General features: G+C 38.5%; 5 protein-coding genes across 7 annotated transcripts in view; 2 read left to right on the forward strand and 3 right to left on the reverse strand.

Moving 5' to 3' along the window:
* The first annotated feature begins 1,337 nt into the window (after positions 1-1,337).
* Positions 1,338-12,665, forward strand: LOC139719481 (peroxiredoxin-5, mitochondrial-like). The gene is made up of 6 exons (XM_071630897.1): positions 1,338-1,405; positions 6,284-6,418; positions 9,063-9,194; positions 10,137-10,175; positions 11,444-11,499; positions 12,507-12,665. The coding sequence occupies exons 1-6, from the start codon at positions 1,394-1,396 to the stop codon at positions 12,610-12,612; spliced, it is 480 nt and encodes a 159-aa protein (XP_071486998.1). The 5' UTR covers positions 1,338-1,393; the 3' UTR covers positions 12,613-12,665.
* Positions 12,666-18,271: 5,606 nt separating this feature from the next.
* Positions 18,272-47,427, reverse strand: LOC139719483 (5'-AMP-activated protein kinase subunit beta-2-like). 2 transcript variants are annotated; one of them, XM_071630899.1, is made up of 11 exons: positions 47,142-47,427; positions 43,584-43,666; positions 32,322-32,457; positions 31,639-31,816; positions 27,414-27,589; positions 24,405-24,498; positions 23,779-23,799; positions 21,348-21,453; positions 19,734-19,873; positions 19,323-19,391; positions 18,272-18,615 (listed from the first exon to the last, which is right to left on the reverse strand). In XM_071630899.1, the coding sequence occupies exons 4-11, from the start codon at positions 31,792-31,794 to the stop codon at positions 18,535-18,537; spliced, it is 843 nt and encodes a 280-aa protein (XP_071487000.1). In that variant the 5' UTR covers positions 31,795-31,816; positions 32,322-32,457; positions 43,584-43,666; positions 47,142-47,427; the 3' UTR covers positions 18,272-18,534. The 2 variants fall into 2 exon arrangements, with proteins under 2 accessions (XP_071487000.1, XP_071487001.1); XM_071630900.1 differs by lacking the exon at positions 23,779-23,799 and having other exon boundaries at positions 18,273-18,615.
* A 9,847-nt stretch (positions 47,428-57,274) lies between these two features.
* On the reverse strand, positions 57,275-112,971 carry LOC139719539 (uncharacterized). Of its 2 annotated transcripts, none has more exons than XM_071630954.1 (17): positions 112,521-112,971; positions 83,331-83,494; positions 81,300-81,447; positions 79,775-80,020; positions 78,794-79,009; positions 78,107-78,316; positions 77,311-77,538; positions 76,587-76,768; positions 75,477-75,660; positions 74,556-74,765; positions 72,977-73,183; positions 72,321-72,534; positions 68,298-68,440; positions 67,690-67,826; positions 66,719-66,899; positions 65,711-65,925; positions 57,275-58,233 (listed from the first exon to the last, which is right to left on the reverse strand). In XM_071630954.1, the coding sequence occupies exons 1-17, from the start codon at positions 112,960-112,962 to the stop codon at positions 58,144-58,146; spliced, it is 3,417 nt and encodes a 1,138-aa protein (XP_071487055.1). In that variant the 5' UTR covers positions 112,963-112,971; the 3' UTR covers positions 57,275-58,143. The 2 variants fall into 2 exon arrangements, with proteins under 2 accessions (XP_071487055.1, XP_071487054.1); XM_071630953.1 differs by having other exon boundaries at positions 77,311-77,547.
* A 4,107-nt stretch (positions 112,972-117,078) lies between these two features.
* On the forward strand, positions 117,079-123,691 carry LOC139719520 (gem-associated protein 6-like). The gene is made up of 2 exons (XM_071630936.1): positions 117,079-117,230; positions 123,307-123,691. Exons 1-2 carry the CDS (start codon positions 117,079-117,081, stop codon positions 123,689-123,691), a joined length of 537 nt encoding a protein of 178 aa, XP_071487037.1.
* Positions 123,692-129,785: 6,094 nt separating this feature from the next.
* The window catches only part of LOC139719484 (putative ATP-dependent RNA helicase DHX57), a 20,161-nt gene continuing 5,767 nt past the window's right edge, over positions 129,786-144,179 (reverse strand). Inside the window, exons 6-26 of the mRNA XM_071630901.1 lie at positions 143,993-144,179; positions 143,477-143,598; positions 142,700-142,895; positions 142,118-142,242; positions 141,532-141,665; positions 141,073-141,127; positions 140,119-140,333; positions 139,230-139,336; positions 138,717-138,823; positions 138,131-138,304; positions 136,967-137,130; positions 135,827-135,903; positions 135,220-135,315; positions 134,465-134,605; positions 133,835-133,930; positions 133,394-133,477; positions 132,741-132,878; positions 131,809-131,985; positions 131,366-131,455; positions 130,572-130,715; positions 129,786-129,929 (exon numbers count right to left, since the gene is read on the reverse strand). The exon at positions 143,993-144,179 is cut by the window's right edge and continues 694 nt beyond it. Coding sequence (XP_071487002.1) covers positions 129,786-129,929; positions 130,572-130,715; positions 131,366-131,455; positions 131,809-131,985; positions 132,741-132,878; positions 133,394-133,477; positions 133,835-133,930; positions 134,465-134,605; positions 135,220-135,315; positions 135,827-135,903; positions 136,967-137,130; positions 138,131-138,304; positions 138,717-138,823; positions 139,230-139,336; positions 140,119-140,333; positions 141,073-141,127; positions 141,532-141,665; positions 142,118-142,242; positions 142,700-142,895; positions 143,477-143,598; positions 143,993-144,179 — 2,773 coding nt within the window. The remainder of the gene's footprint in view (positions 129,930-130,571; positions 130,716-131,365; positions 131,456-131,808; positions 131,986-132,740; positions 132,879-133,393; positions 133,478-133,834; positions 133,931-134,464; positions 134,606-135,219; positions 135,316-135,826; positions 135,904-136,966; positions 137,131-138,130; positions 138,305-138,716; positions 138,824-139,229; positions 139,337-140,118; positions 140,334-141,072; positions 141,128-141,531; positions 141,666-142,117; positions 142,243-142,699; positions 142,896-143,476; positions 143,599-143,992) is intronic.

The raw sequence follows: 144,179 nt of genomic DNA on the forward strand, positions 1-144,179 counted from the left end.
GCTTCCTATGGTCTAAAGTGCAACTTTTTTCCCCATGCATTTTGACATGAAATGCGATTTTTTACACCAATAATGATATCTGGTGGCAATGATATGCCATTCATGTTATGAGTACTGAAATTCCCTATCCATTCCCGTTCGAATTATGAACATCCGTAAAATACTTTTTGAGATATATCCAAAAATGTTAGGGGGGAACTTACTTTTTTTGCTGAGTGTATATATATAGTTTTTGATATCCTAAGATGATAAAGGGAAAGTATATATATATATATATATATATATATATATATTTATACAGGGCTCGACACTAACGGTGGCCCGGTGGCCCAGGGCCACCAAAAATGAAAGTCGGGCCACCAAATTTCAAAAAAGGGCAAATTTGGTGGCCCGCCTCGGGCCACCAAAATTTTTTGAAAAGTAAGTCAATAAATTCGTAACTTTTTGCGCCGGAAATTAGCAGTTAAATTTGTTCAAAGGATGGATGTAAAGAACTGAATGAATGCATGAGAGTGAGTGTTGCAAGTTTGTTGAAGTTTATTTATGAGTAGATATGTCCAACTTCTAATTCTTACTATCATAAATCTTAAATATTTGACTCATTTAAAAAAAAGGACTTTTAATGTTTTTTATTGTTTTTTTTTTTCAGGACACCAAATTTTTCTCTCGGGCCACCAAAAATTTGAAATTTAGGATTTTGGTGGCCCCATCGGGCCACCAAACAAAAAAGTTAGTGTCGAGCAATGATATATATATATATATATATATATATATATATATATATATATATATATAATTTTTATATGTACTTTCACTTTATCATCTTAAGATAATAAAGATTATATATTTTTTTCCAACATTACTTGTTAAAACTATAAGCTTATCAACCCATTTTCTGTAAGCGTTCAGGTAAAATTTCAGTAGATAATGAGAATTCTTATATAGGCTAAAGAAATACTGAGACAAAAATGAGATGCATGTTGAGACAGTACTATCCTGATTACCCCCGCAGGGCAATTACCCCCCGGTTAATAAATACTGGTTAGTGGTAAGGTTAGAGTAAAGATTAGGGTTAGGGTTAGGAGTTTGGGTTAGGGTTACGATTAGGTTCAGGTGTAGGATTAGGATTAGGTCCAGGGGGAGGGTCAGGGGTAATTGCCCAGGGGGTAATTGCCCTAGACCCACCACTGATTCTGTTGTGCGTAGCCACTGAAGCTTGTGCATCATACTACATGTACACGCCTACGGCTTCTGATCTAAAGGTCTGCGCTTGCGTAATAGCATCGCTGTACAGTAAAACATAACACGTGCCTGCCTGATCTGACGAGTTAGAATGCGTCGAGCAGTGTTCACAATTAGCACCAGAGCATTTTCGTGCAGCTCAGCCAGAAACATGCCGATCAAGGTGAGCTCAATGTGGTTTGTAAACTTCATGTTTATCATTAATCGTTGGGTGTTATCGAATAATTCATCTACAAAGGTAATTTGGGACTGGGGGAAAGAGTCGAGTGCAGCCTCGCACGCCACGCAGTACCGAGGTCCTCGGCATGTGGGACTGGGGCTTCCCCTTGCCCTAGCCTGACCAGACACTGTGCTGCGCACAGGGTCTGACATGTGTTAGTGTTTCAACGTTGTAAACGACCGTCACTATTGACGGCAAAATCACATAAAATACCTTTTATTTTGTATGATTTTAAGAGTAATATAATTTGCAACACTTACCTACAGCGTATTTTCCTGATGGTTGAGTTGAATTCGGCGTTTTGTTGGTATCCAGACCTTATTGTTGAATTTTTCGGAGTAGATCGTGCGGTGGCATCTTTTCCTTCGAGAGCTTCACAAAAGCAACAAACTACCACGCATGCGCATTCAGAAGTGGTTGCTTTTTACGTACGCCCGTGCGCCCGTGCGTTTCATGTGTTACGTAAAGCTTGTAGTCATAGAGATGTGTAGTATACATCTCTATGCTTGTAGTAGATCCGCGCGTGCTGCACCGGCAATGATTTGAACTTTTTTAGTCGGGGTCACCCGACTATCTCATCACTTCCGCCCCGACTACCTACGTTGTAGTACAGTATACGAGAGTGAATGCCATTCATATAACACGCAGATGAGGAGTGAAGCAGTAAGGACGTTTACAGACCTGATTTCAGCCATAGATTTCGGTAAGTTTTAGACGTAATTAAACAAAAAATCGCATACCGGTTATTGAATGATGGTCATAGATTACGATAATTCCTTATATTTTAGTTTTCCACGATTAATAAAGATATTCATGAAGGAAACAGTGAACGATAACAACGTCCGCGAAGGAATAGAGGTGCAGCGCTGTCGCCAGCGCTGCGTGTAGTTACCCCTTGCCCCATCCTGTTGACTGACTGGTACTCTGCACACTTGCAGGGGATTTACAGCTGTAGCGAACGTATGACTTGTCCCATAGCGCCCAGGCCAGACGCCGTTTTATGCACGACAACAGTAATGATAATCAATTCGAATACATGGCCCAGAAGAAGAAAAAGAAAAATACTAGGTCTATGTCTTGTGCACAGCGTCAGCCATGGGCTTCAGCCATGATATAAATTACCGTATCTCTTGAGTCATGTATCCTAGCTGATTCTGTACTCCCAGGGTGGTATTCTGAAAATCTTCCTAAGTTTCTTCCTAAGTTTCTTCCTAAGTCAGAAACTTAGGAAGTGCCTAGGAAAGACAAAATTGGTATTCTGAAATTTCTTCCTAGGCACTTCTTAATGCAAATTAGGCCATCCTTATCCCCGCCCACGTCCTTTCCTAAGCCAATACGAAATGCCGTATCATAAGGAACTAACCAATGACAATCGCATATTACAATGACGTAGGGTCAAATACACGAGTGCGCGGCATGTCCCCTTTCTCACGCTCATTTCGCGCATCAAAGTACATGTGCGCGCAATGACTGACATGCGCCCCAATCACGATGCTTGCAGTTTGCTATTCTTAACAACGTACTTAGGGCAGGGGTAGAGCTTTCCTAAATATTTTCCTAAAATTCTTTCCTAAGTGCATTCTAGAATACCAATTTCTTCCTAAGTCAAAAATTTGAATATTCCCGCCCCCTTCCTAAGTTTCTTCCTAAGTCTACTTAGGAAGAAACTTAGGAAGATTTTCAGAATACCACCTAGGAAAAAATCCTGACTTAGGAAGAAATTTCTTCCTAGGAAGGATTTCAGAATACCACCCCCAGTGTGTGCAGTGTAACATCACCGGCGACCGCAACATAACATAACAGCGCCCCGAGCGAGGTTAACCAAATTGTTAACCATAAACTATCTCGCTGTTTTAAATTTCATGGGAGTCTACCTATTGGTAATTTTCCCCACAATACGTATTCTTCTATATAATTATGTATTGTTATTGGGATGGATGGAATTATTAGATGGAATTATTAGATGGAATGAGGGATGTAGGGATATAAATATTTGGCTGGGTTCATATTGTATAAATTCATATTTCAATCATTATGTTGTGACTGGGTTGACTTATTTGTAAGTAAAATTAGGCATCAAAGCTGTCACCAAGCACACCACACCAAAGCAGGCGCCCACACCCCACTGTTGCATGATGTCATCAATATTGTTTTGGATGTTCACACTACATAAGATATTGTTTGAAAATCATTGAACTGCATGTATTCATGTGCTAATTGCATCTTTCCATATTAATTATGACTCTTCTTATATTCTGTAGTCTAAATTTGTGGTGTAAATTTACCTTGAAGATTGTTATGACTTCCACTTTCTGGCACTGTCCACTGATTTTCCACTTTCTCCTTCCGCTTGAAGCCCGCAGGTATACTCATACATCATTGAAACCACCACTATGTTTGTACAATACTTCTCCATTGTTTTGCTTCAAACTACTTTGCTGTATCAACTCCTTTTGTTTTTTCCCGAATCATTGCTGTGATACTTACAGCTCGACTGTGTTATATGTACACTGTATAATTTTTTCTTTCTCTTGAAATAATGATACAGCTATAGTAATGTTCTCTAATCTGTAATTCATATCATTGTGTGTGTGCTTTACCAGGGGTATTTAAATACTGTATATCATTGTGGGCCTGATATCAGTATGTGTGTGCGTGGTTGGAGGTGTTTGTGTGTGTGTGTGTGTGTGTGCTTGAGTGTATGTGCGTGGGTGAGTTAGTGTGCATTGTATAGGTATTTGAGTTTGCGTGAAGAATATGAGGTATTCATCAACATAGATATTGTCACCTTTATATTGAGCTCATTTTTAAGACATTTTCAGTATTGGATAATATTATTTTGATAATTGATATTTTAACAGTTGTATTTCCTATATGAACTCCCTCATGGAGACTTAATGAGCTCCTTTGTGGAGACGTCCATTATGACCTCCCTCGTGGAGACAATAGGAGCTCCCTCGTGGAGACATGGTACATCCAGTATATTTATTATTCTTGTTTAATATCTCTAAGATTTATAAAGTTTGTTTTATGTTAGTATTGTCTGGGGCAAATTATTTGTATAGGGCCCCAGTTTTTCTTTCTTCCTTTTTTCTTTAAAACAACAACAACATCTTCTTATATTTCAACTTTCTTATCTGTTTGTATATAATATTCAAAAATAATGAATGATGTATTTGTTTATATTCTGAAAATCTTACAAATATATGCATTATACCCTCACACTCATGCCAGTATGCATACAGCTGTATGTACTAATGTTACTTGTTATTCCTGTAATTCATTAAATTTCTTAACAATCTTGGAAATATACCTTCATGCTCATGCTTGTATATGTCTAAAAATAAAATTATGCATATATATATATATACATGGCTCGACACTAACTTTTTTGTTTCGTGGCCCGATGGGGCCACCAAAATCCTAAATTTCAAATTTTTGGTGGCCCGAGAGAAAAAATTTGGTGTCCACTCCCCCCCCCCAAAAAAAAAAAAACAATAAAAAACATTAAAAGTCCTTTTTTTTTTTAATGAGTCAAATGTTTAAGTTTATGATAGTAAGAATTAGAAGTTGGACATATCTACTCATAAATAAACTTCAACAAACTTGCAACACTCACTCTCAGGCACTCATTCAGTCCTTTTCATCCATCCTTTAAACAAATTTAACTGCTAATTTCCGGCGCAAAAAGTTACGAATTTATTGACATACTTTTCAAAAAATTTTGGTGGCCCGAGGTGGGCCACCAAATTTGCCCTTTTTTGAAATTTGGTGGCCCGACTTTCATTCACCGTCATTCGCCACTGCCAGGTCCCTCTTGGTACAAATTTGTAACATTCCAATGTTGCCTATGAGATCTATTCTAATTCATCAAACTTTATAAATATTAAATTTAATTTGTATAAAAGATGACATAGAGATTGTGAACAGAATTGTTAAGTACTGTTAAAGAGTGCTTCAAGCCTTGTACAACAATGGAAAAATACCAAAGGGGTTAATACTGTAGTATCCCATAGAATGTAGAACCAGGATATAAACTGCTCTGAGCTGAGTACATATCATATGTCTAGTGAGTGCCTATCTAGCTGACCTTCCCAATCTGGCCGGCATGAAAATAGCAGGAAATGGCGGATGAAGAACCATGTCTACGCATTTGAAGCAGGATACATTTAAATGTTTTAGTTCACATCAGTTGGACAGGTGGCTGAGCACCTTAGGGATTATCATTTTCATCATTTCAAGTTTGGTGCTGGTGTTAGCGTTGCCTTACAAAACTCATTCATTTCCATAATAGATGTATGTTTTACGTGCAAAGTCTATGCTAATGCAATAGTTGTCCACGTAACGTACACAAATACTATAGCTATTGCCATCAGAGGGTTTAGGTGGAGAAAACATGGAAACCTGGAGCCAGATGTGTGCGTACAGTGAAACAGTTTTAAAATTGCATCTCTATGATGTAAAAGAATATGAGGCTTGTGAGCATCTTGAATTTGGAAATATATTGCATACACTGTGATTATTTTATTTCTTTCAGGCTAGCCTTTGTTGTAGAATTTTGTCAAAGAGCTAGAAAATTGTTGATTTCATCCTCTTAATCTTTTTTTAGGAATCAGTAATAAAGCCTTATTAATAATAATTTACATTGTTTCAGCAATCATCATGTAGGTTAACCTGTAATTTTTTTCTGTATTCCCTGTCATGTTTTAGGTGACACAAAGCATATCAAATCAATTTATTAGCACTCTAGACAACATACCAATACAGGGATTCTGTCCTGTTTGTGTTTCATCATGAAATTTCTTTACACACCAAACATAGGTTGGAGATGCGTTGCCAAGCGTTGAATTGCAGGAGGGTACTCCAGGCAGCAAGGTGAATGTGGCTGATCTCTTTGCGGGCAAGAAAGGGGTCCTCTTTGCTGTACCAGGGGCCTTTACTCCAGGATGCTCCAAGGTCAGTTTGCAATTAATAGTACTTTGATCATTCAATTGCTTCTCATTCAGAATGTCATTTTTAGTTCTGAAAGCACATACACTGTACTTTAAATGTCACATTATGTAGATTTGTTGTCATGACTGTGAAAAGAAAGGCCCTGCAGTTTTTTAAATTATTTTTTAGAAATAAAAATGAGGTCAAAGTTGAGTTTGTTAAACATTATTCAACTAGATGGAAAGGGCATTCTAGAAGCTTAAAGACAACCCATGCGAAATACATGACTCAACCTTACAGTCTGCATCAGTGCCCTTTTATGTATGCTACTAGCTTCACTATGGGTGTGTTCGAGCGCTCTCCTAAAGCGAACCGTACCGTACCGTACCCGCACCAGAGGAGCATTCGAACGCTCCTAAAGTGTACCGCACCGTACTGTATCGAGCGAAAAGTGCACCACTTCCCGATGTGCTCCAAAAGCGTACCAAAAGTTCGCTGTAAAGCATATGTCACAATGCAAAGACATCATTCTCTTTGTTCAGGACAGCTGTAAGTAGTTCAAGCGCTAGGTGAATGACATTCTTGCTACAAAAATGTGTGACCTTTTCTAAAAATAACTCGTGAGTTACGCTTTCTCAACAGAGCTCTCTAGCGCTTCAAATCTGGCACAGTTCGGTACGGTACGCTTTGGCTCAGTTCGCTTTGGTTCGCTTTAGAGCACTCGAACACACCCTATTATGCAGCCAACTTTGCACATGGCACACTTACAAAAAACTAAGTGTACACATTGTACACCCTCTTTTTATTGTTTATTTTGTAGCTTTCTACCTTATGATATAGATTTCTGTGGCAGCATTCGCAATGGCTTCATCATAAGAACAGTGATATTTCTTTCTCTCAGAATGGTGCACTTTGGTACCAGCAATAACAGAACGTGCTGGTACCATCTTTGTTGTCTTCCATAAATTCTTTTTCTCCTGCGCTGAGGCAAGTCAATCTGCAGGTTCCTTTGGCTACTGAAATTCATTGAGAATGTTTAACACATAAGTCTCTTTCACCATGAAGTGCTGGAAAAGAATTCTTCCTTCTGCATTTTTGCGAGGTTTTCACATAAACTGGAATTGTTATGCAGACCTGTACTGTTCTTCCAGTCTGTCACTAAAAAAAAACCAAACAAACAAACAAACAAACAAACAAACAAAAACTTAACAATGACATGTTGAAACACTTCACTTTTTTAATCCACTCTCATTCTATAGAGTCATAATATCTATGAAATATATTCACATGAACATCTTTCCATTTCACTTTGATATGTGGATCCTTTCTTGTACAGTGTACATGAATGTTTTCTAATAATAACCAGTTTGTTTCTGTATTGTAGTTCTTTCTGTATGAGATTGTATCTACATGCATCACAGTCTTGTTGTATAATGCAAGGATTGAACAAAACAACAAATTATATGAAATGATCGACTCACAGGAAGGTTTAGTGAACCATGACTGACATTGATATGATCAGTGTCTACAGTAGTATAAAGATTTGCATTATCTGTATCTGTGTGCAATTGCACAAAGTGATTTATATTAAATCAAAGTTCAGTTTACATCTATAGGGTCATATTAATTTGTGTAACTTTGTGACATAAAAGCAAAACAAAACAAAAAATTATCATCCTGCCTGATAAAAAAATTGAAAAAAACAAACAAACTTTACGGCCTATACTGTTTAAGACAAGATTTTGCCATACCCTCTGATTCACTTTCAGTCGAGGGACTTCAAAGTCACAGCCAGATAGATGACATCATGAGCGGCTTTCTGTTCTCATGATTTTTATTTCATGAAGAAAGTGTGACAAAAAGGATCACTGGCATCAAGTAGATTGTGATGGAAGAGTTCAATCTGTGGTGTCTGTCATTACACAGAAATACAAGCATTCCATTTTTCTATCAAAGGGTCAAACCTGATCTTAGTTTGCTACTGTTTTGTTTTTGTGCAGTTTTATGATAGATTTGCCGGTAAGAAATATACAACACTGACCTCATTTGCATAAAATTCACTGGATGACTCCACCTTTAAAGTTCTTTGAACTACGAAAAATGAACTCGACATGTTAACCGCTCATTGCCTTGTTACTTGCTTACTCTCAGCAGACCATGCTTATTCAATGTGGTGGCATTGATTGTGTGCTGATGTGTAAATCTCCAGTCATTTGAACTGTCATGCCTGTTTGCTAAAGATCTAGAATTCATGTTGCCACTCACCTTTAGTTAGTGAAGTGACCCAAGCCCAATCCCCAAGAATTAGTGGCATGATCTGTATTAGTCTGGAGGAGAGTAGACGGCGACGTGTTAATGAAATGAGAGAGGCAGACCAGACTGCAGTCTCGTTTACCAGTGGGAATCTCCTCAATGTTACCACCAATCAGCAAATGGGCTCTGCCATTGCTATAACCTCAGTATTTTTGGTGGGTACCAGTTTTCACACCTTGGCTAAGAGGGACATCATTGGTGTTTAAATAAACAAAGACTTTGTTTAAGGTTGTTTGCACCAGGCAGGATTTGAACCCATGATCGCCTGTCCATGTGTCTACGGCCTCATCCAATGCACCACAATGCTGTCATTAACCAGGACCGTCCATACTTTTGCCCCTCTCTTCCACTCCAGACCCACTTGCCCGGCTACGTAGCGGACTTTGAGAAGCTGAAAGCCAAGGGGGCGGAGGTCGTGGCATGTGTCTCTGTCAATGATGCCTTCGTCATGGGAGCATGGGGAGAGGCACACAGTGCTGCAGGAAAGGTAGGGGAACAGTTGTCACTGGATCTACTATCACTTTTATAGTTGTTGAATGTTGAAAGGTGGGGTAATCGTCAATTGTAATGCCATCTCTTCAGAGGTCATTGAGCTTTAAAAGATGGGGTAACAGGTGTCACTGGTTCTACCGTCTCTTTAGAAGTTGTGGATTGTTGAAAGATGGGCTAACAGTTGTTAGTGGTACTACCACCTCTCGGGTCGTTGAGCATTAAAAGGTGGGTTGATAGGTGTCAGCCGTGTCACTGGTTCTACCATCTCTTTAGAAGTTGTGGAGTGTTAAAAGGTGGGCTAGCAGTTGTTTAATAGTGGTACTACCATCTCTTACTGAGCTCATTGAGTACAATATTGAAATGAGGGGTTACAGCTATCACTGGTTCTACCATCTCTTTAGAAGTTGTGGAGTGTTGAAAGATGAACTAACTGTTGTTAGTGGTACTGCCATCTCTTTCTTTGATTGAATACTGAGCTCATTGAGTATTGAAATGTGGAGTTACAGGCGTCACTGGATCTACCATCTCTTCAGAAGTCATGGAATGTTGAATGATGGGCTGACAGTTGTTTATAGTGGTGCTACGGTCTGTAATTGAGCTCATTGAGTATTGAAATGTGGGGTTACAGGTGTCACTGGTTTTACCATCACTTTAGGAGTTGTTGAGTGTTGAAAGGTGGGGTAAGAGTCAGTGGTTATACCATCTCTTTATTTAGAGGTCGTTGAGTATTGATTAGCGGGTGTAGAGTGTTGAAAGGTGGGGTAAAAGGTGTCACAGGTTCTACCATGTCTTTAGAGGGTGTAGAGTATTAAAAGATTGGGTAATGCATGTCAGTGGTACTTCCATCTCTTCAGAGGTCTTTGAGCCATTTGTGTTTAATTGCATCACGATACATTCTGAATACATCTTTTTGTTCATTTTTTGGGGGGTTATGCAGGTCAGAATGTTGGCTGATCCTCAAGGAGAATTCACAAGTGTAAGTATCAATTTTACAGGTGTGTACCTGATAGTTTTGGGAGTTTTGGTCTCTCTGCAAGGTCACTGAGTTACAACTTGTTACTTGTAACAAACATATGATTTTCACTTTTACTGTTGACAAATGCATATCTGTTTTCAGCTTGTGACTCATTCTATCATCTAAAGGGCTTTTTACACTTGTAAAATTTTGCTTAGCCCCGGACCAACGGTGGGGCTAAGGGGGGGCCTTAGCCCTACCGTTGGTACGGGACTATCCTTAGCCCACTTTCTGTTTACACTCGTTTTTGCCAAAGTGGGCTAGCCCCACCGATAGTACGGTACTATCTGGCCCTGCAAAATAGCAGGGGTTAACACCGGTGCCAAGCAAGTGAGTGTAAACAGAACGAAAAAATAATCCTGGGCTAAGCGACGGAGACGAAGTCCGACCCTCACTGACCAATCAGAAACAAGGTAATCAAGTGCTGCCGGTGCGTGCGTGTACGTGTACAGTACACAGCGTAATTATGAATATTCATGTGGTTTGGAAAGTCCGGGGCTAAGAAATACGAGTGTAAAAAGGTTAGTTTTCTCCTTAGCCCCGGACAAGAGATAGTACGGGACTAATTGGCGAGTGTAAAAAGCTGAAAAAAATTGGTACGGGACTAACGATAGTCCTGGGTCAGAGAAAGTCCGGGGTTAAGAAACACAAGTGTAAAAAGCCCTTCTGTCTGAACTAACTACAGTGCACTCCTGTATAACAAACACGGTTATAATGAACTTCCGCTTACAACGAAGTAAAAATTCAGGCCGCAACATTATCCCCTCTTTGTTTTTTATTGTTTATTTGTTTGGTTGTAACGAAATTTTGATATAACGAAAGAAAACTGCCAGTCCCAAGGATATCGTTGTAACAGGAGTCCACTGTAACTTGTCTAAGAAGATCGATGCAGGATGAATGTTTCATAGAGGTAGGGATATACCTAGAAACTGAAGTCTTGGAATTTTGTGCCATTAAATGCTTAAACAATGGAAGCCCGAAACACATTTAAAGCATGTCAATCCTAGTACCTGGTAATTAAGATTTAATTTCATTTGTAAATGATGCCTAAGTGGTACATAGTTCATTATGAATGTGAGCAGGTCTTTAAAACCTGGGATGAAACAACAGTTGTTTCATGGGAAATTTGTATGTAATATTTCTCTTCTCTCTGCCATCTGACTTTTTCAGAAGATTCCCATTTGATACATCAAGACAAATTTTGCTCTTTTGTTTTCTCTTTGTTCCAGGCGGTAGACATGGTGCTGGATGCTACTGCAATCCTCGGCAACAAACGCTCAAAGAGGTAAGGAATCACCTGTGAAGGTATAGTAAAATAGTACAGTGCACTCCCATTGTAACTAACATGGTTATAACGAAATCCCGGTTACAACAAAATAAAAATTTAGGCTGCAACATTACAGACTCTTTGTTTTTTATTGTTAATTTGTTCAGTTATAACAAAATTTCAATATAACGAAAGAAAACTGCCGGTTCCGAGGACTTCGTTATAACAGGAGTCCACTGTATGTAAAACTAAAACTAAAAATACTGTAAAAGATGATATATTCGCGGCATGAAATTTTCACGAACTGCCACTGGCATTCAATGCATGTAGTGTGGACAAGAACTTCCGTGTGCATTTTAATTTCGCGAATCTTGGCGCTTGCAAAATTAAGATGCAAGCGAACATTCCTCATTTTACATTAGATATCGGGTCATACATAATAGCTTAACAGAATATAAAAGAGATACAGACAATTTGATGGGGAGAATAAATGTTGATGCCGTGAACATTGTAGGGCAGCTTTTTGGCCGCCAGTATGTGTTTGGTTTTGGTTTAATTTTTATGTTGTTTGTAGACTATGTGATATATGGATATACTTTTCATGATTACATTTCAGTATGCTTCCATCAATACACTGCAGGAGTAGTAAATCTTCTGTCACTTCACTGAAGATGCTGGTTCAATACATGTAAGGATGGTGATGGTCCCTGCAAGACTCAAATCACCTTTCATGTCTAGTTGCACAAGATTGTTAATCATCATTATAGTGGACTGTACTGTAAAAGTGGAAATTTTTGCATGAGTAGTTTTTAGTGCTTACCCGAGTGAAATAAATTTTGCTTGTTTAAAAAATTCCACAAAATCAAAGAGATGAAATATGATTACTAAACAAGCAAAAGTATTTGCATTCCTTTATTTTCACACTAGCTCCATGTCATGGAAAATGCCTGAAAATTTCTACTTTAATAGTATCACCTAGTGTACGTGACACACTTGATATCTGTAAATTGTTTAACACTGTCCAGGTACTCCCTTGTGATAGAAGATGGAAAGGTAAAGGCTGTCAACGAGGAACCCGATGGAACTGGCTTGACCTGCAGTCTGGCCAGTAGTGTTCTTGGTCAGCTCTGAAACCGTTTTGACCACAAGCTGTCACTTCATACTGCAACAACCAATTGCCACAGTATCTGTCACTGGTGTATGCTCTTCCCAGACTTTTAGAAATAATGTCAGTAGGTGATCATACACAGTGGCAGCAAGAAAGTAATTAGTCACTTTTGTAAGCATAACAATCATGAAATCTAATTTTCTTTGAAGTCATTACAAGCGTTATCTCACTTGGATTATACTCTATGACTAGCAGTTCATAATGTTTAGCAACTTCTCCTGTAATGTATTCGTGTCCAAAATACATGCATGTAGCATGTGGGGAGGTTAGTTGTATGTAGGGATGCCGACATACTCGAATCAACGATTGACAGTAGAAATTGGACTTGCGATTCTCCAGTGCAAATATGATCATTGTCGTAAAGGTAAATATGTTCATGGTTCTGGTACAGGGTAATGAAGACGGGACAGTTTGCTGATGACTTTTTTTGTTTTTGTTTTGTTTGTTTGTTTGGGGTTTTTTTGGGGGGGGGGGGGGGGGGAGGGGACAACATGCTATTTTCTTGTATGTGTGACAGACGTATCATAAAATGTGTATTTTGTGTATCAACATCAGTAATGCCCCCATTCTTTAAAAGAGGCTTCAATGTTTCACTAGTAACAGTCCCATGGTCTGTTCACTTTTGCAATAAATCTTACTTATTTGGTCTACTTCGCACAAACTCTAACACTGCATATGCTGGAGAATTAGTAAAGTTATGGGATCATATTCCTCATTCAGACATTTACACTAACAAACTTTTCGAGGAAGTTCTTGCCCTGTAGTGCCATAATAGCTGTCCAGTGCAAGCTGTGACTAAGACATGAGGAAGTAGTGCTACCTTAGCTGTTGAGAATTTATATCATACAGATTGTACTAAGCTAGTGTGGAATAATATTGTCCTTTCCTAACGGAACTCTGGTATGTGATGGAAAAAAAAAAGTATAGTTTATAAAATTATGTATTTGTTGGAGAGAGTCTACAAACATTTGTCTGTTGGCATTAAATGTCAGTTGACTGGTTAAGTTACTAGTACATGTATCTCTATTGAAAGTCCAAATATAGTACAATGGAATGCATATGTTGTAGTCTTGTGAGGTGAACTGGACAGTAAGAGAGAGAGAGAGAGAGAGAAAGCAAAAGGAAGGGGCTGAACACAGAAATTCTGAAAACAAAAATGCTTTCACCACAGACAAATGATTCAAATATACAATGTTCTTTTCATTATTATGATATATTTCCTGGGAAAATAATAGTGGCAAAAGTGACACATGACATTGATACATGCATAGGCTCACCACTCATTTTCAAAACAACTATTTCCCTCTTGTTTCTCTAAATTTCATATAGTTTCACTATTATATACATTAATCTCACTTTGCTTCCTACAGTCATCCCTTATGAATAGTAGAATCCTGCTGCAAACAAAATAAGGCAAATTTAGTAGTTAATGGTGATTTTTAGTGGTTTAAGATGTGTGAGAGTATCTCACCATGCAGGCATAATACAGTTAAGTTCAAACATCAAATGGCCTTTATCAAGATCAAGCTGAACATTGTGTAAACATCACATCTTTTAATAACTGCATTCAGAGACAATATCTTTCATTTGCATACTTCAGAAACCCCAAATGAGGATGTACTCCTCACACAATGCCCCTGAAACAAAAAAAGAACTCTAAGCAGTCTGTGATGATGTAACATGTGGCAATCTACAACAATTCCTCTTCTAAATTTGTCGGCCCCAGAATAAAAACTGACTGCAAATCTGTAAGTTAAACTCATACTCTCAAAAACTCTTGTTTTTCCATGTCAGGTACACTGTTGGTCTCATACCAAGCACCTTTTAAACAACAATCCACACCTCTCTGCCAAGGGAGCTTTGAAGTTCCCTTGGTGATTTACAAAAATTTCTGAGTGGATTATGAAACCTTGCCTCAAATGTGAACATTTCACTCCATGATCACTGACTGCATAAATCCTACTTTGGACTAGTTGCCGCTAAATACAGATTGATCAGTTTCTGTGACAAAGATGGAGGAGCATATGCACCTTGGATGATTCACATGAAACATTACATGTATAGCAGTAGATACCAGTAATTGCAACATCAAGTTGCTGAGCACAATATGTTGTGTTGTAATGCGTAGGTGGTAACTGCTAATTTAGGGTTATTTATGAATCTCGGTGTAACATAGGTGCCATGCTTGAGTGACCTATACTTATTAGAGAAAAAAACAGAAATGCTCATTCAAGTTTTGTAAATGTCACCGCACAAGAGCTACATGAAACACTCGTCTTTCATATTCACCAGTCCTCCCCCATGTGAGAAGATAAAATATGGATAATCAAAAGGTAATCAACCATTTTATTTACCTATATGATACATTAGCAACAATATTCCTATATACAGACAAGGTTGCAATATGGTGGCATTTCAGATTTCAATCTTCAATCATGCTTATCACTTCTTTTGTGTGTCATTACACATGGTACACATCTTGTTTCAACCGACTACACGATACTTCTGCAACTGACTATAATGCATGGAAATACAGTGTACTAAGGTGTAAGAAAAGATACAAGCTTGAAAATACCAATGACACCTCAGATTCAGTAACAACGATGGTGCCGAAATTTTCTTCAAAGAAAGGCTAAACACATGCGTAGTCCGTGTTCAGGCCAGGGTAATACATATGCCACACCATGCAATTGGCATAGGTCAGAACACAAATTGACATAAGAAACAAAACTATTTAAAAAAAAATACATACATGATTTCAGTAACATTGGTGATCATCGTCATACATAGGAACAATCTCCAAACTAAAGAAAGATTATTTATACCGTGGGTAAAGATCCTATGTTGAGATGAAGTTGCTAACTGCTTTCTGTACCTTGTCATCAACTGATGACATACTGGTACTGATAGACAGTGTGTCAATTTTGCAAATTCAGTCTTCACTTCACACCACACTTGAATATTCCTTTGCAAGTTTGCATAAAGGTATCTACTACAGATAATTTCTGACTGTCACTCTTCATGTATAAGTTGAAATGAAAAGAAAGAAAAAAATTCAAGTACCTTTTAAAATTTTAACCAAAACAAAGCAATGAACACGGTCACTCTCAAATAATGCACTTTACACTGATTGCACTGGTAATTAAAGGAAACTAAGAAATAACAAATAACAACAAAAGACCAAATAGCAAACGATCACATCTTTCCTAGCAAAGATAAAAGTTATTTTCTCATATCATTTTAAAGTGTCAGATGAATATTGATGCATGCATGTGACAAATGGGAGAAAGGACCATTTGACAGTTAATAGGGGAAAAGTCGAGTAAAAAGCCGTCTTCATGAACAGAAATGCTCAGATGAATATGACTGTATGTAACAGCGGCAGTGAAATCAAAATATCATTAACATGAGCCTAAAAGAGAAAAGCCGACGCACCAGCGCATTTTGAGCATGAGCACTCGTAGAAGGCTCAACAAGCCCTGCACTTGTTTTGGTCTGTATACCCTAGTACTGATTCACTTAAAGTCCAACACCTTTTTACAAACCTGACATTTTTACAATCCTTACATATGGACACATTATCTGAGCATTTTGATAAAGTCTAACCTTCACACTATCCTAGCATCATTATCATTCTTTTCCCAAAATTTACACATACGGGGTGGCTTAGTTGGCGCACAAGATGTGCTCAATCCTACGAATGAGATGAACTGAGAGTATTCCCCTTGGCATATGTTCCATGAAAACGGATTACAGACATTTTAAAGAGAGGAAATTCATTCTGGAGCTTCAGTGGAAATCTAATGAGAGCACAAAAACTATTAAGAGGAATAACTGGATGATCAACTTATGCACAAGAAACAATGAAAAAAGAAAAAAATAATAATGCCCATGTGAATTCATGGTGGAGATGTATTCCTTTCAGCCAACACTTTACACTTAAGGTACAGTTGTATTTCCAATTCTGCCAATGCTATGTCAAATATTCATCCAGATCTTATTCATTCTATATTGTCAACAGTAAGGTTATCCTGTATCTCCTTAAAAAGCACATCTGCTCAAAGCAAAGCAATAGTCACCATCTTGGCAGATATGTACTACTGGCTCAGAATTTCAAATAAGGTTGAGATAGTAAAACATGGTGTCAATATGTGAAGTCACACTCTAAAAGTAAAACCTGCCCTGTGAGAAGGTTGTTCAGGTCCCCATATTACACCACACTATAAAACAAAAACACAACCTCTCTAGCAAAGAGGAATTTTGTGAGCTTATTGGCACACCTCTCACCTTAAAGACATTTTCCGTGTGGAGAGCATTCACTGTCAAACATCGCAAGTACTGTTTTATTTCACACTGTCCTAGAAGTCTCCAAAAAAAAAAAAGTAATTCACTCTCCTCAATTTCCCTGGCAGTTCACATGTCGACCAATCATGGTTAAACTATCTGACTCCTACCGCCACGGAAACATGCAATCTCAGCATCTAAACAACATGGTAGGTATATTACCAGAACGTGTCACTCCTTGGGATGAAATTATGATTTTCCCCCGTTCACTTTTGCACAACTATATATTCCAATTTGAACAGACTTTCACTATTGAAAACTATAAGAAAAAAAAAGATCTTTTGAGCTCCCTTGTTAGAGTCTAACACAATGTCACTGGACATTTGACCTGCAGTACATGGATGCCAACTGTTGGCTGCATGTGAAATTCTGAGAAAGCTGGTGCTTATGTCTCCAACCTCCAGACAAATGAGCATCGTGTTGCCATTTCTAAAATCTCGTACAATGTACCATCCATTGTGCAAATGAGTACATATCAATTCTTGCCTCCTGCACAGAAAAAGCTTGATCATCCACAGGGCTGTGGCATTATTCGATGAACCATCATTGTGCCACTACAATCCCTCAAGCTCTCTCTTTTTCTAGTCCCTGTTCTCCTAAGTTTTCTACCAGCTGCCCCTGGATACTTACAGTAAGATACTGGGTAGTTTTTACTTCTCCCATATTTCAGGAAATCTATAATCCCTTTGGCATTAAAAGTCATAAACTTCCTGCAAGAGTGCTTATCTCATCACGTCGCCAGTCAACACTAACATCTCGGCTCCCTTCCGCACTGCCGCTAGTCTCTAGGAAAACCCTGGCCTAACATTCGCAGCCTGCATTTTACCGGGCATCTCTGTAAAGCAATTATATGCAGGCAGTACCAGTAATTCTTGTCTCTTTTCAACAATACAATACTTCCAGACATTTGTCTTATTTCTTGATAAAAATGCAGAAAAATACCTCGATCAAGACTAACTTGCAGCCTTCCATGCTGATTACGACAACACAAAAGTAAATCTTCACGCCAATACTGGCAAGATCAAGAGCACATGCACCGAGCTGAGTACACAGGATATTCATACAAACATACAACTGAGGGGAAACACCAACAGGAGAGACAGTGAGATATATTGGGTACTAGATAATATACTGATATGCTTCACAATTCATTTATAGTACAAAACTACAGTCACAAGGGAACATCAAGAAAATATATTGACTGCCAAGTCTATGACTGGAGAAAAAGTCAGATATCTGCTTTGTGTTATTTGGTAATGGTATACGGTATATTGGGAGGACAAAATACAATGATTCGCTTGACAAAATGACCTTCACTGTTCACCAACAAGGGAGTGTCATACACAAATAATCTTCCTTTGATACACAATTACAAGACATATATATCTGTACAACACTATCCTGTTTTTACTCCTTTAAAGATAATCTCTTTAGCATGGAAGATTTGCAGTTTCACTGGGGATGTTCAGTCATATCATATTCACCACACAAGAGTACAGATTGAAGTCCACACTAATATAATACACAGTATATACTACGATCTAGTTTATTGGCTTGTACAAAAGAGTTGTCACATATTTCTTTCGATAGCGATGTGTCGCACTGAGCACCATAACTCCATCCTGTATGGAACAGAAACAAACAAAAAAAAAGGCTAAAAAGTGACAAGAAAGTAACAAGACATGGGAACGTTTCAGAAGTATGTAGTTTGGCAACATTGTAACACTGCCATCTACTTTCCATTTTAATGCAATGCATTAATTGAAGGGATTTGAGAATAAAAGAAATATCTCTCTTTATAAATTCACTTATGCATCATCAGCTCTGAAATCTTTTTGAAAATTTAGATTATCCTGTCATATAAATTCAATGGCTAAATGCAAATTGGTGGTCATCTCTATGAAAGTTACTTCTAACCATATGTTCAGAGGAATGGTGACATTCTTGGCTAGCAATGAATACTACCACAAGAAATATGCACCCGTGACAAGATTAAACTTTGCAAGTGAGAGGAAACAGAATAAGTTTAGGTGGTGGGCATCATGACGTAAGCATGAATATGACCTTTCTCATTACAAGGAAAGGTTGGTGGGACCGCCAATATTACCTCGCTATAACCAATGCCTTATAAACGAAATATAAAAGAGGCCAGCTAATACAGTATTTTAATGGACAATCGCTACCACCAAATTCACCATGTTAAAAGCCGCAAGTTATTATAAAGTGTTTCCCCATATCATGTTGTACAGGGTGGCATAGGCTAACATACAGAAAAACCTGTCTCCACATCTACTTTGAGCAATGGAGTGCCAGATTTGATTATACTTACTTTTATTGACAAGGCATACAGGTGATTCAACATGACATGGTTTGGTTCGGGCAGAAGCGCTGGTTCATACTGAAAGAAATTAAAAGGGAAAATGAGTTATTCTTTTGTACAAAAAGAGAGGAATAGGAGCGATATTATGCTTGAGGCATCTTAGAGTCAACTACAGAAAAAAAAGATGAAAACACATCAAAAGTTAATTTCACAGACCGTGAAATGCAAGTAATGACACAATAATCTACCAGTGAATTTGTCATTTCATGCAACTAGTTTTTATTTTATATTCACACAATGCTAACTTCTAAGAATTATGATACTGTTAGTGTACTATCACGAGGACTCATGCCCTGTGCCAGTTACATTTGCAATCATGAGGGAGGGTAGAAATGAGAAGGGTAGGAGGCTGTGGTTTACCTGGGGTCCAATATCTTTGTTGAGTATGACTTGCAGGAGTTGCGGGGGCAGGATAGGGGGACCACTGGTCCTCTCCTGGAGCTCCCTGCTAGGGATATCTTGGCTGTAGTCACCAGGGGGAGATCCAGACGTATCCACACCTGAGCAGCACACATCACAAAATGATACCAAAATCATCAAATTTCATGTATCACTGACGATTGCTTTTCGCTATAGCAGGCAAATCAACAGTGTAATCATTCTACAGACAACATTATATGAAGTTTTCATTGGAAAGATTCACTTCTTTTGTTAGAATTTGAGCATTATGGTAAAATCTTCAAAAATTCAAACTGGTCACATGACAAGGCAATGTTGCAGACAAGTAAAGACAATGCCATAAGTAAATTGGCAGGCACCTAGGGTGCGATGTAGCATGCAGTGTATGTGTATGTACATTACACCATATACCGGTAACTTTTATATTGAATGGGACTTTATGAACACTCTAGGAGAAAAAATTGTGTCATAAATCAAAGATGTGTATCATTTATCCATAATTTTGTAAAAAATTCCAAAAATTGATCAAAGGAAACAGAACATTTTGGTACAGAGCAAGTCTGTACAGCTGCAGTGAAAAGACTTTTTTTTTTTCTTGTCAGAAGACCATATAAACGGGAAGATCTTAACGTCCAAGTTCAAGTAATGTGCACAAAGTCCCATTTTATATCAATTCATACACCTCATTGTGCACACCTCTTATCTAACTACACAAACATTTACACAGACATACTAACATCCATCCATAATATTCCACTCTGAGGGCTGTTTGCACAGCTACTGTATCAGATCTCGAGTACTACTTAAGCTTGCAGCATAAAATGTGTGGTATGTCATACGATATAATTCCAGAATCAACAAACCATCATACAACTGTTCTCATCTAAGATTCAAAGAAGACATCTAGCATTTTGTACCATGTTCCGACCTCACCAAAGTGGATTTTGATTTGCATTACATGAAAACTTGTGGGGGATGGGAGGAAAGTTATTAAAACCAGTTCAATTCATTCAGCAGTGTTTCACATATTTCCATCTCTTGGTATGTAGGATGTTGAAACATAGCTTGTTACATACCAATGGTAGACCTGAGTTCGAATTCACCTCTGTATTATGAGAAGGTGAAGATTTTCCTGATTCACATGAATAACAGTTTCATAAACAAAGTTCGATAAATAGTAAAATTATTGTGTAAGAGCATGGCATGCCACTTTACACACTCAAGTCACAGGAGAAATGTGATACAGTGCCTTTTGAATATCAATGACTGGCATTTGTTCCTAAATGCACAAGAAACTTTGAAACTACTTTCCTGTGATTAGAACAGTTCTTATCTTTTTGCTGGGCGATGTCTGAGGTATACTGTAAAACATGATATTTTAGTGGCACAAAATTTTTGCGAATTGGAGCCAATGGCCTTTTTCATGGCATGAAATTTTCGTGAAGTGCCTCTGGCATTCAATGCATATAGTGTAGACAAGAGCCTTCACATGCATTTTAATTTTGTGAATCTTGGCTCTTGCAAAATTTGCGAAATTAAAATACACACGAACATTAATCATTTCACAGTACTTACTTCTCTCTCTTGATGAATCAATTGCAAGAGCTTCAAAAACTTCAAAGTCAGACTTGGATACACTGATGAAGTTGTTCACAGTCCCATATGTGTTGCTCTGTGTAGGCTGCCAAAATCAAGAAGAGTAATTACATACATAACAAATAACAAGATTTCTTTCAGATTCTATATGAGGAGGAACAAGTATTGACCATGTTTTTCATAACCACAGTCAAAACAAAAGCTTGTTTCAGTTAAAATGAAATGTGCCACACATTGATGTCGAAGACCAGGACTGAACGTATCTTGTTAAACCTGCACTGCAAAAACCAAAACAAGGAATAGTATTCATCTGTCTTGGTACACATATTTAGCAGTGAGTCAATCACTCTCTTGTCAAGTTTAGATTTACGTGACTGATATGGCCTTCACTCTTGAATGCATCTATCTGTCCAAATGTTCAATCTGCAAACGAACAATGCAGATATCAACACACGGTATTATTTTTTAACACCTAGAAAACCAATGAAGTCATACTGATATTTCTCCCATGGGACAGCTGCCTTCGACCTTCTTAATGCTGGACACTCATTTCAAGTAGTACTGTTTTATGTTGATTTCTTGCATGTCATCATTCAAAATTGTCTTCGACGTTTGCTATTTCTATGCAGCTGACACTTCCTTACAATTAAGCCTTGATTGCAACAAGTAATGTACATGTACACCATATGATGCATACCATGTCATTGGTCTCTTCATTTTTCTACATAAGGAGATGAATTGTTCCTTGCATTCCCTGTGTAGGACGTTTAGACAATTTCACAAGAGACATACCAGGTACTGTTTAGAAAATGAAGTTAAATATAAGACTCCAGTATGGGAGTAGGGTATAGACACTACTTCTACACATCAATTGAGAACCATGTCTTCCAAGATTCTTGAGGGACAAAAACAGTGCCCCAACTATTTAGCTGGATGATACCTCACTCAAGTGTACATCACATAAGGCTACATATTCACACAAAGAAAGACAGAATAGACAGCAAGGCAATGGTATTACAAGAAATGCAGAGATTCAAGATATACCAACACAAAATATGTAATGAGTACTCCCTTTTGGCACACTCATCTCCCCAAGAATGGTTTCCACAGATTCACATTATGATCTGATGCACATTGCCACAATTCACACCAACAACAGGGCTTGACAATGACAGATGGTCAGAGCAACTTTATATAATCTAGCATTTAGTTTTAATCTAAATACAACGTACACAAACTGAGTAACAGTATCTAAGTCTTGAATAGAATATCACACAATCTGCATTTCTCATTTATCCTCCACAACATGACTATAAAATTCAAATAATTAGGTCTACATGTACGGTACATTATAGTACTGTCCATTTAAGTGAAACACCACTCTGTCTCCTATGTCCACGAGAGTGGAATGGCCAAGATTTCTATCACATTTGGACAAAGAATAGAAAATAATGTTTCAAAGTTAAATGTTTACACAAAATAGAGATATTAGCCATAATCACAACAATGCAAATTACATATGATGAAGATGTCATCGATCTGGGAGGGTAACACTGACATATGTACATGTACATAGAAATCTTCACTTTATTTGTTGTTTCTGAAATAGTAAAGCAGTATGGCTTGTATGCTTTGCATTAAAATCATCCAACGGTTCCAATAAACTGTTAATGAATGTGATTATTCACCCAAAACATGAATTATTCATTATCTGTGTGTGTGTGTGTGTGTGTGTGTGTGTGGGTGTGTGTGTGTGTGTGTTGTGGGTGTGTACGAAGTAATAAGAGATTTCTGGAAACACCTCATCATAGTTGAACATGTGACTGTGATCAAAGCTTGTGTTTGACAGCAACATGTAAAACTATTTTTTTTTTTTTTTTAGATTTTACTGAAACTTCTGCAATTCTGGTTGATCTTCTATATTCAATAGACTCATTTTGAGCATCCAGACGCATTTCATTTTAAGGTTAAGACAATTCTGTTCGGTGCGAGTCTGGGTAAATTTCATGAATGTTTTTTATCTCGGCGAAATTTCACTTTCACATCACAGGCACAGCAAACAACGACAATGATTTGTAGGATATGCCAGCAACTACTTGCTTATTTCAAGTTACAGAAAAAGTAAAGGTTTCAAAGCAAGGGGTAGAAAAAAAAAGCTCATATGAAACAGAAATTAGAACCACAGATGTCACAAATATTTGAATAAAAATGAAACCGCCACTCTCATGAGATATAAATCAGTGTTCAAAGAGTCACAATTTTGGACAGCACTTTTAGCAACACTTGAAGTGCACACATATAAGGATTTATAGGCACAAACAGCAAGCTCCATAGCAAACAAATCACATTGTTTGCTATGATTCCAAAGCAGTGAGGAACTCAAGAAGGCCTGCATCTTGATCAAACTTACTTCAGATTCTGGTGTCAGAGTCTCCAAAATGAAGACGAGTGCATGTGAAGAAGGAAATCAACATTTCCCTCAGAAAAGCTCAGTGGCAGTACTGATTTAAAAGCAGTGGCCAATACTAGTCAGTATTAAACATAAAGCAAACCATTCTCTCCCTAATTTTAATGAACTGGTTTGAAGATGAAATAGCAGAGAGAATTAGATGATTTGTAGAACTTGTGCCTAAAGCAATACTTCCCTTTATGTATGATTCTTTTTTCACCTTCCTGATACAAAACTGCCTAAGATTCTATTTTCACTTTTCAGGATTAACTTGAACCCCCCTTCCCTTGTAGACTGTGCAAGCTACAAGTGCATCAGAGGGTTCTGATATTTCACCTCACTAATTATCAGCATTATGGGAAGAGTGGGCAGCACAGGGTAAGTGCAATTGGGCAAAATAAAACATGTGGCAAATTGTCCATATTGATTAAATGAGGGGGTAACCTACAACCATGTACAGCAAATGGACATTACAGCTGACAAAAGAAAGTAATGCTTACGATGAACCACACTGACTACTCAGACGACTACGATTGCCCTTGGGCATATAAATCATTGCGATATTGATACTGGGAATGGAGGCATACCTGGCGAGGGGCATGAACCCACTGACCATCCACAAAGAACTTGTACTCATGCTGACCTTCTGGAAGCTCAATAATAGCTGTGAAGTCACCATGACTGCAGAATTTAAAGAGAGAGAGAGAGAGAGGATGCATTGGTATACCACAGAGTATTAGTTCCAGTCTCATCAATCAATGCACATTTGGGATTATTATTTTTTTCTTTTATACTTACATGTACACATTATTAAAAAAAAAATGTACATGGTAAATGCAACGGAATTGTGATTGTTTTTTTCCTTTTTGAATCATGCATACATACAAATGTGTACATACAATGTATACATGTGTACAGTATTTAGCCAGAAAGGCAGTTTTCATGGTGTGTATTAAAGTCTATAGGGTCTGGCAAAACAAGCAATCGCACATAATAATTTGCTGGGTGTACACCAGTAATCTTTACATTTCTTCAGGCCTTATGTCAATAATTCCAACTAAACAGTATCATTGACCACCATTTATCTCAGAAACCCAGCAAAAAAAATGTGTTTGCCCTTCACAGATAATAAATGGCTTTATGAACCGCCCCCTAAATATATACTTGGCACAATACACTCGGGTTAAATGCCCTCACTTTTCAACTGACTGTTAAGGGGGGGGGGGGGGGGGGGGGGAGAAAAAAAAAGGTTTGCATGACCTTGCAATAATTCATATAAATACAGGTGGTTATACTCTGATTAAGATCTGTAAAGAGAGGGAAAAAAAAGACCTGGCTATGCAAACAAACTTGAGGCCTGTCTTCCACAGATCAAACTTTCAAAATAGCACGCTTTTGCAGTTAGGAAATTGTCCAAATCAATAACCCACTATTTGTGTAAAAAAATGCACTATTTGATCGGGAAAATTTCCCAATGCAGCACTACATGTACAATGTAGTCCCTCACATGACTGGTGTCACTGTGGCTTGAGATAAAAAGATTGCTGCGAGTTGCTGATATTGTTTGCGGACATCTGCTGACCTCTCAAACCGTACATGACATTAACTTTCTGATAATTGCACATGGAGGTTCAGCAGAGTTGTTCTTCATATTCCACAGAGATAAAGTACATATCGATGACAAGTCAATGTGATTTCTTGCATCAACAAAATCATATTACTCATTTAAGAAATACAATTGTAGCTGACAAATTTTGCATTCTATCTTCAAGTATTTAAGAAATTTTCACAAATTTTCTACAAAATTCTAAAATCCAGCAAAACTTTGTAAAGGATCAAACAGTATCATGAAATCAGTCCAATATTAGGTCTACACTGTACTTACAGGACATCATGACACGTTTCAATTTGACTGTACACCACTGAAATGAGATCTGATGAGTAACTTCTTAAATTTGAAATCATGCAATTAATATGTTCCCATTTTTGTAACGCCTTGATAAACAGCCTGCTACACCACTGGCCTGTTCCTTCAACAATGACTGACTCCTGAAGGTACTGTATCTGTCATCTCGAGAAAAGGAGGCCTCTCCTATCTGTCCTGTGTTTACATTCTAAATGTGTCATGTTTACACAGAAGTTGTACTACCAAGCAAACTGTCTGGCACTTCACAGTGTTCTTCATCATTTGCACAAAAATTGTATTTGCATACTATGACCCCGTTTACAGTGCGGGGCTGGGCCGAGCCGCGGCCGAGCCCAGCCTCTATTGCGGGGCCGAGCCCCGCAATTTTGTCCGTTTATACTGCCGGGCTCAGCCGCACTTTTAATTCAAACCTTTCAATATTTCGTCGTAGTGGCGCTCTGCTTGTAAACAAACGCAATTTGGTATAGTCTGGTTTTCAGACCCTTTGCCAACTGGATTCCGTGGCGACGAAGTCGCCGTTAGGGCAAAGGCCTTTGCCGAAGGAAAAATCCTTTGCAGGACAAAACCACCTTAAACTATACTAGTTTTTGACGTTGAGGGGGTTAATATCCTGAATAGCGAATTAGTACGGGCAAAGGGTTTGGAAGCCAGACTAAAATTGGCCGCGCATTTGGCCCAGTATGCGTTCACACTGAGAAAAGGCCGGGCTCAGCCGCGGCTCGGCCCGCGGCCGAGACCACCTCCAGAGTGTGGCCAAATGCGCGGCCAATTTTGGCCCCGCATTTGGCCTTTTGTGCGTTTACACTGAAATGAAGTCACTGTAAACGTGGTCCAAGCCTACTTGGAAGCTCTCATTATGGTGTGTGAAGTTTTTGCAGTACAGAAAGTAACTATAGCTTTCTCAGATCAGAGAGGACATTGAGCTTGTTTTGTCCAAAAGATCAATCATCCAAAGCAGGAGAGGTCAGCTAATAGCTAACTCATATCTAAAACATAGACCCCGTTTACAGTGCGGGGCTGGGCCAAGCCCGGCCTCAATTGCGGGGCCGAGCCCTGCAATCCTGTCCGTTTACAGTGCCGGGCTTGGCCCGGGCTTTTAATTCAAACCTTTCAATATTTTGTCTCTGTGAAGATATATATATTACCAAAGAGCTGCATGATCTCTATGCCATCAAAAATAAGGGCTAATGTGGTCCACAGTAATTGTTTACAGGTACTCTGCTCCTATCGACCAACTTTTCATCACAATATAGATCTGCCACAATCATAGTTTACATCAACTCATCATCCATAAACATGCCTTGCTGATGGCACAGTAATAAACAACATAACATAGGTAATACAGGGTGTAGCCTTGTATTCAAATCTCTTGATTACAGTTGAATACTGATGTACTGTACATTCATGTGTCATGCATGATAAGACTGCAGTGGTCTTAACTTGCATGGATACTGCGCCATAATAACAGAAATAACATGAAATACAACTGTAGCCCTTCCACCCTGTGCATAGAAAAAGATATGGTACCTTAGAAAACATAAAATGGTGTGTCTACAAAACATGTTTACCTATTCCCTTCTACATACATGTTACTGTAACATAGATGGATCATAGCAAACAGATAATCATACACTTGCTCTCCACTCTGCCAACATATCACCCCCCTCACCTCTTGATCATGGGTATCTTTGTGCGCCAGTTGTTAAACGACCCTGCAATTGCCACATTCTTGCCACCACCCTCCCAACGGAACACCACGGGGAGGGCATTGGGGTCAACATACGGCTGCTCCAGTAGAGTAGTGGTGCGAGGTCTGCCGTCGGGGCCATCATCTCGCAACAACTCCTGAGCACAAAAAAAAAAGGGGGAAAATCATCATGTTTAACATTTAATGGAGAGAATACATGACATTTGTTTGTTTGTTTTTTCTCAAAAACTCAATTATGTAAGCTTCTGGCTGCTCACACAGAACGATGCAGTTGATCAGTTTGTGAACTATTACATATCTTCCAACTGATTTGTCATTATGGATTTGCTGCTTTATACAAAGCCAATGTTGCTCAATTTTTATTCATTTTGCCTAAGTCTGCATTTCTCATACTTCATAAAACACATGAATGCGGAATTTTTCCTGAGCTATATATATATATATATATATATATATATATATATATATATATATATATATATATACACACACACACGTAATGTACGGTTCACTACTGTAAACGCTGAAATGGAAATCCATACAGTACATCTAAGAGTTATGACATAATGTAAATGTTATTTGACTATTATGTGAATTATCTTGAAATACCATTCATGAAGCCAAGACAGAATTATCTTGTTTTTACGACCATGATATCACTTGAACAACACTGTTCATTCTTTTTGGGTCTAAAATGTCAGAAATTCTACTTGATATCATATGATACAACGTATATCCTTTACATAATGAAATAATGAGTGTAGTTGATTTCCTAAAAACCACTTCAAGTCAAGAAGAAATATTTTGTATTTGCCTCGTTTCAACAGTAACATTTTTTTTTTTTTGCAAGTAACTTGACAGCATGACTTAAACCATTATTTGAGATCCACAGTCACTTCATGAATTACCACACAAAGGCCAGATTGTCAGACCTTGGGTATTTCTAACATAATGCTAAATTTAGTGCATCAGTTGCTTTGACTGAATGTGTTTCATACACAACAACTTTCCCTTTGATGTGAATTCCAATACTGTAGCCATTCACAAAGACATTCTGTACTAATGGTTCTGCAAAGTGTCCACCTCACATCGCTTCTGTAGAACATGGATAAACTAAAGATTATGCAGAAGGCAATTGGTTTTCCAAGAAATTTAAGAATACAGCTGTATAAAAACCTTGATATCATTTAGGGGAAAATGTATCACACAGCCATATATTCAAAGATTTTACATGAATTGTCTAGTTCATGCTGACAGCTCAATTGGAAACTCTATCTTTATCAACTTAGAATGTAAGCAATAGCAGTCCACTTCATGCTTTTACAAATTGTACTTGAAAACACTACCAAAACCTGATATCTGGTATGAAATTTGAGTTTAAACAAAGTCCAATCCCTGTGCATTATACAGTTTGGACCTTGTCACCAGCAAGACAGTATCTGCCCGAATTCAAACAAGTGACCTGCTTAGTACAGACCCAGAAGCAAGCCTTCAAATTTCTGTCTGAATAGCAGGCATGCCAATGAACACAAGCAGCATTGTATGGCAAGGTGTGTTGCCTGCTTGTGGGTGAGATTCCAATGCTTATTGCCAAGAATGGCTGGGTAGCTGATCAACTAACAGTGCTAGCCACTGCATACAACAACCTGCTCTTCTATAATCTTGTATTTTTTTTACAATAAGCAAAGAGCAAGCAAAACCCCTTAACACAAAAAGATGCTTGCACATGAACTACAAAGGCTTTCAACCACACAGGATGATGAACTACATGTAAATGGAACTATAATATTAAGTTTACAAATGCTCTAATGGACAGAAATCAAAGCAATGAAAACGACGAAAACGACAAACAAGAACAAGAGACCCGCGGGTCTAGCGCTCACCTGAGTATCGCAAGTTCACCTTTCACGCAGTCACTAATCTAAATTATTCACAGCTCTACCAAAATTTGACGAGGCATTCTCAAGTGGAAGATGAAAATGTACAATAAGGGCCCAATTTTTTCAAGATTCCTTAATTTGGGGGAATTGGGGCCCCCTGGGGCCCTCTGGGTGGGGCATGGTGCCCAGTTTGATAAATTGAGATCCTGACCACCTAGGGATGCTACCTGCCAAGTTTGACAAAAATCCATCATGAGGTTTTCAGGAAGAAGATGAAAATGTACAATTCAGGCCTCCATTTGGACCCTTCCAACCACCCCCCCCCCCCCACCCCCAAGAGGGGCACCCCTGGATCTCCTATGAACAAACTTGAAACTACAGTCATTACTGTACTCACTCATAGTATTATCTCAGCTCTATAACTTCTGATTCTAGAGAAGATTTTTAAAGATTCCTTCATTTGGGGGGTTTGGGCCCCCTGGGGGCCCCCTGGGCGGGGCATGGTGCCCATTTTAACAAATTGAGATCCTAACCCCCTAGGGATGCTACCTGCCAAGTTTGGTGAAAATGGGTCATGGGGTTCTCAAGAAGAAGATAAAAATGTACAATTTAGGCCCCATTAGGACCCCTCCTCACCCCCACCCCCCCCCCCCCCCCCTGGGTCCAAAGGGGGGCACCCCTGATTCTGCCATGAACAAACTTGAAACTACAGTCATCAATGTGCTAACTCATAGTATTAACCTAGCTCTATCACTTCTGGTTCTAGAGAAGAAGATTTTTGCGGATTCCTTAATTTTGGGGGGTTTGGGCCCCCTGGGGGCCCCCTGGGTGGGTCATGGTGCCCATTTTAACAAATGGAGTTCCTAACCCCCTAGGGATGCTACCTGCCAAGTTTGGTGAAAATGGGTCATGGAGTTCTCAAGAAGAAGATGAAAATGTACAATTTAGGCCCCATTAGAACCCTTCCCCACCCCCCTCCCCTGGGTCCCAAGGGGGGCACCCCTGATTCTGTCATGAACAAACTTGAAACTACAGTCATCAATGTACTAACTCATATTATTAACTTAGCTCTATCACTTCTGGTTCTAGAGAAGAAGATTTTTACAGATTCCTTAATTTTGGGGGGTTTGGGCCCCCCTGGGGGCCCCCTGGGTGGGGCATGGTGCCCATTTTAACAAATTGAGTTCCTAACCCCCTAGGGATGCTACCTGCCAAGTTTGATGAAAATCGGTCTTGGGGTTTTCAAGAAGAAGATGAAAATGTAAAAAGTTTACGCACGACGGACGACGGACGACGGACGACGCACGACGCACGACGCACGACGGACGCCGGACGAAGGGCGATCGCAATAGCTCACTTGAGCCTTTGGCTCAGGTGAGCTAATAACCTCCCTCTTTCAAGGAACTTGCTGCTGCCTAATCCCTGTTACAGGGCATTATAATACCGTGCACAATTACGCATCAAAATAAAAGGCCAACTGGCAAAATATCCAATTATTGAATATACTTGTTAGGCAGAGGTGTTACATGTAGATGCACACAAGAAAAGTCTTTTCTGACTACAGTAGAGGCTACCAAAAAGTATTTTCCAACCCAACACAACACCATCTAGACAAATCCTGATACAGCTCCACCAGGTCAACCCTCTAGTTCTGAACCAATTCCAATGAGAGGCATGAAGGAATGTGGCAAAGAACATGAAGTTCACTCCATCCTTGTTTATAGGTAATAACATACTCCATTGATGTGGACCTCTCAAACTAGTGGAAGCTCTATTATTCTAATACATGACACAGCTGCAAAGGCTGATCCACCAAGGTGTGCACTAATATCCCATCATGTACTTGTAGCACCACCACAAAAGGGTGATAGAGGCAACAGTAAGGGAGCAATGATACCAACACCAGATCAACAACTAGCTAATCTGACATCAATTTGATTTCAGATATACACCTTGATATATATCATTTTCAAAGAGAACATATGTATATGCATAAACAAATTTTGACCTTTAATTAGAAGTGTTGACTTTAATGACATTTTCTAATTCAATACAACATGAAGAGGCTGTAATCTCCAAATCATAAGCCATGTATCTATTAATGCTTCCATAATAAAGAAATAATACTACTCAATGTATGTCACAACAAAGCAATGTTTAATAAGTCAAGCAGTGCAAACGCAAGACAGTGTGCTTTATCACACTTCGATCAACCACCAAAGAAATGCAGATTGTCACACATCTTCTAGCGTCGAGGGAGTGATTGTAAGCTTCTAGCTCTGAGTAATCAATACTTTCAGTCTCACCCTGAGGGTTCCGCCTTGCAGATCGAGACTGTCATCAAGCGAGGTCTGCTGAATGATGGGAATCTTGCCTGGCTTGAAATCAAAGGACGACGGCGACTCCTTGGTCGGTGACGAAGGCCCATCCTTCCCCTCCCGCTTTGCTCCAGCATTGCCCATTTTCCACTACGTCAAATTCAGCCTGGTAATTTGACAAAAATTAGATTGAGAGTGGCACACAACTCATTGTTACAACTGCTGATATGCTTCTCTGACAATACATGGACAAGGACATGTGTCTGTAATGCATGTATCTCCAGTGCATACACTGGACAGTGCAGAAATGCCAACATATCTGCTTATACACCTGTATGCACTTAATTTCAGCATACCATGTTCAAATGCTTTGTTACATATAAGTCAAAGAACTCTTTTACAGGCAACTCCAATACAGTGAATGTGACATAGTGATACATTTTTTCACGCATCTACATGACAGTAACTCGTATTATGCCTTCCCACAATGGAATTCAAAATCTTGCAGACTTTATTCAAGGAAAACTCCCTCATAACTATACTTAGCAATGGGTAGCCATATTTAAATATCATCATTCCCATTTCTCCAATAACAAAAGAGAAATGGGGGAAAAATTATTAGTGTACAGGATTAAAGGAAACTGGCATTATTTCTTTTGTTTGTGACTGACCTGTAGGTATGAGGCTGCACGAATGATTAGCCCTTGGTGAAGCACCACCCGTCTTCCACTCACAGGTAGGTACAGTGACCGTTGGCCACCTCGGGTAGAGCGTTGTGCTACAATGCGCCGTCGTGGTGACTGTCAGCTGAGGGGCAAAACAAACAACACTGCAACATTAGAGGAAGGAAATATTCAAAGGCACCATTTACCTACCACTAAATAATGGAGTACACAACAATATCACAGCCAGACAAAATATCTTGTAGCTCTTCTAAAAATGTGAAAGGTACAATTTGTATGCATCAAGATGCCTTCAATCATTTCTAAGTCCTGAGGCTGAAGGCTATTCTTGCTCTTATAACTGCTGGCAACAACATTGTTCCTTTTGTTCCAAAAAAAATTTGTCTGAACCACCTGCTTACACGTTGAGGGCAGGTGTTCCCAAGTCTGTTTACTAGGTTGTTTCATTTTCAGGCTGATGTGATGAACATAAAAACATCACAGCAGACCCTACTGTAGAATGGAAAACACAGCTGATGATATCTCTTGTTGAACTCTTCACCAAGTTCCCTTCTGTAGATGGTTGGTATATACATACATAGTCAAAATACACTCACTGCAAGTCAACAATCATGAAACAGGTGTCTCAACACAATGTGTACCCCATAACACCTGGAAGTTTACATTTCTCTGTAAATGAAGCTCACTGATTTTGACCACAGACCCAAGGATGGACCCTCTCTGCAAATAGGAAATATTTTTCAATTAATTTCTATCCAGTTCAACAAATCTCTATATATACCTAGTGGAATTAATAATCTGGAAATAACATGTGAGCTACAGTGTAAATTTTAGTGACCTTTGACCTTTCATCTCATCCATCTCTTCAGGCAACTACAACTTGATTATTGAGTTGTATTCTTCTTACTCAATGATATTACCAATGGATATTCCAAGTAATGTCATGGCTAGGGGAAAAGAAATGAAAGTGCAGTGACCGTTGATTACCGTCATTGTCATGTTTGTGCAAATAATTAAACTTACAAATTTACATGTTGTGTCTACCCTTTGTACATGTATCTTATATTATCACTGGTCATTCCCATTTGAAGTGATTGCTGGCTAGAAATAATTTATCTATTGCTTTTTTAATGTTTTTTTTTGAAGGGGGGGGGGGGGGTGGATACTGATCTTTGACCATGTCTTTCTGCTAAATATTACTTCATGGAAATATCTGGGTTATTACCGCTACCCTTCCTATCACATTATATTATACTCAGCATTCCTAAATAAAGTTACTGCTGAAAATGTCATAATTGGTGAGATTCGACCTAGAGAGATTTTGCCCAAGACAGTCGCCCTCGTTTAAAGAGGAATTCCTACTACAATGTACATGTAAGCGCATGAAACCAAAATTAGCAAAACGTTAAGATATTATAACTTCCTTATTTTTCATCAGATTTTAATCAAATTTTCATTGTTGTGCTAGAAGAAATTTTTGCTCCTTCTTTTCAGACTAATTTTCAACTGCAGTGGAATTCTTTCTTTCTTTTACATATTGTACATACATGACACTATTGTATCACGCTAGCAATAATGCCAGCAAAGATCGGGGGGGGGGGGGGGGGGAATGACCATGCATTTTTAAGAAGATGAAAATAGACATCCTAGTTGTAATCTACAAGATTGTGTCTTAAAATCTTTTTAAATTATCAATTTCTGATTTTAACTGTTTATGCAAAGTAAGCCCAAAATCTTATTTTAGCCTTGTAAACATTAATTACGGTAAAAGCATTGAGAGTCTATTTTGGGGGTTAGTATATCTGCTTTTAACAAATTCAACAATTGTACATCATAAAACCTTGCAAAAGTCATTTTAATTCTTATGTATGCTATTGTTTTTGGAATGTAGGTATTTCTGTGTTTTTCACTTGTTTTTTCTTTATCTTTTAATTGGAAATTGTCACTGACAACTTTTCTACCATAATTAGCATATAAGTCAATCAAAATGATTAATAGTAAATATAGGTTTTTGTAAGTTTCATGCCAGAGCACTGTTTTCCATTGGAAATGTACACAAAATCCTAAAATTGTGTCCTTTTTGTGATGACATGCAGTCACGAAAATGGGCGTTGCTTTGTACCAGTACGCGCAGCTGTTGCAAATTTGGACTCAAAAGTTACTTGAGACTTGAACTAAAAAAAGTCAGGAAGCCTCATGAACAAGGCCTTCCTTGGGGGGGGGGGGGGGTTCCGCCCTGGCCCTTTTAGGGTTAAGGGGGAAAAAAAATGACACGTTTGTCACAAATGTAATGAGTGTTTACTTTCCTTGAACTAGGATTTAATTTTGTCCACTCATGGTATACAAATATAAAATTTCATTAGGATACCTCAAACAGCTTTTAAGTTACACTGTCCATAAAATTCATTTCAGATGGATGGATTGCAGGACAGATGGAAGGAAGGACGAAAGGATGGATGGACAAACAACCCGAAAACATTCTGCCTCCGGCGACACTTCATGGTGGAGGCGTAAAAAGTGGTCCATTGCATTTAAAGAAAGTCTGTGACTTCTGCAGAAGTATCACTTTGGAAAGGTAACATTATTTTGTCTACTGTACTCATACTTCCTCCTTTCTGAAATAGTGCGATATTGTAACAAATGAAATGATTTATATTGTATTCATGTTAATTCACAAACAATTACGTACAGTGCTCCCAATAAAAATTTCACCAGGCTTTATAGAAGATGATGAAGACTGAAAATATACAGATACAGAAAGGGAAATGGGTTCTAGGGCAAATACCCCCTGGACAATTAGCCTGGATCCTTCTCCTGACCCTTACCCTAATCCTAATTGTGAACCTACAATCCTAACCCTAACCCAAACTCTAACCCTAACCATAGTCTTCACTCTAATCTTCTCACGAACCAGTATTTAGCTGGGCGGTTAATTAGTCCTTGGGGGATAATTGCCCCGATACCTCGAAAATGACAAGACAGCCTTTCAAACTGAATATTCAGTTGCAGTGAAATCAATCATTTCACAAGATATTGCACAATGTACATTGATGGAAAGTAAGGTACTCTAATATTGAAAATTCATGTTTACTGTGAGATTGAGTGTTCAGATAAATATTTTGTACTGTGTACATTGAAGTACAATTGTAAATCATACAGTCATTGATTATTACTTTTAATACATTATGCCCAGCATACATGCAAGAGTGGGGAAAAAAATCATACTGTGTTGGTAGAAAAAGATCATGAAAGAGCATACAGATTAAACAAGCTGTAATAGTAAAATACAATCAGCAGGTCATTCAACATGTCTTCACCATCCATCTAGTGCATGTTGAGTTTGATTTGAACCCATGAATTGCGATGATTTTTATCCCCATTTACTACTTTCTAGGCCATCAGGTCTTAATGTGAGATCAACCAACCACTGTATATCAGTATATGGCAACATGTTGTACATGTGTACTCAAATGCGTACTGATCGGTTTCATGCACATACATGTAGGAAACATGGATCCTGTATTACAAACATGAGATGAATACATTGCCACAATTTATGAGCAGTGACCCAGATACAGCAAGGAAGCTACAAGTAAATGCCACACTGTCCGGTCACAAGCCTGCGAGACACATACAGAAATAACAACTCTCCTGTCTTAGATGACACGGCAGCTTTCTATCAACAAGATACAAATGACTAGGATAAAATGTAAAGTGCTCTTTAATACATGTACAGTACTGTTGCTCCTAAGAAACCCCGGTTGCTGCTGCTAATGAAGACATATTGCAAGCAAGGAACAGGCAATATTAAGGTTCTACAAACCCACTTTCCAGTTACCTAGGCGATCAAAACTCACCGTCTAGCTAAGTAAAAAGAATGGGCACTTGCATTTAAATGCCCCATCAGGCAAGCAGGGGATCATGCCTTTGTAATGCCCTGATACACTGTACAGTACATGTAGGTGATTTCAAGTTCGGTGTTAGTGCTAGTGCTACAGTCCTGTATCTCCATAACAAACAACTGCCTTTTATAAATCAAACTCCAACACTAGATGGTAAGATTAACGCAAGCGATGCCGATCACAATTATCGATCCCAACACTACAATATGTAGGTGTGATTATCACACCATTGCAAAGTCTGCAGGAACTGCGTGACGAAAAAAGCAACTTGGCGCATAATTCGAGCCAAATATTAAAAGATGTAGTCAGGACTGCTTAGTTTTTGACACAATGAAAAAGACAGAAATTTCATCCCTTCTCTGAATCACAGCAATCATTTTTCTCCCAGGCTCAGATTTATGTAGCCATGTCTAGAGCATTCATGTACAATGTATGTTCTGGGATCAACCACTGCAATTGTATAGACTTTGAACGTACAACATGCATCTTCGTCTTGTATGGATGTGAATGTGGGTCTCGCACAGCAATGCTAATACCAGCATCGAACTTGAAATGACAAAGATGATAATCCCTAGGGGCTAGTGTTAGCCAATGGGTAAAAAAAAAGCATGATAATCACTAACACGAACGGCAAGCTGGTCAGTAGACCACATTCAACACTGGGCCCAACACCAACTACATTGTACCGGAAATATACGTCATAATTTTGAGGTATCCTCCCAACACCGACTGATTTTAAGTTCGGTTTTATCACCAGTGCTACACTGTAGTGCTGAGGTAACACTCGCACTAGCACCAAACTTGAAATAACATGTACAAGCAACCCATACAACACTGGTCAACTTTGATTGATACAGTATAGCCAATGCATTTAAAAAAAAAAAAAAATGCTTTTCAAAGTTTCAGGCTGCATTATAAACTGCATAGACCATGTGAGGCAGCAATAATGTACAGTACATGTACATAGAGTGTACAAACAATGTAGCATACAAGTATGTATGGTAGTACATACATGACCTAACAGAAATCATTCACTTAACTCTACAAATCTACGAATTGTACAATGAGGAGTGGAAGGACAAGGTTGGTGTTATCAACCAATCTTCGGGAACAACATCTCTGTAGTATGGCCTCATTGCATTGCCTTTTAATCGCAAAAGATCATCGTATTCAGATACTGTATAATTTATTATAAAAACATCCCTTTTGGCTGCTTGTAAAGCACATCATTATCAAGTGCAAATAAGTATATACATAAATTTTAATTTTGAGCAAATATTATGGGCCTTATTCATGATCAGAAGTAATCTCACAAGGTCACGGTAAAAGATAAAAATCATAGACAGAGCTGCCAATATTCTCACAGCAAAACTAGGAAATTAATTCTACAGGGCAGTCAGGGAGATAGATGTAGTGTTTCATGCATCTCAATGAACAAAACTAATTATCAAATCAGGAAGATTTACATTGCCAGGGCATGAAGAGATATTGAAGTTCTCAAGGAGCCTCTTGCAGAAACAGTGAGACTTTCCTAACTCTGCATTAAGTGAACTCTTTGCAAGTAAAGGAAATTGTGTGTTTCATATTGAATTTTGAATTAAAATTGAATTTAAATGGCTTGCATAATGAAAATCTACAAACATTACTGCAATTTTCTTTCAAAGAGCAATTTCAATTTCATCTGATACAAGAATATTCAGACTTACTCTTTGAAATAAACATGTCAAATTTTAATATGACAGGGCAACTTGGACTCTGCTCAAAAGATCATGGCTTGTAATTAAGTACACAATTATACAAGGACAATAAAGCTAATCTTACTTTTTAATACTTTTTTATCTTCATTAATTAATAGAAATTGACACGGTATCATTACTAGAAAAAAACAACAACATTGTATTTCAGAAAACTTTAAAGAAATTTGAGGGAACTACCCACAAAATTTCCATGAAATTCCGAAGATTGACTGCTCAATTCATTCATCTATTTTTCTTTTCTCGAGCAGATATACATAAACTTATTTGACACTCTGAACCATTACCCCCAGTTTGCTACAGTATGCCTGGGCACAACTGACTGCTCAATTCATTTAAAAAAAAAATCTATTTTTTTTCCAAGCAGATAATACATAAACTTATATGACACTCTGAACCATTACCCCCAGTTTGCTATGCCTGGGCACAACCACCACGTTAACCTTTATGTTTGGGATGTCACAATGCAAAACCGCAAACACATTTTTTCTATAGAATGCTTTAATATTCATGAAGTGCATATTGACAAAATGATTTGAATGAGATACAATGTTATTGTTCTGGTAGGTGTTTTTTTTTTTTTTTTTGTATCAAAACTGTAGGAGGAAACACACACACACACACACACACACACACAAACCCAATCTGACAGTGGCAGATTGTCTATCAAAACAAGTGATATCCATTACTATTTAGAATGATAAACAAGAAGCTAACATACGTGTATTAACTCTTGTTGTTTGTAAATCACTATTTTCACATCTGTGAAAATGACCTTCACTCTGTAACACAAAACCAATACAAACCTGAATAGATTATACTGTAGCACACTAAAGGCAGTGATACAATACATTGTAGGTTATGGCAAGACTTCCATCCATTCGAACTCCTTCTCAAAACAGTGAAGTGGATCATGATACAATATGTACATTAGGTATACAATTGTATCTCCGCTCCTCTGCGTGACCACCAACATCTCACACTCCATGTACCTTAGTACATGTTGTATCCATGCATGCATGCATGGAAGTGATACAGTTCAACTTCTCCAGAGAGCTACATGTATTTGAGCAGCTGTCAGCTAAGTTAACATCTTCCTCTAATTGGACACTTGATGCACTAGGCACTCATACAGTATGTAGGCAACATGCATCATTATAGCACACTTGAAATATAATGTAACTAGTAAATAGTGCTATCAATAGCAAGATTTGTGATTGGCCAGATTGATACCATGTGATGTGCATAAATGTTGTTATAGTGCATGATAAATATCATTTGCACTACTGCGCAGTCATGGTGTACTTACAGTCGTAGCCTAGCGTCTCCGTAGTACTGACTGCATGTTTCTACGCATACGCGGACAAAACTTGTAGTACACACATGTAATATAATATAGGTGTATTGCTACGAGCGTGCTAGTGCTTCATACACACTGTGCCTACGATACGCTGCAGCCACGCAGCGGAAAGCGTAGGCACAGCGTGTATGAAGCGCAGAACACAGGCATCCGTGCATACAGCAGATTACACTCGCTCAGCATAGTTGGAACGCAACATCCCAACTTTACGTACATAGTCCTAAAGGCAAGCGGTCTGAACTGAAAGCCCCATTTTACTTGGTCGTAACACAATAGTGGAATGTATAGAACCTTCTGATCCATTTTATTTAGATTTGGACAACATCTGTATTTGCATATTCTATATTTGAGGAAACACAAGCTTGATTCTCCATGGACCGTGCAGGGTATGTAGTCGTAAGCTGGAATTCTGATTGTTTGTGCAGAATCTACGGCACTAACGGTCCTGGCCAAGACCAGCCTAGAGCTAGAAAAATAAGTGTTACAATACACCTTATTCGACCTCAGTGAAATAAAACTGCACTTGGGCTACAATTGTACTTGTGCATTTGTCGCGTATATAATCTAGTATAGTGCATTCAAAATCATGCACTATTTGCATAATAGAACATACATGTATGGTATACAACTACCAAAAAATAACATAATGCAAGCTGAAATACTCATGGCATATCATTGAAGTACCCTTTGTATCCGTGCCAAGAGCATATTATTATAACAGTGAGTTTAATAGTCTTTGAACATTGTAGATCCCATTCTTGATTTGATTCAACATTTTGTTTTATGTTTCCATTTTTATGAAATAGGCAAGAACAGCAGAGCATTTTAATAGCAACATTAATGCTTTGTTGAGGAAGTCATACAACTTGTATCATCATACAACTTGATATGAAAACACTATTTGCGTACATATACATGTATACCGATCTAGATATCGGTCCAATTACACATGACCCCATATTCTAAGACACATATTGACCAACATATCAAATTTATTTTTACTGCATTTTGTTGCATGAAAGTAAATTGTAATCATGTCCTAAAACATCAAACAGCCATGGGTAAAGATGCATGATGTGTATTGTAGATGACAAAATATTTCAAATCTCCAGATCTACTTGGTAGACTTTACATGGTATACTTATGAATCCATCAACTCAATTACTTAAGCCTTTAGTAGGGAATGATGGAATCACAAAAATAGCCTGTTGGGCTGTAGCATCCAATGTAATACAGAGAAGAAAAAAAAATCAGTAATTTGACTACTGTGTATAGTCAACTGGGATGCCTCAACTTCTCATACAATCACTTTACGCCATAAAAAAAGCAAGGCCCATCAGTTACACTTTCATGAAGTTGATCTTGACCATGGGCCAAGAATTTCTCCTTCCATTACACTAAATAACATTTTCCAGAAGACTTACAACTGTACATGTCGTGGAATTTGTACCTAGGTTGTGTCATTTTAGCTGATTTTAATTGACCTTGACCTTTTACCCTTACTTCAAAAAAATGTTGATTAGGTTGACCTTATACCTTGACCCTTCACAATTATCATTTCAAGAAATTAAATGCTGATTTATGTATACTGGATAATACAGTCAACCTTGCTTTTAAGTCAAATCTAAAAAGACTGAAAAAAAAGGCTTTGACTCAGAGAAAATTTGACTTTTGCGGGATCAAAATCAATAGATTAAGAGAAGAAGACTTGGAAAGACCTTCGACTTAGGCAATTACAGTGTATACGACTTGTGCAAGATCGACTTAAGCAAGGTTGACTGTATTACAAATAAACGTCCCCAGCTGAAGTTATGGGATGAGATGTTTTGGTTAACATTTCTAACCAAAGTACAGTAACCTTTAACACTGATCTTTGCCCTATCACAACCACAGACAGGCATATTTACTGTAAATTCGCTCCTTCCCTGTCACCACTGGACACTCCTAGCTTAAACAAGGCAAGTGCCATAATGTGTCTCGCCAATTCGCGTACAAGAAATTGTACACGAATGGGATACAGATAGAAAAAAAGAGATATAACATATAAAAAGAGATATAAAATGGCAAAAATTTATGGCAAAATAGAAACGTGCCATAAAAACTTAACATTGGGCCCTTAAAGTTCGTTGACCCCTGCCTGTGACCTTTGACCTTGTGGTGACCATCCACTCCCCAAGGGACATCTATCATCCAAGTTTGGTCACAAACGGCTGAACTATGGATCAAAAGTTATGACCCATTTAATAGAAACATGCCATAAAAACTTAACATTGGGCTCTAAAAGTTTGTTGACCCATGCTTGTGCCATTGACCTTGTGGTGACCATCCACTCCCCAAGGGACATCTATCATCCAAGTTTGGTCACAAACGGCTGAACTATGGAACAAAAGTTACGACCCATTTAATAGAAACGCGCCATAAAAACTTAACATTGGGCTCTAAAAGTTTGTTGACCCATGCTTGTGCCATTGACCATGTGGTGACCATCCACTCCCCAAGGGACATCTACCATCTAAGTTTAGTCACAAATGGAGTTATGGATAAAAAGTAATGACCCGTAATAGAAACGCGCCATAAAAACGTAATATTGGGCTCTAAAAGTTTGTTGACCCCTGCTTGTGACCTTTGACCTTGTGGTGACCATCCACTCCCCAAGGGACATCTATCATCCAAGTTTGGTCAAAAATGGAGTTATGGATCAAAAGTTTTGACCCATAATAGAAACGCGCCATAAAAACTTAACATTGGGCTCTAAAAGTTTGTTGACCCCTGCTTGTGACCTTTGACCTTGTGGTGATCATCCATTCCCCAAGGGACATCTACCATCCAAGTTTGGTCACAAATGGAGTTATGGATCAAAAGTTATGACTCATAATAGAAACGCGCCATAAAAACTTAACATTGGGCCCAAAAGTTCATTGACCCCTGCCTGTGAGCTTTGACCTTGAGGTGACCTTCATATATGTGACACTTTGTATGACCCCTCTTCCCTCGAAGTTTGATTGCAATTGAAGCCCAGAGTAAAGAGTAATTGATGTTTTTGTAGCGTTACGGACAGACAACGGACGGACGGACGACGGACGGATGACGGACGGACAGACGCCGCAGGAGATCCCTGCCTTAGTCTCCCCTCACCTCCGATGGGCTCAACAAAAATGAAATGAAATGACTGGTTTGCCAAAGCAGAGCAACTTTTTTACCCTCTGACCTTTGACCTTACCTCAATCAACACTAAAAACAAAATGCCTTCAGCACCATTATGGTAGAGGCGTAAAAATGCCAAAAATTCAGCGACTATAATTCCCCTTCAAAAGTTATCACTAATCCATTACATTCCAGAATGATTTTGTGAAAGAATTGAATTTCCTCTTTTCTAATTCATTTCAAAGGGAATTCTTACAAAAGGGACGCTCACAAGGCCAAGACATCATTTACATGTACCGATACACTTAATATACTTGTATGACTGATAAATATTGTAATTGTTTCATAAGGCTTCCACTGCATTGAACATGTGAAATACACAAGGAGCAACAACAGAGACTCCAACCTCAAGCGCCTTCTGATCTGGAGATTCTCCCGCCTGAAACCCCTAGCAAACGGGAGACTCCAAATTGATGTGCGCACCGCCCTGATGTGCAAAGCGCACATCAAGAGTGCGAAGTTACTTGCGGCCGGGGTCTAGGGCCTGCTGGAAGCTCTAGGATTCTAGATGCTCTCTTTTGCTATCTAAGGCTTATTTTTCATCATACGATGGCAATAAGTAAGAAATCATTTCAAGCAGGAGACCCAGAGCCAGGGCGGGAGCAATTAAATCTCAAGCAGGAGAACGGGAGACTTTGCAAAAGTAGGCTTTCGGCGGGAGATCTACCGTCGAAAGCGGGAGAGTTGGAGTCTCTGCAACAAGTTACCACAGCACAGTCCTTGTAATACTGGCCTGTCTGTACAATATGTAAATAAACTTTGAAGGTGAAAATTTGCCCTGCAGGGCCATACATGTATTTCATACAAAGTTTCTATGACAGCAATTCTTGATGCAATGGCTTAGCAAACTCTTGATGTAATGGCAAGTGTCATGGTACTGACAAGAATCCTCCATGATTAGTTGCTGCTAAAGAAGGCTGTGGTTCTAGCAAGAGTTGCTGTCCTACAAGCTTTTACGAAAGAGGCCCCAGAACAACTGTAACACTACATGGCTGATACCCCCCCCCCCCCCCCCCCTCAAACAACTGACCTTGAGATGCTAACTTTCAGGAACTGTAGTCCAAATGCAAGTGGCCACAATTCAGGTAGCCTTTGCACCAAAACAGAGTTTGCCTGTGAAAGAATGGTAAAAGGGAAAAAAAAAATCTGTATTATCGAGCATTCTTTTCAAATCAATATGCACAGTGCTTACATTAATTTCCGGCAAGATGCAGACAAGGTCATAATGCACACATGTTATGAGTTGCAACAGCATAAATGATTGGCTGAGTTAGAATGACTAGTCTACTTTGGCAGGATGCTTTTATCTTCTTCCTTTTTGTTTATTTTTTTCTCTTATAACATGAAATGTGGATGATTTTGTTCATTTGTTGCTAATTTATTGTACACACAAAACACCCCCACAAAAATAGCATCCTCAACAAGATTAATACATGTATGCAGTTTTACAACATATCAAGCCCATGTATGTCCTCACTGAAAAATGCATGCCGTAATAGTTCGCACACATGCAGTGTGAAATTTGATACATGCTAATTATACAAGAGGCTATGTTGCATGCTTGATAGTGACTTTAAGCTCTCACTGAGCTTCCTGCGAATGTGCAAATATACCAGGTACATATTTTCTTTGAATTGTGAATCAGAGCTCAACAGGACTTTTTTTTCTCTAGTGACCCAAACCCACTAAAATATTTAAATTTGAAATTTTCAAACTTTCAATTTCTTTGTGGCTACTTCTCGTTGCACATGCATATGTGGGTTTTGCAAAGCTTCCATTTCGAAACTTTGCATCAAAAAGCTTCACCACAAGAAATTATGAATCATTCTGCATAACAATGTTGCTTTATACCAGTCAAAACAATGGAAATTTGGAGGAGTCAAACTTCACACAGAAGATACAATGAAAGTATACTGAAAGAACTACAATTTTTGTATTAGGAACTCACACTTTACGAGACACTGTGTTCTCATATATTTGAGGAAACCTACATTGTATCCTTCCTACAGTGAACATGTAGCTGTCGGATGCCATGCTTTGCACAGCATCTGAGCAGGCTAGACACAGTGCAGATTCTATGTCATGTGGAGTGCCAAAATAGGCCTCATTGTATCAGCATGCCATCATTCATCCCTGGCCCCAGTGTGGCATTGACAACAAGAGACCCGGGGGTCTTGCGCTCACCTGAGTATCTCAAGTTCACCTTTCACGCAGTCACTAATCTAAATTATTCACAGCTCTACCAAAATTTGACCAGACATTCTCAAGTAGAAGATGAAAATGCACAATAAGGGCCCAATTTTTTTTAAAGATTCCTTAATTCTGGAGGATTGGGGCAACCCTGGGAGCCTCCTGGGTGAGGCATGGTGCCCATTTTAACAAATTGAGATCCCATCCCCTAGGGATGCTACCTGCCAAGTTTGGTGATAATTCATTATGAGGTTTTCAAGAAGATGAAAATGAACAATTTAGGCCCCCATTTGAACCCCCCCCCCCCCCACCCCTTCCCCCTGCCCCCAAAAGGGGCACCCCTGGATCTGCTATGAACAAACTTGAAACTACAGTCATTAATGTACTAACTCATAGTATTATCTTGGCTCTATCACTTCTGATTCTAGAAAAGATTTTTAAAGATTCCTTAATTTTGGGAGGTTTGGGCCTCTTGGGGCCCTCCAGGTAGGACACGGTGCCCATTTAGATAAATTGAGATCCTATGCCCCTAGGGATGCTACCTGCCAAGTTTGGTAAAAATGGGTCATGGGATTCTCAAGAAGAAGATGAAAATGTACAATTTAGGCCCCATTAGGACCTCTCCCCTGGGTCCCAAGGGGGGGGGGGGGGGCACCCCTGATTCTGCCATGAACAAACTTGAAACTACAGTGTACAGTCATCAATGTACTAACTCAAAGTATTAACTTAGCTCCATCACTTCGGGTTCTAGAGAAGAAGATTTTTAAAGATTCCTTAATTTTGGGGTGTTTGGGCCCCCCTGGGGGCCCCCTTGGTGGGGCATGCCCATTTTAACAAATTGAGATCTTAACCTCCTAGGGATGCTACCTGCTAAGTTTGGTGAAAATCGGTCTTGGGGTTTTCATGAAGAAGATGAAAATGTAAAAAGTTTACGCACGACGGACGAAGAACGATCGCAATAGCTCACTCGAGCCTTCGGCTCAGGTGAGCTAAAAACCCATGGTCAACTTTAACGTTTAGTTGTCCTACTGTAGTGTAGTTAACTGGATTACCAGAGGTACATTTTGTCGTGTACATTATAGATATCCGTATCTCAAATTCCACCTGGCCAAACTGCACCAAATCCAAAGAAATACTTGATGGCTTAATTCCAATCACTCACATAAATTTCAACCAGTTCAGTTACACTTTCGTATCTGGAGGCATTGATATCCATAACCGACATTCATGTCGTTGCTCAAAACAACTCATTCACCGTTTGCGAAACATGGCGACATACGTTTCTACGCTGCCTGTGCAATCTGAAACTGTTAGCCATCTAATACTGTGCAACATATCTTTCCAGTTAGTACGTATTAGTAACCAGGAGCTAAAAATCAATGTTTTACCAAATATGGCAAGTACGAAGTAGGCCCTAGACCCTACAAGTTAAATAAAGTTGGTTAAGAAATATAATGCAGTTCCTTAAGCGTACCAGAAGAGCACACAGAGGTGCACTCAAAAAGACAGATGCAGACATAAGCACATAGCTACGGACACACATATTTTTAACCGACTTTTTTCAACTTGCCATAGTTTCTAAATTCTAGATCTAATCATTTTCCATCAATTTTCAGCTCCTAGTCCCAGTTCACTGCACTTGAATTGAGAGATCTAAAAGAGAGTATTAAAGACATCAATATTTCATTACGATAAACGTATCCGGAATTAGACCTAAATTTAGTTCTATAAATTCAAATAAATTTTAATGCGATTTGCACTGTGCAAAAAGACAACTTTTTGTAGAGGGGTTAACTTTGGAGAAGAAAAAAAAACCTAGATTTTTTCCATAAGTCGGAGTGAATGATTCACATAATTTTGCAAAATTCGTAATTTTCAGGACTTTGTGAACAACTATTAAACTAACGTTAGAACTAGTAAATTTTATAACTTTTAGATTCTACTGTTTCTAGATGTAGAGTAGCTGTAAAAGTCTAACGTGTTACTGTTAGTGTATAGACTATAATCTAGATACCTAATTTAAGTGTCATTTTTGCTCGAAATTTCATCCTCTGAGCTGAAGATGGAATTCAGGGCAACGAAAAATAAGCGTCCGGCAAAATCACATTGTCAATCTCTCCTAAGAGTCCTAACTTTAACCCTAAAAGTTAAAACACTTCAAGTTTAATTTAGGAACACAAACATGACAAACAAAAACAGTGCACTGCTACAAACTCTTAAGCCCTAAGCTAAGGCATAAAGCCCTGCCCCTGGATTGATTGCCGTATTGCTTGCTTGTGAGCAATGGCCAATGCCAAGGCAATGCCAATGGTGAGTATGAATGAAGCATTGAAGGCAATCCACATTTGGTTTGTTTTTCAGTTTCAAGTTCGATTCAACCTTTTTACTCGGATTCTACCTGTGTGAGTGTAACACTTGGATGAGTTGCCTCAACGCAAAACACGGGTTCAGCACGCAAAACCAGGATCGTGGTAGCAATAACAAGACTCGGCTCTGTAACGTTAGAGATGGTCGAACGATTTCTCTGTCCCTCTGAAACGGAAGGTCAATATTTTGATAAACCTGTGAGGAGAAATCTCTTCTAAGTTCGACCTCGTTGCCTTGGTTGGACGCCGTCAATGATCGTTCACTCCGATTATTTTCAACTTGGAGAACATTACGACGAGCTGATTTATGCACCAGGTGCCATGTCGATCTTACACGTACACTTCAGAAAAATTATAGATCTTTGAAGCCAGAAAACATCATCGAGCGAGGCAGACTGGTTCGCAAGAGATCTATCGAAAAACGTATCCATTTCTTGTGTACGTACGACCATCCCGCGGCCGAATCGTCAATGGCCATACACCTAGCTGTGTGTACCTGCTGCGTACGTGCGCAAAGGGCACATGCGTTGGCTCGCGAGATGTGTATAATCGCATGCAGAGGCTCACCCGTGACCTCGACCCAGCGCGATGACAACAAAGATGGCGGAGGATATGGAACTAGGAAGAGTACATACAGTAGGGACAGCCTTGATAAGATGTTGTAGTGTAAATACAAGTTCTCATCCATTTAATAAAATCAGATCTTCAAGTCCAAAAAACAAATGCAAGTGAATATCTACTAACTTATTTCTGTTTGCAAATTTCATTTATTTGTTGTAAATTATTGATGAAGCAATCAAATTTACCTATTAAAAAGTCGTAGAACCCAAACGCTGGCCCAATTACAGGAAGAGGTCACGACAGCCCTGGACAGATTTCGTTCACACGGAAAAAATTTTTAATAGGCAGCCAAGGCCACACAGACTGAAATAACGCAAAAACATGAACAGCTACAACAAAATGCTAATCCACATAAGCATTTACAAAGGGCTGTTGTAAAAATACAATTATCTTGGAACAATCCGTAACACACACGAGGACAAGCAGAGTGTGTTCACACTGTTCAACAGTTACGAGGGTGGATAATTAGTGATTGCAGGGAAACATGCAAGATATATGGTCAATAGAAGAAGATTATTTTTAGTGTTCCAAAGCCAAGACATTATAGATGTTGTTTTTTTTCTTGGAACCTTTTGGACATTCCAGTCCATTGTATTGGAGGCCTACATAGATGAATATTGAGATACGTTATTTGCCTTTTAATAATACAGCTGTAAAGTGATATCCAGGGTGTTCCCACAAAATTTTTTAAATGATTGACAATATCTTCCCGAGAAAATGAGCTAAACATTGGATTTCATTGAGCAGCTATAGGCTCTATATAGGCTCTGACTTTGATATACTGTACTAAAACCCTATGTTATATTTTTGGAACCCACATCCTACAAGCTTTGCTTTTTAGTGGGTTCCTCATATTACACGTTAATTATGTCCTTATACATTTGTGCATTATTGGTTCAAACTGACCATTGTGTGAAAAACATTTCTGCTTCAAATCAAATGGAATATAAAACTTGTACGAAATATGGAATATGGAACGTGAACGAAAAAAAAATATACATAGGACACTTTACATCTTCCTATCAATGTGGTTCACCTAAAATTCCATGTTTCAAAAATTTTGTACTCATTTACGCATAACGTAGAAACTGTATCAAGTATTAACAATACTAAATGCACGACAATTTCAGTATTCCTATCCATTTTTTTTTTCAAATCCTGAATATCATATCATCGGGTCTCTCGACCTCAATTTCGCAAAATTTTCACTCAAATTCAATCCTTTGTTTTCGAATTCGACGATTTAGTGCTACGTTTCAACATTAAAATCATTAATTCAAATTCATCTAAATAGCTTCCAAAGTCGTGTAGGCCCTATATTCCTTTCAAAAATGTAAGTTGTTCATTCGAATTCCTACAAAATGTATTGTACCACTTTGCCAACAATCAATTTACAGCGCGTCATAGTTTGTTGATTTTACCGCGGGGTGATTCGAGAATTCAGAATCGCCAGAACTTAAAGGACAAGTTCACCTTCATAAACATAAGGATTGAGAAAATGCAACAATATTATATAGTAGAACACATCAGTGAAAGTTTGAGGAAAATTGGACAATCGATGCAGAAGTTATGAATTTTTTAAATTTTTGTGTTGGAATCGCTGGATGAGGAGACTACTACAGCTTGTGAGTCATATGCGTACAACAGTATAAAGAAAATGTAAAAGAAAATTCAACATATTTTCACTTTTTTCGCATAATAAAAGAGCACTTGACTTGCCTCTTTCTAAAGGCAGGGGGAATAATATTACCCATAACATTTGTCGGTAACAAGTCAGGGGAATGTGTACTTTTTTCAAAAGATGGAATTTTGTGAAATTCTCTTTATGTTTCCTTATATTGTTGTACGCATGTGACATCTAAGTTATTCATACACTGCAGTAGTCTTCTCATCCAGCGGGTACTGCACAAAAACTTCAAAAATTCATAACTTTTGAACGGATTGTCTGATTTTCCTCAAACTTTCAATGATGTGTTCTACTAATATTGCTACATTCTCTCAATCCTTATGTTTATGAAGGTGAACTTGTCCTTTAACATTCAATTTAGTGTCTTTTGCGGTAATCCACGCAATCGACAGATTTTTCCACTTGTGTTATTTTACACTTATTTCCCTTTGGTTCGGTTTATTTCATTTGCGCTTTACTTATATGTTCAATTTAATTATGTATGGAGGGTGGATACTATACATGATTATATAAGATATCATCTATTGTCATTTTTTCATCGCTCTTTGCTGACCTTCACGCCAAAATGTGTGAATTGTGTTAACGTCTTTTTTTTTTCTTCTTTTTTTTTTCTTTTTTTTTCTTTTTCTTTTTTTTCTTTTTTTTTTTCTTTTCTGTTTTTTTTTCTGTAGCAAAATGTGTTTTGTGTATTAAGATTAAGAGTTTTATGAGTACATATATAATTGGTGTTGTATTACATTGGTATCACATATTCAGATAGGGCCTCATCCACGTCAAGCTCTGCTTATGATGGCGGTCCCCTGTATTGATTTCTCCCTTGTTATTAGATACAGTAAGCCTTAATATGTTATTTTGATTCATAATTATGCCACTTCAGACTGAATGTTGTTACGCAAATGATTTTTTTTGTGTATTGATTTGTATGTATCTGTATCATTTTGTTTTCATTTGCAATTGTATTCGGAGAAAGAAAATGCAGAAATAAACCAAACAAACAAACAAACAAACGTCACGCGCTACATAACTTGAATGCCACAGACTATACGCGTCGGCATCCACTGTAGTTAAGAATTTGAATACTAATTAAGCATGCACTTTCTAAATTGAATGAAATTATTCTGAATTCGTTTTCTCAAAGTACCAATCGAATAGTAAGGCAGTGAATATGAATGAGTTTGGTTGCATGGCAAAATTCCGCAAATATTTGAATGCAAAATTTGAGAATTTATATTTTTACGTTATGTTATCGCTTCATTCAATCTATATATAGGCCTATATTACGGTAATAATAACAATAATAATAAAAGTAGTTTTTATATAGCGCATTTCACATTTGTTAGATATCCCAATAAGCTTTACAGACTATTATTGATGTGATATGATATATTAATTGATATCGTAAACCTATTGTTTATCGTGACTTTGTTCTTCAAAATAAAGAAGTTAGTACTATGTAATAAATGATTCAGTTTATTGGGTTCGATAAAATTATTTCACTCTATAAATGATTTTCTTTTAACCTTTTTCAGTTTGACTGTGCATGAGCGATGTATATCAATTGAAATGAAATGTAATAAAACAATATCAAAATACATTATGATATGCATATATATATATATATATATATATATGTGTGTGTGTGTGTGTGTGTGTGTGTGTGTGTAGGCCTACATAATGCCATGAAGGGCACGTGGAGATACCATGTACAGACACAGTGTTGCTTTTTCATGCAGATTTCTTCTTGCAGATGAAACAAAAACCCAGCTTTAGTGTTTCAAAATAGTTCTAAAATGTGAGTTAGGGATAAAAGCAACTATTGTAAAAATGTTGATCAGCATAATATTCAACGTTAAGCATTGTTAGATATACAAAATGTGAACAATAGTTATAATAAAATAAGTGTTTCTAGACTAAACCGTCTACAGTTATATGGTTTAATGAGAAAAATATCAATATCCCCTTATACTTTATATAGGCTTTTTCCAGAGTTTTTATATTGTAGGATGTTTCGTGATACAACTGACCTATACACATATACATCAAATGTGATGGCTCTAACATTTTTGTCAAATCACTGCTCCCAATATGGTAAACAATACCTATAATGGCCGAGCTTTTGGTCCCTCAATGGACCTTCATCAGGGCTTCAGCTGATGTTGGTGCTGGGCTTGGTTGTTCGTGTGTGCTGGGTTCGTGTATTATATGTATAGGGATCGACAGCTGTAAGTATACCCACATTTATTTATGTATCTCTCTCTTTATATAAGATATATACACATACCACCACATATATAATGATATATATATATATATATATATATATACCCATATAATTATATATATATATATATACATATATATATATATATATATATATATATATATATATATCAATATCAGGGAGGTGAGACCTCCCTGATATACATTATCACACTAGTACATAATACTCTCACACACATAAGCACACATACATATACAATGTATACACTTTCACAATATGCTATTCATGTTGGGATTATAAAAATGGAAATGTTGGGGTTGGTATAGATGTTATACAGGTTGGTTCCGGTACTTATCAGATTGCTAGATAAACATTACAGTTAATGACAATATCAGACTTCCTATACTTCCTGTCTTAAAATTTTGATATGCGAATTCCCTAAAAAGGCAGGTGGACATAACGATTACATTTACACAAAATCCAGAATCATTCTTGTCATCACATGCACACAAATGAACAAGGAGTTGAGCAGAGATACATTAAATTACTTATAGCAAGGCTCGACGCTAACTTTTTCTTTGGGGGCGGGGGGTTGTGGTCCGTTCGACCTACTAACATCATCAATTATTTTGGTAGCCCGACAATGAAATTTGGTGACCCGAAAATTAAAGAAGAACATCATAAAATACAATTAACATTGAAAAAACAATAAAATTCGCAGGTGTATCATAAAGGTTTCAAGCACCACGTATTACTGTGGCCAAGAAGCATAAAAATATTTATAAATGAAATAATGAAATGTAATAAAACATGAAAATGATTGTAAACCATACGTGTGAAAACTGGCAAGTGTGGTACATAAACAAGGGCTTCAAATGCTATGTAGTGTAACTAAGTAAGTTAACAAAGTCTTACAAATTCAGTATTGAATTAAGGCGTATACGAAATTTTCATGACAATATTCATCACAGGGCAGGGGCGGCGCAGCCGTGGGGGCCGTGGGGGCTCGGGCCCCCACACTTTTTGTGCACCATACAAAGGAATACATAAGGTGTCGTCACTTTGGGCCCCCACACATTTTTCAACCCGGAAGTACGTAAGAGGCACTACTATGGGAGGGGAGAGAATGAGCTGAGGACCTTTTTTTTTTTTTTTGCAAGTGGGCCCCCACACTTTTGAAAACAGTGCGCCGGCCCTGCAGGGTAATACCTATTGAAGAAAAAAAATGCAGTGAAATTTGGCTGGGAAAAAAGAAATAATATGGCCCAATTTGCCCTTTAAAATAACAAATCTTGCAACCCTGCTTGTGACAGCTAACTAAAAAGCGCGCAGTTACCGAGCAATGAGTAGCAAGATATTCTCCTTTCCTGTGTGAGAAAACAGATGAGAACTATATACACGTTCACACACACACACACACACACATATATATATATATATATATATTTATTTATTTATATATATATAGATATATGTAATTCATATATATATATATATATATATATATATATATATATATATATATTCTTTTTTTTTGGGGGGGGGGGGGCAACATTTATTTCTGGTTTCCCCGGACCGCCGCTAAATGTCGAGCCTTGCATTATTATAATAGGCACAAACATTGCTACCTCAATGGAGATTGCTTATCCCATTCCTATGTCCCTGAAGGGCGCTAGAATATTGGCCATTGCTGTTTTTCCAATGTGATATGTATACATATAAACATACACGAATATATATATATATATATATATATATATATATATATATATATATATATATATATATTGTATTTGCTCCGCGTATTGACAGTACTAGAAACAGTAATAATAATGTCACAATAGAGGAATGCATTATATGCCAATTGCCTTTATATTATGGTTTTAATTCAAAATCCGAATTTTCGGGGGCCTCCACCTTCGTCAAGGATGAAAGCGCTACAATGATAATATTAGATATGTTTATTATCCTATATGATATAGCATCTTATCAGATAGGGTAGGCCCCCGAAAATTCGGATTTTAAATTAAAACCAAGGCAATAGATGGCATTTAATACATTCCTCTATTGTGACATTATCAATGCTTTTATAAATATACATTATATAAAAAATTGTTACACATGGTTTTCTCTGTGAGAGAAATTCCATAAGTAAAAATTGCCTTTTAAAAAATTAGTCTTAGCATTCCAGAACAAGAGACAGATTTAGAATGTCTTCTTTATTTCTTTGAAGTACAAATCTTTTTGCTTCATTAAACATTCTTAATTAGCAGATTGCTTTTCCATTCCTTGGTCCCTGAAGGGCGGGTTACTATTTACAGTGGCTATTTTTTCCAAAGTGATTAGAGAATTTCCTAAAACAAATAATATTATGCTGCAGATACTGTATCAGTGATGTGTGAATGAATGTGCATGTTTGCGCGTATGTGAGTGCATATAATCATATACCCCTAAAAGGGGTGTATATACGATTATGTTCTGTATGTATACATTGAAAGTAGGATCAATGGGTAGAATATATATATATATATATATATATATATATATATATATATAAATGAAGACAAACAGGTAATGCATTTTTGGTCAATAAAGCATGTGTTTATTCAACTCAAATTTCCGGCGTCCTACGCCTTCTTCAGGAGTTCGTGTCACTCCTGAAGAAGGCGTATGTGGACGCCGGAAATTTGAGTCGAATAAACTCATGCTTTATCGGCCAAAAATCCATTACCAGTTTGTTTCTTCATTTCTTCGTGGAGCCAATACGTGAAATCTCAATTCAATATATATATATATATATATATATATATATATATATATATGTAATTTACTATTGTAATTGTTACATTGATTGTATGCATATGGCTTCCTCACTGAAGAAATTCAATTAATTAACAGTGTAATCATGGCAATGGTGAAAACTACTACTGCATCATTACCCTGAATGACCAAAAACGTATAATTCCGTCTCAGAGTACCAAAGAGAACAAAGAAATTGGGCACTGTACAAATTCATTTCATTGTAACATTTCACTGACACAAGAAATATTCTTCTCCCTACGGCTCATTTGAACAAAGATAATAATTCAGAAATGTCAGGCATCCATGCATTACCAGTCGAAGAAAAGAAGGACAACTTTGTCACAAAAGTGGTAATTCCAAGGCTGAGTACAAGGGGGTCAAAAGTTGATAAATATCAACTACTCACGACGAATTTCATGCACTTTACTGCTTTGGTGTCATATTCCTCGTATTGGTCATCATGGTCACGAAACATGACTCTGTCAATGTTATACGATGTTCCCATTTGATATGAAGAATAATATAATCATTTCATTGTTATATGCCTTTGAGATAAAAAAATGCGCAATGTACATTGCAATCTCGAAACATAATGTTGCTTAGCCTTTTGCAAAGGCAGCTTGCAATGGACTCGCACACAGCGATCGGATCGTACACTCGCAGCTCGCCGCTCGCGCGTTGTGTGTGCGAGTCCACTGCTCTCTCTATGTGTGCGTGTCCTCAATAGCGAGCTGCCTTTGCATAAGGCTAAATGTTGCTCTGACTTGATCACTATACATAAACAAAAACAGCAACCTTTTCCTTTATTGTAGAACAAGATTAAAAAAAAACGACTGGCAATAGTCAAAAACCACTGTAAGAAAAAAATACTTGAACAAAAACAATAATAACTACAACGTGTACTGACAAAAACAATGAAAATGTTGATTTCATATAACAATTTTGTCAATTTGATCAACATCTATTAATTTTGTTCAAAACGTGTGATAATTTTTACTACAATCTTTAAATCACAACACACAAATACTGCTCCAAGAACTCAACACTACACTTGTGCCTGATAGAAAACTCGTCTTTTTAAAGACAACAAATCGACAATATCGAAAACATAAACCCAACTTTAATACCACCACATGTCTGTGTATGGAGACTTTGTTACAACGAACATACATTCGATCATCTAGCTACCAGCGTATCACTGGCCAGTTTAGTCGGAAATCACGGCAAGTTATTTCTTGTAATATTGAGAAGTAAAACATCAATCGGTTATAGACGGACTTCACGAGAACTGCTCGCGTTGTTCACAGCAAAACGATGCGAAATTCAGCAATGAATCCAATCTCACCTTCCAGCATGGTATATGAAGAAATGCACGTACATCAATCTAACTGAAATCACTATCAACATGAACTTTAAATGGGATTACAAGTAAGAAGTACTGGTATATCACAGTTCCCTAATTTCACATTCAAAATTTCTGCTTTTATTAATAATTGCAATGAATAAATGGCCAAATAGCATTGTAGGGATGATTCTTACTTCATTTTGAATGACAAAACAAAAAATCTGTAAATCAATCAGCGAGGTTGTCCGTATTTACATCTTTTATTACTTTTTCCTCTAACAGATCCTCACTGATTGACATCGAAATAACTCGCTGCTTTTCATACAACGCATCCATGCATTCTTGATAAAGACCTTACTGAGAGTTTTCCTGTATCCTATTCCCCCTTCTCTGTTACTGCAACCTCAACTTCCAGGTCACCGCTGCTCCTCGATGGTCATGTGGCTATTTTTGCCTTTCTTACACTCTCTCTATGTCGCTTCCCTTCTCCACTCTTCTCTTCCTAAAGGGTCATCTCTCGCCAAACAACAGTCTTTTCAAGGACTACATACGCACATGGTGTTGCCGCAAGCCTTTCTTCCTCATTTACATCACCATGCAAACTTTCAAACAACACAATCATTATAGAGTTTCTCGTGACAAAATACGCACATACAAATCAAGCAGTTGTCAAGGAATACCATATGAAAATGACTGCGTTTTTAGGAAAAGCTGATCGTCAGAAATAGACAAACGTTACCAATAACAACTAACCAACTTTGAAAATAATTCATATTCAAAGTCGTAATCAACCAATGCAAGGAAAGCAAGGCATGTAATCTACGACAGGATTTCAACCGCTACATTGTTGGCGTAAATGCTGTCGATTCGTCAAAAACACATAATTGATGAAATTTGTAATTTTGTTATGTGACATGAATAGTAACAAGGCACGGAGGATTATAATCTATGCCGTTAAAAATGATAACGGTGGTCTATTCAAGTATAACGTTAACAAGTTAAAAATCAAGTCAATACCCATTATTAAATCATTGGCCATAGGCTTTCACGGCAATAAGACTAAGTTTGAAGTTCTGCTAGTTATGTGCTTTTGTAAGACAAGCAGTTACAATTAATGAGTTTAAGGTCAGGTTAAAAAGTCATCTCTTGAAGTAATGTATTTTATGTTTGAATTTCTTGTATGTATGTTATGTTATTTTGTAATGCGCAGTAGAGTATATCATTATAGTAGCTGCGCAATATGTCCTTTATTATTATCATTATTATTTTGCATATTTCACAGCATTCAAAAAAAACCAGGAAAACGAGGCAGAAAGAGCCCCTCTACATAGGCTCCAGGTTTGGTTGAGTTATACTCATATATTTATATTTTTTATACTCAACGGATGACAATGAAGTATTTTCTTATCTTAAAAACGATATGCCAATTAGGCTCACCATTCATGTAATCATAACTAAAATAAAAGTAGATAAATAACTGAGTCAATGACCAATGCTCAGTGTGCACTGTAATAGCTGTGTGTGCCAAACTATTTAGAAGCCGACCATGTTAAATCAAATAAATTAGACTATTTCGTGGTACATTGTATTGAGTACTGATTAGAATAACCATGACGAATAGTAACGGCTAAACGAGAGCATTGTCTTAGAAACGAGAGCGTGAAAGAAAAACATATTCTGTTCACAAAAAAAAAAATAAATAATGTTCTCACAACAAACCTGGAAGCTTCATCGTCATGCCTCTGTTGGGTTTAGTACTGCCGTGAAAGTACAAGCTTGTAATAAGTAAGAAGTTAATCACTTGAAATTATTAAAATTCTAGTATAGAAAATAATTGCTTACAAAGTCACTTTCTCTGCAATATGTAGTCAGAACATCTACTCTACACAAAATTGCAATCTATCAAAATGGGTACTGGAGTTACGAAAATATGTGGCGAAAAGGTTTTGCACGTGGTCCGTGTTCAGTCTGTATGAAACACTCTGCTAGTTTTTCAAACTTATATCTGTCATGTTTACTTACAACAAAGAGTGAGGGTTTTCATGCAGTGCTCCTTATAGGGCAGCGTGTACTGCTACATCTCGTATCTGTACTAGGATTTCAGATACGTTAATTGTGATGACCACAAGCGACACGTATTTCGCGGCAAATGCACTCGCATCAACGCTACTATTAACAAAAACAACTGTCAAGAAGCAAATGCATTTACAAGTTGAGACAGTGGAAGCTTAAATTCTTCGAATCAGCATCTTTAAGTCCTTCGAGATGAAATGCATGCTGAGCCTTGTGAGAAGATGTTGATAACGAAAAGTGCATGGTGTGTAGTCTCCGTTGCTCAAAAGTCAGCATCCGGGTTATTCAGTCGATGTCCAATAACTCCGCCTCACTATCCCGCCTTCCGCTCTCAAGCAGACCCGCGTCACTGAAGCGTCTTTCACTGTGTGAATCCTAAAAAGGAGAATGTATGATGAGCCAAAAGAAATTATGAATACATCAAATAAGACCAAGCAAAGAGAACACGACAACAGGAAAAAGATAGAAAGCGAGCAAGAACAGAAAGAATAGATGGAATTGGTGCAGGGAAGGAGTAGAGTTTTAATAGATGCTAACCTGAGAATAAAATAAGTTTAGAGGTTAATACAGGGTCATCCTACGAGCCCGACACCCACGAGTCATACGGTCCACCAGCTCGACATTGAAAGAAGGTCCATGAGTCATACAGCCAACGAGTCACACATCGCAGCGCATGAGCTCGACACCAGGCAAATAAGCCCCACGTGTCTGACAGAAGGCAAACACGTTCCACGGGTCCGACACTAGTAAAACATGACCTACGAGTCCGACATTGCACTTGGTAAAAAAAAGGACCACGAGACCGACGTTGCGTACATTTAGTCCGGTTATGATTGGTCTCGTGGGCCTTTTTTTGCCTATAGCGTCGGCTCTTGAGCCTTGTTGCCTAGTGTCGGACTCATGGGCCTTGCCGCGCTAGTGTCGAGCTCGTGGGGGTGTGACTCGTGGGTATCAGACTCGTGACAAGCAGCCGTTAATACCAGCATAAACAGCAAAGGCTTCTGCAAGAGGAAACTGTTGGAAACAGAGTTCGTTTGAGATGGATACGGGTGTACAAGTTGGATCTATTTTATCTCCCTCCTCTCCTAATCCTTCTCACAGCATCATATCTCTTCTTTCCAAACTGACATATTATTAGTGTATACACAAGTAATCAACTTTCTCCAATAATTTTGGTTATTTTCAGGCTAAAGTACACAAAACTGTTTATGCTACATTGTGACACCCAAGTGTAATATACACATGTGGTGACTGGGTACGTCACACATACCAGTGGAAGGCTTCATCAACTCAGTACGAAATTTCATGGATGCTAATGGTAGATTGGATATCGTTTCGACTGATTACAAGAGATAACCGGTATTTAAAAAAAATATTCAACATAATGTTGTTAATAGGATAGTAGGATATTTTAAAACATTCAATCAGTACTATGTTGTATCAACATTATGATAATGGGCTTGCCCATGTAAACGGGCAAAGTAGCTGCACACAGAGTTTGCCCACGGGAAATAAGTATGTAACTTTTTTCTTTCTTTTTCCTGCTAGAATATCATTTACAAACGTGTGCTTAGATTAGACTTCAAACCACGCTCATTTGCTATTAAAGATGAAGCTCATTTGATTGATATACATGTGTTGTTGTTCTGTCAAACTGAACGAGCCTCTCTCAATATTGCAAGTTATGAAGTCTCTAGTTTTTTTTTTTCTTTTCATTTGATTAACTCACGTCGAGATTAATTTCCTTTTCTGATGTGTACTTACAAGAGATAACCGGTATTCTAAATTTGTAACATGATCCTATCATCAGGATAGTCATGATAGTAGGATATTTTAAAACATTCAATCAGTATCATGTTACGTTGTAACTGGTGTGTGTTTTGGCACAGATTTTTGCCTACTGTTCATGATCAAAGTCAGCGCTTAAACATTCACAACAAAAAGCAATTACCTGCATATACACAGAGTTTGCCCATGAAAACGGGCAAGGCAGCTGCACACAGAGTTTGCCCACGGAAAACAAGTATGTAACTCCTTTTTTTTTTCTTTTCCTGTTTGGATATCATTTTCAGGTGTGTGCTTAGACTCGAGTTCAAACTACGCTCTGACCGAGCCGCTCTCAATATCGCAAGTTATTTCCCCATACTCAATTAAGTTCTCTTCTTTTTTTCATACCTTCACCTGTATGTGAAACATTATGGTGTTATACTGTGTAAATTCCTCGTGATGTCAGTCAGCCTTTCTCCATGGATTGAATTGCTCATGACTGTGTTTGCACTGTGTACACAAAACTGTTTATGCTACATTGTGACACCCAAGGTAGTGTAATACACATGTGGTGACTGTGCACGTCACACATACTGGTGGAACGCTTCATCACCTCAGTACGTAATTTCATGGATGTTAATGGTAGATTGGTTATTGTTTCTACTGATTACAAGAGATAACCGGTACTTGAAAAAAAAAGAAAAAAAAAAGAATTGTAATATGATGCTATTATGCTAAGATAAAGCTTATTTTGATTAATATTCCTGTGTTGCTGTTCATTCAAACTGAACGAGCCACTCTCAATATTGCAAAGTTACGAAGAATATATATTTTTTTTTTTCCTTTTCATTTGATTTTCTCACGTTGAGACTAATTTCTTCTCAGACGTGTTATGAATGTACGACCGCTCTGTATTAAGGTTGACTTATCAATGATTTATTATGATAGTCTGCCAAGTAGGATGATTTAAAACATACGTGTTTATACGGTGCACACAGAGCTGCATATTATGGTACTTGTGACACCTAGGTGTAATACATAGGTAATGATTGTGTTCTATTGTTTCATTAATGCAGTCCGAAGCGTGGCGCCTCCCTGTCACGTGGTTGTTTGTTGGCGCCTTTATTGAGGTACTGCTTGGCGGTCTCCTGCCTCATCGGCGGGGCGTGGCAGAGGGCACCATGCTGGTGGTTACTGACCTACGTTTCCCTATACAATTAACTCACCTTTTTCTCATTCCTTCATCTGCGCGTGTTATACTGTGTACACAAAGCTGAATATGCTATATTTGTGACACCCAAGTGTAATACACAGGTGATGATTGCGTTCTATTGTTTCATTGTACATTGCAGTCCGAAGCATGGCGCCTCCCCGTCACGTGGTTGTTTGTTGGCGCCTTCATTGAGGTACTGCTTGGCGATCCCTTGCCTCATCGGCGGGGCGTGGCAGGGGGCGCCATGCTGGTGGTTATTGACCGTTCGCGCTGTGACCATACAATGGTGGGCATTCACCCATTCGCATTCAACCAGTGTTGTATCTATGTCATCCCATGTACATAAATTTGTGAATGTAAATCATTCAATTCAAGATGTCTGCATCTGGTATAGGAGAGGTGTTTTATTTTTTTCCTCTTTTTTTTTTCTATCACTCTCTGAAAATGGTTAATGTAATACTCATAAATGTCAAGGGACATTTTACCTAGTTTGTTTTTTTTTTCTTTTTCCTTCTGTAACCTGATTTCTTAACTGGTGTATTCTAATTCCTATTATATAGTAGAGCAAGGCTGAAGACGCTCTTTGATAATTGTTAATACGTTATTCTGTAATATATGTGGTACCTCGTGTATGGGATTAATGTTACATTGACTCTGTTTCCAACTAAGATGTAGCATTTTCTTTCTTTTTAGTCTCGTACATCACAGACATTCTAGATGTCAAAATCCCCTGTGCTGCACTCGACAGGTGCCCTCGTGGACACAAGCAATGGCAATCACGCTCACCCTGTACTACACAATCCAATAGACACTGCATTCAATTCAATTACTGATGATGATTTTTTCGATACGGTAGGACCTTCTTTGGCAGAAAGAGAAGTAAATATTGATCAAAATAATATGTTTTTCGATAATTGTGTTTCAGATAGTTTTAATACATCGTCGAAAGAATTTCATTATGACTTTGATATAGAAAACCAATTGCAAAGCCCATCTTCGGAATATCTTACTCTCAACCAGTTTAATAATGTTGTCAAGGAATATGATCACACCATTTTTTCACTCATACATCTTAATATTAGGAGTATTAATAAACATTTTGAGGAACTGAGGTTACTTTTAGATGATCCCATCAGGAAAAAAATTTCGATAATAGGTTTAACCGAAACCTGGCTTTCCAATGATTTAAGTCTTCCTTTCGCCCTCGACGGATATGATTTTGTAGTTAATAACAGGCAAATTAGGGCGGGTGGGGGCGTTGCTTTATATGTTTCACAAAAGTATGATTATATAGTTCGTGAAGAGCTCAACTGTATGACTGAAGTTATTGAATCTCTTTTCATTGAAATTACAGTCCCTGGCAGTAGAAATATAATCATAGGTGTAATGTATAGACCACCCAGTGCGAATATGAAATCATTTTTGGAATATTTTGCGAATCTAATGAAGGATCCAGTTTTTATTCATAAAAAATGTTTCATAATGGGAGATTTTAATATAGATTTACTGAAACAAAATACAATCTCACAAGATTTTATGGAAATATTTCTATCTGCTTCTTTCTTACCTTTGATATCTAAGCCCACGCGTATAGTTAATGAATCCGCCTCCCTTATTGATAATATTTTTTCTAATATTCTGCCGTCTCCTGATTCTCTTATATTACTTTCAGATATTACAGATCACTTCCCCATTTCGACTAGTTTCTTTTTAAATGATATCATTGATAATAAATCTAGTTCTTTATTTAGACGAAGAATTACACATGAAAATGTAGCCAGTCTGGGTGCTAGTTTAGACAGGACAGACTGGTCGTCTATTTTTGACTCAAATGATGTGAATTTGTCATTTGAATATTTTATGCATATTTTTACTCAACTCTTGGACATTCATATTCCAAAACGAAGAGAAAAGTCATCCAACTATAAAAAGGTACCCAGGTTACCTTGGATTTCTAAGTCACTTTTGCGTTCAATAAATAGAAAGAATAATTTATATTACAAATTTAAAATGAAACCTACTGAGCAATCAAAACTGAAATATACTAGTTATAAAAATACTTTGACGAAAATTATACGTATTGAAAAGAAAAAATATTATACTAAGCAGTTACAATTTTATAAGCATGATATGCAAAATACATGGAAAGTTTTAAAGCAAGCAATGAATATATCAAATAACAAGTCGAATATTACCAAAATTAGATCTGATGATAAAATTCATGAAGATCCTCATTATATTTGTAATATTCTAAATAATCATTTTTCTTCCATTGGGGAAAATCTTGCAAGCAAAATTCCATCTTCAAATAAACATTTTTCTGAATTTTTAGGTCCACCAAATTTAAACTCAATATTTTTTAGTCCAACATATAGTCAGGAGATAATCAATATTGTTTCTGATTTTCGTTCCAAAAAAAGTGCTGGGCACGATGACATCAGTAATTTTTTGCTGAAGGGGGTAATATCTTCAATTGCGGATCCTTTATCTCATATATTCAATTTATCTCTTTTTTATGGTATTGTTCCTGAAAGTATGAAAATAGCAAAAGTCATCCCTTTGTTTAAAAAAGGTGACAAATTAGATGTTAATAATTATAGACCAATTTCTTTGTTATGTACATTGTCCAAAATTCTTGAAAAAATTGTTTACAAAAGAACTCTTACTTTTTTGAAATTCAATAATATACTCTCAAATACTCAGTTTGGTTTTAGAGAAAAACATAGCACCTCACATGCATTATTGAGTTTTGTTGAAAAAGTAGCACATGCTACCGACAAATCTTCACATCTCATAGGTTTGTTCCTGGACTTCTCCAAGGCCTTTGACACCATTAATCATGATATTTTACTTAATAAACTACAACATTACGGAGTCCGTGGGAAGGCCTTGGAGTGGTTCAGGAGCTACCTCTCGAACAGGAAGCAATATGTCTTTTTAAATGGTTGCAATTCACAAATGTTAAATGTTAAATGTGGGGTCCCACAGGGAAGTTTATTAGGTCCGCTTCTGTTTCTTATTTATATGAATGATTTCTGTAAATCATCAGATATTCTTTCTTTCATTCTCTTTGCGGATGATTCAAATTTGTTTTTTTCGTATAATAATCCTTTTACCCTAGTAAAGACATTAAATTTTGAATTAGAAAAAGTTGCTCAATGGATAAAAGCTAATAAATTATCTCTCAATCTCCAAAAAACAAAATATATGCTTTTCAGCAACTCCATTGAGGCACTACCTGCTGATATTATTTTTGATGGCACACCACTGGAAAATGTTTCTTATATCAAATTTCTGGGAATAACAGTTGATAATAAGCTTTCATGGAAATTTCATATTGATAGTATATGTAAGATTATTTCTCGAAACATCGGTATAATCAATAAGATTAAATTTTGTCTTCCTTTGTCGTCCCTGTTTACATTATATTCATCCCTCATATTGCCTTATTTAAATTACGGTATTCTTGTATGGGGAAATACATATCAAACTCTTTTGGATAAATTACTTCTGCTACAAAAGAAGTCACTGCGTATTATATGTCACACTGCATATTTGTCTCATACTGATCCGTTATTTTTTGAAAATAAAATATTCAAAATTAAAGATTTGTATTTGTTTAATTTAGGACAATTTATGTATAATTACAATAAAAATAATCTTCCATATATATTTGAATCAATGTTTTCAAAAAATCAATCTGTTCATAATTATCCTACAAGGCAATCCAACGAATTTCATTTACCATTTTTTAGGACTTTGCTGGCTCAGCAAACCTTCATCTACGAGGGGCCTAAGTATTGGAACTCACTTCCCAACGACATAATAACAGCACAAACTCTGAATTCTTTTAAGAATAAATTAAAATTCTTTCTGTTGAAATCTTATGATATACAACCAAATTAGCTTCGGTTTCATTCTCTCAATCAAGTCGTTTGTTTGTTTGTTTGTTTGTTTTTACAAGTATTAAGATATCACACAGAAATCATCTTTTAAGGAAAACAATCTGTCTAACATAAGTTTACCTCAGATATTTATTTTATTGTACCAGTAACAGTGAGTCTATTCTCTTTCTCTTTTTTCTTATATCCGTTCCTATGCATTCATACCGGCATATGCACCCAATCAATCGCAATTTCAAACCAGGGAGCGTTGTATCGTTTTGTTATTGCATTTTAATCATGAAGTACAGTATGCTTGTGTCCACGATGGCGCGTGTTGTACCATAGTCTTATTTCCCCCTTTTTTTGTTCTTTTTTTTTCTTCTTCTTTTTTTCCCCTTCCTAAGTTAATTTCATGTCAGTTGACGTTGGTTTCTTTGACCTTGTGTACGTATTTTTTGAGGGTCCCATACCCTACAAGCTTTGCTTTTTAAGTGGGACCCTCCATTTCCATTCTAATCTTTGTATTAGGTATATACCTTAGAAACGAAATTCTGTTGTTACTCGTGACCATTTGTACGTTTTCTTTGAAATTGTTATAAATTTGTTCTGTAAATGTATTGTATATATTTTTTCTGTTTATTCAATGGAAATGGAAATAAAATTGAATTGAATTGAATTGAAAAAAGTCGGCACTTACCTGTAAACCCTCTGAAGTTTTTATGACAGGTTGTCTGAATCTTGGATTAAAATGGATTTGGTCACTTTTATCAGATGAAACTGACTCGAGACTGCCAAAGGGAAAGAGCAGCTCGTTTTTATGTCACAATACAAAATGACAAAGATTTTCTTGTCTGATACACTTCTCTTGATCAACGATAATCCTACTCATCGACTCGTCTGTATAGGCAGATTCCTTTTTCTGCTTTCGATTCTCACAAACTACGTAAAAAAAACCACACATCTAAACGCATCACTCTCTCCTACTCACGTCGTTATCGTGCGAACCCTCGTACACGTGCTCGTAGTTGGAAGATCTGAAGTTTATTGTGGCGTTCCTTCCGTAGACATCATAGCGCTCCGAGTGTCGTTTTCGGATGCGCACAAAGACGAAGGCTACGACGACCACGAGAAAGATGCATAGGGCAATGACGGTCCCGACAATAACAGCCACTGGTGACGTAAGACTACTGCCGTGTTCCATTGCTACTCGAGGTTAAAAACGAGTGAGGGGGAGTGAGAAAGATTTAAAAAAAAATAATCGTGAGCCATCATTCATAACACTGCCATACTTTCAGCGTGTCGAGTCATCAAAGACTTGATCGTCACAATACAAGCCGGTGATGTAGACTGTCTCTAAGCAACAGGATTTTTGCACAGACTAAGTATATCATAGGCGACATAGAATTATCAGATAAGTTATGATGGGTGACACAGAGTAAGTGACATTTTTTCTGATCCTTCTCATCTAAGAGGCTTGTACAGTGTAGCACTGATGCCGGAAATCAGACAAGAAGATTGAGTTTATAAAGGTCTTTTCGTCCGACGGATGTGCGACTGCAAGCGTCTTTGACGAATGCAAGCAATAAAAAAAATGGTGAAAACGATCAATATTTTGTATCTATTATGAATTTGGTATTTACAAATGGACATGTAAAACAGCTGAACATGAAAACCCTTACCAGGATATCTTGAGTTCCTCAGACATTACACAGTATTGAATATACATGTATTATACGTCTACTATATACTCAACGAGGCAAAGTGACATATATCATTATATACAACAAAAACTAGGCATTGTATCCTTCAAAATACTTACATCCATTTAACCAGGTCCATTTGGTCTCCTTTCCTGTACTTTATTTTTCATGTTTTCTTTTCTTTCGCAGCTGTAGGTATACCCATCTCATTTCATTTATTATATACATAAATATATATTGTTCTTACTAATATGCGCACATTTTTTCTCACTACAGAGGGCGCACCATATACTTACGGTCTGACAAACTGTGAGTAGTGATAGGTACCGTCTTCGAGCGAACTTCTCTTGTAACAGTTTCATTATCCCACAGACCCAGCAGCTGAATGTGGTACGTGCGTCCAGACGTGAGGTTCTGAATCATGTACGACAACGCCGATCGCTCCACGATCTCAGATTCTAGTACCTTGCTCTCATCCTGAAAATGAAACCAGTGTAGGGGGAAAATGTATGTAATTATGAAGACTGTCACATGAACAGACACAAATAGACAGACAGGCTAAGACACACATACCCATATTGAGATCATTTTTGTTCTAGAACATGGCGTAAACTTAACTGATATCACTCACACTTATGCATAGGTGACTGTTTCGAATTTTATTCAAGCCACTAACAGATCAACATCAAAATGAGAGAAAAAAAAGAATGTTCCTGAACCCTTTGTGTGCTTGAGTGCGGAGTGGCTTAGAAAACCATATACCATTGTACACTGTCAAAAAAACACTGGTTTAGCATGGGTTCATTTCAATGGATTGCATGTTATCATTATTCACTACTTTGTTCTTTCTTTTGCATATATATGTATGTATGTCATATAACGCACCCTAAAGAGAGAAAGCGTATCTTTCACACTAAGTGGCTTTGTTATCGAATTAGCAATGACAAGTTTTGCTAAATCGTTAACGAAAAAAAAAAAAGAGGTCATAAAATTTTCTACAGCATTTTACGAGCAATACAATAAGAGAATGAGGACTTGGTGACAATATTGCCTCATTTGCTATGAAAATATAATTGTGAAGAATACAGCTGTTGCTATGAAACACTGTGATATTGAAAATTCATGACTTCAGCATTTTTGTAACAATTGTTTATCAAGCTTTCCTTATGCTGGCCTCGTTCGAGTTTACTCATCTATATTAGACAATTGTTAGAGACGAGTTAAACATTTAAGTAAAGTTTACAACTGGACCAGAATGAGTTCACACCTGTGACACGACCATGAGTCGCCATCCAATTATATTTTGTACAATTTCGTTTGGCAAGGCTGGCCATCTGATCGAAGCCGTGGTCGCGGTTACGGCGTAGATGTCGATGTCGAATGGATCCCCTGGATACGGTTTGGCTATGGGTAAGAATGGGAAAACATCAGGACTGTTCATAGCTTGCCCAACATTCAAATCAGTATTACTCAGTTTCACCCTTAACTACAAAACAAAGGAAGTGTTTTGTGATCCCGTGTTGCGCACACATTTATATCTTATTCGTATAATAATCATTAGTAATTAACAAGTAATGACATAAGGACAAAAATCTGAATTCGTAATTTCATTTAAATGAAAATGTGATCTGTCACATTATTTTTCCTTCAAGAAGCTTGAAATCTCCAGTAGGGGGAATCAGTTCTGCCATACGAGAACAACAGCGGAAAGTTAGTGGTGTTTTGCATGTGTAGTGTAATCTGTAGGAATCTTTTTCGTATGATAAGGAATGATTTTCACCGTAGAGATAAACAACCATTAATTTGACTGTGTATAACCAAACATATATCACTTAGTCTGCGTCGCATGATGGGTTGTTTTCAATATCTACTTACATGGTAGCCACAGTGTATCAACCTCTATTTTGCTTGTCTGAAGATGAATTCCAACTTGTGTGCTGCCAACCATCACTACTAACTGCACTACGTAGCTCCGGGCGGGTCTGAAGTCCAGAATGGTATACTTCCGTAATTCGGGTCTACAGGATGATAACAAGACAGTGTCTCAGATCCTGCTGGAATCATGTCATTCGTTTGTGTGTTTGGCAATCGATTAATATGACGCGACAGCTGTTACACTCTTGACAAACCAGTTCGTTTTGTTTTCAAAGTAAAATTGCAAGATACTCCTATCCGGAATAGTGTATCTTGAATGAACATCGTACTGCTGTAGACGATGCAGTGAGTGTCATCTGGTGTTGGGAAAATTGCTTCAAATATTAATGGATATCACTTTTCAAACAGTTAGGAATCTTGTGAAATGGAACCCAACGTTCGATCTATCTGATAAGGGCCATCTTACTATCGTCATAGCAACAGAGTTTTCACAGAGGTTTGTTTGTTTGTTTGCTTTTATTTCTGCATTCAATCAGATGCAATTTGAATGCAAAATTCAAAAAGTACAAAGACAAAGAATAACAAGTGCAGTGAAATAAATCGATAACAGTACATAAATAGATACACATAGGTGATTGCATTGAACAATGTAGATACACAGAAACATAAAATAAGATATACAGTATTTTTCAGTAAACAACAGAGATCACTGAATGCAGGAGACCACCATCATAAGCGATTAAGCTTGAAATGGATGGAGGCCTCATAAAATGACTATCCAACGACATAACTCTCTTGGAGGAAGGTGATCAGGGGAGTGCAGTGCAGTTGTAGGTGAGAGTGCAAGATGCAGTTGAAGGAAGAAAATAGAGATTGACAATAAGATGACAATCTATACTATAAATATTTGTTAGCTCAATTGGTTTGGAGAATATAATTGTATCAAATATCGTTTTAGTGAAGCTTTCAAAGAATAAATACTTGAACAAGACTTTATATTATCCGGGAGATTATTCCAAATGTCCGGACCCGAATGTCTTATAGATTTATGTGTCACTAATAATTTGGGATTCAAAAGGTGGAAATTTCTACATATACGAGTAGGGTACGAATGGACAGAAGTATTGAACCTAAACATGTTATCAAACGATGATGGAAGTTGATCATGTGGTATACATTTAAACATAATTACTGCTACTTGAATAATATTCAAATCAAAAACCTTCAATGTTTTAAGCTCATGAAATAAAGAATCAGTATGAGCCAGAAAATGCGATCCTGTACAAATACGTATAACTTTCTTTTGTAATTTGAATATAGAATTTATTTTGGTAGAGCCGTAAGTATCCCATACAACATTGCAATAACTTATATATGGGAGAATTAAGGAATTATATAATAGAAATAAAGTTGAACGAGGAAGAAAGAACTTCAGCTTGGAAATTATCCCTATATTTCTAGAAATACACGTTGTAACATAATGTAAATGCTCATTCCAAGTCAAACTTTCATCTATATATACTCCTAGAAATTTTGAATTCGTTTTCTTTTCTAATGGGATATCATCGATGTTAATATATATCAACGTATCTTCATTATGAAAATGAAGTTTGAAATGAATAAAGTGAGTCTTTTTTTATATTCAAAGAAAGTTTATTAGACTTAAACCAATTTGATACTTTACTAATTTCAATATTTAAAGTATCATTTAAAATCTTAAGATCTTTGTGAGAATAAAATATATTCGTATCATCAGCAAAGAGAACAAAAGAGAAAAGAGAGGATGTATTTATGATATCATTAACATAAAGAAGGAATAATAGTGGGCCCAGAATTGAGCCTTGAGGAACACCACATTTAATCAAAAGGGGGTCAGATTCACAACCATTAAAAGTAACATATTGTCTTCTATTAGTTAGATAATCTTTAAGCCATAAAAGTGTCCTCGAATACCATAATGACTAAGTTTGGTAAGTAAAATAGAATGATCAAGAGTATCGAATGCCTTACTCAAATCACAAAATATACCTGCAACATGTTCTTTGTTTGCAAAAGTACTCGTAATTTTGTCATAAATTTGTATTAGTGCTAAATCAGTTGAATAATGTTATCTTAAACCATATTGATTGGTAATAAGTAAATCATACTTATTAATATATGAAGTCTATTATAAACAATTTTTTTCTAAAATTTTGGATATACTAGGCAATAAAGAAATAGGACGATAATTGCTAATTTCATGAGGATCATCTTTTTATGAACAGGATTAACTTTCGCTATTTTCAGCAGATCAGGGAAAATACCTTGTGATAAAGAAAGATTAAATATATGTCTTAACGGTTCTGCGAGTGGATAAACTATTTCTTTCAATAACCTCATATTTATTTTATCAAAACCACAAGATTTAGAGCTATTTAAAGATTTAGTGATACTGATAATTTCACTGGGACTTGTTGGATTAAAATAAATAGACTCTTGATTTTGGTCAAAAAGATAATTTGTAAAATGAGCAGAAGTATTGCTTATTTTAGTTGCAAGTTCCGGACCGATGTTAACGAAAAATGAGTTAAATGAATTGGCATACATATTGGGATCCTTTATTTTAATGCCGTTTAATGTGATATCATCCGTTGGCGGAGAATCAGGCTTTTTACCTAGGACCTCTTTAATGATTTTCCATGTTGCATTAATATTCGAAGAAACCTTTTTCATTCTATCAGAAAAATATAATCTGCGGGATAAACGAATCAATTTTGTCAATCTATTTCGATGAACTTTATACATATTCAAATTAAATTCAGTTGGGTTACGAATATGTAACTTATACAAAAAATTACGAGTGTTTATGGATTTCAAAATACCTTTTGTAATCCAAGGATTTCTTGGTTTACTTCGGTTACTTTTTATTCTACATAAAGGAATGTTATTTTCATAATAATACAATAATTCATTATTAAAACATTTATATGCCAAATTAACATTGTTAATACTATAAATATCTGCCCATTCCTCTAAAAATAAATTCTGTTTCAATAATTCCACATTACATTTTGACTCTTTATAATACCATATTTTATCATGTAATTCATTACGACCCAATTTGCATTCACAAATTGAAAATATTGGTAAATGATCAGAAACTTCAGAACATAATATACCCCCCCCCCCCCGTAATTGTATTATTATACACATTCGAAAATATATTATCAATCTGAGTTGATGAGTATGGATTTATCCTGGTGGGTTTATTGATAATCGACATAAAACCTTATGAATACATTAAATGCATAAAATTAAGGGAATTATTGTTATCAGATGTGGGGGAAAAGTTAATGTTGAAATCACCAAAAATAAAAACATGTTTACTTTCATTACCTATCTTATGGAGATATAAATCCAATTCATCACAAAATAATTCACAATTCAGATCAGGGGGTCGATAAATTAAACCTATAATAACATTTTTAGAAATTGGATTCTCAATTTCAATGAATAACGTTTCTGCATATCTTAACGTGATTTCAGAACGGATTTTGAACTGTAAATTTTGCGCAATATAAAACGCAACACCGCCACCACTTTTTCCTTGACGATGAGCCCTAACTAATTTATAATTGGGTAAATTAAAGATATCTGGGGAGTTTTGATGAAACCAAGTTTCACTTATTCCAATAACAGAAAATTCAAAATTGTTTAAAGAGTGCAAAAGAGGTCTTGAAAGGCGCCCTGTAAGCAGGGCGCCCTGTAAGCAGGAGTCAACCCTGAAATCATGTTTGTTTGTTTTGTTTTGTTTTTAAGTCACATAGCAATCGATGCGTGGAAAACTCCTGGTGGCTTATAACCCACTGGTATCATGCTCGCACAGACGCTTTCAATTAAATCAGTGCTTAAGATTACCATAAGTCCCAATTTCAAAGTTGGTTGGCGATGCGATTCAAACTTTGTCAGAGGTGAAAGCGATTTAACAAGAAGACAATCATGTGAGAATGCCGATAAAACAGCTGTGAGCAGCAATCCTTATACCTGAAGGACACGGTGCTGTTCCATGACATATCACCATATGTGAGCTCCCGGTACTTGAGGCGAAACTGCCCGATGTACTGCCGCTGGAGGTCGGTCAGCGCCGGCCAGACAATTGTGGCACTTCGGGCCGAGACGTTTGTGGCCGAGATGTTGACCAAGAAGAATGACAGAGGGAGCGGAAGGGACTTGGTGGGAAACTGGGTGCTTGGTGGCGCTGCAGTTGGTAAATGGTCAATTTGCTAGCATCATCGACAAGTTGTCAGAGTAAAAAAAAAAAATAAATAAATAAAAAATACATATACATATACAATTCTCTTTCCAACTCTAGAAATAACCCGAACATTTCACTTGGTTGTCGCGGTAATCAGCTATCATACTTTCATCTTGTCTACAGGGCTACCTGAGTGACAGCAAACAGACAAACAAACATTTTTAAAAAGAGAGATCAGAGTTATGTCATGATTTTCATAATAACGCAGCATGTATATGAGTGAAAGACAAAGCGCGACAATTTCAAGAAATTAAGCGAATTTCACTCCAGAAATCATACTTACATCTTTTTTCCTTATGAGAAAAATGAGCCAGTTTTGAAAGAATGACACGATTGAAAAAAAAATAGTACGAAAGTGGTATGGCATCACACCGACAGTCCTTACCGTCATAACACACCCACTCAAGGCAGCAGGTGTCTGCCACTCGGACCTGAGCGGGAAAGGAACACTCCTGCCGCGGCTGAGTAGCGGTGCTGTTACACACATTACGACACGACACTATGCCCTCATCGCAGCGACAGCGAACATCACACCCCTCCCGCCATTCCATGCCGTTCTGGTAAATCTTGTTGCTATGGCTACAGTCTCCGTCTGCAATAACGAACATTCAAACAAACAAAAGTAAACTAAGGTTAGGTAACACGAAAAAAGAGCAGGCAGCCAGCTGTGATAGCTCAACAAGACTGGGTTTATTAAGTTGCTGGAACACTTAAGGGGGTATCTCACCGGGCTTGAAACTAGTTCGCGACTAGTTTGCGACTCTAGATTTTGCTAGTTGCTAAGACGTCTCCTGAAAATTACAGAGTCTCCGATTAGTCGCCAGTTAGTCGCAAGAAATTTGAACATGTTCGATTTTTCGCGAAGTCTCCGCGACGTCTCCGAGACGTCTCCATCAGTTGCGGAGACGTCGCGGAGACTAATCATATCCGCTACTGCTGAGACGTCTCCGCGACGTCTCAGCGATGTCTCAGAGACGTCTTAGAGACGTCGCCGAGACCTGCTGGAGACCAGAAAAACTGGTGAAAGGTCGCGGAGACGTCTCCGCGACGTCTCTGCGACTCTACTTGACGCTGTTTGACCTACTTAAAAACCACGTGACCTATCTGCGTGCTGACATCCTGCCTAGATCAAGTCAGGTGATCCTGCAACGGCTCCCTCATATTTTAAATTTTTTGGCACCTGCCATAACTCGTCTCAGAGACGTCTCCTTGGTGAGACCGCAAGACATTTTTATGTTGGAGACGTCTCCGCGACTGCTGCGACTGATAAGTTGGAGACGTCGCGGAGACGTCTCCGTTGGTGAGATACTAGCTTTATTGGCGTGAAAATATAAATCATCTGCACTTTTGAATAACACTGACATATTTTTCAAATTCATGAAATTCTTCCGTCGAGATGTTTTTCATTGCAACTGATTGACAAATTGCCCTACATCGACGTAATTAAGCACTGAATTGATCAGTGTTTTAGTAGAAGCCATGATAAAAAATCATGGGCGTACATACTCGAGCAGGATTCGAACCTACGACCTCCTGATCTCCGGACAGGCGTCATCTACACTAGACCACCGAGCTTTCGCCCGACAGCAAGTGTTGGTTCTAATCCTTATAGCATGCACTGACATATTTTGTCATCAATATAAAAAAATAGAACATCCTTCATAAATTATAATCACTAATTCTTAATGTGTGTTCATAAAACTCTAGACAGCCTACCTCAGACGATCTTTCTCAGAAAACTTATGAAAATGTGAAATACCATGACAAGAAGAAAACTACGTCTTCATAAAAGTACGTTATCCGACCTGTGAAAAAAAAAAACACCACCACCAGACTTGTTACGCACAAGTATGATAAAAGAAAGTCCAATAGTGTTCTTCATTATCTGCAATAAAGTAAGTGAATGGACTCGTAGTTTTCTGTGCTTGAAGAGTGAATAAAAACATCAATAGTGAACCATTTACCATTGGGAAAACAGCGCCATTCTGGACAGCATTCTCCTTCTACGATGACCTGTCGTGGATTGGGGCAAAGGTCAGACGCAATGACGTCAGTCTTGGGACACATTTCTCGGCAGATCGTCCTTCCCGATCGACATTCACAGGCCGATTCGCACCCGTCGTTGAAGCGTTCGCCGTGCTCGTATACGTGGTCTTTGAAAGTGCAAGATTGCCCTTTGGTAATGAAGGATGAATTGTTGTTAACCACATGTCATGAGTAATACACTCTTTTAAACATGTTGATTACGAGAAGAATGGTATTCTAGTTTTGGCAGTTAATGCCTCTTCCGTTACTGAAGTGAACGCTATCACATTCGAGAAATATCTTGGAAATATAACGGGACAGAAAAAACGTGTCTACATGCTCACGAAGAAACCCTTTCCTTTTCTTCCCTGACACTCGGAAGTTTGATCTGATGAGGTCTACTTAATCCCAAGAGGAGGATCATCACAACATTTTCTGATCTGTAATATAACAATAATCTAAGGTTTAAATCAAACATCAAAAATACTTCATTTTGTATGAGTGAATGCGAGAGAAGTGGTAGACATTTTCATGATTAGGCCCTACCTTGCAAATCAAACAGGCACTGCTGCTCAGGAATACAAATCGGCTGAATTTTTGAATGATTTGAAAAAAAAAGAAAGAAATGAAAATATAAGAATCTTGCTTGTGAGAAAGGCTTCGGTACACTGGACAGTTTGCAGTCCAACTGGAAAATGAACACTTTCTTTCGCCAGCGTAGCTCAGAAAAGTAAATGTACATTCAGTCGTCACTCTCGTAACCAGCAGAAGTTTATGAGGTAATGGCATACTGTCTGTATCCCTGGTTTTGTTATTGGGACTTTTTTCTGTCTCATAATGAGATATTTGGACAAACTCACGCTCATTTTCCGACGTTGTGACGATGAAGATGTCGGTTGACGGGAGAGTGTTAGGCCATCTGAGCTTGGTATGGATGTTGTCAGGGATGCTGACCCGGATCTGTAAGTAGTAGGTGGTCTCCTGGAGCAGGCCATTGATTTCCATCATGATGTGACCCCTGACCTTTAGACCTTTCGGAAAGTCCTGATATCAGAGCACAGTGATACAGGCAAACCATGCGCAGTTTGTTAACAATATTGGCATTACGCAAATTATTCAGAGCTCCTCCGTTCAAAGAGTGTCAGGTAATGGTAAACATCCAAAAACGGTTTTATTTCCACACACTGTGTGCCAAGGAAGAGTATACCCTGAATAAATTGATGGATGGCGATCTGGACACATAATAAGAAGGCCCTGAGTTCGAAACCTGACTTATACGTACAACCTCGTTCAAGATGCGAGTCGGTACGCAACACGTAAGCAACGCTACGCATGCCGGGGCCCTGTTTCATAAAGCTGTTCGTAAAATTACGAACAACTTACGAGCGACTGCTGATCAGTTCTTGTGCTGAATTATTGAAATTCTGATAAGTATAGCACTTCAGAACTGATCACCAGTCGCTCGTGTAAGTTGTTCGTAACTTTATGAACAGCTTTATGAAACAGGGCCCTGGTGTGGTATACCTAGCTACGCTGGTGGTAATAATGATATCAACACTTTCCAGTAAAGCGGTTTTAACTTCACTCCATGCATGTACATAAGACAATGGCAACATGATTTTCAATCAGCATCATGGTTTACTGATTGTCAATACTACGCTCACAGCATGCCTCTTGTCCAAGCTACAGACTGCCTCCTCCAGTCTGCTTGATCGAGAGTAAGACTGGCTGAAAATCTAGAAATCTTTCGATGCTAAAACCCACTCCTTTATCAGCATAAACCAGAATTTTAATCTATACATATTGACTAAGCAATTTTCTAACCAACACTGCTCTGCCTAGTTTAAAATTAAATACATGTTTTTGCCTTTGCAAATAACACAGGACAAATATCCTTTTCTGCAGCTAGGAAGTGCCGAAAAAATACAACAAACACAGAGAAAACAGACAATTACAATCTTCGTGCACACCTTTCTGAGCGTTTGCCAACTCTCCTGGGCAAGATCGACTGCCTCCGATCGATCGGTGTAGTAGATGATGTATCCGTCGGTGATAGCAACCAGCTCGCTGTTCAGTGGTGGTGTGAATCCTACGGTGACGGCCGTAGTGTTGAAGGCCAAGACCGAGACGTCTTGGACTACGTTAGGACTGTCTGTAAAGTAGCAGGACATATGCTATTCTCACCCTTAAAGAACAATTACACTTTATTTTCAAGTTAATAAATGGAGTTCATTTGATTAACTCTGAAAGATAGAGACGTTTGATGAAAGTCGGGCAAAGAAAAAGAATGTCGTGGAATTTTGAACTCTCACATGTTTTCATGAAGAAATTCATTGTTCACAATAGGTTACCTACTCTTACGTGCATAATATTGGTTGTGGTGATGATGTCATACCCTTGGAATCACAAGTCTCTCTTTGATCTGCACATAAATCTTCACTAAATCTCCCTCTTTAAGAAATTATAACATCGTGTCTTTCTGTGCAAACACTGTTGTAGTGTTCTCATCGAGAACTGATAACTTTTAGAGGTGAACGGATTGATCTTGCTATTATTATCGTCTAGGCTGATTTCTGTCGAGTTATTTTCAAGCAAACGAGTGGGAGAATTGTAAAGTGACGACAGTATTGTGAGGCTGTTTCAAACATCTCCTTCTCTCCCGCTATTTCAGTCAACTGATAATAGGACACTTACCTTGCTTCGGGTCGTGGCACGCGATCACCTTACAGCAGTCCGTTTCCCGAAGCTTTGTGACCACGGGTTCAGGGCAGAGCGGCGTCGGCGACGGAGGGGACGGCTCTGCGCACATTGGCATGCAGGTCAGCGCGCCTCGTTCGCAGAGACAACGGCTCTCACACCCTTCGTCCATCCATTCTCCGTCTTCCATAGTGATGTTTCCCGAGGGTCCGTGGTACATACATCCTGGTGCCGCTGGGCATAGGAGAGGGACGTTTTAAGACAATGAAGACTTTTGATTTGATTTGATTTGATTTGATTTGATTTGATTTGATTTGATTTGATTTGATTTATTTCTGCTTAATTCCGTTACATCAGATAGGATCATGTACATGTCATTTATGACAAACGCATGTATAAATGTACAAAGGATGGCTCTTGCTGACATCAGTCTCAATAACCCCAATAAATTAGACGAAGGACGTGTTTCATTCAGACAAAACTTCCATACAATTTTGGCAATGAACCTGATAATGAGGATTTGAAATGGTTCGGTTTTAGACAAGGAGTTAATCAATATATTGCAGATAAACGCACTATATTACTATACAGGAGATTGTTTCAGGATTTTATAAACATGCTTTAGGCCAATATACAATACCTAAGTGTAACTTTGTATAAAGCTTCACTGAATGCAGAAGTCGCCTCGAAAATCCTCTAACCGCCGAATTTTAACTCGAGTACGGAATTCAGCTAAGTAACCACATATAATCTTTCATATTTGTATTATGCCCTTAAGATCATGGTGCCTTACGGGGTTGTTCACACTCCCACTGCATACAGCACTCTCCGGGGAGCTGGACCTTCTTTGGGATGGGACAGTCAACGGTTGCTGTGGCGAAGCTGATGGGGCACCGAGGGACGCACAACACGCTGCCTTCCCGGCACTGGCATCGCATGCTGCACACCACGTCAAAGTATTCCCCGTCCTCGTACGTGTTCCCGTTCAGCTCACACGAATTGGCTGAGAAGATGACAACACAATCAGATTACTGTGATTTCTGGAACTTAGAATGAGAAACTGTTGATGGATGCAACATATTTTTGCTCATCTCAGACTGACATGGCCAAGTGTTCCCTAGTATGATCTCTAACTCCGCGTGAGATTCATGTGAAAAAATAATGCCTCCAGCACCCTTCCGGCGGAGGCATAAAAATGCTTGCGTATAGTTATGTGGTTGTTGGTCATAATAGATCATGATCAAAGGACCGGGTACATTGTATTTTGCTGTTGCTCTTGAATGCTAGCGGCCAGGCTTCTGTTCAATGAAATCCTCACGAGCGCATCCAGCGATTCTTCCGCCAATAGCGTCACCTGTAAGGAGGGGGCAAACATTTCTGACCTGCAACGCTTTTAATTCGACCATATATTTTCTATGTGTATTGCCTATGATTATGTTAAAAGAATATCTTATAATATTATTCTCGCTGAGGTACTCACGTGGAGGCGGACACGCCCACTGTGGACAACACTCGCCCTCTGGTGGCTCGTTGAGGATAGGGTGAGGACACGTCTGCAGGTCGGGGATCATGTCCCCTGGGTCAGGACACCTTGGTGCGCAGTCAGGCACGCCATTGTCACAGAAACACACCTCCTCGCAGCCTCGGTAGAACGTGTCCCCATGAGCGTAAGTCACCCCATTCTCTTTACAGTCCGCTGAGAGTAAGAAGAAGCTTTACATAAATACATTCATGCTATGAACTTCTAACGGCTACTCTACACCCTAGAATATTCCATCTTGCGCGGATACAATGTTAGGAGGACCCTATCCTGTACCGTGAAAACACATAAATTTTAAATCTGTGAAAACTTTGTGTTGTTATTGCCTTTTTCTACTAATGACAAGTGAATGTATAATGTATGTACTTCCATTTTATCAGCGTTTCGTGTGTGGCATTTATATGGTTGTGTTACAACGCGTGGTAACCGGCAACCCTGTCACTAAATCGCACTGTCATGTTATGTTATGTTGCGAATAGATTCATGTATGAGTTTATTTTGGCAAGCTACTTGGGGCATTTTCACATTTCATGTAGATGTCATTTAGTTGCAGCGACTAAGTCCTATTAAGAAAAAAGATTTTAAAGATTGTTCCTGCATTAACATTTAAACACTTTAGTCATAATCAAGGGATTCGAAGATCCCTGCATGCAGACAAAAACGCTATATAGTATGATGATTATTGGTTTAAGTTTTGTTTACTTCGAATTAACGTGTCAATCCTTTGTGATTTGGTTTTTCGTTATACCCTGCTTAGAGCGAAATGTGCCTTATATCGATATCAATATGCGCTGTCAGATTGGCAAAAGGTCGAGAAGTGTAAGGTCGCGATCTTTAAGATCTCGAAGTTTTGGCAGTGTGACCACGCCTAATGACACAATTTGCAAGGATGAGTGGATGGAATTATAAACCTCGTTCTACCTTGACTAAAGGGGTCACTGGGACCCTCGCTACACTTGATCATGGTGCAGCATTCCGGGTCGTCGGGGTGGGGCTCCTCGTGGCAGTTGATCGGGTTGACGATACGGACGTCGGGCACTGGCGGGCAGCCTCGGGGTCGACAGATCCAAGAACCGAGCAGGCAGTCGCAAACCGAGTCGCAGGACTGGTGAATGGTCATCCCCTCGTCGTAGTGTTCCTGTCCGTGCTCGCAGCCACCAAGGGGTGCTGTGTGAGATGTCAAGGGGAAGGTGGGACGCAAAGACATATGAGAATCATGATCAACAGGTCTATGTGAATAGGTCATGTCAGTCTCTGAATCGTCATCTCCCAAATAACACATAATCACAATAGATAGGCAGTGGGATGTATGTACACAATTTCAATTTCTCTTTAGTGACATACGTAAACGTTATACACATAATCATATTTATATTAGTAAACGTATTTGCACCACACAGCGCAATCTTTCATACTTTATGATTATTGAATTTAAACTGAAGTAAGTTTGTAAAGATCTTGATTAGGCATGGGGACTGTTACGATGGTTGAAGCGCCACTTTGGTGGCATAAACAGCTTATTCTTCACAGACAGGAGGTGTACATATTCTTCAAGGATTACTGTAAATCTCGTTATTATTTCTTTTATACGAGTAAAATTTAAACAAAAGATGTGAACATTGTATTCGCCTTTGAACTTGCCTTTGACAATAATCAATATAGGAAATAACGTTCGTCTGATCTTCAAGAGCATATTATAGAATCAGGTGCAGTGCATTATTTTTCAATTACAAAGACCGCAGAATAATCATTCACATTTCCAAGTCATGGCCCACGTCATCAACACAAGCAAGCATGGATCAGTTCCAGTGGAGAGCAAAATTACTGGTCACTGTAAAACTTAACTTCCTCTTTCATTTTCGCCAAGTTCCACTTGTTTTTCAATACTGTGACCTGCCCTATTTTGCAATTTCATAAAATTACAAAGAAAGAAACCAAAATACATCATCCTATTTTCGCCAGTTGGCCCATACCCGCCAGCCCAAGAATAATGAAGAACGATTAAATAGACCCACATGCTCCACATGCCAAGCTGACAGAGTGACCACTAGCCAGACGATATGCGCAGCAGGAGAAAGTGACCCAATACGATTCAGTTTCTGGGGTTTGCAGGTCACTGCTACCTTTAGCTTTAGTCTGGGTATTAGTGTCTCAGACATGGCGTGCTTCGTATCAAAAACGTTCCCCAAAGGGTTTATGAACCGACGCTTTTGTCGAAACCTAACCTCTGTCGGTCACGTGTTATTGATACGTGTTTATTCCCTAGCTATTTCTTGACAATCAGCCGTGATGGATCAACGTATCATCAAATTAAGAAAAGCCTCGTGTCAGGAATTACGCTTCATGAACTGTTTTGAGATTATTTTCGCGCAGTGCGTGACTTGCAAAAAGGGGATTCCGGATTCCGTGGCTGAAGTTGACGGGAGAAATAATCTGAAGTCATTACCCGGTGTTCCCGTTCGATGTAAAGCTACTTCTGACAGGGGTCCTTCTAATCTGATGCCATCTCGACCCGGAAGACGATAGCTCACCCGGAAATAGTAATCCGTGCCGTCTGTAAGTCCTCGAATAGAAATGTATGTGTCGTTTCTGGCCTGCAGGCATGAACAGGAAGGCATGGCATTACACTTTTTATTTGAAATTTACAATGTTTTAATGTTCTTAGAGTTAGCCCTTTATCATCGATGGCTGCTTCCAAAGACCCTCGGAAAGGCCAAAGATCCTCGGAAAGGCAAAATATCTGGTTCAATGGAACTATCTTCTCAAAATCTGACATATTTCACGCAGAAACGAGGGGTGTTCATGATTAAAAGAACAGGAGATCTAATTTTGGCATTTGAAGGTGCATACCCCAAGGTATTGCACTAATGACACCGTGTATACAAAAGAGATTGAGCCTTCTGAAACTGATGAAAGAAGTGAGGGCGGGAAAACTTATAGTGAAAGAACGGGGGTTTCCCATTCAGCCCTTACGAACCCATCTGCCTTTTCGAGGTTGCCCGAAGGTTGACGTGAAACCATCATCTATCACTAGGACCAAAATAGATAACCATCTGATCATTTAGGTGAACTATGCCAAATCCTAGAAGTATGTTTTGTTGTTTTTGTGGTTGCTGGTTTTTTTTTTTTGGGGGGGGGGGGGGGTGGGTGGGTAAAAAAGTGTACAAATTCCGATTTATTTTTTAAAGAAAACAAGAAATAGGAAAAAAAAGATTTCAGACGTAACGGCACTTAGTTTACTGTTGTCAATGTGTGAAAATGGTGTGAACTCGTAGAATTGTACCAAATTTACTCCCATCCAAGTAACTCCGTGCAATCAATTTTAGAGCACTTTGAATATAGATTTCTATTTAAAATCTACTTCCACATGAAATCAGAAAAGTGCAACAACGCTGCGGCGCACTGTCGTCCATATTTGTAAACTTTGAAATTGTATGACTAGCTCGCCGGAGTTCAAGCACATGAATAATCAAAGTTAACTGTAAGAGGTGCCTGGAAAATGGCAATGGCGACATTTTAAGGTTCGGAAAATTCCTGCCCATCATACTAGAGAGATGGGACATGATGGGACAGCAGTATTTGTCAATATTTGGCTTCAATCATCAAGATGACTGAGCCAGCTCCAACTCTTGGATGTTCCCTTAAATCCTCTGTTTCAAACAACTAACCAATCGACAATGGAAATTCTAGAAAGCAGTAAAGCCCATGTAGTAGCAATATCGCAAGCCGCTGCTCGGTTTTACTCTCGCACTTCAAAGTTGCTGGGTTTTTTTAGATGCCTTCTAAAGATAACTCAAACAACCGGTAATCACTCTAACGAAAGCTCTGTTGAAAGGTTAAAATTGATGTATCGTAAACTCATACAGGTTCGTTTCGTTTTTTGTTTTTGTTTTTTATGATTACTATTCTGACATATTGTTGGGGTACTTTTAACACGATTGAACGGTAAAAAGCTCAATAGAAACTGAAGTGAAACATAATGTGATGAAAAGGCAGACGTCACATTCAGACAATCTTGTGCGATAAGAAAACTTGCAGAAAATATAATACGAAACCATTTCATTCGATGAGTTTGTCGTCAACAAGAAATTTCACTTTGACCTTAGATAATTCTGGTGATGCTCATCACGTGACCTTAAATCGCGAGAAAAGCCTGAAATCTGTAGTTGACTATCTCGACATTGGTTTCCTATCTCTCTCTATCGTAATATAGACCTATACATGTATCTCTAAAAATACGTGAGTAAATAAAAATGAAATGAATAATGGTTAAAAGCATCAAGCGATGACGAGTTAAGCCAAATAAAGGTAACATTTTCTCAAATTAGTTAATGTACGAAGGAAACGTAAGGCAACGTTTCCCGTAAAACGCTTGTTGAGATGTTATGACGATGTGTTCATATTCTTCACATAATTCATGAAGATTATTCTTGTTCTCTAGGACAACGCATATAAACTGATGTCAGTTGTATATTACCTCAATTTCGCCTGGCCATTGTTCCACGTTATTGGAGAAATCAGTGGTGTAGTAGACAACGTAGTGACCCCTTGTGGCACGGCGTCCGTACGATGGGAGAAAAGGATTCCATCCCAGGTTGACGGAGGTCGACGTGGAGCTCCGAACTTGGAGATTCATCTTCCCTGCCAAAAAGAAAGAAAACCGTGACAACAATAAGCATGTGTCGACACAATGCACAGATCCATTCCTTTTCTTATTGCTATTAATTATGAACTGACATAATGCCTACACTTATCAGGGAGGTGAGAAGTCACCTCCCTGCACTTATCAAGGATTCCACTGAAAACATCAAAACTTTGAGCGACATTTTCCGTTACCGCTACGTACTAGCATTTAATAGACATGAACTTAATTATCAGATTCACCAATAGAGTGTATTAAGGACATTGTTGAAACTATGAAGTAAAAAAAAAAAATTATAAAGATGAGAATCTCTTTATGCATTTTTCATATTGCGTCAGATATGAAACATGTATAAAGTTTTGAATCACCTGAAAACCATAAAATTAATAATGGGACAAGAATAATTGGGTGGTAGAAGGCTTCAGGGTGCACCACGTATTCTTTCTAGAGTATGTGAGTGACCCTGAATGGCCCTGAAAGGGCCCTTTTCAGGGCCACTCACATACTCTAGAAAGAATACATGAACCCTTTTTACACTTGTGTTTCTTAACCCCGTACTTTCTCTGACCCAGGACTATCGTTAGTCCCGTACCAATTTTTTTCAGCTTTTTACACTCGCCAATTAGTCCCGTACTAAGCTCTTGTCCGGGGCTAAGGAGAAAATTGACCTTTTTACGCTCGTATTTCTTAGTCCGGTACTTTCCAAACCACATGAATATTCATGATTACGCTGTGTACTGTACACGTACACGCACGCACCGGCAGCACTTGATTACCTCGTTTCTGATTGGTCAGTGAGGGTCGGACTTCGTCTCCGTCGCTTAGCCCAGGATTAATTTTTCGTTCTGTTTACACTCACTTGCTTGGCACCGCAATTGCGGTGCTAACCCTGCTATTTTGCAGGGCCAGATAGTACGGGATTATCGGTGGGGCTAGCCCACTTTGGCAAAAACGAGTGTAAACAGAAAGTGGGCTAAGGATAGTCCCGTACCAACGGTGGGGCTAAGGCCCCCCTTAGCCCCACCGTTGGTACGGGACTAAGCAAAAATTTACAAGTGTAAAAAGCCCTATGGTGCACCGTGAAGCCTTCTACCACCCAACGTTCTACCACCACGGAAGCCTTCAAAGATTTCATCGGGACAAAAATAAGCTCTGAATGCGTAGATTTGTATATTGTTGACAAAGTCAAACACAGATATTATGACTAAGTGTATGATATACGAAATCTCTACGGTATCAACCCCCTTTGTGGGCAGTGCAGTTGAGGAGTGTGATTCAGGACCGAACACTTATTACTAAAACGCTGTAGCTCTGCGGTTGCAGGGTGTCAAGGACATCTGGTGAAAGACTTGATGAGAGTTCAACAGACTATAGCGAGAAGCCTTTTCCATCCGCCTGGCCGCACATTCAAGTGCATCATTGTCTTGGCAACATTCATACTCTTTTTTCTCTCTTTCTCTCACCTATAAATATACGGAGATGAGATGCCGAGGAATAAGGGAGTGGACGTGAAAATATTGGCTCGATTCATCGTGATTGTTCGTGCGAAGAGACGGACGGAGATGAGTCGTGAAAAATCTCTGACGTCCGACTGCAAATCATGCATCAGCAGCAGAACATCTTGAGAAGTCATTCGATATCATTCAAGATGATGCCGACGCATTCATTCGTGGAGCAACTGAGCAAGAAAGAGATTTCTGCAGTTGTTTTCACGCGACAAGAATGGCCGAGGTATAAATCATATAGTGGATAAAAGTTCATTTTCTCACAATCAGTTGCAACTGACTGTGACAAAATGAACTTCTATCCAGTTGATATTTCAATCAGATGAATCTTTTCAGCGATATAAATCATATACCATGTTTATTTTTCCCGTTGTGAGGCAATACGAACAGTCCAGTTACTGGTCGTTCTGTAAGTAAAAACTAACATCGAATAAGTTGTGATTTAGCATCCTAAATTTTTCTTAATTCAGTAGGTTCAATAGCCATTGACATGCGTGATTTACCTTGTTTTCAAGGGATACAATGAATGTCGTAATAATAAGTGATACCACTTTGTTTTGGATCTAGATAATGTGAAACTGGATCCTACATAACGAAACTGACATTAGGCATCTAATTTGAATCCTACCCAAAAACGACTGCTGTTGACTGCCCCTACCGTCTACAATCTGCATGCAGGCAAAATCTAGAAATTAAATATGTGTATTTGAGAGGATTGTGCTCTAAGGTTCCATGACATTTGCTCCTGCGACAATTGCTCCCATGAAATATCTACACGCAAAGCTAAACATAAATTCTACCCACAAATATATTATCTCTAACCCTAATCCTAATTCTAACATCAAAACCTAAATCCCTATCACAACCCTAACCCTATAAAGTCCTTGGAGAAAATAAGAATTAACGGAGCAATTGTCGCAGGAGCAATCGTTGTGTCATCGTGCTGTACATCGGAGAACAGAGTGATGATGAAGAGAATCTAACTTACAAAAACACAAGCTCACTTTCGAAAATATCTCGCCATTATTCTCACTTTGAAATTTCCTTTAACCTCACTCGAACTGTATTTCTGGCATTTGTAGGGAAGGACTATTCGAAACAAAAACGGCAAGTCTTACGCAATTTGATCCAATACTAAAACGTGAATTTGTCCTTGTCTGTTCGGCTGTCGTTACTTGGGACTTGGGATTGTGACCTATGTCTATGTGAGAGCTGTATCGAATGAACTTGATCAAATCCTCCTGGTTGAATTCAAGACGGATGAGCAGAACTGGCGGATTTTAGTTCATAACCTAATTTTAGGGGGTCCGTGCAGAGGTTATAAGAATTAAATGCGTGGGTGTGGTGGTATCAAACCGCCTTGTGCCTGTCCAGCAGAGAGGACTATTCAACATGTTCAAGGGACGGGAAGGCAAGAACATCACTTGGATAAGGTGAGAAACAGCAGACTCCTGCGGCGTGATTTCTTTTGATTTCTTTTGCTGGCAGAATATAAACATAAGCAACATTGTATATCTGTGATCTATCATGGAGATAAATTATTGTAACTGGACGAGATAAACAAAACACACACACACACACACACACACACACACACTCGTATAAGATACATCAAGAGAGAGGAGATATACAGAGAAATCTAGTTGGACGATCATTTCGTCAAGCCAGTAAGCAAGCTTCTACTTGGCATTACGATAATATGACATTAGATGTGCCTCTTGTTTTGTTCTCATGCAGACAATTCTCTTTGGCTACATCAATTCCACCGAATTCCGACATTCAAACTGCTGGCTGACGGAAGTCAAACATTATTTCCGTAACTAGAACTTGATATATCTGCATACCATCACCGCAGGAAATCGGAAGACACTTGACATAAATCCACGCTGTTACGTCCCACAGTGACAGAGAGTTTCAAATATTTATAGATTAGTCTAAGACCTAAAAATAGAATCGGTTGACCTTTCATAACGTGACGAAATGCTCTCGGACCATGCAGAGGAGGAGTGGGACAGATTACTGGAAGCTGCGTTTCAAACTTTCTGGTATCATTCTATTCCCGTACTCAAACAATAAGCGGAGTCTCAGGTTCAAAGCAGTACTTAATCAATTTTACCTGTTTTCAAAAGGTATACTCGTTGCGCTCTCGATACAGGACATGCCCGTAATTTGTAATAGCTCTTTGATCATTGAACAATGGCAAATACCACATTTGCACAAAGGAAATGCAAAAACGCATATTTGGAGGTAACATAATACCTTCCAGAACCATAAGTATGTTCGTGTATACCTCTTTGACGAGAGAAATTCACTGATGTTACTTTAATCTCACAAAGAACATCTTATCCATATGAACCAAATTATCTAGATTATCGTCAACCATCGTGATTATCCAATCGTAGGCTATGTTAATCATACATCCATAATACAAGAAAGGGGGGGGGGGGTATACTGACGTTCGCTGTGAAGCACTGGTAGGCAGTACATTGTGTTTGGATTGACAGAATTCTTCAATCCATCACATTACATGTTCCATAGAGAATCGCAAACTGCCAGACAAAAAGTCCATCAGCCAAAAAACTTGGCAAGCTTTCTGCAGGCAAACAATAACTTCAGGGAGGTACAAATGCCTTGATTGTAACTCTCGATGGATTTCGGTTCAGCTTTTCAAGAAAATTGCAAGTAAAACACGTGCACAATTGATAAGGCGTCCCTTCGGACGACAGTGTTCTTTGCAAAGCTAAGGGAATGGTTGAAAAAAAAGGGGAGAGTGTTGTTTTCGTCTAACGACATCGCCGTCATATACCCGAGACATGTTCGAAGGAGGTTCTGGGAATGTCAAGGTAGCACGGGCTCCCACTGAGATCTGCAAACGCTGGAAGACGTTTTGTTCTCTCCCAAGGACTGAAGACATGATGAAGGCCCCAGGAAGCAGTGGAGCAACGAGTGGGTGGAGCCAACTATAATGAATTGGGTGTCAGGGGAGCACCGCGTATTGAAGCTACTTCGTGTGGGTTTCCCACACTTGATGCGTGCTCTATGGCATCAGGAGTACCCAGCTTTCTCTTCAGCGTAAGGAATTGAAATGGAATTTTATAGGGAATATTGCAACATCGTTTGGAATGAGAAGAGCTTTGAATTAAAAAAAAGTGACAATAGGCAAGATATAGATCATAAATGCAATGAACAATTATCGTTATGGTTACAGTTCGTTATTCCGAAGGTTTGTAAAATTGAAATAATTGAAATAATTTCGGAGAATCCCTATAAGTTCAGTAATTTCATGAATACTGTACCCTTTTATCCAACAGGAGGATCAAAGTTCTCCGTGTACATATAGTCTTTGCGGTTGTAGGTACACAGGAATAAAAGGTAATCCCTCGAATGTTTTCGTCAAATCAATACAAATTGTAGTTAGATCTTTTTTCACGAAAAAAAAAATCGTCGACATCGGTGACGGATTAAATAGTATTATTGTTTTTGACAGCGTGCACTCGCTTTTCTGGAAGACATTTCGCAATCACGAGGGCATTCACTTTTCTTTAACTTGAAGTTTTGCTGGGTTTGAAGTTACCAATAAAGGATATCGGTGTGATTCAAAGGGAAATTTGCCACTACAGAAACCAAGTGAAACAAAGGACAAAGATGAGTCAAGCTATGAATGAGTTTGGAAAGGAATACAAAACAAAACAAATCAAAATACACACGACCATTTGACATTTCACATGGTGATCAAGGTAACATTGAAAGCGACGTCATAATGATCACGTGATTACTATTGTATTCGTGATATTTCTTCCTTGTGCAAGTTGCACGCTCCTGACGTCTTGTTTGGCAAGACGTGATTTTGATAGGCCTATGTCACATTGGGTAAATGCAAATTCGCACTTTCACATCCACTATCATATAAGACATACGATGTCAATCGCTTCTTGAAAATTCAAATAACTCATAATTATTCACAAATTGCGTGAAAAACAAAACGTAACAAAACAAAACTACAAAACATCGATCTATACGTTAATTCAACCAGATCGGTGTCTTGAGGTCTCTCCAGGACATCGCATTTACTGATCTCGTTTAAATGCAAGTAACATTTCTGTCCTATTTTATTCAGAGCATCTTTCTCTTTGAGGCGATTCTCCCTTTAACACAACAACGCACATTGGATTCTCATGATTCGTCTTGCAGAAACGTGCCCTGATCTCGCACATCTTCTCCCCTCCCTCCCCCCTTTCTCTTTCTCTCTGTTCATCAGTCTTCATTCCCTTTCTTCAAGGTCAAGCACCAAGTCGAATTAAACGGATCGAAGGAAACGTTTGGTTAGCGTAGTCGAGATTTTCAGACTAGTATCTTCTGCTCGTTGAGGTTATCATAAATCAAGGCTTCAATATTCATTTTGGCAGCGGGTTATGCCGAGAAAATTATGAAGGGAATGCAAATGATGGCGGGTTGATGATTACAACTCTAACAGAAGAAACTTCATAACACTTTATCAAGGCACAAAAGGTGAGATGCGAAGAAATCGAGCCAGCCTAGAAGTGAAACTAGTGGCCATGCCTCGTCATAGTACAGCATATCGACGCTTGGAAATTCTTCCCCACCAATCATCCGGAGAGAGCCGTTCCTGGCATTGACATCGAGTGGGCGGCAGGTAATCGGGTGGGTTTGCCCCGAGACTCGTGGCACGCGCGCCTCAGTTCAGGGTATCTCCACGACGGGCTCTCAAACATCTATCTCTTTTCCCATGACAACATCAAGCTCCCTGAGGACAACTGAGAGGAACGTGTCCGCATATAGGAAGACCAATACGGAAAGACGATAGCGATATTTTTATTCTGTTTCCCACAAATCTTCTTTTATACTATACATTTGTACTATATGATTGTACTATTTTCATGACCATATATTTTCCTTTATGATAAACGAGCCTCTTTGATTTTGCATATCTATGTATTCGCCAATATTATGTTGTGTTCATACTTTCTTGGAATTAAAATGAAATGCAATGAAATGAAATGAAATTAAATCAAATTAAATTAAATGAAATTCTGTCGCACAGCCAAAGAAGGTAGTGTATATAGACACTTGATGTACAACAAAATGCTTGAAAAATATTAACTTTCATGTTGTCTATACTGTCAAGTTCGAGTTTTCGAAATAATCATACTGCCAACAATTAACATTCAAAGATCCTCCTACCACAATCATGCTACATGTCACAATCATAATTATTATAGCATAATCTAAGTTAAATGTCTGGAAGCAATTACATCTATTTCCTTGTTTGACTGTAATCTTGACATTATTATGCCATGATATGGTGATAGGCTGATATCGGTTATCTGTTTTGTTTGACGAAAATATTGATCACAGCTTTGCAAACTGGAATTGTGTTGGTACTGGCATGATGTGATGACTCATCCTCCAGCCCATATGAATTGATGTTCATTTAGTTTGACGTGTCATCAACACCTTCGTCTCAGAATTCAATCATCTGGTGTGAAATTGTATTTTTGTATAATGCCTTCAGCTCTTGGTTTTCTCATCATTTTTCCTCCAGTCATCGCCCTGCGTGGGTGGAACCTTCTGGTCCCGCATTCACTGATATTTGATGCGACAAGATTGACGTTACACACACACACACACACACACACACACACACACACACACACACACACACACACACACACACACACACAAGCTTTATCGTGTGGACCCCTCTGAAAACCAGCCTTTGGCTGACGAGGGTGTTCCACCCCATCATGAGTGGAAAATAAAAATTGAATTGAATTGAATCTATAGAAGAACATCCGAACATTACGTATCGAAGATTTTCAGATTTTCAGAGGAGTAACCATCCCCTTGGATATAAGGCATACCACTCGACATATAAAAATTATAATAATGAATTATTTGTTGAGCACCGAAACTATTATCTATATCATACTGCACTGCCAGAACGCCTTTTAAAGATAACTTAATGTTCTTTTGCTGCACATTTCTAATATAAATAAATATGTATTAAATGAATATCAAATCCATGAAACGTCTCAATCTACTATACTAATTTACTCAACAGAGTAAATACATAAAAATAACAATATTTAACTATAATAAAGCAATCTTATGAGTGTGGGAAACAAAGCAGGAAGCCTTGTGTATAGTCTGAAACATATCAAACAGGACACACGGTATTTCAAACGCCCAACTCTTTCTAACAATCAGGAAAGAAATTATGGTATGTGATATCACACTGACTGAAATTCCTCTCAGATGAATGTGGTTTCCAGGTTACGATCAGAATATACCACGAGGCAGAGAGACAAATGACTGACAGGAAAGGATGCATCTGGAAGTCCCATATGCGCTATATAGTCGATGTACAATTTTATTACGTTAATATTCAGTTGTGGTCCGTTTGCGTTCTTTACCATCTTGTTTTACGTCGGTTGTCAACGACAATGTCATTAGTTAATACTGATTTAGGGATACATGACGCTTGGAAAGAGAGACAGCTGAATGTAATCTACAGTGAGAAATCATTTCGAAAGCAGGCATCATACATTCAGACCATACAAAATTAAACTGTATTCAATATTCTGTGAATGCAATGAAAGTTGAACGCATAATTTGTCGCTATATAGGGCCTATATACGCCATGATAAAAGCCACACAATTCATGTGGAATTGTTTGCCATGGTATGTACCTAGATTTCTAAACATTACGAAATCTCTCTTTAACAATGATCCTGCGGCAGTGACGTATGAGAGATCCTATTTTAGGAAGACGATGTCGACAAGCTCCATGCAGTAACGACTCTGTTCCACGAACTGTAATGGGTGGAGGAATTCCCCAAACTGTGCAAGGCATCTTTGGTATCTCAGTGGCTTTAGTCAAACTAGAATCCAGTTTGGAAGGAATTTAAGTTCCCCTGTCACTCCAATGCCACGGCGCTGTGGATTTACAACTAATCACTTGCAGAATACATATCACTCTCAATGAATTCGAGACATAAGAGATAGGGTGAGAGAGAAAGAGAGAGAGAAAAAAAAGAGGGACTAATCATACACATACACAAACACACACACATACATACACACACACACACACACATATATATATATATATATAATATATATTACAAGTGAACGAATGAAATATAATATATATGAATATATTTACATCTATCTATTACACAATATATTCACAGTGTGTGGATGTACGTAAGACCAATATTTGTTTCATGATAATGATATCAGATAATTATACTCATCTATTGTGCTTTCAATACAAAAATAACAAAATATGATTTTGTGGTGATATATTGGCAATAAGTTCTCTTAATCATAAACCTTGAAAATCGCATGTTTTATTGTGTTTCGGAACAACGACAAACAACAACACACACACACACACACACACACACACACACACACACACACAAAATCTGTTCCTTCAAAATGCTCGACTCATGCAGTATTATATGGTCATCAAGTAATGACCACTTGCAATTTAGACAAGTCTATCACTGGACAAGCTACCCGTAGAACGTTTAAAAGACAGTTACTCCTTCGACTTCATGAGTTATTTGAGCAGTCTCAAAACTTCTTTCTGTGTACTAAGTCGTGTTCTAATGTTCGTGATTGTTACATAACCAAAGCTAGAAATCTGCACGAATTGTCATTTATTGGTATACGCCTGCATAAGCTGCGGCGGCATTGTTATAATACTCATCAATACAGCGGTGAGACGAATAGTCGTGTGTTCATTTACAGTCATTCCCGATTGCGCCTCCGATTGTTTTTCGTCCATTTTCTGTAGATGCGGAGCAATAAGGGGCGCCTAGAATCCGACTGGCGACGTGCTGCGTTTTCTCTGACGCGACAGGTCAACAACAATAATGGGAGCAGTAGAAACTGGAATTGCCGGAGACCATTCTACAATCAAGCAAATGGGCTCCAATTACAACCTATTAAGGTATTCACGATAGAAGAATGAAAGGAAAAGGCAAAAAAACAGGAAATTCTTACATTCAAGCGTAACCCGTTGCTTCGCATTTGCTCTGCGGTGAAAAACAAAGGTTTTCCGAAATGCAATTGAGTGGCAGCTAAGCTTCGACGTGATGACGTATTATCAGAGTATTGAAATGCTTCACAATGTTTTAAGATAATTATGTAGATACAGATATATAAATAAATGTGTGTGGTGTGTTTTGTGGAAGCAGTAAAATTCTAGTGCAAATGTGAAACTCCTTTCTTTTTCTGACTTGCTGATTGCATTGAACAAGTCATAGAAAGGTATACCTTTAGCAGATATTTGCTAATCATTCTGCCGTGCGTAGATGTCTGTGTTTGCTCCGCATCAGACAAAAGCATGTTAACTTGATAACGTGTTACGCGTGTGTGTGTATGTGTGTATGTGTGTGTGTGTGTGTGCGTGTGTGATGAGTGGTGCGTGCGTGTGTGCGCGCGCGTGTTTGTTCAGACTCTAACTCGATTTTCTGGTTTCATATTTCGAATTGCAATCAATCACAAGCCGATATAACATAACGTAATCACTCATCGGCAGGTGCATGGTTGAGAATTTCTGGCATGAGTCCGGAAACACATACCAGGTTTGGGATTTATTGAAGTCTTGAATGTATGCCAAGACAGATGGAAAGGAGTCTCCACACAACATCGTAAACTATATTCCGTCAAAGACGCAGTCGTGACGGTAAATCTTTTTTATTTAAAAAAAATGATGATAAAAGGACTTCGGAACTGTGAAATAAACAGGAGAAGAACAGGAAACGTGACCACAAAAACACCGCTTTCAAGAGTGATTATATATAAAAATATATATATATATATATATATATATATATATATATATATATATATGTGTGTGTGTGTGTGTGTGTGTGTGTGTGTGTGTGTGTGTGTGTGTGTGTGTGTGTGTGTGTAGGCATATAATATGACGTCCTTATATCTTGTTCGACGTGTAGATTTCTCTGCAATGTGTTATATCCTGGGAAAAGCCTAGAGCTCGGTAGGATATCACTGATGATTTCAGCGAACGTACACAATATCATCATGAATATCACTATTGTCATCATTTTCAGCTATTCATTTGTTTTTTTATCAACATCATAGACATCAACATTATCACTCTGTATTGTTTTTTCTACCATCAAAATAAATTGTTATTATCAAAGCTTTCATTAAAGATCATTTACAATTCTGATTAGAAGAAGGCGTGATGTTGTCAATCGCTCCTCCTATTACATCCTCTACCAGAACTCGGACGTTGACATTTTGGCCCGCTGTTCGTCGCTCTGTACACTCCCGGGTCATAATATACAACTGCTATACAGTGTTTGTACATCATCTAGGATAGAGAGCCACACACGCGAGGGCCACACGAACTGATCAGAGATAAAAATATATTTCACAGCTTGAGACTTGATCTTTCTGACAGTCACTGGACAACGAAGAACCGCAAATAGAATTGGTGGTTCATCGTTGTCGTTCTGGTTTTTTTTTCTGCAATGGTGGGGTGCCAATTGCGCGGTCATTATCGTATAATATCCATCTTCCAGGGCAAAGTCATGAACTGGATGGATCTTGAACGCGTCCATAGAGTCAAAATAACTTGTGTCTCTTCGAATTCAACAGGAGAATGTAAACAGCAGCTTGGACATAGGCAGTCTGATGCGCCTGACGACAGTATTCAGAATTTGAGATATGCAATCTCATTTTAACGAGCCAAGAATTTTATTCGCCAGTGAAAGGACATGACACATGACATTCCTATATCATTGATTATACCTGTCTGCTCTGTGCTTCTTATTTTGGCTCGCTAATCATTTTTAAAGTATAGTAGGCCTACATCGAGGCGCTCACTTGCAATGCGTCTTTCTTTAATTCAAACTAAATTTTTAAATCAAATTCAATGTTATATGGACCGGAAACAGTGTAGCATGTTGTAATGTCATATGATTATATTTCCTAAGTTATACTGAGTTCATTTCAGTTTGTTTTATTTGTTTCCTTTATACAAATTTAAAAAAAAAATAAAAATGTAACCATGGAGCTCCATGGTGTATCAGTGGCTAAAACTTGCAGAGTTTGCAGTACACACTCCTATCACGCGATTTAGCTGTTATATTACAGCATAATTAAGCCAGGTTTTAAAGAGGTTTGATGATGGAAGTAGTTGGGGTATCACGATGTTTCGACGTTTCGCAATGACCTGACGTAACCCGAAAGCAAACTGGAGCCCTCCAACCAACGTTTTGTGACGTCACAGGCATAGCGAATCCGAGAAACACCAAAATCTGATGAGTGCTGACGAAAGATGCCCTTCGCCACAATGACCTCGATCAATACACTGCACCCTGAGACAAAACAACGACACAACAACGACGAAAACAACAACAACAACAACAACCACAACAACAACAACGACAACGACAACAACAACTTGCGGCTGGACTTAGCGTCTTATTGCACTTTGTCGCATAATTACTTTCACAGCTGAAAGTGAGACTCGGGGAGTCGCAAGGCTGCGGACACAAGGTCAATGACCACGCCCTCCTCATCTCTCGTCGTGACATTATCAAAGAAAAGGCTCCCTCGCTGATCTGATGAACTTATTGGGTTGAGGACTAATATGATATTACTAGTACACTACCCACTTCCGTTCCATCTCCTTGAGACTGTGGTTGTGTCAAAGTGGGCACATGATCTGTATGCATCTCTTTCCAAACAGATACATGTATTATGAAGTTCTCTGAGGAGAACTGGCAAGCACTTCATCATTTGAGATATCGCGATATCTTGTAGGAGTTATTGTGCAAATAACTTGTACTGAATATCGATAAGAGGTTTGCTGTGATGAAGAGAAAAAACAAACAAACACAAAACGAAACAAAACAAAATGGTCTGTACTGCAAAAACCAATCTTACCAATGGCTAGAGCTAAATTTGACCATCACTATCAAGAAATATATCGCAGTCAGGATGTCAATAAGCTATGTCCAAAATCATAACTTTACAATGGCTGTGTTAATCACGTGATCGTACACAAACATATACCTCATCTGGAGTTTCCTTAGTGATTTTGTGTCTACGAATAAACTTTCTTTGTAGAGAGGTTGTGTGAAATCATGGAGCTACAAACGTTTGTAGCTCCATGGTGAAAATCAACGCGGCTGCTGTAAACACACACAAATCAAAATTATGAGAATCCCACGTCGCCATCACATGATTTTTTTTTCAGGGAATAACCAACGAATACTGCAAATGGAATGACTTTGTTATGAATCGATATCATGTCCACTAAAAGTCTCTCAAGACGTTTAGTGATAATGGACTAATTACTAATGTTTTGCTACATTAATGCCATATAATGCGTAGCCTATACCGTATTTTGTCAGACATGGTTACTCAAAAAAAAGAAGAAAATGACTGGCTGGCAGTCTAGTTGTTCGGCCGGAGACAGCATTGTTGTCTGGGTGTTCATACTTCGTTCATTATTTGACGGTTACTGCCAAGATCCTCGACTTCTTTATGACGTTGGTTTACTGGCGACCTGCAACACCATCAGGTTCATCCGCTCTGACAGTTGCTAACAGTTCCTCATCCTCACAAACTTTTACCATGACAGCGATACTGTATCCCTCAGAATAAATACGAAATAAATCGATGCCTTTATACATAAATGACATCAATCTGACTGTTACCAGTATGCCCTATATACATTCTATTATACCTCTTCTAAACTCAGCAATTTGAGTATGAACATATCTGTTCAGAGAAGTAAAAGACATAAAGATGCAATGAAAAACAGTCACAAAGAATTAAGGAAAACAAAAATAGGGGCATGCCAATGAGCCCGAGTTTCAGCGAAATGTAGCACACACACAACATACCGAGAAAGGTCTCGGGCCCTCTGTCAGCCAATGTATTTCTACAAGTGTTCATGTTTCACGTCGAAATGCAGAGTTCGGCCGCGAAAATGCGACGAAATTATTTGAATTCCGACACGTCCCACACCTGGCAAATTTCCACTCTTTCTCCCTCTCTACTTTCTCTACTTTCCCCCATACCTTTCTCTCCCTGCGGCTCCTTGGCCCTAGCAGGCAACAACAGGAAAGAAAATGGGCTATGTATACCCCAAGCGGGGCAAAATGAAATTTAGTCGTATTGTGTCAGAAGCACAAGAAATCTTAATCAATATGAAGATTTAACTAATCCATTTAAAACCACACGGAAGCAAGTGGAGCATGGTTCATGAAGGTCTCAGAAGGCATGATGGTCGGTTAAAGAAAAAGTGTAATGTCTAAGTATTAAGTGGTAAAGGCTATCACTAACAAGAGACCCGCGGGTCACGCGCTCACCTGAGTATCGCAATTTCACCTTTCATGCATTCTTGCACACTCTTACCTGAGAACATTGGAAACTTTAGGTCTGCATATGGATCCCTCCCCCCCCCCTCAACTCGGGGGGGGGGGGGGGGCAGGCAGTCCTGGATCTGAATCTGCAATTAACAAACTTGGAACTAAAGTCATCAATGTACAAACTCATGGCATTAACTTTGCTTTATCATTTCTGGTTCTAGAGCAGAAGATTTTACATATTCCTTAATGTGGGGGGGGGGGGGGTGGGCCCCCTAGTCCCTCCCCCCCCCCAAGAGGGACATGGTGCCCATTTGAAGGAATTGAGATTCTATCCCCCTAGGGATGCTACCTGCTAAGTTTGGTCAAAATTCATCTTGAGGTTTTCAAGAAGAAGATGAACATGTACAATTCAGGCTCCATTACAACTGTATTGTAGGACTTCTCCCCAGCCCTCTCCTGGGTCCTAAGGGGGGGGGGGCACTCCTGATTCCGCCAACCCCATGAACAAACTTGAAACTACAGTCATCAATGTACTAACTCATAGTATCATCTAAGCCCTATCACTTCTGGTTCTAGAGAAGATTTTTAAAGGTTCCTTAATTTTAGGGGGTTTGGCCCCCTAGGGACCCCCCAGGTGGGCAATGGAGCCCATTTGAACAAATTGAGATCCTATCCCCCTAGGGATGCTACCTACCAAGTTTGGTGAAAATCAGACATGGCGATCTCAAAGTGAAGATGAAAATGTACAATTTAGGCCCCATTAGGACCCCTCCCCACCCCCTCCCCTGGGTCCCAAGGGGGGCACCCCTGATTCCCCCATGAACAAACTTGAAACTACAGTCATCAATGTACTTACTCAACGTATCAATTAAGCCCTATCACTTCTGGTTCTAGAGAAGAAGATTTTTAAAGATTCCTTAATTTTAGGGTGTTTGGGCCCCCCTGGGGCCCCCCAGGTGGGCCATGGTGCCCATTTGAACAAATTGAGATCCTATCCCCCTAGGGATGCTACCTGCCAAGTTTGGTGAAAATCGGTCATAGGGTTCTCAAGAAGAAGATGAAAATTTTTAGCTCAGGTGAGCTAAAAACTGAATTCTAGAGGGTACACTCAACAGTCTTTCTCCAGCCATGTGACGGTTTCAGTGATACTTGATGACGTCACGACTTATGGTCGGGTCGTAATAAATGGTTATATACGATAATTATAACGACGAACTTCTATCTCAAAGTATGTGATCTTTCTCCCTGGAAAACTTTTCTGTTTTACCCAACCAGTTGTGTTGTTTTGCTACATCTCACAAACATCGTAATTTTGTCATGTAACTTATGTATGAAGAAGTGGCTGTTGTGCATTTTCAGTGGGCAACCTTACAATTTTGACCAATGACCTGTCCCGTACTGCTTGAGAAGCTACCTTTTGATTGATTGCTAGTAACAATAAATTTGACAGTTACAAGGTTTGATCACTATCCATCCGTTTAACCAGAATTAGTCGCTCTATTCGCTTCGGTACGTATACCTTGCAGCACGGTAGAAGGGGTCAAGGGGAGAAAAGTTGGGAAGAGTGAAAAGGAGGGAGGAAAAGGGGACAAAGAAGAGATCTGGGGACCGTTTCATGAAACTTTTTGTCAGTGATTTACACTGACAACTGTTAAAAGCTACTGAAATCCTTGCGTCTGATTGGCTGATAGCAAATTTGTCGGTGAAAACCTCTGACGAACTCGTCGATGAAACCCCCCCCCCCCCTGGAGGGATGGTATATGCAGCAGAGGAACGGAATCACTTCAGTATCTTTTAACGTGCTCCAAACATAATGTTGCTATTTCATAGTCGTATAGGTGACAGTTAGCAAAACACTGACCGAATCGAATGAATATACTAGTACTGTCTCACGACTTTTTTTGAAGCAGTCATTTGGTATAAGTGACATTCAACCGACAGATGCGTTGTCATGCATCAAACAATAGATGGCTTTATATACCGAAAGGTGTGGGGGGGGGGGGGGGGGGGGGACTAAACTCTACAGTGTGACAGTTCTGCTAAAAACCCTTCGAGCTAATAACTGTCACTTTCGTGACGTCATGTGAATTGAGGGGATTTTATTCAGGGAAACACGGATCAATCGACGCTCTATAATAACCCAGAGAAATGGACAAGGGGGCAACGCCATGCACGTGCATTAGACTATCAGGTAAACACCTCGCAGAGCTTCCTACATCCGCTTTCCGGTTTAGGATTATTTTCCCGCTTTGCTCCAGAAAGGTCCTATCTCATACGTTTTTGTTGATATACATGTATAAATCATATTTTCGCAGAAGCTAGGACCAATGTCTAGTTATTCGCTGTAACATTAATTCAAAATCATGATAAAATTATGACAAAATTTGCATGGTTATGAATTTCTGATCGATGATACGATGCAGTATTTGTATTTTGTATCATTATTGCTCTCTAGTCTCACGTATATAGTTATTTGCTTCTCAAAACTACACTAACTGATACTGGGTTTCATGCAACACTTGATAGACGGTGGAAAGTTTTGTTGGTTGTTTTTTTTCTATGATGAAACTTTCTTGTGGTCAACTTAACTTCAAATCCAACAATAGATCTCCATCCTTGTACCGTATGTAAAAAAAAAATACAACGAGACTCTCCGCAATGATAACTTTAAAAATAGTGAATCAATCCAAATACAATTTCAGGGTACGAAACTATAACTCATTGCCCACATCTTACAGAAAACCCCATTCGATTTGCTTCAGTGGTCAAAGAGAAATAAGGAATTTTGTAGAGCATGTCAGGAATCTCTTCCCTCCAAGTTCTGTCTATTGTGTTCACACACAATAGCATCCAAGTGCTAAACTTGGAAGAATCAGACTCATGACATGCTTTACAACAATCCACATTTCTCTGTGACTGCTTAACCAAATTGAATGGAGTTTTCTGCAAAATAGAGCTAAGATGTTATATTTTAAGATCTTGAAGGTAGCACATAGACAATTTAATCATATTGGGTGTTATCAATGCCAAAATCTGATTGTAATTTTTTTTTTTTTTTTGGGGGGGGGGGATATACTGTATAGTAAACTGTCGAGGTAGTACTGTGATGACTTCTGAAGAGAGGATCATTTGGGTGCCTGACTGCAACACAACTGCCTAAATGTTTTCTTCTTTTCCTTTTTACACAATGCATGAGTAAGAATTTGCAACACATTTTTTTTTTCAGATGGTATTCTATTTGCTAACAACCTACACACATAGCAGGTTAACTTTATTCATGAATCTACAATAAATCACGATGTATAATTTATGATAATAACAGAGAACCATTAAACTATAAATATTTATTATAACAGACTACCGACGGCAACTGGAGGTTTTCGTTCTGCGATCCTGTGTCTTCCAGTTATACCAGCGGTCATTAGATGATGGTCGGCAAAGTTGTTGTTTGTCTAGTGCACAAGGGTGCAATTTTTCCCCTTTCATTATCACGTCCAAAATCAGATCGACTCCTTCATTTTGCGCGTGTGAAAGACATATGGCACGGTTGGGCGACAACACACAAAGTTCGTTTCATCACCAGCGTGCCCGGCCAGTCGCTTCTACAGCCACCGTTCGGGGTCACACGGTGTAAAGAAATGTTTGTGTTTAGAGGGTAAAATATAAATACCATCGTTACCCAGAAGAATACTGCAAATTAAGTCGGGCGTGCATATATTGTGGAATCAATGTGAACTTTTCACGTGAATTTAGGCAGAGGAGGTCAAGTTTGGTTTGGTTCCTAGCATAACAAATGTGGCTGGATGGATTCCGATTCCAGTGAAATATTTATAGTCTATTCGTCCTCGTCATGCTGCTATTGTCATCCATATTTCCATAACACACAGCTGGCGTGCGAGCTGAGAACTGTGGAATGTCGTTCTCTCAGTGACTGACATTTGCTTCCTACGTGACCAGAACATCATCAGCAAAACATTTTCCACAAAAGATTGCACTGTGTAATCTATACTCTTGGCAGAGCACCTAAAAAGTTCAAACACTCAATTGGCAGTTATAAACCAGTTCTAGTTCTAAACCATTAAGATAGTATATAATGCTCTAATCTGATTTCTTTTTCATGCAGCGAATAAGTCTATATCAGCGTCACTGTGATTAACATGAGCCGATATAATACGGGAATTCTTTCAAGTGAGAGCGAGCATACCAAACGATTTATATTTATATCTGCGCTATATAATTTTTCCGCCACTCTAAACATTGCGGGTCTTCAACGTCATCGCTACCGCCCGTTCCTCGATCTGATTTATGAATTAGGCTCTCGTAACCCCACGGTGACATTGACCCAAAACATACTCAAGGGATGTGTGACTGGCTACAACTGAAAGCAAACTGGACCATTTTCATCATGGAGATAATCACTTTGCCAGGTTTGATGATAATGTGCCGAACAGAGGACATTTTTTGTCACTTTTCATGGGGTTATCTCTATCAAAGCGACGCATCTTCCCTCCCTTGACTCAGAGTCTAACTGGCGCCATCAATGAACACCGGCTGCTCGGGTTGCGGATAACATCTAATAATGATGATATTCATGAAAATATTTTATTGTTTATCTAGAGTTGCCTCTTCAGTGTCAGCACTGTACGTCTAGAGGGGCCTGCCATTACTACTATCTCAGCACTGCCAGATACTAGTACACCGTACTCTATTTCCATCTAATTACAGAAGTATATAGGGCTTATAGATACAGCGGCTATACGACAGTTTAAACGACACATAGGCCTATCATCTCGGTGCGACTATTGCGCCAAGTGAATGGCAACTATACTTACTGGCAATTATTTCAGATTACATTTTTTTACAAAAGTCGAAAATTTCTACGATGCTTGTTCACACTTCACTTGATATTTCTTATGATCGTATGAAACATATTTACAGAACAACACAACTCAATTTGTATTTCACTGCAATTTTAGCATGTCAAAGTATGCAACATAATTCAGACTGAATAATACACTATATCGAGTTATTGTTACAGTTTTGCGCACTCTCACGCTTCAAACTTGATCAGAATTAGTTCAACCCGGCAAGAATTGATGCGAAATGAATCTTTTAAAAGATGGCACTGTGGCACTGTGGTATAAGACTGCTGACTTTCGATCCATGATCCCGAGTTTATGAATCCCATTGCCTCTATACGCCCTTGGATAAGATGTTTAACCCATGGTGTTCCCTTTGACGAAGTTGTAGTTCTGTACTTGAGTTCCTGGCAATGCTATGAAAAAATAATGGCAGGGCCCTCTGGTACTACAGTATAGTACCAGCAGTAACTATCTTATTTAGACAATATTCCCTTTTCAAACAGCAGAATGACCAGCATAAAAACACAAAACAAAAAGAAAAGTTTCGCAAAGGTGACTTTAGGTCCAACCACAATGAAACCATGAGACCGAAATTTCAAAAGATATGGCCTGGGACAATTAAAATGCTAGTATTTTCATATGGGCACAGAGAGAGGGAGAGGAAAATGCTAATTTTGGAAAGAGTTGAACACTGCGAGACAAATCTATTAAAGGCCAACTATTCTGACCATGATATTAATGAAAACCGTGGCGGGTGTCTTCGAACAGTGACCTTTTACCCTCGCGTTTAATGACACAACCCCTGCTGATTTCTGCCGAAACTCATGGTTTCGATAATATCCACATCAGACTCTGATTAAACTTGAAGACTGCCCATCCAGTTGACAATGGCACAAAACACACCCCTGTCAGAGAAATCAAAATAAACGAAACAAAAATCATGATGACGTCACGGTGCTACTGACATCGCCACATGGTGAAGGCAAATCAACGACCGTCCAAACTTCGGCATGATGTCATTCATTTTGACAGAAACGATTTTGATTTTGTTCAGTGGCAGCAGTATAGCAAATAACGTCATACCATCGGGATGAAATAGATAATTATGTTAAATGCCATTATTCAACATTGGGAGCAGCGATTAAAACATGAATCATCACATTTGATGCATATATTATAGTTCAATTGTATCACAAAACACCCCACCGTACAAAAATACCCAAAAACAAAAACAAAAACAAAAACAACAACAACAGCAACAACCCCAGAATAAAGCCGCGAATACAATCACTAATTTACTCAATAAATCGTCACGGTGACGGTTTATTCTAGATTTTTTTTTCTAATGAAACTATTGTTTACATTTTGTTTACATCTAACAATACTTAACAATGAATAACTCTCTTTCATATCATAAAGAGATTTTCTGAGCCCGAATAGCAAACTTGATAAAGTCGGCTCCACATGGTTTCCCTTCACCGTAAAAATGCGTTTTACCTTGATATGTATAATACCGTGTGCCACATGGACACAGAAAGAGTAATGTGTGTACCCTGTCCCCGTGACATTTTATTACTGACGGATTTTTTTTTCACAGATGCCTGCTCATATCAACTGCATTGTCATTCAATAAACATGCCGGAATGTGACTCACAGACCCAACCAACCCTTCAACATCGCCTCTAGGGCCAACATTGATTTCAGTCAACATTGGCGTTCCATCTATTCGTACCACCGCTTTGCTGCTGGGGATATTTTGATCGGATTTCTTTGTCTGGATGCATGCATGCTCTCCCTTAGCTTCATATTCGCAATCAAAAATTATTTTGGTATCCATGGTAACAACGAAATAAGAATCGATGTTTCAGGTGTGATGGACACCAGACCATGGTCAAGGTGTCCAAACAAAGACGGCGACAGAGCTGTTCCTCGCTTGGTACAGAAGCCTATCTAAACTCCAGACACAAACAGCTGTGTTTATACCTCAGCACTGTGCCCAGTGTCTGCCTTGCTCCTTAGCAATAACAAGTGGGATGTTTCCGTCATTTCGTCAAATCAGAACCAATATAAGCTAACATCGGTGCGTGTAAACGAAAAATATCCGCGTCCAGGATGTCATTAATGTTCTCATATTAGCCACACTTAACCTAATTTGACATACGGCATTTCGACTTTCAGTATGTTGATAATTCTTTTTTTCCGAATGAGAGAGATACGAGGTACACTTCAACTCTTTGTGAATCTCTTGCTCCATTTGATAACATAACAAGTGACTCATGCACAGACGCTTAAAGTAATGACTTCTTTACCAATCATTTCTGGGACAAGGTGATCCTTACTACTTTGAGACATCTCATTCCCGGTTCCAGTAAGCATGGACCGATTTCCATTTCGTGCAAAGTACCGCTGACAGTTTGCTCTGATTTTATTGAGCTCATTTTTCCTGTTGTCTGACATTAATTTTTGCGTTGAAGTAAGCAAATCGTAAAGAAAGCTGTCAATCCTATTTCACATAAAAATGAGTTCACTTGATTGATATGGATTTTCGTCTAAAACATCTCTGGATGAAGTGGGTTGTCAAATTGAGATTTTACTGAGCAACGCCATCGTGTATCGGCTAAACAGTACTAAATGGTATGGTTTAATAGATGTTCATTTTGACTCCCATTTGATTCCATTTACTATAATACGGGCTCCATCTTTATTATTGATTCTTTCTTCTAAATGCTTCTAAAAGGACATTCGCCAGGCAGATCAAGATCAGACACCATTACCAGACGTTATAATATTCCAGAAATATTGTTTGACTGTTGCTACTAAGTCCCGGCAACTAAGATCATGATGGACAAGTTGAGATCAACCAAGGAGGCATCTTCCTTGGGCCAACCTTCAACATCGCCAGTATAGCGTCTATGGTAAAGGCATCGTTGCTAAGTCCGGATTATCTCTTCATTGAACGTGGCCGAGCCTGAAGAGGAGAGTGTTTCGACCGTGTTGTCGCGGTGACGTGTGCCGCCGCGGCGTTCGACAAACAAGAGGCGATAAATCACCTTACATACGGTGAAGGTCGTGGCCCGTGAATACCATCAACACTCGTAAGCGAGAAACACATCACTACCAGCAGTACCAATACACTCCGGCGTTCTTCTTTCATAGGGACTCGAAAAAAACTGTTACGAACGTCTTTTCGGCACACGACATAAACAAAAAAAAAAAAAAAAAAAAAAGGAAGAAAAGAAAAAGAAACGTGGTGATTTAGGATTATATACAGATGAGGTGTGTATTCGCGAGCCTAAATATGGTTATAATGACAGTTGCTGGAGGGATGTGAAGCTTACCCTCAATAGCATTGTCATGCCTCTACTATCATAAATCAGTTAAACAGTAAAAGTGAAAATGTTACTCAACGAAACAATTGCTGAATACGATATTCACGTAAGGCTATATTCGTAGAATACTGACCCCAGGAGCATTGCAAGAATTTTCTGTTATTGCTTATTGCTTTATAGATGGACCCATTACCTAATGTCCATCCCCCTACCCCTGAAATAGGTCGTAACTAAAGGGCTGTTCATTTGTGATATGAGCCTAATTCAAAAAACAAAACAAAAGAGAAACTGCGTCAACTACAAATATTTTAGTGCATCTTCCAAATTTAATTTTCAGGCGTCAGATGTTACAAATCATGGCGATTATACGTAAATCAACTTTGATAAATCTGATTACGTGGCTTTAAAAGATGGCAAACTGACACTAGCAACATAGACATTCCAGCACATTAGTGTAAGTGAAACCACATCAATCTTCCAGGGGAAGGAAAAAAAAGATTCAGAAAGTTTTCCAAAGGGACAATCGCAGTCATTACCTGTTCGTGGACTGTCAGAGTACAACCGGATGTTTGCTCTAAATCTAATATTCTAGATCTGCAAACAGAGGCAGTCTGCACATTTTATGTTATTTTTCTAGTCTCTTTAAAAAAGGAGGGCATTTTTTGGGAGCAGCACAAGGTATCATCATAAACATTGTTGGCTTAAGGAATGTTCTGTGAGGACATGTTTCTTTGTGGTTAATACTGGAGTATTAAACAGGAAAGGGCGAACACAGGAAAGATTTAGTGTTTGTCTTGCTTTTTCCTGTTACTGTCGTTGTATGGCTTCATCGGCGTTTTTCATGAGCGATTCAGTGAGTCTAACGGTGCGATCAAACTTATCTAGCCTGCAATCGAGATGAAAATGCTAGATAGTGTCGGTGCACACCCAGTACCGGAAACAATTTTACAATGGCGCGGTTTGCATGTTTTTGCAAAGTTTTCCAGAATCCATGTGTGATGCATGACCCAGAAACCACACTCAATGCTGCGAAAAACAAACTCTCGCATATTACATCTACTTTAGATTGCCGGGATAGAGTTATCAAAATCGATTGCCACGAACACTTGTTACCATGGTAACCACGGCTCTGACATCATGACCGAACAGCGGGAGACGGACCAAGAAGCACCAATATGGGGACCAGATTTGCGATGCGGGATTGTATTGTGTGTGTGCCTTTTTCCCCCACTTTCTTTGCGGTTGGCGGACATCATGTACAACGAGAGACAAAATGTTGTGGTTAGGCAGTCGTTGGAAGCTGGCAACACGTTTTAAACACGGCAGAACCCTTCTCAGTTTAGTCATGTATATCATTATCAATTGTGCCTTTGCCACTGGTGTGCCAGTTGAAAGAACATAACTGTCGTCCCACCGCACCCTTTTGGCATTTCATTATTTCCTTCCACGTTTCGGTATTTAGAGGACGTGCCATGATATACATGTAATTAAATAGTGTTATGTGTACAGAAAGTGTAGGATTTAAGAAAAAAAATATTCCGAAAAAAAGTAATATTCGTGTAACAAAATTCAAATTTGAATCAAACTGTTGTCACAATATCATATAACCACAGTGTTAGGTGCGCAAGTGCAACAATGGGGGAAATTAGCTTTACTCCAAGGAATGAGCATGTATGATGTACAATTAGTTGAAACCCCTTTTTTTTCACCGTGTGCAGACGGTGAGACGCATGTTCTTACCCGCTTCTTTCTCAGAGTCAAAGTCTGTATGCCTATAAACGTATGCGGTGCGACAATCCGATGTTGAAAAAAAAAATAACACCTTTCCAAACGCAAGACTCTGGCATGTTTTGTTCTAGTTTGCTTGCTTGCTTGTGTGCTTTATCAATCGAACCTCACTTTTTAAAAAGGTTTAGTTTGTAGGCCCCTTTGCCTTTTTTTGCCTTTTGTGACAATATCATGCCAAACCGAAGAGGTGCTATATAGTGCATAGCACATCGACATTGTTGTGCGTCGTATATGGATGCGTCGTATATGGATGTTATTTTGCTCTACGTCCCCGTAACGAAGATAGAACACTCAATTATCTATTATTCTTATAAATTTTTAAATCATGGCAGATTACATTTTCTTTTCATAGAGAATAGTCACAAAATTCCAAAGAGGATTCAAAAGGCACACTCCTCAACTTTTGAATCTCTAACAAGGAGTGTTTTCACAAATATTTTCTTAAATTTCAAGAGATCATAAGGCCTGAATATTTAAAGTAGATAAAAGAAGGGGAAAAAAGCGAATATAAGTATGGGCCTAAAGTCCTTGTTTTAGTGACATTATACCGCATTATCATTATGCAATGAATAGGGAATGTTATCCAAAATTAAATCATGAGAATAAATAGGTATTGTCAAAGTCTGATAATAAATGTGATGCATTGTAAGCACATCACAGGGCCATATTTTTAGAAATTGTTTTGTTGATTTCATTTTCAGAAGCGATATATGTTCTGCTCTCAGACGTGTCGGGAGGAGAGTAGCTTATATTCCAATCCCACTGGACAACACGGGTCGGGGTTTACAAGCCACCAAGGAGAGAGTTGGGGTGGCGATTTTGGCAGCATTGTGCGTCTTCGGTATGTGGAACATTGATCTGTCTTCTTGGGGTCTTTTCCCTGGTAATTTACCAGATCAGTTCGACAGCAGAAGGGTGGATCATGAATGCGCCTCTCATGAAGAAGAATGAAACCCATTACTTCTCGGAATGATAAACAACCCTGTCCATTGATGATTGCATTATCCCGTATAATCGTTGGTCTAACAATGCTCGGTTGGTTTCTGGGCTTATAGTGACTCAATGTCCAGCCTCCGCTGCTCAAGGCAAAACAGAGCGGCATGGACAGAAGTCTAGAACTACAAAGCTGTATAGCACACTAAAGGTGTTGACAGAGCACCTCAGTAGCCGACAAGGTAGACAAGCGGAATGCGCACTTCGCCGCCGCCACGTGTTTCGGGGTCTGTCCGATGGTATGCATCGCAGAGTTTTCGAGGACGGCTCACAACGAAATCGAAGGAAATTGTGAAGATTTCATGTCAACATAAAAACACTAACAACAGCAGAATTAAAGGTGCCTCCAACGAAATACCAAAACACATTAAAACTCGATCCGAGATGCTCAAATGTAATCATGGAGCTACTACTACAAAAAGCTCTATGTTCAAATCTAAAGATGCCTATTACAATATAAGACAGGGAAGACAGATATTCATGGAGACTTTCATTATCACTGTCATGGAACATTAATTTCCGGTGCGCAATGGAAAGATATTTAGCGGGAGAAGCTCACATCATCTTCATGAATAACATGATACACGTAGTTCGAAATACACACCAATTCGAAGTGTGCGTATACCGCATGCCATTATTATTCTTATTTACTTGTTTCGGATTTAGCATCTGTTCTATACTTTCTGATCACGAAAAAATATAAATTACAGTTGTATTATATAAAAAAAAAACCAACACCTCGTTCTCCTGCTTCTTGCCACGGAGTAACTGCGTTAAACCTACCTCATCATCTCAGGCAATCAGCACAAAAGCAGATTGTTAATCCTACTAGGAAAGACTTCACGTAATTCCTTGCTACGTATATTAGGGTATATTCATGCGAACTCACTCGGAACAAAGTTCTCCCTCGGGAAAAGAGACAAGGTACGCAACAATTTTGGTGCGTGTTTCGAGTTTACCTTATACATAACATGTTACAAAACTCCCCCACACAATATTGTTAAACTAGCCTACTGCAGAAAGAACGACTTCTCGACTAACATCTTGGTGGCGAGACATTGCTGTCATTTTCTCTCGAATGATCCTTTTGACTCAAGTACAAAGTACAACCATGAGCAAATCTCGACAGAAGCCAAACGGAAGTGTCAATAGTGACGGTCACTAATTATTCATGTCAGGCTATCAATTTTCTGTGAGTTTATTGCATTGAATGACAAAGCTGGTGACAGTGATACAGACATGGAGACATCAATGTTAGTTTCCCTATGGCACTTGGGTCTAATACGACCATCATGTAATCAACAATACAGGATTACAATTCGTCTGCTTTTCATGTCCATTGATATTCGACATATAGCACTGTTGTGTTAGTTACAGCTGAACAGTACAATAGGATACTTCTATGCCATTCGGGAAACTGAAAGACTTTTAAAAGTGATGTTGACTAAAGAAACTGAGCTGAAAGTCATCGCGCTTACAGAAGTATTTGCACCACTTAATTGTGGATTTTGAAATTTGATTAATCGCCTTTAAATCCCAAGTATCAATATCTCTATCGGCATTTATCGGGTCTTTTTAAAAGACAACCAATCTAAGAGTAATATTGATTTCTCTAAAATGACAAGAAATGCACAACCCCACTATGAAGACAGTAAAATGTTCGACATATCCACTAGATGTTCCTCATATAATCTATTCGTCATCTTTCCTTCCTTCTTACTCTCGCTCTATTTCGCTCCTTCTGTCCTTAATTCCGTCTACCGATATTTGACTTTGTTTTATTGCCGTTCATGCGTGTTCACCGTATACTTGCTCGATGTGTCATTTTCTGTTTCCCCCGCCTGGAAAACGACATTGTCCTTTCTTAAACGTCAAACATTTACAGACGAGTGAATGGACATTCTCGGCATTACATTTTTTTTTTTTAACATTTGAATGTTTATGATGTCCCTCGAATAATTTTTAACTATTGTTTAAATATTGGTAGTGGCATACAGTCATAGACTCATTAACTACAAACTCAATTGCGATAATAGCACTGACATCAAGTCCCCACCATCCTCCTCTTCATCATATCATTACAATTTCAATCTTTTCAGTGTATTTTGATCTGCTTGGTGTCTGTTTTCTCGAGGTTTCATTATGATTATGAGGTGGTACATGATAGAGTTCATCATTAAGGTCAGACCGCTGCCTCTCCCCACCCCACCCCCCCACCCCCTTCTTGGATCAGGTTTCCGGTTGTTCAACTCCCACACCATAATATGTCACTCTGACCAACAATCACAGTCATATTCGAATAGATAATCAGTCATAACACAATCATCATTTCAAGCTTTCGTGCACGCTGTTTGAACCGGTCAGGTTAGTGGCTTGGAAGAACTATGTACATAGTGCGAATATAGAAATCAATGTGAAATCATGTAGGGCCTATAATCAAGGGCCTATATAGCTTTTCAGTCTTGTGTACCGTCACTTCCTTGTATCAAAAACACATTGGTGCACTGGCTTATATAAACAGACAAATGAATTTCATGGGTATAATAATATATAGATAAAATTTGAATTGTTTCAGAACGAAAACGTGGTGAAATTTGGTTACTTGTGTGAATTGGGGACTTCAATAAAACTTCAGTGTGAACTGACCTATTTGACATGATGACTCGTTCAGAAAGTATTGCACATTTCATGATGACTCTTGACTACGATAATGAATAAGTTCATCTCCGGATAACTGGGCAAATCCTTAGCATTCGGATATTTTGAAACATTAAAATTTTCTTCTAATGTATTTATAATGCTTTCTAATGCTTCATTTCTGTTGTCAATGCTATAAGTGCTTCTAACTTTTTTCCTTTTTTCACATTGAAGATTTACTGAAGTAACTGTTTGGAGTCTAACCAACCGCCCCCTGAAGCTCCTTGATGACACACATGCTATACCGTAACAAATGCCCAGTTTTGTGCAGAAAAAAAAAAAAACTTCCAGAGGTCTCTCAAGGAATTATCACCAACAGTAACTTTCATCTCTCGGGATTGGGTAACTGTAGGATTTCATGTATGTGAGATATCATCGTGGGTAATATTTTAGTTTTATGAAATGGATAGGTCTACACTATATACGGACACAGATGGTTACAATATTGTCGTATAAGATTTAGTTGGGCGTACTTTTGTTCGTCCGTTTTCATTTGAGGGCTGCGAGATCCTCACACACTTTGAACATCATTCAGAAAACTACGAGTCCAGTCTCATTGTCATTTTTTTTTTAAATACCGGTTATCCCTCGTGGATGCATAAACATATACAAATGCATAACACATACATGTTTATATTATATACACATAAGAACACACGCAAGTTGTCACAGAATACTAGAAAGGTGACGGCATATTGCAGCTACAAGCTCCATGGTGACAGAAAAGCCATCGAAGGACGGCACACTTCTCTCCGACACCTTCCGTCCGTATGTTCAACTCTCTCAGATGAGCACGTGACTGCATGCGACATGACATTTCAATGTGAGTCGGGTGTCATCGGGAATCCATAACGCCTTTGTCCCCAAAATTACCCCGCTCTAGCTTACGATAAGTATACCACACAGAGTTTCTTTCCGATGCTGTGTGTCTTCTCCCAGCCCAGCGCCTTTGCAATAATCGGTGCTTGGGACGAATATAGGAGTCTCGTATGGTGTGAATACAGGTTATTTTGTGGCATTTGTGTACTGTATTTTTGCGGGGCCATGGAGTTTATCAAGTGGCTGAATAACATTCCTTTTCCATGAATGTTGTTTGGGTGGGTGACGGTTCAGCTGCTGGTGCGCAGCGAATGACCCGGTTACCTCACATCGTTTTATCTTCACTATGGAAATCTCGCACCGGGCTGCAGATATTCATATAAGTTTTCGTTACATAAAGAAGTTCGCTTCTATTCTTACCCTTTTTAGTATACATGCATCACATGAATGGGAGATAAAATAGACATTGGTTAGGTACAGATAGGTTTGAGAAACCCTAATGACATAAATGATCAAACGAAAGAGCTCGATGGATTTTCTTTTTTTTTTAATATACAAGTCATCGTGTGCGTTGCCTCCAGACTGGCTGTATAAGATGAGGTGGATAGAGAGGAGAATGGAATTAAAAGGTCCCAAGGGAACTTACCCCTACACCTGCCGTTGATACAACTCAGCCCGAAAGCCGCATCGCATGGCCTTTTTGGAATACTGCACATTTCTCCCGCCTGCCTCATACACACAGTACAGCAGCCACAAGGGTCTGCAAAGTTTCTGTCGCCCGTGCATCTTTCGGGCAAGCTGGGGCACATCCAGTTACAACTACGATACTCCACTGGGCAAGAATCACTGGCCCCTACTTCAGGAGGGGTCAGGAAGAGATGTGCGAAGCACGCGCACACCAGCACCATCACCATCGAGACTGAGACTCTGCCCCCTCCATGCTGAACACTTCCCGGATTGGATGGCAAAACCCTCTTCCCTCCCCATCTTTCACGGTAGAGACAATATACAGACATTGTTGATAATTGAATTTGTCCAGTCATTTTGTTGTCTTCCAAGTTCAAAGGAAACACGTTGTCCAGCGGCATCAGCTGTTGATACCATCACAGCAACACTGCAGATGGCTCTTGCTGCTTCACTTAACACTTCCCGGAGTCAGTCTTCATTCATTAAACTCGAGCAACCCGAGTTCCATCTAGTCTAGTTCCATCAATGTTAATTGCGACGACAGACCAACGCCATGAATGAAAGGCATTATTCCTCATAACAAGTTTCCCTTACAGCCATCACGACATCCTCCACAGCACAGACTCACTGGCCTTGCGACAAGAGTGGCTGGTGGTGGGAGATGAACTGGGCTCTCTACTGGCATGGGACGACTCTCTGTAGCAGACGAGCTGTAAGACTGAAACGTGGTAGCCAGCAGATATCACATAAATCTCGCAGACCGTAACCGCGCACAGCTTCGCATCGCCTTGTCTCCTCCGGTCGCCCTCTGCTATGCCAAGTGCGCGTGCGTGTTCAATTATACCCACTGTTATAATGATTCACTTCAGATACTGTAGTATATCAACTATATTCACGTGTGCGAATTTTGACATGGGCCAAAAGCCGTTTCCGATTTGTTCCCCTCTCCGCTCCGCTCTCCTTGTCTTTCCTCTATCGCGGTGGAATGTGAATAAAGCCGCGCGGGGTCTAAGACCTTTGCAGAGGGAGGAGAAACAAATCTGTGTGTAGAGTGAGCCCAGTTTGGAGATACTCGAGCCAGAATCTTGGCCGGAACAATGTAGTGCGAGAGAAATCATTCACGTCTTTACCTCGTCTGCTTTCACAGCCAGCCGATCAGTAAGGCTTTGCAGACAAACAAGAGGAGGAAAGGCAGACTCAACTCTGTTAATGGTCGACTAGTCCGCTGCCCGCCAGAGCGTTTTGACATGCCGTGCAACATACTGAGTACACAGGGGGATATCTTGCTCGCCGGGGTGGTGAATTTGCTGGGTTTTATTCTTCTCTTTTAGGAGTTATACTAGAGCCCTGGGTAAAATAACAACATCAAGAACTGTATAAACGAACATCTAAACAATAACAACGCATCATGTGCCCAGCAACTGCATTATGCAAAGTCTATATAAATAGAATACGATAAACAACAACAAAAAATGAATAGTAGAGTTTAATGTTAGGAAAGCAAAATCTGATTCTTAATCGAAAATGATTAAACATAACCTCTTCCTTATACAACATGTAGATGAACATGTGGATTAACATGTATCAGAATACCAAAATGATGCTCTGATCACAGTCTGCCGTTGATTGCCATAAAACTGTCTTCGTATACGTATTCAGTTTATGGGTGCGCTTATGATTACTCTGAGTTGGTTTCGTGCTTTGTCTACACGTCATACTCGTATGAATGTAACAATCATGACTGGAATATGAACACAGAGAGTCGTACCAGTGAAGACTTCTGATTTCAATCTACAGAGCCTTGTTTATAATTATACGAGATACATTCGGGATCTCCATCATCGCATTTTCAGTTCGCTTGTTGTCTCATCATAATATTTCAGTGTATGCTGTTGTTTGAAGATATACCGTAAACTCACTGCGCTAACTTTGGTATTTTGGTTGCTTTTTGTATAGAACAGAGGTAAACCAGGATCAGTGAAGCAGAGAGAAGAATTTAGACGTTTCCACAGGGCACTGGGCAAGCGGTAGATATGCGTTTAATCCGATAGTTATTGGAGCAGAATAATCTCAAACCAAATGTATCTGTTTTGCCATGCAGGCACGCGTGTCTATGCTGCATTACATCACAAACTTTATATATGTAAGCCAAAGAAAGTACAGATTCTGAAGAGCGATTAATCTTTTAAAGTTTGGGATATATAGCACACGGTGGTACAGTCATGTTCTATTCTTATCTCTCCATAAGTCATGCGTCTATTATTGTTCTTTTGTAGAAGTAGTTCGACTCTACATTTGACGGGTAAAGGTGCTACGCTTAGGATAGGAGTGGAAATTTCGTATGCCATTTCCCAAGCATTGCTCTGCTATCGCAAAGATAACAGGTGCATGTGAGTAATTGATAAGTGCCTGCTTGTTCAATAAGTTCAATAACTTAGGGCGCACTTATCTCAGTGGTCTCCACCACTGATCTCAAAGACTATAAAGAACCAAAACAACAATTATCTCAAGAATTGTTTCAGCACTTTTGATATTTTTTTTTCATATGATTTAACTTAAAGTCATTCGCAACTGAGGGCGCATACACTGTATGGGGTAAAACACCTAATAAGTTTTCGTTTAGTAGAGATTCATGAAAGAAAATGTACTTAGGGAAGAGTTGATGTATATCATATTTTTAAATGAGATTGACGAGTTCTTTAACACTCCCATCCCCTGAGAAGAAAGGGATTCCATGTTTCGTGGAATTAATGCTTCGCTCCCAGGGAGCATAACCAGTAAAGGACTAACCTACATCGGAATATACATGACTGCAGAGACATGACAATCTATAAACTATGATTTACGCATGCGATCTACAAGTACATGATTAATTAAGCATTGATGAATGTATTCCCCAAGTAAGATTGAAACCATGTTTTGAGTTTTATGAACACTCAGGCAACACAACACAGATGAATGTAAACACATGAATAGAATGTAAATCAGGGCTGAGTGCCGATAGCGTCTCCATTATACCATATAAACGTTTTTCTCTGTTTTGTTTCGTTTTTTTTTTCTCTCTCTCTGGCATTACATATGCCAGGGGTCAGAAAAGTTCACATCATATCACAGTAATTTACATCACAATGTCTACTCTGAAAATTAACTGCAACTTGCGCAGCTTGTCTTGATTCATGACTACTATATTATTGTATCTTCAGTTGTCAAGAAGACTCAGCAAACAACTTTGATATCACGCCGATGCGAATGTTGGATATCAAAATAACCATTCATGGGATAATCATGGGGATTTGCATGTACACCTCGAATGATTACGCTGTAAATCCCAGCGAACCTCTCCCAAGAAGAACTAAACATCGACAATTATAGGGAATGTAAACCCAAAGAGCAATGTGGATTGAGTGAAAGCAGTAATATTAGAAGAACACGTCAGTGAAAGTTTGAGGTAAATCGGGCAATCGATGCAAAAGTTATGAATTTTTAAAGTTTTGGTGTTGGAACTGCTGGGTAAGGAGACTACTAGAGGTTATGACGTATGAGAAGACTACAACATGAAGAAAATATAAAGGGAATTCAATAGAAATTCATTTTTCATGAAAATTACACATTCCATCAACTTGATACTGACATGGGTAGCACTTATTCCCCCTGCTTTCTGAAAGCGGTTAGTCAAGTACTCTTTCATTTTGCTATAAAAGTGATTTTTTTTTGTGGAATTCCTTATATATTTTCTTTATATTGTTGTCCACTCATACGTCATAACCTCTAGTAGTCTCCTCATCCAGCGGTTCCAACACCAAAACTTTAAAAATTCATAACTTTTGCATCGATTGTCCGATTTTCCTCAAACTTTCACTGATGTGTTCTATTAATGTTAATACTTTTACTCAATCCACATTGCTCTTTGGGTTTGCGTTCCCTTTAATGGAAGCAAACGACAAAACAAAGTAAAAATGAAATAAAGAAGAAGAAAGAAACAAAAGCTCCGTTGATAATCTTCCGGGGACGCCTCATAGTATTACGTCCGAAGGGGGCAAAACGTATACATAAAAGAAGCCTAGACAACCTTAGGATTTGAGTCAAACCTGCCATGTTAGCGATTTTGTTATTAAAAAAAGGAAATAATAACAATAATAATGAATGACATTATGCAATCCGATGCATATAGGCCTTGTCACTGCCGATCCATGATTTTAGAGTCAAGGAAGAAACGATTCAAACGGAAAATAACAATATCTTTCATTAGCAAGCTCGTTATATTTTTCTTCCTTTCTTTACGTTGACGCCCTGGCGCTAGCTCTTTTAATTCCTCTCTGGCAAGAAATATTTTGTTTTGTGTTGTGTAAGTAAAGCGAAGACGAGTCATTTCTCCAAGTATATCCTTACAGCAGAATACTGTACGTCACTTTTTTCATCTCTCACAGGTTTCAAACAAAATGTGCGGAGTGAAAAAGAAGCAATTATACCGGAGCTAATTATCTTCGTCTCGTAACACGAAAAATTAGGCGCCAGACATGTGTCCGTCTCACATGGCTAAACAGCGAGCATTGTCCAAGCCGACTGGCTCCATCGTCCAGTCGGTCCATTCGCTTGGCCAGTGCCGTTACTTTGTCAGGCTTGACCCTGTTGTCCTTAGAACTGGGTCAAACTCATTGGCCAAACGAAGGTCCCCAGCTGACGGGCTTATCAGTAAACATTCCACAGACCATGACCTGTCTGTTTCAAAAGGGGGGGGGGGGGGGGCTGAAGAGGGGAGATTATGACGTTGGCGCTGAAAACCAACGCAGCGGAACAAGGTGTAACCATGGAGCTCCTTGAGATAACACGATAATGACCTCCCGCGAGAAAGGGCCTTACAGTCTGGGAATGTCTACCAATCACCGTTACCTGACTTTCTCTGTATGGTGTTCGTTCAGTGTGTGCAAAGCGCTGCATTATCGCATCAAAATGATGAAAACGGACTTCGACGATCATGTTTCCATATCCACGCAATCCGCGCTGACTTCACAAAAGACTTGCAGAATGATCGACGCCACAGTTTTGAACAACAGGACAGGTTTTTAACAATGAAAATCTGCGGTGAATGGTTTTTGATCGTTGTTTTGAAAAGAGAAGCTTGGACGAATGGTAACCTTTACACCCCAAATCCCCTCCCATCTTTTCTGCATACTGTCGTCGCGCCAATATTATGCACACTAACTTTGAAAAAGGATACTGGTTATTGGTAACTAGATAAAGAATCAGGATAATGTCTTCTTCCATTTTTAGCATAGCAATGACAAAGTAAATCCGGTTTTTGTCTGGTTTATTCTTTATTCCATAACAATTTTTGAGAGAAGTGTCACTCAGATTGTTGTTATGACACTGTGAAGATGTAAAAACAGCCACAGAAAATGCGTAGGACGTCGACTTCTGTCTCATATTTTTTTCTTGATTTATTTACATAGCCATATCACAGACGTGCGCACAATTAGACACAAATATAGCTGGGCAGGAAAGTGTAGGCGTGGGGGCGGGGGTAGCCCAGACTTCCGCCCTTCCGACATAAATCCATCGTTACTAGGACTATCGGCGTCCCCCCAAAAACAGCTCGTATCTGCAAAATATCAAATGGCGCATGGAGGTGATCATGTTGTGGTGGTGGTAGTCGTGGTGGTATGTGTGTGTTTATGTATGTGTGTGCGTGGGGGCGGGGGGGGGGGGGGGGAGGGGGTGGTTAGGGCGTGGTGTGAAACCCCGTATTGAACACATAACACCCGGATCATTAAAGCAAACTTTGTTTGAGCTTGGTTCCGCAATTCACAATCGAGGTTTCTTGCAATGTCAATCTCATCTCACTGTTGCAAGGTAATCACCAGGAAAGAGCAGTGCAGGGATTATGAATTTGGCAAAAAAGCGCACACTCTCACACATTGACACCACTCTGCACACCAAAGAGATTTTATAGTTTTAAACACATACACACACACACACACACACACACACACACACACACACACACGATACAATATTAGGGCGGCTGCTGATGGTTCAGGCTCTAGGGCATTTAAAGAGGAAATCCACTTTAAGAGAACTTTAATTGCAATTTTTTCCGGAAACATTTCTTGATCAGTCCTTATAAATATTCAAATAATCGACTTTGTGATGTCATGCCCTCACAATTTTTCGTAATAATGATTATGTTATATATGAAATTCGGAAATTTTTTATTTTGACTAATAGGTCCTGCAAGTAAAAGCATATTCCCATGCCAAAATATACAAGAGTTAACGTTAATTTTGTTCTTTTTTTATTTTGGGTGGTTTTACGGCAAGGTTTACATTCATGCAGCTGAAATGTTTTCTTTTTTGGGGGGTCATTTCTGTATATATGAAAAGAATAAGAAATAATGTGAGACCGTGACATCCTCAACTTGCTGATTTGAATATTCTGGTCAAGAAGTGTTTTCCGAAAAAAAAAGAAATTTCAGAATGTCATAACTTCCTTATTTCTCATCTAATTTTGATCATATTTGCACTGTTCTGCAGGGATTTTTTTCTTTTTCTTTGAAATTTATAAAACTTTCAAATGGATTTCTTCTTTAAGTTAAAAATTTCATGATTAGGCTCTATCTCAATGAGGATCGAGTTATGATCTTAAAGGGGATGGCTAGTAACCGATCAGTGGGAATCAGTGGAAATGCTGAGGGATGATTGTTCCAATCCTTTTGGGACTCATTTAAGAGTACATTATGTATCTATTGTTGTGTGAACATTATTTGCTTCAGAACGGTCTCATATTCAAGTAATGTGCAGATTAATGCTCCGTCACTGACCAGGCACGCTAACCTGGAAACATTAAATTGCACATTACTAGAATATGAGACCATTCTGAAGCAAATAATTTTCACACAACAATAGATATATAATGTACTCTTAAATGAATCCCACAAGGATTGGAACAATCATCCTCCAGCATTCCCACTGATTCCCATTGATCAGTTACTAGCCATCCCCTTTAACAAATTAATGGTTGTTGTCGTCTGCCTTTGGCGGGGAAAAATGGATGAGGTGGACGGACTTCTGAATAATGTCAATAATACTACTACGAACATGTCTCCAATATCCCTGACACAACCCGGAGGCACATTGTCAACTGAATTCCCGTGAATTAAACTGCAAAAGGCCTCGAATTTTATGTTCAAGCCATCCACTGCAATTTGGTGTGGCACATTCAAATTAAGCTATTTTCTTCTGGAGCTAATTGTATGATTTGAAATGACGATGAATTGAAATCACTGACGTCTTGTTTTGTCATTATAGTTCGTATTTTTTATTATCATTATTAGCATGTATCTTTCGACTATATCCTATACATGTTCCTTTTGAAAGCTTTTGCTGTTGAACCCAGTGTGCACTACAGTACAAGAAATTCCTTTGTACAAGTGGTTGGTTGTCACTTTTGAATTATAAGCACGGTGCAATCCAATAGCTGTTAGTGCATTGATCTAGAAACTGTAAAACTTGCAATAGCCTACTGTCACTCGCAACCAAAAAAAGAAAAAAAAATATTGCTATTACTAGTATTTCATCGCTGTGCCATATTAGAAAGGGAATTACAAGAATATACAAATATGAATTATTACAAAATTCACGCACACCATAAATTGGACCAAATTTGAAAGTCATTCCAAAAATGACTGGTTGAGTTACCTCTGGTACCAAGTAATGGATGTTCAATATGGTCTAGAGCATGGCCGGCGGAAGCGGGGGGCCGTGGGAGCTCGGGTCCCCACACTTTTAGTGCACCATAATACAAAGGAATACATAAGGTGTCATCACTTTGGGCCTCCCCTAAGTGGCACAAAAAAGGAATAGATAGAGATCTTGAAGTGTGATCGCGGTAAGGTTATGTTTTTCCGCTGAAGACCTTTTTTTTGCTTGTTAGCTCATCAAACCCGGAAGTGCCCCCCCCCCCCCCCCCACACACACACACACTTTTGAAAACGCTCCGTCGGCCCTGTGGATTAGGTTTGTTTTGTTGGTTTGTTTGTTGTTTGTTGTTTTGTTGTTTGTTGTTTGTTGTTTTTGTTGTTTTTGTTGTTGTTTTTGATCAGCTTGTAAAGAGTACGCGGGAGTTCTCAAAAGTCGGGGTCAAAAGTACAATGTAGAATTGCGTTCACTGCATACGTAATGTACGCACTTCTTCAATTTGGCAAAGAACAGAGTAACAGTGCCGTAACTGCACCAGCAAAAATGACAAAGTGCTAGTGTAGGTTACCTACGGTGTCGTATATAGATACAGATTATGATCAAGATCTCTCAAATACGGCACTGGCAAAAAGGCTCTGGCAAGACATAGTGTTAGGTCTACTGCAAAGTAATGTCAAGAGCGCCATCTGTGTTGACAAGCTGCTTATAAAGTCTTATCAAAATGGCAGCGCCCTGTGGAGGGAAAGACGAAATCATTGTCATTGAGGGAGATGTTTTCCGGAAAATGGATGCTATATCATGGCAAAAGCTGGTTTACAAGAAAGTTCGGGTTCAAGCAGCTCACAAGTATAGCTACACTGGCTGGATATACACTATTGATCCTGTATCTAAAAGGTATGAAAAATTGAAGCATATTCAAAGTCAGATGACGGGATAATGTTTCATTCAGTCCCATCTATTAACTTTCATGTCGCTTACCATGCATTACATTACGGTAACGTAACCAGATTTTAGAGTGGTCGCCGGGGATCGCCCGCCCGGTGCTGTAGATCAAGTCTGATGTGAAAGGGATATAGCACGTTGACTACTGCTTAGAAATTGAGTTTTCGTAGTTATGAATATAGTGCAATGATTCTCATGAGCCTACTATTTGATGTAACAACCGTGTGGACTATGCAGTTGAATTGTGGTGTAGCCTGGCGCCTGGGCCCTGGATCCAAAAACACCTTGTAACACCCTCCATGCTAATTTCAATGCTATTGTATTGAAGTAAAGTTTAGTGTATTACAGTTGTATGTCAGGAGACCCTGACAATCGGTCTTTTAAATTCAATGTAGGCCTACATGTAATTGGTATGCAACGTCTCTAACGTACGTGTATGTAGTTCTGTACTACTAACGTTGTTACTAGAGTAAGAACCCCAATTTTCGGCCGGCCTCCTATATCCGGACACTTACCACTTATCACAAGGCAGCAAAGTCGACTGTCACAGCACAAGCATATCACATCGTTTCACATACTAGCACACTCGTTCACCACACAAAAATGCCCGAGTCACTTCCAAAAATCCATTTAAAATCCCAAATTTTGCCGTCAAAATCGCGGAATCGCCTCGACTTTTCCAAAGCGCGCGCAAAAAGGGCCCGTGTAAAGAATCGGGGTCGCCGAAAAAGTGCTAAAAATTGAAAAATTACGCCGTTCCGTTGCGAGATTTTTCGCTTATCGCAAGCTCGGAGTGTGATGGTATCCTCAAAAACACAAAAGAAAAACAAAATCTCCGTACGTGCCGATGCAGTGAATAAATGTACAGGGGCTGAATGCAAGTGCAGAGGCCCCAAAATTCGGACACGAACGGGCGCCGCAACATCCCCAATTCAACCTTGCGTCAACAAGGTATGGCGCGTGCGGATTTTTCAGCGGCCTTGTATGCGTACTGACATTGCACGCGTGTCCGGATTTTGGAGAAGCTGTCCGAATTTTGGGGAATTGACAAGGTGATAATATTTGGGGATTTTGTGAAATTTTATGATCGGTTTAACAAAATCAATATTGGGAAAAATTAGTTTGATATATGTAACAAACATTATTTTAGATATCATATTGTGGAAAATTATTTGAGTTGAATAAATATTGCAAAAAAGCTTAAGTGTCCGAAAATTGGGGCTTTTACTCTAGACTAAATAGTGTAACGAAAGTATTGTTGAATACAGACTAGTGCAGTGTTGACTCTAGGGCTGGATACGTATACCGGGTAGGATAATTAAGTGCAATCTCTTTTTTTCATTGGATAAATAACAATAAGTAGTGATACTATATAGACTAATGGAACCATATAAGTAAAAATAGACCCACTGCACTGTTTGGTTGTGATGTTCTGAAACTGAATAGCCCATAAGTGGTGTACTGAAGTACGTCAAAAAAGTGACTATTCAGCGCCAAATTGAGATTTGTACCAATGATCTTCAGGTCATGTACAATGTAGGCTGACAATATCTAAGTACATTTGAACTAATGCATTTACTGATCTCAGAATTTCAATATCTGCCGGTACATGTGGGTGTATTAGTCAAATATTCAAATATTTTCTTTTCTGTTAAAAAACACTGGAATGCTTCCAGCAAACAGCACTTATTGTTCCTTTGCAAGAGCTACAGTCAGTAGCAGAGACAGAAAACTGGCAGAGTCTAAAGTCTGAAAGCCAGGCCCTTTCTCATCTTTGATCTTTGATGAAAGTTTTGCTGACAATTCCTGCTTCATACATGTACCAATTTGCTGACAAGTCTCACTCCATACACCAATTTATATACAGTGGAACAGCCAACTCCCCCTCCCCCTTTCTTTGAGTTGGCTGTTTAATAAGAAAGGGGGGGGGGGGGGGATCAATTTCTACAGCAGCTATAGTCACCTATACAATGAATGCATTCACTTTGGACCAGTGTGCAATAAGGCTTTAAACCTTCATAATACCAGTAAATGCATGTCTGACATTGAGTGGTTTTCTTGGTTAGTGGTAGCGACATGTTTTAAACTTCCTGTATTCTCCATCTGCAGCATCCTCTTGGCTGACTTTGACACCAAGTCCTCAGATGGGCAGATACCACTCACTGTCATCCTTGGGCAGGAAATATCCCACGTCCACATCCTTGACGAGGACATAGACAAGCATAGAATCTCATTGGACCAACTCTTCCATTGTCAATCACACGAACCTTCACTGTCCAAAGAGGAAATATCTGCAAAGAAGCAGAAGTTGAAGGAGTGGCTGGAGCTACATAGGGTCCCTGTTACGGTATCTGGCAAAGATGGCGAACTGCTTAATGTCTCACAGGTGCTGACCATTGAGCCACCATATTCAGCAGAGAACTGTGTGTGTACAAATGAGATCATACTTGCTAGAGTGCAAGCACTAGTGAGGAACATGCTTGATACAACATGACAAACTTAGAGGCTGCTTCAGAGAGGAAAACAACGTGATTGGATCACACAAAAAAATGTCATAAATTTGTATCAACTTGTGAGCAAGTCCTAATGAGGTGTTCTTCAGCAGAAATAGACCATAGAATGAAAGGATGCTGTGTGGATAGTCCATGTGATGGTGTTCATCTGCAATGAACAAATATTGGCATAAATGTCTTGCAATATCTATCAGTAAATATAATGTACTCTCTGTCTTGGTGTCAAGTGTTTGACAACATTGCATCAACCAAGCATTTAATATGGAGACCTTGCAATGACATGGAGACAATCACATGCACATGTATGGGGCACTCCATGCGCAGAAATGAGTATGCACATGTAAAGTGAAACTGTAGACCAGTTGTGTTCTTTGTAGTTACAAAATCCTGCTTTAGCCATCAAAGCATACTTTTCATTTTGCACAGCCACTCGGCATTTGGATTTCAGTTTTGTGTAGAGTAGAAAGACATGCATTCAGCATAGAAGAGAAAGTGTTATCCAATGCACAGAAAAAAGAAAAAGAAACTAGACATATCGCTACGGCTACTGATATGCCTCCGCCATAATGCATGGTTCTCCTAATAGGTCTATAGTACAATGTCTTGACAATGTGTGATGACAGTTTCACACAATTGGCAAAATATTAAAAGGACAGGTTTGACACAAATGTGCTGAATGTTCACTTTCCTAGAACTAGGTTCAATTGGATGAATGATTAAAATGTCAGAGTGCAGGTATTTGGGGAACTGATGATTTTTACTTGACTTTTGACCCTTTTATAAGTTTATGCATTGAGTAATTTTCAAGGTATTGAGGAAAAGTATAATTTCAGTATCAAATGGGAAAATAGCATTATCTAAACCTGGCCTTTGACCTTTGACCTCACAGTTCCAAAGAGAATCACTGTTAGGTTGAACATGCATAAATATGTAAGTTTCATGATGATACCTGGAGTTACTTTCGACATATGGAGGAAAAAGTGCAATTTAGCACTTTCACTTGACCTTTGACCTTTTGACCTTTGACCTTTTGGCAAGAAACTTCCCCAAAAATATATATTGGGTAATACATGCCATACATCAAGTTTTAAAAAAAAAAACCTTCAGGCATATTGCATTCTAAGGAAAGTAGTGATATTTTGAGGAGTTGACCTTGACCTTTGACCCCCTGACCTTTGACCCACGACCCCAACTTCCCTAGATAATCACTGCCCATCAGTACAAGCATATATACTAAGTTCCATGAAGATACCTTAAACCATTTGCGAGATATGGAGAAAAACATGAAATTTCAATTTTTTTTTTCACAAAATAACCTGTGACCTTTGACCTTTGACCCTGTGACCCTAAAATCCACACAAAGTATTATCCCCCAAGGATATACCCTCATACCAAGTTTGATGTAAAACCACCACACGGTTCTTGAGATATCGACAAAAACAAAACGGGACGGACGGACGTACGGACGGACGTACGGACGGACGTACGGACGGACGTACGGACGTACGGACGTACGGACGGACGGACGGACGGACGGACGGACGACCCGAAAACATAATGCCTCCGGCCACTTCGTTGCGGAGGCATAAAAAGAAAAAGAAGGTACACTGTATAGCTCCACTAGATGGAATAAGGACGTCACACTTGATTCTGTGGGTAAATACATTGCTAGAATGTTTAAGAATGTGTAGGAGTGCTTTATCCTGTTGAGAACGAGTCCAGAGTATACTCGGGCAGGTGTCTATGGGAATTGCATGCTGTAGCAAAATCAGCTCGTCCTCACCTGGTTAATGGTAGAATACAATTAACCTCGCAAAAGTCAACATGCATGGGACTGGAGAAAATCTGTTGACTTCAGTAAATGTTGATTTATGCTGAAGTCAGTAAAAGAAAAGGAACTTCAGAATTCAGGACTTTTTCTTTGAAGTGACTTCTGCAACTTATCAACTCGTGTGACATCGCCTTGGGTTTACATGACGTGACTCTTGAGTGATACAGTCATAACATTGTGTTGTATATGTCTCATTGTAAAAACAACTTCAGCCACTCCAACAAACAAATGGGATTGTTGCCATTCAGATATTCTGATGATATTTTAATATCTTCTCCTTTTGCTTGACAATGAAGCACAACCGCACAGTTTGATCTAATAATTTAGTATATTTTTTCTAGCTACAACTACATTTATGCAGATAATTGGCATGGACTTGTACACATACAATATGTAAAACAAAAGCACCAACAGGCTATTGTAATATTTCAAAGCCTAAAAGCTTTGATACGGTTAGATTATGCTTGGCACTGTATTATCAACACAATAAACAACTAGAAGAGTCCATTTTATGGGGTAATTTCATTTTCTTTTGTTCTTTCACTGACACAGTACAAGATATATTCCGTATGGATTTTAAGCATGCTTGAGTTCAGCACAATGCAATAGCGCAAGTAACACACTGTATTTCCTGATTAGCAGCAAGATTTCTTTGACCATGATTACAAGGCACCACTCATGTAGACTAACATTTCTTGGAAGACTTTTTCTTTACACTTGAGTAAATTGGGGTTTAAGTACAAGCAGACCAAAGCCTTCGTCCTTATGCCTTTAAGAAATACGGCAGCAGCATCTCCAACAGAGTACATGTATTTATGTTCCATAACATGTAAGTTTTGAAACGGTGATCCTGTTTCAAGAACAAATAGACTGTATATTTCTTCAAATGTTTGATTACACATTCAAATGCATGTAAAGCACATTAAATTTGCATGCATACAAATGCAGAAGGAAAAGTACTTCCCAAAATTGTGCGAGTCATATGGAATACATTGAGAAATGGATTAAAATATTTTCTCAGTTCCAGTGCACATTATTTACTATACTTTGTGTTGTCACGTTCCGTTCTCAACCATAAAGCCCTAATGATAAAATCTGACTTCTCATATTCTCTTGCAGTCACTGAGGCAATGCTTTTCGTGCAGTGGACGGACAGTCTCTCTCGGCCCTATCCCAATCTAGCGTTATTACAAATTATTTCTTATAAAGTCCAAAGTCCATGTTTATTTGCTCCAATGTGGGAAATAAAAAAATAAAATGAAAACTCCTAATTCTATTTGGTCTTCCACTCCTTTCATTAATAGCCATTATTAAATGTACTACAAAGTATATTTGTTTACAAGTATGAAAGTTGTATTTCAATGGTAGGGCCTTCAGGAGTGTCATTTCTTGGGTATGACCTTGAAGGCCATACACAGAAGTCAAAATGTGACACAGTACAATGTATATATATCAGTCATTAGAATATACAGTTCTGTATTCGAAAAATAATATGTCTAGATTCCACAAGCAAAATTACAGACCAGTGAAATGAGCATTAGTGAGCACTGTCAGAACAGTTTCAAGCACATTGTATTTGTAATGCCATTTGGTCATCTTACATGGCATTCAAAAGGGAAAGCTGACACTGAAAATATGTTGGTGTGAATAGAAACAGAAGAATGAGAGGAACAGGACGGTGAAAGTTTGAGCAAATTCTGTTCAAACCTAAGAAAGTTGTGATTTTTTTAAGTTGTGGTCTATCACACTCAAATTGGCAACTCCATGATGTAGTATGTGAGCCCACCTTCCATTTGTCATGATACATTGTAATAAAATTCCACAAATCTCTCTCTTTATGTTTCATCAGAATTGCTCAAACTTACACTGTCCTGTTCCTCCATTTTTCCTACACACTAATTTTCAGGGTGGACTTCCCCTTTAATTTGGGACTCAATGTAAAATTCTCTTGGTCTGGTGACTTACTCAGTTTGCAAGTGCACTTGCACAGACCTTTGCAGGTGAATTAAAAAACAAAACAAACAAAACAAATTCAATTTAAGAAAGGCATGTTGAGCTTGTACATCCAATATGGAGATTGCTTATTTTGGTTCTCTGTCACAAAATTTAACATTACATGACAAACACATACAGCGGAAACCATCATCTCCAAAATTTGATAACACACTAAAAATAAGAAACTTGCATGCAAGTTATGCAAGTCTACAAACCAATCTACATTTCTCCCTTGGATTACAGCTCATTCACCAAGGTCAAACTTTTAAATACAAGGCGAAGGTACTGTATACGCTATATATTTCGCGGGGGTTTTATTTTCGCGAATTTCGCGAGTCGGGAGCTATTCTCGAAATTAACAACACGCGAAAATATTACCTTCCAAAATGAATCCCTTGCCTTGATGATACGAAAATTTCAGTACTAGTATACCACGTCACGGCTTACCGAACAGACCATACTGGCAAAGCTTGTTTACGCACGTCCACGTCTACTTACGAATACTGTAGAGAGCCAATCCATTATCGCAAGGGGACCACTCGTCAGAAATCTAGCGCGATGGACTTAACCACTTCAAAAATGTTGAATTCTAACTTACTAGTTCGCAGAGTTTGGTAAGTTTTTTTTCATGCAGTGTATCACTAGTATCATTCTTATTTGCTAGTAAGTTGAAAATTCACACTTTCTTTACCACTTCATATTTTTTCTGGTCCCCCAATCGCGAATTTAACCACTCGCGAAAATGTGTGACAGCAGCAATTCGCGAAAATTTATGTACGCGAAAATTATAGCATATACAGTAGTAGCCAAAGCATCTAGATATATCCCTATATATTGCAGAACCATGGCTAGACCCTGGCTGGATCCTGGCCAGTACAACAACAAGATTTATGTAGATTTCCATGCACACGCTAAAATTTCAGGTTGCGGACCGCCCTGAACCATACATGTTCTTTCATTTTTAGCTAGATTGAGAAAATTGAATTCAAGCACATCAATATGTACTCTCCTCGTGTACCTGTCAAAAGACAGTTAACATGATGTAGAAGCTCATATTCCACTCAGCACATGTACAACAGTTCATTAATTTGGGGAGCATATGGCACAGACTCTTTGGTAAAAACTCGTGATGCTTCAATATTTGAGCATGCACTACAGTATTCTTCTCAACTGAAATACATTGTATCTCACATCTCCTGATTTCTGCATACACACATTGATAACCACATTCAATGCAAATAGTATAATTGTACGATGTATTTGCTTTTCTCTCAATCTCAACTTTTTTTTTTTTTTGCAATGACTAAGACAAATATTTAATTCATACTGACTTCAATATATGTATTAGCATACTAGCGGAACTACATCGAGTGTAGACATATTGTAGGATTGGCAGGCTTATAGCCTTGTAATACTGTACATCTAGTTTCATATTTTCACTTTTGCATACTACATTGTACAGCTGCAATTTACTTACTGGTAATTCATTGCTAGATGAAAACCCAAGTTGTGACAAATAATTGCACTATACCCACCATGAAGAGTTGTACTGTTTGTATGTATCATGCCTTCATCAAGATTTTAAAAATAAAAGATCTAGGCAATACATTGCAACTTCCTCATACGCAAAGTTCACAGAGAGTTCTATTCCCTTCTGAACACGAATGCACAATTAAAAACAACTTTAGTTGTTCATAGCATCTCCTTCATGGCTTAGTTGCACATCATGGCACTCTTTGATGTTATTGCTTGCATAGATTAATCTTCTGAATGGGACAGGATTGAATTCATGAATTCACTGTCAAATAATTTATTCCCTTTGCACATTTGCAAAACATTCATATAATTCTATTTCATGTGCCTTGTAAATTCTAGCAAAGTAATGATGATAGTAATGAATGAGATAATAGTGATGATGAAAATTATAATAATTTTCAATATTACTCTTCTATTGTTATGATTCTTGCCACACTGGTAAAGTAAACAGAAATCAGAAATGTCTAATTCCAATTGCACATCTCACATTAAGGATGTTATGTTTAAGTGGTATGCCAAACTAGTCAAATATGATTATAAATTATATATCATCCAGGTACTGGAACTCCTGATAGGCTTCACCGATTAGTAAACTGATTGGTCATGCAAGCAAGATTTATCTATTGGGAACTCCCTATGTGGCTCCCTCATTTGAGCGCTTCAGTCTTCAGTTGTGCGTACGGAGACAGACAGCTCGTGTCAAGAGCCCAGCATCACTGGGTGCTGATGAGCTGCACGATGGCTGCAATGATGCGGCTCCCTCGGGGGCAAGTGTTGAGATCCATGTCTGGCTGCTGGATCTTGTCGGCCAGGAGCTGATCCAGCTCCCTGCGTAGCTCCCTCATGAGCTCTCCCACCTGCCAGGGGGGAGTCGGGGAAGGTCAGGGAGGTCACTTTGTGGGATAGGGACTTCTTGGGGGACATTTCATCAACCGTTTTGTCCGATTTTTTTGACAAACTGATTTAAGCTACTGAAATCTATTATTGTAAAACCAGAAATGTTTGCCTACATGAAACTCACAAAGTTTGTGAGGAACCATGATACGCAAAACTAAAATGCACGTAAAGGTTTTTATCTACACAATCCAGTCCATGTAGTATATTCATACGTTTGTTTGTTTTTTCTACTGGCGGAAATTTGCGAAAGTTTATGCTGCAAAAGTTTCTGGTTTTACTGTAGTTCCTCAACACATCATCTTCATATAATTTCCTCTGCAAGAAAAACATCAGCTAAAAGTTATATTTGCTTACGAGTACATTTTCCTTACAATGGAAATTTGTCTACACAGTTATTACATAACATTTCAGTCATTTAACAATAAGATTCTGATCTCAACTATGTAAAAGTATAACTTTTACATAATTATCCCTACCATTCCTGCGCTACTTATTGATCAACATCTTAAATTTCCATATACTATCGATAATGCACACATAAAATTTGAATATGGTACTTTGAGAGAAACAAGGAATTAGCCTCTGAAGACTGGCACAGTTACCTCAATTGATTTGACCTTAAACTGAATCCAGCCAGAGTCAAGCGAGATGATGAACTCCCCGGCTTTAAGGTCAATGTTCAGCTCACAACCACCAAACAGCAGCAATGGGTAGACTGACACCATGCTGCAGTCACGAATGTAGACCTGTTTACAACCAAACACGCAAGGACAGTGTGCATGGATTTAAGCTACGATTGATGTATGAATACATCTACTCAACACCAAAGACACAATGATGACACAGACACAGATGATACAGAATGATGTAGTATTAAAACAACAGTACACTGGTACCACATCCATCACAAAAGTAGTAAGAATTCATTAATATTGTACTATGATGCATTGATGAGCGTATATCTGCTTAATTCCATACCAGACTTCCTCTGATTAGTCTTTTTCTTTCTTTCTTTTTTCATCTTGAATTTGTTATTATTTTTTTTTTTGGGGGGGGGGTAGTCTTGAGTGTCTATTTCATAAAACATAGTGTGTGAGTGATCTAGACTCTTACTTCTTTTCTACTCAAGGAGATATCTAGTAATGTAGGAGAGAGAGGAGGGGGCAGAAATACTTTTCATCCTCAGACAAAGCTTGATTCAATGCAACACTTATTTATACTTTTACAGTCTTACAAATACATATGTGGCTAGCACAATGCACTGCTGAATCCCTTGCTATGAGCAATAATGGGACTTCTATCTTGTTTAAACTGTGTTGATAAAACAAACAATACAAAACTTTACTCAATACAGCCTTTAAAGAAGCAAGACCTTTGTCTTTAAGAGTATTCTTACCTTCGACGTTTTCACCTTCTCCAAGAAGACAAGGTAGGGGCTCTCATAGTAACGCACTTGGAAGTTGACGGACTTGGGATGGACATTCACCTACAGTGAATCAAAAGAATGCAATGTCAAATCATAAGCTAATAAGTGCAGTGATATACAGTGACACTCGTGGCATGATTTTACAGTCAAGCTCATTTATAAGGTCAGTTGTTGTTTTGGGGGTTTTTTTGGTGGGAGAAATTTATTACATGTATGATACTTGTTCCCACTGTAGTATGCAATTTTAGATTTGAAGCAGAGCATAATATGTTATCATAAGAATTCAGTTTCTCCTAACACACTGATATGAAAGCTTCTTTCTGACAGTCAATATCACAACAAAACATACAGTATGAGGAATTTCTTTCCCCAGACAACTTAAAAGGAAATCAGGATTTATTCCTTAAACTCACGTAGCCATCATCCTTGGTTTTGAATTTCAGCTCCTGGGCCTTGGGGTTCATGGGGACAGCTCCTGAGCTGGTCAGACTGTACTTGGCCTCCGGAGTGAGGACCTGTACCACGTTGGGATAGAGGGCAGCACACAGTACTGCTACAATAAGCCGGTCATTGTTGGCATTGGTATTCACCTAGGCCCAGAGGGAAAGAAATAATGAAACAGAGATGTCAAAATGAGGGTTATTCCTGAAAAAAAAAAATTTAAAAAATCTTTGTCAATTATTGCTGTTTTCAATGTTTGTCAGGAAAAGAAGAAAGCAAATGGCATGCATGCACATGATAGTCCACACAAGAGCAAAACCACAGATGCTGCATGATGAAATTCAGCAAACAGTTCCAACCTACCTAGTATGGCCTTAAAATAATACTTATGATATGCTGGTACATCTGACAAACTATTATGTTTGTTAGCATTTCTATGCATACATGGTTTGTGGAAGGGCTTTGGAATTTTTTTCATCCACACTGTCAACTCTTAAGCAAATATTTAGCAACATTTTCTTTGCAAATTTTTTCGATATTGATCAATACTAGGTTAAACAGTTAAGGATGACATAACTAGTTGTGTTTGTGATAGCATTGATTACAGTTTAATGAAAACCCAAAACCCTTAAAATCTCCCATAGAAAATTGATTGACATACAAACACCGGTGTACACATACTTACAATTTACAACTCTTGAAAAAAAAAATCATCATGTACCTGACAACTCGTGTTAGGATGGGGAATTTTGTCTATGTCCATTTTGGACAGCATACAGAAGATTATGAGAAAGCTTTGTAAATCAAGCCACAAAGCATATTCCTCCTGAATATCTTGATATTGTTTTTTGAGTCTTTCCAATAACATGGCATGATTAAACATATGAGAAATATGATATCATACCTGTGGATGACAGGCCTTCAGGATCATGTCCCCAAATCCGTTAGACTTCCTGTCCATCTGGCGGGCCGACATTCCCACATCCACAAAGCCAATACTGCTGAGCAGCTCAGCAAACTGATGCTTCATGCTGGCTATCATCTACACCACACAGAAGCAGACATGTGGGACTAAGAAAACATATACTCTAGCCATGGGCTTCTATCTTAAAAACTGATGAATAGAAACTGCCCCTACTCGATTTCATGTCATCATTGACCTTAGTGAAATTGCTTAATATCTTTTTATTAAAAAAAAGCTTGTTTCATAACATTCTGCAAACCACTTTAACACAAGAAAAAAAAAAAATGATCCATGACAATGTGAAACATCTATTGCAACAATTGTGAACCACACAGAAATCTTGACAAAGTTCCTCCTTCACTGAATTTTATACAAATTATTGCTTCTTCTTTCCTTTGTTGTTTTGCCTAAATTTCTTCTTGAGAATATATTTGATAAAGTAAAAAGACAAACATAGTTTTAATGCTCTATACATTTTCTGATTATTTTCTTTACCGAAAAATGTATGGTATACTGTGCACGAATGAAACTCTCTTTATTGCAGATGATCTTTCATAGATACTTCTCTCTCCATACATTAAAATCATACCAACCTGAAGAGTCTTCACTGAAAGAAAGTTCTCATGGCAATATCTGTATCCAAAGTAGTTACTTCTGTCCAAGGCTGTTGTCCAGCCCTATGAAGTCATCAAAGTAAACAAGACAAATAAATAATAATAATGATAATCATGCTCAAATATGCACCTAGAAACGGTTCATTTACTTCAGCCTTGCATGATAACCTAAACGATTGATAATCAAAAGCAATTTGAAGTAAAAGCAAAGGTTCCGTATAAAAATGTAGACTCATACTAAGAAAGTTATAGAGAATTCAGTGCCAATGAGTTACTTATATATTCAGTTGGGATCTTGGAATAACCATTTATGTCATTTGGCACCAACTCGTCTGCCAACTAAACTACTTATACTTGAAATAGCTACCATATAGCTTTGTGGGAAATCATTTTAATGTTCACATAAGTTCATGCCCTGACCTTGTATGCCCTTAAAAGTGTCAGGTGATCACTGTTTCCAACAGCAAAGTCCAGTCGCTTCTTGTCTGCCTGGTCTCGCTTGTCAAACGGTGCCATCTATAGGTTGGAGATAGAACGTAGAATATCATCTGACCAAAAATGAACACACACAACATATCTCAAGTTAAGTGAATATGCAAGAATCCAATATCTAATGTAAACACCTTTTCCATGATGAGGGAAACAACTATGAACCTAGCAGATATAGTCATTCAAGCAAGCAAACACTAATCAATGCAAAGCAAACATGCACTGTAGCTATAACTCTTTTACAGGTTGGCAAAACAACAAAGGTAATTAATTGATCAGAAGACACATAAAGAAATACATGATATCTAAAATTTTATGAACAAGACTGAGCATGAGTAACTAAGATTGTACAATTCATAGTATACTACTCTAATGCAGGGATTAAAACCAATGTTTGTTGGTGATTGCAAATCTGTGTACAAGATATAACTGAAGTTAGAAAATAGACAGGAAAAAAAAATAAACTTACAAAAGGTGATCTGCTGTAGTTTGCAAAGCTATGTACCAAGATATAACTGAAGCTTGAAAATAGACAGGGGGAAAAAACAACCCAGAACTTACAAAAGGTGATCGGAAACTGAGACTTGCAGCAATGGTGAGTACAGGGTCCAGGCATTGGAAGATGGCACCAAACAACATTAGCTTGCCAATACGGACATCGACAGGGAGAGAGGCCAGATGGTAGCCCAGAGAGGTCAAATCCTGGTGAGTCAATTCAAAATGTATGTGGAACCAAGGCCTAATCCATACATGATTTGACATAAATAACACAAAAATATCATGAAAAGTAGTCGTCATCGATATACTGTACATAGAACCTGTATGGATCTTAAAATATCCCTGCTTGTCTTATCAGAATTAGATTGCATGGCATTAGACATTCATTTATCATCAAAGTTGGAAACAGTCAGTAAATGAGAATTTAGTTCATGAATACTTATTATATTCATTGATTAATACTTGAGAGATCATGTACTGAAGTATACATTGTGGAGGTTTCTGCACAATGTGGGAAGAAGAGGAAGAAATTAAATAACTTCCTTATTGGTATTCAATCTACAAAATATCTACACACACTGTACACACATCACAGGTGTATCACATACATATTTCTAAGAAATAATGCAGTCACTACTGTATACGCCATATATTTAGCGAGTCTAAATTTTCGCAAATTGGGACTTCCCGACGATTTCGCAAGTGGTTAAATTCGCGATCATGAAGTCTGCAAACACAAACAAAATTTGTACTGCCATGCAGAGTCTACATTTTTGATACCTATGACAATAAAGTCTGTTAAAGTTGTATGAATTTACCTGATCCACTGAGAGGGCACCTAGGTCTTGAAGTCGCTGCACAGCATCATCAATACTCTCAGTCTTTGGAGGCTCCAGCAGTTTGTTGAGAACATCCTTATAGGAACATGAATTGATATAAACTTTTAAATACATCATTGAATACCTCAAGCAGTTTGATATGACAATACTTATTACCAGAAATATAAGCATGTTGTAATTCAATTATACAAGTAAATTACTAGTGTTGAAAGTCATTGCAAACACAGGGTTAGATTGCAGATATCTTTAAACCATGATAATATACTAATAAATAATGTTGAAACTCTCATTCTGCCCCTTCAAACATTAGTATTTTATCAAGTCATTCAATTACCCAATTCCTAGTATTCCTAATATGACGTTACAACACATTCTGCTTATCTTCACATGTTGATACCCTCTCTACATTCAAATGGTGCTAACCGACTTTTGTTAGCATCTGTAGGCATTAATTGAGTCAGCCTGAATGGACTGATTACAAGAAAATATCATCGGCCTCATGCCAAAAGGGTCCTAACAGTGTACAAAGTCTATGGTGTTAAGGCCCTTCTGGCATGAGGCCAACAATATTTGGATGAGTACAAACCTTAACATGGTATCCTTGGAATACATCTAAAATCTTAATCCTCAGAACAAGTTGCTCCAGAGGAATTCGCTGGATCTCTGTAAGAGAACAAAAAGTAAAGAAATGAGGGGGAATAGTACACTGTACTGTAACACACACATACAGCAATCAATCACTCCATCTGTATGTATCTTATATCTATAGGTTTAAACATGTGCTTAATAGTCTCAACCGTTTTGTTTACATAAAACAGAGATACTTAGTATTCAATATATGAGAATTCATCATATCATATCATATTCATGAATATGATTTATCACATGGCCTTCTTTACTAACTTCATTGTTGTTAGTCCTGGTCACTAGCTATATTGCAAGCCCACTTGGTAGTGGATGCCATCTATTACTTACCAAGAGAGCATTCCTTCCCACTTCTCAAAATCAAGATTAGTCTACATAAATCTTTTACATCCTGGCAGGTACCTAGTCCACTTCTAGGCAGGGTGCATACAAACATATTGCTGCATTATTTATGTGTGAAGCAATTTCATTGGCATGAAGATAACTACCCCGAACACTAGTGTCATGGAAGTTACCAGCAAAGCTAAAACTAAGTCAAGCATTAACACTGTCACTCTTTTACAAAAGAGATTACAAGGATTACTGGTGTGTAATTCCCATCCATGGATAGTAAGCTTCTGGAAATCTGTTCTGACTGGCAAAGAAAGTACAGAAAGGGGTTACGATCACTAGTGCCAATGCCCATACTGTAAAACGTGATATTTTTATGGCATGAAATTTTTGCGAATTTGAGCTGACGGCCTTTTTCACTGCATGAAATTTTTGCGAAGTGCCTCTGGCATTTTATGCATATAATGTAGACAAGAACTTTTGCATGCATTCTAATTTTGCAAATCTTGGCTCTCGCAAAATATGCCAAATTAAAATGCACGCGAACATTCCTCGCTTTACAATATACAAGGCAGGGAAAAAATTCAATCAACCCATCATTATCATTATTATTATCATTATCAATATCATTATTATCATTATTATTATCATTATTATTATCTTCATCATCATCACCATCATCATCACCATCATCATCATCACCATCATCATCATCATCATTATTTTTTAATCATTACAGATCACGCCATACCTGGTTGCTGCTGGTCCCGAAGCACATGTCCAAATGTATGGTTGGTGAAGAGATGGAAGCACACACCTGCTGCCACACGACCTGCACGACCTCGACGCTGCATGGCATTAGCCTTAGACACCCAAACTGTTTCAAGGGACTCCATACGCTTGCCTGAGTCGTACCTACAAAGATGGGAACAGAGGGATTGACACAAGGGGGCAAAAGGAGAGAAGAAGGAAAGAAGATAATAGAGAGGGAAGGAGAAAGAGAGAAGGAGAGACAGATAGAGGGAGAAAGAGAGTAGGGAAAGGAGGGGAGGGGGTGGAGAAAAGGAGAAGAGCAAGAGAGACAGAAGACAGAGAGGTGAGGATAGTATGCAGCTTTTTCTTTTATTATTCATAACATCTCACCAGCTGGTAGATAACAAATAAAAACATGCATTCATTTTTACTCTGTACTGCTTAGAATCAAGACTACTGGTAAAAGTGTGCATGGAGTACCAGTCATTTAAGTAGAAGCTCCTGTTCACAGGTACTCGCTTATTTCACACAAAACTGATCTGAAGCTAATATTTGGTGTAAGAACAGGAGGTGTCATATCAGCATGCAAACTGCAAATGAGCATAGCAGAAAGCATAAATACCCGAGCTTAACTGATATGCCTTGTAAGAACTCAAGGTCTCTCCTATCCACCTTGGGTAACAAAAAAAAAAAAAAAAAAAAAATTAATTTGGTAACTTATCACGTAATCACCAGGAACAGAATATTGCAGTATGCTTGCCTCATGAGAAGCTCAATTACATCTTGTTTGACAATCCCTGTGATGTTTGAAAGAATGAGAGCTCCTTTATTTCCAGCTTGAATGAACTTTTCATTTTTTGTATTTATTGAACAACCAATTAAGTATTATTGCATTTGAAGAATGCATTAGAAAAAAGATTGATAACATGGCATATGAACTTTTTTCAAATGGCAAGGAATATATGAATTTTTTCATGAAATAACACAATGATCAATAGCATACTAACAAGACACCAGACAATTAAAAAAAGCACGCATCTATTTGTGGATCATGCGGAGTTCATTAACTTAGAGTTGTACTGCGAAAAAAAAAGAGAAGGTTGACTGACACATTACAAAGGAAAGCAAATAGATGTCTGTAGCATCCTGTGGAATCACAAACCTCTTCTCTTTCATTCTGCCAGCATCAATGACATAGACAATATCATCGATGGTGATGGAGGTTTCAGCAATGTTGGTTGCTATGACGATTTTAGTGACACCTTCCTGTGGCTTGTCAAAGGCTGCATTTTGTTCATCACTTGATAAGGAAGAGTGCAGCGGTACCAGTTTGTATCTAGTGGAAGAGATCAAACAAATTTAATAGCACAAAAGAAAGCAGACATGCATGAAATATTTGAATTCTGACTGCAAAAGTCAACTTCTCCAATCTTACCTTGACTGGTATCAAATTCCTTCAAAGTAATGTATATTCTCATTACAGACTTACTGAAAGAATCATACAACTGGCTGTAATTAGTCATTACTAGATCAATTCTCACAATCTCATTCATGAATCCCTGTAATGATGTTCTCTTGAAGTGAGACCACAAGATGACTTTGCATATTACAATGTGGTAAAGGCATAAAAATCTCTGAATGACAAAATAGCTATCCTGCTTTTAAAAGGACAAAACAGCAAGCAAACACAAAACACAATAGAAAAAGCAACCAACCAATGACTTCTATTGTTAGAGAGCATCACTTACTTTTTCTGCTTCCTTGGTCCACATAGAGAGCTCTGGAGCTGTTCATACAAGTCTGATATTTCCCCCATGCCAGGCAAGAAGATCAGAATAGCACCATCCTTTGGATACTAAAATAGGATACATCCAAATGAAATAACAGAAAACTTTGAGGTACAGAAATCCTACATAAGATTAGTATTGAAAGATGGTACAATGTAAATAATATAATTTTCAGCTACAGCTAAAGCAACAAATAATATCCCTATGCGTACATCCCTGTACTCAAGGTTTTTATATGCCTCCTGTTAAATAATTGTACATTATCAGTGCTGCTTTTTCAATTTTCCCCTTGTGGTTTCCCAAAACTAACAGAATTTCCAGCATCTTGACAAATACCACGACTATCAAATGTTCAAAGAAATGAACAGAGCATACTGTGAGGTAATCCTTGCTGTAATGGGCCAAATAACTTAAAGAATTAACTGCAGTTTGAGTACACAAATGGAAATTCCTTGAAGAGAATGACAGACTTACTTCATGATCTCCATCAACAATCCATTTGACAAGCTCCTCTATAAGGTCATTGTTGAGTTTCTCTGGGTCAATGGTGGCAAGAGTCTTGATGGTTGACATTTCATATTCTTGACACAGAAGGAAGAAAAAAAAAAGGCATATTTCTAGTTGCTAATATATATAAATGCTTAATTTTGATTTGCACAGATGTAGCACTATTACACTCTGCTTCATTTTCAAATGTGACAAATGAAACAAGAAGAGATAAAGATGACTTCAGCTTTATATGACCACTGCATTCCTTCATAAATAACAAATGGACACATTTAAGGAATATTTACAGAGTAAACATTGACAAAAATTGGGGGCACTGCTTCATACCTTATGCTCCATATCCACTAACTTTTGATACCAGCTAAACAGGATACTAAATCCTTTCCTACAGAAGTCTTTGTTCATTCCGTTCCAGGGCTCAGAGACCTTTTCTTGTCCACAGTTACACATGCATTTTGTCTATTTCTTGCTGTTGATACTACAAAATTTGTCCTGGTTGCTTACTTTGGTGCTGATCTTCACTGACATGATATCTAAATATGTACATATAAATACAAGTTCCATATCAGGGGACAATGAAGCCAGTATCATCCTCTGCTATTTTCTGCTATATTCTCTATTTGATTATTCTTCAAACGCCGCCAAGCAGTATATTCAGTAAATACAGCTTAACAAAACATATCTCCTTTTATGTGAAATCGAATACAAGATTAGGTCATTCTTCATGTAATTTAATCAACTCTTGTCAGATCTTGTGAGATACCTGCACGCACAGTCATTTGAGATTTACTTCCAGTCAATTTTTCTGACCACCAGATGTCGAAACTAAAGAGCAAATGCTGCCACAACTACTTACCCGAGTATCTGAGAGCCATTTGAGGGACAGTCAGGTTGGAATCTCTGACGTTATCAGCTGCTGGAGTGAACGTAGTTTGAGCAAATGCTGCAGCAATGTCTTCCTCAAGGTCAGCATACCTGACCTTGCCTAGCGCCCTCGCAGATGCCTCCGAGGGAGCCGCATTGCTTCGTTTGAGAGGTCTGGCTAGTGGGGAATTCTCATCAAGGACATACCTGCAAATATCAAAGAGAACAAAATAATATAGCTTCATCTTGTTTCAACTAAATTTTCACAGTGATGCCAACAAATGTTGTCTTCAAACATGAAAGTCTCTCTCTAGGATTTAGCTATCTCTATTGTGATCAAATATGCGGTTGTATCTATGGGTAGGGTGTACATTCGTTGGTCAATTTGTAAATAAAGAGGGAGAGAGAAGAAATGACCATGACTGTGGCAATGATGCATGTGAATTCCTCAGAAAAAAAAATAGAGGTCAATAGAAGTGTGAGACTGTTGCTTTGTACAACATAGTTGCTTTTGTTTTGTGCATTCATTTTCACTGTCCCACTCTCAACTGATTAAGTGATGTACTAGATCTAAAAGTAAATGCTCATGATATTGTTGGCTAATTTGACACAGTCCTATTATGCAGACAGAGCATGAATTTCTGCTGACTTCTTTCTATCCATCAACCTCAGCTACTGCTAACTTACTTTAACTGTTTCTGGTATAAGTACCTGTGATAACTAGAATGAAAGAAATGCATCAGTGTTGAAAGTTAACAACTATAGACCATTCTACCTTTTTAACGGCTACAAATTAATGAGTTTTATTTTGACACTGCTCTTTTAGGCATCTTCTGATAAATGCTTACATATGGTAGTCACTCCCCTTATAAGCAATGCTGAGTCCAGAAACAGCCTGGGCAGAAACACAGAAAAGATGACTTAAAAATGATCTCGTCAAACTTACCCAGTAAACTCTATAGCATCCTCCAGAAAATACTGGTCCACAGGAAACGTTTTACCTGTATATGATTTGAAAGAGACTCTAGTGTGACTAAGAAATATTCTTCAGTGCATGAAAGATGAATAGCAAGAACATCAAAATGGAATCAGATCTCTCAGATTAGGTTTCTATATAGAAATTGAAGCATACATTTGCTGGTCTATACTTGCCTACAAGGTGCAGCTCATAATAATATCACAAACACTTGTTTCTCTCATTTATATTAATTTACTAGATTCCCTTCAGCAGTGGCTACTACAACTTTGCAACAATAAAATGTACGTCTCCATGTCACCTGCAGGAACTTACTGAAAATTACTAGTTTAGCTGTGATGAAATGCACCTTGAAATCAATACATATTTAAATAAATATCATGCAGATCTATATCAAACAAACACAAAACTTTGTTGTTGGCCACATACCAGGTATATTTATGACAGGGCAATTAAAAAAGTACTGAGAAAAGAGATCTGCATTCAGTGTGGCGCTCATGAGGATAACACGTAGGTCTGGTCGCTGGGGAAGCATGTCTCGTAGCACCATCATCAGAAAGTCACTAAATAGGAGAAAATGCAATCAGAGGCAAAATATACATTACTGGTATTTAAATTGACATGAAATCAAGGCAGTCTATGAACTACAGGGGCAGATCCAGGAATTCCCTAAAGGGGGGGCAAACAATATTTCTGGTGCTACTTCCGGGTTTCATGTTATTTTTTTCTTATCATTTCTATTGTTTTAACAACATATAAAGAGGGGGCGCGCGCCCGGTGTGCCCACCTCTGGATCCGCCACTGCTTCATCAAACATGCATACATGAAACTTGAAATATTAGCCAAATTCAGATGTAAAGGAAAATATAAGTGTGTTCTGAAATATATACCACAAGACCTTGTCATTTACATTAATAAAAGTACTGCGTGCAAGTAAGTAGCTCCAAGGTCTGAGAGGTCTTTGCCTCTTTTGTAAATCTAATCTACGACAAACTTGTAGAGACCTAGAGCTCACCTCTCTTCACTTCTCTCATGGACCTCATCAACAATGACATGACTGACCCCACTCAGCTCAGGGTCACTCTCCAGTCTCCTTAGGAGGATCCCCGTTGTGCAGAAGGTCAGTCTGGTGGACGATGACTGCAAATACAAGACGGTTCACAACATCATATTCATCAACACCCAACTTTCAAAACCTGGATGTTGATTCCAGTATAATGTGCCTTCACATTTTTCACAAGATAAATTCCTACTCACAAAGATCAAAACCATTTGGATTGACACATTTTTGTGGTAAAATAATTGGAGGCTAAAGATGGCAACAGATCAACATAGCTATGTGTGTCAAAATTTTGAAAACAAACTTTTCATTAATGTACTACTACAGGAGCTCCATTGCAATATTTTGTTTCATTTGTCACAGCATTCCACATTTGTCAAATTGAACGCAAGATATCACTTACACGGAAGGCAGGTTTTGACAAAAAACATGTAGTGATCTGGCTATTGGTAGCTCTGGAAGACTTTCATCTTGATTTTTGTCTCTTGTTTCCTATGCAGAGGTCAAAGTGACAAATCAATCATTGTGCTCACTGACCTGTTTATTTTCCAGTCTGATCTGGTAGCCAACAATGTCTCCTATCCTAGTGGTTCTCTCCTTGGCAACTCTCTCTGCCACAGCAGTGGCAGAGATCCTCCTTGGCTGGGTGCAGATGATGTTGCACAGCTCCGACCCTTTCTTCCTCAGGGACGTATCCAGGATGAACTGAGGTACCTGTGTAGTCTTGCCACAGCTGAGTTTCACCAAAAATCATATGTGGCTCACATGTAAGCACTGGTCCAGTAGTGTTTAGTGTGTTTGGTTTGCAAAATGTCTGTCACAGGTCTAAGCTCTAGCTCTTTCATGGAAGTCCATAAAGCATGGTTAAATCTTTACTGCTTCTGTTTGCACATGTGATGTGTGCAAGGTGTACCAGAAAAAAACAAATGGAATAAATCTAAAATAGTCTACCACAATGAATAGGCATAATCCTACCATGGCAGAAACAGTGTGAAAAACTATATTAATTTCAGATGAATTAAAGAATATGGAGTGTCAAAATTATTTAAATAGCAATTTTGTAAAACTGTTGGTACACAAAGAAGTAGGATCACTGGGGGACAGGGTGTCAGTAAACAAATTAATAGGAAAGCTCACACTAAGTTCATATGATTTCTTGATTGGATTTATGATATCAACATATTGGTTTATTATTTGATTGGTAATGCAAAACCTTGCCTCTCATAGCAAAGTTCAGATAAACAGGAAAGGAGTTTGAGAATGGGGGCTCATATCCTTAAAGGCAACACGGAATTGACAAAGAAGTTTATTCACCCTGTAGCTCCACTGACAACAAGGACCTGATATTCATCCAGGGTCTCCAGGATGTTGTCCTGTTCTTTCCATGCTGGTAAAGTCTCTCTTCTTCCCATCATTGCTTTGTAGGCACTGCTGGTCTAAATCATCAGTAAACAGGCATGTACATCCATGATATATCATGAAATGGAAGTGCATACTACATGAATAGAAACATAGAATTATGGACAAAGGGAACTATCCTTAAAGTGCATAAGAGAAATAAGGAGTGAAGGAAATTCTTTATTGTCTTCTAAATTCTATCCTCCAGTGATTAAACATGACAGCTCAAAATGTCAAGGAAACCTCACTTGTTCTAGTCTACCTTCAATACTGGATGTTTACGGAAATGATATTGTTTTTAAATGTGAACTGAAGCGATGTAGCCAAAAAAAAATGTCATACAGACTTATCAAACAAGAGGAATTAATACCCAATTTAATTCTATTATTGAAGTACTTGAGAAAAAAAAAGGAAAAGAAATAAAGAATGAACCTGTGATCTCCTGAATTGGTCTTTCAATCTCTTGTTATCCTTCCCCTCATCTTTTCTGCTCCTCTTTGGTGGTACATACAGGCTCTTTCCCAGACTTTTGGCCCCATCTCGTCCTGTTAGCACTGCAGACTGCTTTTCAATTTCCTTTGAAATTTCTGCAGATTGGCTACTCGAGGGCTCCTCCAGG

The sequence above is a fragment of the Diadema antillarum genome, unplaced genomic scaffold (genome assembly GCF_040938485.1).
Source record: "Diadema antillarum isolate AM-2024a unplaced genomic scaffold, OU_Dant_1.0 scf00000111, whole genome shotgun sequence".
In the NCBI taxonomy this organism is placed as follows: Eukaryota; Metazoa; Echinodermata; class Echinoidea; order Diadematoida; family Diadematidae; genus Diadema; species Diadema antillarum.

Bases quoted from the DNA above. Each gene is read 5' to 3' on its own strand.
- LOC139719481 (XM_071630897.1), top strand. The intron at 9,195-10,136 runs GTAGGGGAACAG...GGGGTTATGCAG, and splicing joins CACACAGTGCTGCAGGAAAG to GTCAGAATGTTGGCTGATCC. The intron at 10,176-11,443 runs GTAAGTATCAAT...TCTTTGTTCCAG, and splicing joins CTCAAGGAGAATTCACAAGT to GCGGTAGACATGGTGCTGGA.
- LOC139719483 (XM_071630899.1), bottom strand. From the start codon at position 31,794: ATGGGCAATGCTGGAGCAAAGCGGGAGGGGAAGGATGGGCCTTCGTCA. The intron at 27,590-31,638 runs GTGAGACTGAAA...TTTTGTGCTCAG, and splicing joins TGCAAGGCGGAACCCTCAGG to GAGTTGTTGCGAGATGATGG. The intron at 24,499-27,413 runs GTGAGGGGGGTG...TAAATTCTGCAG, and splicing joins AAGATACCCATGATCAAGAG to TCATGGTGACTTCACAGCTA.
- LOC139719539 (XM_071630953.1), bottom strand. From the start codon at position 112,962: ATGCCGCTGGACAACGTGTTTCCTTTGAACTTGGAAGACAACAAAATG. The intron at 74,766-75,476 runs GTGAGTTTGTCC...TCATTACCAAAG, and splicing joins CACAACGTCGGAAAATGAGC to GGCAATCTTGCACTTTCAAA. The intron at 58,234-65,710 runs GTGAGTAGGAGA...TCTCCTTTTTAG, and splicing joins AGGGTTCGCACGATAACGAC to GATTCACACAGTGAAAGACG.
- LOC139719520 (XM_071630936.1), top strand. From the start codon at position 117,079: ATGTGTCCGTCTCACATGGCTAAACAGCGAGCATTGTCCAAGCCGACT. The intron at 117,231-123,306 runs GTCCCCAGCTGA...CTCCATCTGCAG, and splicing joins AACTCATTGGCCAAACGAAG to CATCCTCTTGGCTGACTTTG.